This window comes from Equus przewalskii, chromosome 16 (assembly GCF_037783145.1).
Source record: "Equus przewalskii isolate Varuska chromosome 16, EquPr2, whole genome shotgun sequence".
In the NCBI taxonomy this organism is placed as follows: Eukaryota; Metazoa; Chordata; class Mammalia; order Perissodactyla; family Equidae; genus Equus; species Equus przewalskii.
The window spans coordinates 74,583,017-74,727,195 of NC_091846.1; the positions used below are offsets into that span (position 1 = coordinate 74,583,017).

The 144,179-nt window shown below is 41.5% G+C and overlaps 2 protein-coding genes across 3 annotated transcripts; both read right to left on the reverse strand.

The window, feature by feature from the left end:
* Window positions 1–19,096: 19,096 nt before the first annotated feature.
* Window positions 19,097–64,220, reverse strand: EFNB2 (ephrin B2). The gene is made up of 5 exons (XM_070579262.1): window positions 63,433–64,220; window positions 41,322–41,605; window positions 25,099–25,191; window positions 24,261–24,374; window positions 19,097–22,795 (listed from the first exon to the last, which is right to left on the reverse strand). The coding sequence occupies exons 1-5, from the start codon at window positions 63,552–63,554 to the stop codon at window positions 22,407–22,409; spliced, it is 1,002 nt and encodes a 333-aa protein (XP_070435363.1). The 5' UTR covers window positions 63,555–64,220; the 3' UTR covers window positions 19,097–22,406.
* A 6,769-nt stretch (window positions 64,221–70,989) lies between these two features.
* Window positions 70,990–97,262, reverse strand: ARGLU1 (arginine and glutamate rich 1). Of its 2 annotated transcripts, none has more exons than XR_011528247.1 (4): window positions 96,645–97,262; window positions 86,310–88,381; window positions 85,800–85,883; window positions 70,990–71,817 (listed from the first exon to the last, which is right to left on the reverse strand). XR_011528247.1 is itself a non-coding variant. In XM_008512756.2 (4 exons), exons 1-4 carry the CDS (start codon window positions 96,989–96,991, stop codon window positions 71,653–71,655), a joined length of 822 nt encoding a protein of 273 aa, XP_008510978.2. In that variant the 5' UTR covers window positions 96,992–97,262; the 3' UTR covers window positions 70,990–71,652. The 2 variants fall into 2 exon arrangements, 1 of the variants encoding a protein (XP_008510978.2); XM_008512756.2 differs by having other exon boundaries at window positions 88,156–88,381.
* Window positions 97,263–144,179: the final 46,917 nt, after the last annotated feature.

Here is a 144,179-nt window from a genome sequence, read left to right on the forward strand (position 1 = left end):
ACACCCTCACCAGACCCAAGGTCATTTAGGTTTTCTCCTGTGTCATCTTCCAGGAGTTTTGTAGTTTTGCATTTTACATTTACCTCTGTCATCCATTTTGAGTTAATTTTGTGGAAGGTGTAATGTCTGTGTCTAGATTAAGTGTTTTGCACATGCATGTCCATGTTCCAACTCCATTTGTTGAAACGTCTCCCTTTGCTCCATCGTATTGCCTTTGCTCCTTGGTCAAAGAACAGTTGACTCTCGTCACATGGGTCTATTCCTTGGCTCTCTAATCTGTTCCATTGACCGTTTCATCTGTTCTGTCACTGATATTACGAGTCTTGATTACTGTGGCTTTATAGTCACTCTTGAAATTGGGTCGTGCCGGTCCTCCAACTTTCTTCCTCTCCTTCAGTGCTAGGTTGCCACTTCTGGGTCTATCGCCTCTCCATTCAAGTTCAGTTTTGAAAAGAGCTTTTTAGACCAAACTGCCAGAGTTACTAGATGGTTTATTTCGTTCTAAATAAGATCTTATTGATTACAACAACAATGAAAACAAACAAACAGAACCTATGTTAATGCCATTTATATTTTTAGGTGGCTGAGCCTTAGTAATATCAGAAAGCAAACTGCAATGCAGGGAGTGACTTTTCAGTTTATTCCCAACTATTTATGCCCAACTTTTTCTAATTTTACGAACTGTTTTGAGGAAAGTCAAATAAAAACACTTTTTGCTTTGAATATGTTCAAGTGAATAAAAAAGGAAATGGTTAATGCATTATCTTTACAAGCATCCCTTTTCCTATTTCCAGAGAAAATATTTTTATTGAAAAATAAAATTTCTCTTATTTCCAATTATGCCAGTGACCATTGCAGTTTCTCCTCTGTTTTTGCTTTCTTGTGCTCTGCCTTCAAATACTTCGCCATCTCCTGGGATGGGGTGCAGGCCCCTTGGGCCCTGATGTTTACTGAGGCTCCTTTCCCACCCGCCCACCTGTTGCCTCCCTTGACCTCTCTCTCCCTGTATCTCCCAAAGACCACTCCCTCTTGCTGACATTTCGTTACAAACAGTCTCACACAGGGTTTGGTTAAGTCCCTTCATGGATAATACCCACATAGGAGTTTATAAGCAAATCATAATCCCCTTAAATTCTTGCTCATTTGAGCCTGTGTATTTTGTACTGAATAACAGAAAATAAAACAAGATGTATTGGGTCTGTAGCATGTGCTCAGCTCTGTGCCAGGCACCTGGGAGCATGGTCTCACGTGCTCCTCACAACAATTCTCTAAGGGGTGATGTTATGACAGAAAGGGAAACTGAGGCTTGTGGAGATAAAGGAACTTACCTCTGGTCACAGAAGGAGTGGACAACTGAGCTAGGATTGCAGCCTTTCGTCTGACTGCAAGCCCCCATTCTTAACCAAAACAATGTTGTCAAGTCATTTTTAACATTGCCGTACAGTAACTTTCCTCCTCCCCACAGCTGTGAATCTGAGAAATGGAATGGTTGACCCTCGGAAGTGCATAAGCAGTGTCAGGGAAAGCAGCTTTTTAGGGAAGTCCTCCTTGGAAACAGCAGACTATGTTATGAAACTCAGACACAGTGTTCTTTCTCTAAAAGTGTGTGCAACATGAAGTGTCGCTTTATCACCAATAGGAAATGGAGATATTTTCACAACACCTTGCAGTTTGGGCAAATACCTTGAAATATCATTGCCATTCATCACTACTTCTGAATTACGTGCAGATCTTGCTACTTAATGAGTTAATAAAGAGGCACTTGTATTACTGTATCCCAATTATGCTAATATTTTGATAACCATTTCAAGATATTTGCTTTCCTTTGATAACTCTATTTCAATATAGTTGGTTTCTTTGGTGTCCTATGTATTTTATGTTATGGGCTTTAAAATACTGTTCTCACTAGGGGTCCTTGGGCTTCACTAGATAACTAAAGGCTTGGCTCAAAATTGGCTCAAAAATTGGTTAACTCCTCTTTTCATGCATTTCTTGTGTACAGAAATCATCCCTTCTCAGCTGTGAGGCAATCTTCTTGAAAATAGGCAGCTAGCCCCTCCTTCACTAAGGCGAGCGCCTGTCACACAGATGAGGCAGGCCTCTGTGGCCGAGGGGCGGGGCCAGGCCGAGTCTGGAATCAGTCGGCTTTCACCTGGGCGGGCAGCCTGGCCGGGGCTGAGTCGGCTGTGCCCAAGGCCATGGGAATTGACGAGGAGCACCACCTCCCCTTTACAAACCCCAGCTCCGCCTGCATTTTTTCTTATCTAAGTCTGACTTCTGGTTTCCCAGTCTGTCCCCCTCCCGCTCCTTTACCCTCATTTCTTCTGTCTGGAGTTCCCATCTCTGCTTTGACTCATCTCCCGGGGCCTGACTCCCGGTTGCCAGAGCTCCTGTTACCTGCCTGCCCCCTGACTAAGCCGATCTCTCTAGCAATGACCTGTCCGCCCAAGCCGACCTGTCTCTCTCTCTTCTTTTTATTTAGACTTGTTTCAGGTGTACAACATAACAATTCGGTATTTGTATATATCGTGAAGTGTTTATCACAATAAGTGTAGTTAACATCCATCACCATGCATTGTTAGAAAATGTTTTTTCTTGTAATGAAAACTTTTAAGGTTTTTCTCTTAGCAACTTTCAAATATACAATACAGTCTTATTAACTATAGTCGCCATGCTGTACGTTACCTCTCCAGGACTTAGTTATATTCTAGCTGGAAGTTTGTATTTTTTAACCCCCTTCACCCATTTCTCTCACACCCTGACTGTCTCCTGGCTTCCCAGTGCCCTGCCATGATGGAGAGGGCTTGGAAATAAAGTAGATCCTGCAGAGGAAAATGTGCAGCTGATGACGAAAATGCTTCTACCCAAAATGGAGGGAAATGCTAAGTTTCGATTAGAGGTCAGTGAAAATAAAGATGCAGGTTTTGTTTGGTTTTGTTTTCTGTTTGGGTTCACAGATCCGGGGGCTTGAACCCGAGCCGGCTGTGGATGATCAGAAAGGTGACTCAAGTTTCCGAGATGGTGTTAATCTCGGCGTGATGAGCTCCCAACCACTCATGACGCAGTATTTCTCTGGCATGCCTCCTTCCCTCCCCAGCTTCTCTCAGTTCCCCCGAGTGAGTGTAGGAGTCCCCGGAGGGGCTGATGTGCATTTACAAATCCTTCTGGACTACCAAGAGATCTTTACCCTTTTCCTCTTTCAGTTCCAGCTGACTGTGAAACAGCTTCCCGACGTCACTGAGTTACCCAGGGTCCACCGAAGTCCCCCTCCCATGACATTCTTGCCCAGGGCAGTGCCGCTGTGGCTGCTGCACGAGATGGGCCCAATGGTGCTGTCGGCCCCCAGCATGGAGGGCTCTGATGCTGTGCCAGGTGTCCATCCCGGCAGTGCCAAGCTGTGCCTTCAGAGGCAAGCCTGCCACGGTGCCCGGCTGGTGGTCTGTGAGCCCAGATGTTTTCTGAATTGAAGCCAGGCCTTGTGCTCTCACCAAGCAACAGAGATTTTGGTAAAATTTTTCTTCTAATTTGTCCATTGCTTTGATTTCAGTCTGTTGCCCAGGACTCTGGTGGGAACAGGTGAGGGCTAGGCCTGGGGGCTAGGGACGGGGCAGAATGTCGTGTTCTGAATCAGGCCTCCCTGGAGCCTCGGCACATGGCTTTGAATCAAATTGACGAGCCCCATCTCTTTTTGGTTTTCCAGTGACGCTTTCCGAGGACACTTCTCGGCTCCTCAGAGACAGAAGCCTCTGGCAGGCCTATGCCCCTGATCCTCCCACAGCCCCAGACGGGCACGCGTCCTGCCAGGATGGAGTTCAGGCCCAGGAGGCCTGGAGCCCACCCCTGGAGTTGAGCCTCTAGTTGTCCTGACGTCACCTTAGAGAGAAAAGTCGACTGAGCCTTTGGAGGAGGTCTTTGTAACAGAGATGGAACTGGTGGAGTCTATAAAACGAAGGTTTGCTGGTACGCTTCTCATTGGCATATTGCGCTACTAATAGATGATTCGGAAACGGTGTCAGCTGTAACTTCGTAAAGATTATTAAGACAAACTCTGTGGGGGCTCCCGATTTGATCTTCTGCATTGTAATTGCAGTTTTTAATGGCTGCTCTAAAATGAAAAGTGCAGGGAAGAAAAGCTTTCATCTTCAGTTACGATTTTTAAAAAATTAAATAATCATTTACAAAACCGTTTGTATCTTTACCCATTCACCAAATCTGTTGTATGTAAATAAAATAACAAAAATAATAATAGCAATAAAAGCTAACAACCTTACTACAGACAGTATAGTTTTAGCACTTTCCTTTTATTAACCCATCTAACCATCGTGACAAACCTATGAGACTGGGAGTGACAGTGTCCCCACTTTACAGATGAGGAAACTGAGGCACAGACTTGGCTAGAAAACTGCACTCACTATGCGGCAAGATTTTATTTGGATAAATAAATCCATTTGGATGCGAGAATATTTCCTCACTTGTTGACAGCTTCAGTGGCCTTAACTTAATGCCCATATGACATGGAACTCCTTTAGAGAATGGTAAAACTCCTCTACCAGTGTTTTTCACATTGTGGGTTTGAACCATAGGAAGTTGGAAAAAGTTGTGAAATAAATGTAATGAATTAGATTGGATTTTTTTTCAAACTGAAAAAGAGAAAATAAGTACACAAAATGTTAGATTACATACATAGGATAATAGTAAATGTTGCATAAAACTTTTGTTTCAGTTGTATGGTGCGTGTGTGCATGTGTGTGCACGCACGCACTAGGTAACCATGTAACATGTAACTGGGTTACAGTCAAAAGATGTTTATAAGCACTGTCTCCAGGCTGTGCATGGTGGCCCAGGGGCAGGACTGTGAGGGCTGAGCACTTGCTGAGTTAACTGGACCCTCCTGAATACACTTAGCTGGTTCCCTATCCTGATCGGAGCTAAGGTATCATGTCCCTTTGCCTTTGGAGCACAATGACAGCTATCTGTCTGTTTTTTTCATGGTGAGAGCAAAAGTAGCATATTATCTTCATGGCATGAGCTAAACATAGAACCCCAAGAAATGAAGCTGCACACACAGCGTGATTCACTTATGATGATAATCACTTGGGAGCTATGGCAACAGGCCTTCCTTGCCCTTCTCCCTCTGGTCCCCGCTCCTGAGCAGATCCACCTAGGCATTTCTCCTGGTAACTTTCACTAACCTGGCAACTAGATAGGGGCGGTAGGAGCCTCTGTAAGAGTGATTTACTGTGGATGTTGTCCCTGGAGCAGCAGCCCTAATGGAGGCCCTGCCCCACCCTCCCTTGGGTTATAACTAAGAGCATCCTTGCCTACCCAGAGGATTGAAAGCCTCGTGGTGATCAGCTAAGCCATCTTCATCCTGTATCCCCCATGCCCCTGGCTTGGAAGTCGGCATAATTGCAGATCATTGCACATTTGTTGAATTTGAGGAGCTTTCCTTCTGGTGTGTGCAGACATTTGAAATGTAAGTTGAACAGAACCATTTAAAAATAAAATTAACAACTTCTTCAAAGAAATGCATAAAAGTAACTGATACATAACATGTTTTGAGACTTGATGCATTCGTAATCAGCATAGATCTAAACTAAGAAATAGAAAGCAACCCTGAAGAAGACAAATCTCCTGGTCTCTGAAGTCAAATTATTTCAGCCTGATGTTGCAGTCTGACCCTCGTACTTTTTCTGGACTCAGAAGCTGCTCTGGCCGTGCCGGATCCAGCAGCCGCACAGCCTGTCCCCATCCACAACCCTTTGGGGGAATAGCTTTGTGACTGTGTGTTTTTGTTACCTATTTATCATAAAATTTGTAAGTATGAATCATTGGCAGAAAATTGCCAAGGAAATTCCTGGCTATTGTCGGGTTGGGAGATATGAAAGAGTTACCCTCTTGGCTGCAGCACCACTTTCTGCTCGCACACCGCTCTAACAACGTAATGCTGTCACCCAGACAAAGTTAACGGTAGGGCAACATTTTTCCCTTGCTCTGTTGCACACCCCGTCAAACTCTCTACATGCCTTCATTCTTGCCGTCATAATAATGACTGGCTGCATTTACTTAGCCGACACGCCATGTATTATGCTCTCAGAATGTGCTACACACCCTGACAAATCTTTCATGTTCATTGTCTCGTTTGATTCCTATAATACTTCATACTACTGTTCCCATTCTACGGTGAGAAAAGTTAGGCCTCCAGAGCTTGAGGGAGATGCCCAAGGTCACAAACAATTAAGTAGTCCTCTGGAGTGCAGGCCAAGATCTGCTGAATTCCAGGCCTCTGCTCCAAGCTCTGCACCTCCCTGTTTGGCTGCCCAGGATCCAGGCTGGCACCCATCAACCCAGGACAAATGAACAACCTGCTATATTAAAACTTTATTATTCACTGCCGCACACGCTTGGGCTTCTCAGAGTTTCCATAGGACATCATAGCCAATGTTTTAATCTGCCCAGATAACACAATCACTTTAGCCAGTGTTTAAAAGCATAATTTTCTAAAAATAGGTCAAACTATGACTCTCAAACAAAAATAAAAATGGACACATGTTAAAGATTTTACTTAACTCATTAATGAGGGAACTGGTAAGATGCAACAATCAGTTTAAAAGAGAATGTAAAGGACAGGCACAATTTTTGGATGAGGAATATGGAAATGAAAGTGCAGAAGAGGGCAAAAGCAGCTCCTTCCACATCAGAGGAGGAAGGTCCATTGAACTCCTACCTCACCTCCACAGAATTTATTCCCATGTCTTGGGACAGCAGTGCTTTGCTATCAGTTATCTACAACTTACAGAGTTATAAACTAGTTCAAAGGCACAGAAAGGCACGGGTGGGATAACCCAGATGATGCTCTGCTCCAGGAGCCTGCAGATCCAGCCCACCGCTTGTTTCCATAACGTTTTATTGGAACACGGCCTCTGCCACTTGTTTACCTACAGTCTATAGCTGCCTTCACACTACGACAGCAAGATCGAGTAGTCACAACAGACACCTTGGAGTCCGCAAAGACTAAAATGTTTCCTGTCTGGCCCTTTACAGAAAATGTTTGCCAACTCATGCTCTAGAGAATGCCCGGTTTTTGACCGGAGCATCTTTTTTTCTAATACCAGCTCCATAAGTTATGGAAAGCAGGTGACAAGGAGTCTAGGGATTTCTTTCAGATCAATCACTAGTTGAGGGAGATATTTGGTATAATAGTTGGCTAGAGCTGATGTAACAAAGTACCAGAGATCAGCTGGCTTAAACAATACATATTTTCTCACAATTCTGGAGGCCGGAAGTCTGAGATCAAGGTGTCAACAGGGTTGGTTGCTTCTGAGGGCTGTGAAGGAAGGATCTGTCCCAGGCCTCTCTCCTCGACTTACAGATGGTCATCTTCTCCCTGTGTCATCACATCATCTTCCCTCTGTGTGTGTCTGTGTCCAGATTTTCTTTTCTTATAAGGACACAAGTGACATGGGATGAGGGCCCACTTGAAATCGATTGCCACTGTGAAGACCTTGTCTTCAAATATGGTAACATTTTGAGTTATTGGGGTTAGGACTTCAACATATAAATTTGAGAGAGGACACAATTCAGCCCCTAACATTTGGTTAGAAGGGAATTTGTGCACTCATTAAATATGCTGTGAAGTTGGTCAGATTCTCTACCAACTTAGGAGAATGACACTACTGTGGCCATGTCCAGAGGCAGACCCATCACCATCCCACTAGCTCTGGAAATCAACGGCTTCTTAGGAACACCTCCACTCCTGCCCTGACCTGTTTGGGAAAGTTCTGTTCTCTGGCTGCAGCCAGCAAATGTAGAATGCAGACACGAGCAGGAAACTTTGCAGTGACACATTCGATGGACACTTTTATATTATTACAGCTACCATGTATTTTGCTCAATTGTATAAACCAGGAAAAACAAGATCTCACTTTAGGTCTGAACCGGTAGCACCTTCATATAAAGTACATGTTGGCATGGGCTTAAACAATAAAGGCAGAACTGTCACGTGAAAACAAAGTTTATTCTTTCCTTACTCTGGAAAAAAATTGCTAACGGTTTTCCCTTCATTTAGAGACATCTAAAGATGCTGTATATATAATGTGATATTGTTAATATTCATGCATTGCATGTCCATTAAAAGAAATATAGCTTTAGAAAAATCAGCAACACAGATTACTTGGGGTCAAGAGTAAAATCTTTACAAAGCCAAGTCTAGAGATCAGCTCTTTGAAATAAGCACCATTTAAAGATCATTATTGAGAGCCTGTTATCTTCTAGGCCCAATTATGTATGTTATCTCCACTAATCTTCACAACAGCTCTTCAAGGTGGGGGTTAATAGGCCTCTTCATTGATGAAGAAACTGAGGTTCCCGGAGGTTAAGTAGCTTTCTCAAGAACTTATAGTGAAAAAGCAGCAGGAGCAGACTCCCACTGCCACCCATTGCCACCAGACACGAACTTTCAGCCATCTTTCATGACAGCTGTGACCATGATAGCACTGCATTTTTTTTTTTTTAAAGATTGGCACCTGAGCTAACATCTGTTGCCAATCTTTTTTTTTTTCTTCTCTCCAAAGACCCCCAGCACATAGTTGTATATTCTAGTTGCAGGTCCTTCTGGCTCTGCTCTGTGGGACGCCGCCTCAACATGATTTGATGAGCAGTGCTGGGTCCGTGCCCAAGATCCGAACCAGTGAAACCCTGGGCTGCTGAAGCAGACCACGTGAACTTAACCACTTGACCACAGGGCTGGCCCCAGCACTGCATTTTTGAAAGAGCCCCTTTACATGTCAAATACCATGTAACAGGAAGGCCACCACTTGCAGATTTGGCACAGTGCAGGAAGTAGGAAAGTTGTGGTGATGAGCAACATTGCACCGAGTTGCATACCAATGAATTCCAAACTCAGGGGGAGATAGCACTGGCTGGTCAAGTCAATATGATATGGTCAATGTGATCTTTTTCTACTGTGTTTTTGTAATGCTTTGTTTAAACCTCCTGTGGCTCAGATCCACAGAGCACAAGCCCTGGGAGCTATTTCCCGGCATGTGGAAATTGGCAAAAAAAAAAAGGGAAAGAATCTAAAAGAAAACAAATGCACTCCATATTCTCTTTTCTTGGATATCACTATTAGCTATTGTGTGTGTTTCTAAAATAATTAAACGCCTCACCCAGTTTCTCAATGCCTGAAAGAAAAAATTGAGAGTTTTCATGGTGTGAAAAAGAGGAAAGAGGAAAAGAAAAACAAATTATGCTTGTCTTTACTGTTCTGGGGAACTGGAGCCAAAGCCAATCCTACGTCTGGATGGGGAAGGCATAGTTTGAATGTTACAGAGAAGCTTTTGTTGCCAAAAAATTATTTCTATATTGACTTGCTAAGAGTTGACGTTTTATTTGGAAAAATAAGAAAAACAGAGGCATTGTCTTCAGAAGGCCCAAGTTAAATAAACCATATGTTTCCTGAGCAAGGCCTTCTAACCTTTAGAAACTGTTCATCAGATTAGACAGTTGAAATTTGGGGGTGGAGGAACTCAGATACTGAGCAGGGAGACGTCAGTGGGTGTGGTTCATGCCAAAGCAAACTTTGCAGCCTGGTGATGGGATGAAGGGGGCCAGCCGGGAGGAATGCTTGCCTGTTACTCAGGAGGCCCCAGGACATGAGACGTGGGAGGAAGGACGAAGCAGAGGTGCGTTAAACTCACTCAAAAACAGCTTCACCATTTTTCTAAGGGCTGATCCTTTTGCCAGCCCCTCTGTAAATTCTCTGATCTGTTGGTTTCATCTCTATTTCTGAACCATCTATAACCCATGGAGACAAGCAAGGTCCAGACGGGCATTGAGGAGGCCTAGAGAGTAGGTGTCTGTCCACGACAGAGACTTGAGAGGATTAGGACGAGCCTTATCCAGGAGGAAATGGACAACCGCACATTTAGCATGACTTAGGGGGTTCCAGATCTAAGTTCTATTCTAGCTCTAAGGAGTTCTAAGTTATTATCTAAGAAAAAATACACACACGCATATCTCCTCATCTCCGTTCCTTCTTCTTATCTGATCACTAGAATTATGTTAGAGAGTTTATGTCCTTTAACTGAAGAGATTGAGCCCTGTTTCAAAAGGTAATACCCCCAAGAGAGAGAAAACGTCAAGCTGTGATCAGCCTCTTATCTGTCAACAATCTTCTGCGCTTGTTGGGAAAAAAGGATCTGTGGGTCACACTCTAGTCCTTATTGTTCTAGGAAGCTCTATTTTAAGACGGGGCACCAAAGTTTACAGAACTACTTTAGTAGAGAGTTATAATTTTTAGAACAATTGTTCATTTTCCTAAAATTTTATTTTTCTTAATAAACAAAGTCTATTTTCCTAACAAGAACATGTTCCTCTTGAAAACTAAGATTAAAATACTGGGCTGTGACTGCTATTTTAACAGCAGCTTTATCTTAGGTGCTTTCTATTTCGCCTTCAAAGCTTCTAGCACAATTTTAGGCAAATGAGGAGTCGTTTAGAGGAGACACCCAGTAAATATGGGGTGAACTAAATAAAGCCCATGGCTTACGATTTTTCCGTAGAACTATTAACATATCCCCTTGTTGGTTCTGGATCCCAGTCCACGTGCATTTAGTAAAAACAGAGACAGAAGAAACAAAGTATATCAAATTCATGAGACAATTACAGTCACGTGTTGCTTAATGACAGGGATACAGTCTGAGAAATGCGTCGTAGGTATTTTACTGTGTGAACATCACAGAGTGCACGTACACAAACCTGGATGGTATAGCCTACCACACACCTAGGCTCTATGGTACCAATCTTATGGGATCACCTTCATATATACAGTCCATCACTGACTGAAACATCATTATAAGGGTCATAACTAGACTGCCGAAATCAATTAGCAGACATTTGTCCGGTGTGAAACGTCCATAAGACATTTGGTCCATAAGACATTTTGTCCACACCAAAAATGCCTTGACATTTGGTCCTATTGAAAATGGCTATGAGCGTATTTGGTCAATGCCAAATGGTTTTGGACAGGACCAAAATCAAGGACCTTTTGGCATGGACTAGCTGTCTTTGTGGACATTTTGGACAGGACCAAAGATGACCAGATATCAAGGACCTTTTGGCATGGACCAAATGTCTTATGGAGGTTTTGGATAGAACCAAATGTCCTACAAGGCCTAAATCTCACTGGGTGTAATTTCTATTAGATCTTGGATACTTAGTACAACTTGCATGAGTGGGATAACTGACTGTGGGTAAGTGGCTCATAGGCACTTCTCTACTAGAAGCAAAATCTAAGTCTCTCTGCATCACGATCTCAGCGCAAGCCCACAGGTTCTGGGTATACAGGCAGATATTGGTCCTGTATTAGTCTTGAATACACTAATGAACATTTATGTTTATACAGTTATATATAATTGTGTGTGTGACATTTCTAACTCTCAGAGCTTAGCACCAAAGTAATACATAGTGTCCCAGCAATTGCTGCTTCAGAGAAGGTACTTTACATACAGCAACACACACAAACAAAAAGCTCCTGTTAATCTTAATCTCATCCGTCCTATTTGCCTCTTGTAGGTTTTAAAGGACATCACAGAGGAAAAACACAAACAAACTGGAGAAGGGAGGCAATGGAGTGGAGCAGAAGCTATATATTTAAACCAGAAAAAAAGAAAAAAAAAGAGGAAGGCTATTAGAAGGCATTCTGACAGCATCTCTCAAAATCTCAAACGTGTATTCTCTTTCATACAGCAATTCCACCACTAGGAGCACAGGATATACTTGGAAAAATAACTCAAGGTGTTAAGCACATACAAATTAGGATAGGTAGGCTCTTGCTGTGGTAACAAACAATCCTTCAAATCTTCAGGCTTAACATGTAAATTTGAGTTCTCACGCAAGGAGCATAGTAAGTAATACAGGTCAGGAGGAGGCTCTGCTCCACACAGCCACTCGGGACCCAGGCTGGTCCAGCCTCCACCGTTTTTGAGCTGTATCCTCTGGAACTTGTGACATCCTCATCACCACAGCAGAGGAAGAGAGGAGCATGGGGACCCCAAACCTGCTTTTTTATCCTTCATACATCATTCTCCTTGTGGCCCATTGCCCTCAACCTAATGGGAAGTGAGGCTGGAAAAATAGGGCAGTAATAAATTACCTGATGAGTCTCCCCGTCTCTGTCACTAATCAGGAGATCCTCATGAGGCCTTGTGGAGTAGGAGCTTAAAAACCAAATTTTGCTAGTGGGTGATGTTTGAAATGAACTGTGGTATATTATATGGTCGTTAAAAAAGGTTAATCTGAATGTACCAAGGAGGAAGGGTCTCCAAGATGTATTATTTACCAAAAAGCACGACATACAACAATGTGTATAGTGTGATCCCTATAGAGACAATTTTTTAAAAAACATGTATTTATGTGCATGTATATGCCTACAATATTTTTCTGAACAGATAGACAGGATTCTGTTTATGATGGTTACTTTGAGGGATGGAGGAGGGGATGAGAAAGAAATCTAATTTTTACAGATGCAAGTACAGCACTATTTTTATCCAAAATAAAAATGTAAAAAGATAAATTTAACAGACTAGTTGATTATATTATGAAATTCTTGTTAATTTTCTCAAGATGGATAATGGTATTGTGGTTAGATGAGGGGGATTCCTTCTTCTCAGATGCTGAGAGGTGGAGAGGAAGTAGCATGAGATCTGCAATTACTTTCAAATGCTTCAACCAGAGTTTGTGTGTGTGTGCGTGTGTGTGTATAGACACACTGGGCACACACATATGTGCAAACCATTAATTGTTGAATATACATGGTAGTAAACAGAGTTCATTGTTCTAGTCTTTCAACTTTTCTGTATATCTAAAAATTTTCCAAGTAAAAAGCTAAGAAAAATAAAATGAAACAAAATGATAAAAAACATACCACCTAAGAACACAGAGCTTCATAGATCGTCCATCTTTCCACCTTAGGGTTGAGATAGATGGGGTTTGTAGTTAGACATATTAAAATGTCATAAATCAGACATCAAAATCTGAAATTGGGGCCAGCCGCATGGCATGGTGGTTAAGTTCCACATGCTCCACTATGGCAGCGCAGGTTTGCGGGTTCAGATCCTGGGTGTGGACCTACACCATTCGTCAGCCATGTTGTGGTGGTGACCCACTTATGAAGTGGAGCAAGACTGGCACAGATGTTAGCTCAGGGTTAATCTTCCTCAGCACACACACACAAAAATCTGAAATCAAGACACAGCACAGAAAACAGTGGTGACAATGGCATGCAGCAGAACGAGTTCTCTGAAAAGATTTCTGTTCAGGTCTATAAAGAGCTGGGCAGCCTTATTAAGCATAACCAGACTCTTTAAACTCCTTAATCACTGTCGTAATCACCAGACCTGCTTGGCTGGCGATGCTGTTTAAAAAATTCTGTTGCCATATTTCAAACACTTTTCTGGAATCTGTTCTTAAAGTTAGCACAAATGAGACTCTTAAAAACAATGCACAGGGGGATGCACAGCCATATGACTTTAATCCATTCTCTCTCATGTCCTCCAGGTGGTGGTGACTCAGGGAAAAAGTATGTCCCTACAGGTCATTCTTTAGGAGGCGAGGTAGGCTGCCATTCCAGTTGACAGCTGCCTCTCCCTGGGTGGTTAATGATCACTGCGCACAAAGGTTGATGAATTCTGCTCATCGTGTTATACATAAACTCTGATGTTTCCCACATTCGGCAGTTCTCTGCAGCCAAAATCTTGTCCCCATGGTGTGGTGAGGGAGCTTGAGAGAAGAGACCATCAAGGTGTACTTTCCATTGTTTGGCAAAGTAAACCATAGCTTGCTCTTTGGAAATGGTGAACAGTGCTTCTATCACATCCAAGGGATATACTTATAAACCTGTATGTGTCCGCTCGGTACAAATGAACTTCTGACACGTGCTCCTGGAAAATGGTGTGCTCTCGTCTTTTCCTGACACTCAGCCAACAGCATGGAGGAATAAATTTGTGTAAGTTAGAGTGAGATTAACAGTCATTATTTTTATCTAAAATATTTAAGGGAGCTGGTAGGAGCCCCTTATCTTTCCTCTCCCCTTTCCAAGGAGGGAAGTTGAAAGGCAGAGACCTGGGTTTCTGCAGGAGGAGCCCCGTGTCTGCTCGCCAGAAAGGCTTCTGCTGCACGTAACTTGTGGGGCACTCTGGCAAACATCCCAGATGCTCAGACTTCATTTTTTTTCCCTACTGTTTTTGAGCTCAGTGCTAACTACTGTTAGCAGACAGAAAGCTCTCTGCAATTCTTTCCTCAGAACTAGCTACAAGAAAACTACCAATTATAGCCAAGAAACAGTCTTTCAAATACACATACACATTGTAATGTGGGCTGGAAACCAATTGGAAACATTTTGATTTGCCCTTTAAGGCCAGAGGCAGGCACTTAAGGCAAACTCCTAAGATGTTTTGAAGAACAGTTATTCTAAATTTAGCACCCTCACTGCCGGTTGGCATATATGTAATGAAAGGTTTAAAAGGAAAGAAATTCAACCCACTGTAACAGAAGATAGAGGGGTCGAAAAGGAGGTTACTAATAGACAAATACTTTTTTGAAAAGATGCTCCAGGAATAAAACATAGAGCGGTTATAATCGTTTTACCTGCTTTCATACACACATCTGAGATGCTTAGTTGTTATCTGTGAAAGTTTTGAATTGCTGACTAAGCTGTGAACTCCCCAGTAGGAGGAATCTTGTCTTTCACGGCATCATCACCAATGCTTAGCACACCACCTGGCATACATTACGTGTATTGGATAAGAGAACAAATTAATTGTATGTGTGTGTGTATGTTCACTAGACAGAAGATTTTGGCATGTAGATAAGCATGTGTCAGCTTCAGTGGGCTCCTTGTCAGTGTCCTGGACCAGTCAACTCAAAAGGCCCAACTGAGCATGTGCTGCGTTGGCCTCAACGCCGTTCCTTCTAATTCGTAAGTGTTCCCTGCTGACAAGCTACAGAGAGAATCATTTTTGATTTGTTGTTTTATAAGCCGCACTTCAAAATTAGACGCACCTAGTTGAGTTAAACCTTAGGAGGTCCCCGTGAGTGTCGCGAAGCACCAGCGTTCTGACGGCTAGCCTGAGGGGGAGCAGCTCTGCGCTTCGCTCTGGTCTCACGAGGAGCCAGAAGTTCTGTGGGTTGGACGCTTTCTCTGAGTCAAATGGCACCTCATGAAAAGGATGTAAAAGAATCCAAACTACACTAAATTATACATATAAAACAAAGAAATTTGGAGTTATGTTTATGGAAACCTCTCACACCTTTCTCTGCATCTTGAGTAAGATGTGGATTACCCAGACGATAAAGAACTAAGAGACTGAATACCTTAGATCCTAATGATGGATGTAGCAAGCCCGGAGCTCCTCCTGTAGCATCACTTTTTTTCTTTCCCCACTCAATGGTTCCTAGAGCTAGGCATGAATTTCTACCACGTTTTTTGCCTTCCTCTAATGTTGTTTTAATGAAGCCACTGTACAAATTGATACACCTGAAGAAGAATCTTGTTGCGTTTGGCTTAAGAGGAATCTTTGTCACGACTCATGCAGTTGATCTTAAGTAGTTTTCTTTGATGACATTTATCGCCCCTGCTGTTCTCGGACTTTTTAAGATAAAGAGTCACCATGGCTTTGAAAACAAAACACACACAAGAACTCTAATCTCTTTATTAAGCATGAATGGCACTTAGGAAATAATAGCTCTATTATCAACTAAAGGATGTTTTTTCCATTATACAGTTTTTTGCTACAGAATCAGAAGTATAAATAATAAAGGAGATATAAATAATTAGGATATGTTCCAGATACAAGCTTGAAAAGAATTAAATTCTAAGTACTCGCGAGTCTACCAGGAAGACAGTGAAGTTAGGCTGAGTTAACTGGTGGAAGAACCACCAGCAACACTAGCTATGTTGCCTGACCCGGGGGCCTTCATGAAAAATTTAAATACAAGCTGGGGGCCTGCTCGCAGTGACCTGAAAATGGTTTTTAAATAAAGGAAAAAGGACTACTGAGCAATTATAGATAAAAGGCTGAAAACACAAGAGCACAGCCCCCAGTTTAATCAGTATGTATAAATTGTTAGTTATTGGATCTTTTGAATTTGGTGCTAGGAAGGATGGAGAACAGCAGAACTCTGAGCCCCGGATGTGGGCTCTTGACGGAGGCGGCAGTGGGCAGTCAAGCGCAGCCAAAAGTGGGGTGGGGGGTTGACTGTGACCCACTCTAGAGGGCTCCAGAGCTTTGCTTGTGGGATGCCAGGACAAACAGAAGCTCGTGCGGAGATGCTTCTGTATAGCTTAAAATGCTGATGGCTTTGTTTCAACTCCTGTAAAAATTTAAAAGTCACCTTCAGCGCATTAGAGTCCCACGCTTTCACTTTACGGGCGACATTGCTGAGGCACAGGATGTGAAGGGGTTTGCTGGAAGGTCACGGAGTGAGCAGCAGCAGAACTACAGCTGGAGGCCAGGTCTCACCTTTCATTGCGCTGACACATTTACCCACTACCTATGATTGGCCATAAACTGATTTTATTATTAGGACTATTTTCCTCGTGCTGCGTATTAATATATAGGATTTTCTACAAGTGGGTTGGTCGTTTTTTAAAAACTAACTTCATATGAAGAATTGTTTTTAAGAGATTTCGTTAGTCTATTTATCACAGTATAAAAATCTTGAGATGAATGTGCCTTCCGCTTTGGGGGCATACTTTAGTGACTAAAAAAATGACTTGTCTACCTGCTGCACTGTTTTATTACAAATAAATATAGCATTTTAATACACCCCCCAACTATCGATAAATGCTTCTCTACTTATGAGAATGAGTAGGATGGACAATACTCTTTTTCCATTACGACACTGAAAATTTGCCTTCCAGTACATCTATAGCATAAATATAATAAACAAGCCCAAATCCACTGGAAACAAAAACAAAAGAAGCAGAACACCGGGCTTAGTGCCCTTTGTCCTACGGTAGCAATTACGGCTCATTTGAGCCACTTGAAGACCTGTTGGCTGCTCAGCCAAAAAGCAGGTAATCATCCTTGTTTTACCCACAGTAGAAAAGTGAGTTTTACTCCCCTGGCTTTTGTTTATTTATTTTTCTGTCACTAATTCTTCTCTGGGTTAGGTCCAGAGACTAACAGCAAGCTGCACAGCAGTAACCCAGCAACTGATACTTTATTGATTTTTTTTCCTCATTTCCATTGTGAACTTTTATCACAATGTTCGAATGGGCAACTGTTTTACCAAAAAGGGAATTACCGGTGGTGAGGGCTGTTCTGAAGTCACGTGGGCCAGCGGCGGGCCGGAGAACACTGAGCAAGGCAGCACAGTGATGTTGCAACGGCAGGCTTACCCTTCAGACAGCACCAGGAGCATCTGGTTAAACCACCTCCGTGAGAAGTTTCTGTATCTGAGATTCCTTTTCGCCAGTTGAAGAGTAACAACTGAGCACATTCTACTTCTCTCCTAGTTGAGATTGGTTTACTCTATTTGGAAAATGTGGTTTCAAAAACAAGGTGGAAACTATGACATGGTGTATTTGGTAATTCAAATTGTAATAGAGGCCACCGAGTGAAAGCAGAAAAGGCAATACTTCATTGCTCTTTTCTTTCAGCCAGATCTTGGCAGGTAAGGCCCAGCATTCGGCTTAGTCACTTGGCTGTAAATTGTGCCCCTAAACTTGGGTGTGCAATGGACGGGCAGTTAGGTGCAGTGGAATAAAATGATGGAGTAAATGCAACTACTATTCTAGCGTCAACTGAAACTGTGCACTTCTGGAGAATTTTTCTTTTTTTGAAGGACAGCATTGATTTGACAAACATTTCTTTAGTACGAGTGCGCTAGGTGGGTGCCACAGCGATGCCTGCTTCCCAAACCAGCCTTTACAGAGAATCTCCTGGGAAGCTTTTGAGACATAGGTGAATTCTCCCTTTACTGGGGCTGTGATCTCGGGTGAGTCAGTCTGGCCTGAAAAATCTTCTGGCTCCTCACCTCGGGGGCCCTTCTCATCCTCCCTGCCTAAAATACTTCACTCCTTAAGGGGAGGATTAACTCGAGATGATGTGGCTAGGATCGGAGCACTATTTTGGTAACTAATAGCTGCTCCTGCTTTGTCTACACCTCTACCCTCAGATCCCGCAGGTGATTATCTCCCCTGAGGGTGGGAAGTCTAAGACCTCAAAGGCCACAAGAGGAAGGGACAACACTCCCACCCTCAAGGCACCCGGGCACCCTCCCCAGGAAGGCCAGCATTGAAACTATGGTTAAATACACCACTGGCTTCTGCTTTGCCTCAGTCTGGTGTCACAAACGTGCTTTCATCAATGTTAAATTTCTTTCTTCTTCTCCTTTTTTTTTTGTTGAGGAAGATTGTCACTGAGCTAACATCTGTGCCAATCTTCCTCAGCTTTGTATGTGGGATGCCACCACAGCATGGCTTGATGAGCAGTGTGTAGCTCCACACCCAGGATCCGAAACTGTGAACCCCAGGCCATTGAAGCTGAGCACACAAGATTAACCGCTATGCCACCAGGCTGGCCCCCATCAGTGTCAAATTTTTACAAAGAACATTTGATTTTTTCCTTCCTCCTGGGATTATTCTGTGAAGAAAAATGAAGCTGTCGATAGCAAACTGAACTGCTTGAATGGAAACCAGATCAATCTGGAATGAAGTGTTGAGAGAAAATGCATTTCCCTCCTTTTCCTCTCACAGCTCACTTCAGACTGTGATCCAGGTGAAACTAGAGACTCTGTCTGTTCAGGGTGATTAGGATTTTATACAACTTGATGATAAAATGTTATTAGTGAAATGTGCGTTCAATAGTTTTATGGGGAAACCAATGGGCTCGCGGCTCTTTGCAAGGTTAACACTCACATTACGTGCATGTCCTGATTTGAAAAATGGACACGCAAAATGCCCATGGGCAGAAGGCTCCAGATAACTGTAATTATAGAGAAACAGAGAAGGAGAAGGCAAATTAAAATAACAAACAGAAAAGAAAGAAAAATGAAAAGAAAAAAGAAGGAAAGGAAAATACTTTGAAGGCGCTTTTTCCATAGGAAAAAAATATTTTATTTTTTTAAGAACAAATTCAGTTTGAAACAGACGTGGAATGTGACTTCACGGAGTTCATTTTCTGGGGGCTAACTGCAATGCGGAACTAAAGCAGATTGAAAACCTATGACAGGCTATGAAAATAAAACAAAAAAAGAAAAAATATTTATAACTCAAGCATAATACTGTGTTACTTACAAATTGGACAACGAAATTTTAAATAAATATTCATGGTACATAATTACGGCACAAATATGCAGCAATTTGGCAACCTTTTATACCATTTTTTTTCCTCATTACAGTGCAAAGGGGAATGACACTGCCGTTTAACAAGCTGTAGCTAAATACATTGCAAAATTCAGATTTTATACAAAACATCTTGCTTAGACTTTATAAAAAACCAACATTGCTTTATGTACACAATCTGGGTAAGAAAAGCCATTTCTGTCTTGTTTTCATGTGTATTTTTATTAAAAAGGTGAATAAGGCTACTGTAACACCCCAAATCCATATACAGTAAAATCTGAACCTATTTACAGCATCTTCACTTAAACATTATGGTGCAAATTCCGAAGTCGGGTGACTAGGGATGATAACACAAGCAAGGCATTTACAGTAACTTTCCAAAGCTGAACCAACTTCAAATAAAGGGACAGTTGGTAGATTGTCATACTCTGCACCAGACACAAAACAGACGCACAGAACACTTGTCAATTTGTTGCAGGTAACTCTTCATCAATTCATCTGATTTTTCACAGTTTAGCATATAACCAAAACGTAGCCAACCGATGACACACACATTTGATTTCATTAAAATCAGACTATTTCCCATTTTTCCCCTTCTTGCCCCTCTCCCCCATCCTAAAGGTAATTTTTGATGGCTTACAAGAAAATCTTGTACAAATGCACGTAAAGGAGAGGTTGGGGTGATGGAAAGAATTACATATGTACTGTGGCTGGTCACCATGGCAACCGTCCACAGAAATATGATATAGATATATATAATATATATTGCAGATATATATTATACATATATGTACACATGTATACCACACACCCACTCATACATACACACACGCACTTTGGACCAACATCATTTTCAGGTTCAGGAAATAGAGAAGAATAATTTCTGTGACAACTCATTTTTGCAGGTATTCACTGGAGGTTTGAGAACCTTAAAATGCTGTTGCTACATTTTTTTCTCCCAATTCAGAAAGCAAAGCGTTACCATAGTAACAGGACTATGTTAAAGATGTCTATTTTGCATAGCACATAAAAAGTAGGTTTCCTGTTTACTCTTTTTGTTTCCCAGGAGGGAGGGGGCGGGGGGGGGGGGAGGCGGGATGAGGGAGCTACAGCTAAACTTTCAGCTGAAACCCCCTCGATATGACCCGGTGGATTCTAGCGAACACTTCAGCCATAAGGCAAGGGAAAACACAGCACAGAAAATAAATGCCGGAACATCTTGTCATTGTTAAATATATGGTGCAGTCACATAGATTTCCTGGTATTGGGGCTTGCATTTCCTAGTCTACGGTTACGTGAGATGCCTTCAGAGGGCTTGGTTATTTTTGTATTTGCTTTCATTATTGTTATTTTTGGAGTGATTTGTTTTTCCCAGAAGTAGCTGTCCAATTTTCCTTTTTTTAAAGCACTGAGCATTGGGACCACTTAATTGCCACAAATGAATTTCACATCTTCTGGTGTGTATTGTGTGCAATCTTAAAATATATATTAGTAAAAATCTTTCACTTTATATCCCTTGTGTTCTATATACCTATTATAAATACGCCCTATCTTCCTTCTGCCCCTCGACATCATAATTTATTTCCCTCGTAAGGACTCTAAGAGGTTTGCCATATGTGCTTCACCTTGATCCAGAGCACCCGCGCTGCGGCCTCACTCAGTACCTACCCCGCGGCCTCGCAGCTGGGACAGCACCGCCATAAACCAAAGTGTCGTAAGGCTCAATCAGGGATGAGGGGTGGGGAGGGGCACTGTGGGGACGGGGGATCTGACCTACCTTTTATATATGAGCATTCTTTAATAACGTCAATGATGATGGAATTACAGCCTGTGTGACCTTTGGCTTTTAAACTTCTAGGTCAGATTTGGCTCTCTGCTATTCTTCTAAATGCTTTCCCTGTGTTTAATAAAAATGTGATAAGTATAGCAGCTGAGTCTGCTTTAAACGTCATCCAAAGCAGACCGACTTTCCTACAGCTTCGGAGCTGTACATCTTATTGCCAGTACCACAACAGTCCTGCCCGAATCCATCACCAGCGGCCTACTTTCTCCCTTCCCTCCAAGCCTGCTCCTCTACCAACAATGCCCCTTTGTGCCACCCAGCGAAGAGGGACTATGTGTTTTCCTGCACATTGCTATTTGATAACAGTGAATTCCCTCAAATGCACCCTAATCCACCACGTGTTGTTGGGTCTCCTTCTTGCCTCTTAAAATCCTAGCAAAACCAAAGTGCTGTGCTACCTAATTGGGTTTTCCCCTCCAACTGTGTTTCAGAGGCAGCAGCGTGGAACTACATTTGCAGACAGCCCTTTTCCCCGGCCTACCCCTTCCCACGAATTCCTAGTCTTCCTTGGCTGACAGCCTAGGGTCTGGCTGGAGGGCTCCTTATTAGCAAACACAATTCCTAAAAATGCATTACCCATTCAGCTGGAGCTGTTGTTGCAAATGGATGGACTAGGAGACTCCAAACATTAATGTCCCATTAGTGACGCAGAACATGGAGCGAGAGGAAATCTCAGTGAAGTAGTGCAGAGCCCTGGATAACAGAGGGAGTGTGTGCAACAGTGAGGACTAGAAGCTAGAGCTCTCTCTTTAAAGCCTCACTCAGCCAGAGGTCTGTGCGACAAGTCCAGGATGTACCTCGGAGGGACACACCCGAGGCAGAAGACGGCATTTCCAGGCGTGGCATCCTGGGTCATCTTCCCAGGATGCTCACAGCTCGCTCCCGTCCGCCCACCGCTCTGCCTTCCCTTGGCTTCTGTGTAGGCCTGAGTGACTGCAGCCCATGGCTTCGAGGATGAGAGGTGTGAGGCGAGCGCCGCAGTCCGAATGGGCATCTTCTACACAAGTCTTCCAGCTGTCGGTGAGCATCTGTATTCACCACGGCCGAAACGCTACAGACTAGGTAAGCTGTCCAACTCAACAGGGCTCTTCCGAGAAGGAGTGTTCCCCCTCCCCCGCTGTGCTTCAGTCCATTCGAGACACAGGGGTCATCAAACCCTCTGGGCGGCAGCGGGACAGTAAGTTTCCTCCGGGAAAGCGAAGGCACCGCCAAGTCTCAGACCTTGTAGTAAATGTTCGCTGGGCTCTGGGGAGGCATCTCCTGGACTATGTACACCGGGTGCCCATAATCCCCACTGACCTTCTCGTAGTGGGGGCAGAAAACACTGTCCGCAGTCCTCAGCGGGATGATAATGTCACTGGGCTCCGAGCCGTTGTTGTTGCCACTGCGCTTGGGCGTGGCCAACGTGCTGAGCGACAGCGTGGCCGTGTGCTGCGGTGAGTGCTTCCTGTGTCTTCTCCGGTACTTCAGCAGGAGGACCACGAGCGTGATGATGATGACGATGAAGATGATGCATCCTGAAGCAATCCCTGCGAATAAGGCCACTTCGGAACCGAGGATATTGTTCCCAGAATGTCCGGCGCTGTTGCCGTCTGTGCTAGAACCTGCAGAGGTGGAGGAAGAGAAGAACCAGAATGGTTATCTCTGTCCTGAGTGCTAAAAGGCCGCTTTCAGGGCCCTTCAAAATGTGAAAACTAAGCAGGGCCAAAGGTTTAACTGGCAGCTAGACTTTGACAAACCAATTACCTGGTTTAATAACTAAATGCAAATGGCAGAAGTCAGCGATCGACAGGAAAGGAGATGTGGCTAGGTCGAACTTTCACACTGCTCCCAAACCACATCGTTTCCCTTTCAGATATCATCATCCGGCAGCCGTGTGGATGGGCTGTGACAGCCAGCCCTTGATCTTGCCGCATGTCTGAACCCACGTCAGCCAGCCCCAGGCCACGGCAGGGAGGAAAAAGGAAGCAGCCAGTTCTCTGGGTTGGCACTCACTGCCCAAGCTGTCCAGCTCCTCCACTTTCCTCTAGGTACGGCAGCTTCATGGGACTCCCAACAGCCTGCCTTCCAGAGACAGGCCCTGCCTACTGGCAGAATGGCAGAAGCCTGTGAGAGGAATGATGGGGCCTGGGAGAACGTTCCTCTTGTAACTCGTTTGTATTATTTGATTTACACTTAGAATATATTTGGAAGGCAGCAGAATCTCTCACACTGAACAGACTGCCAACCCAAATGTTAAGCACTAAAAAATTGCCTGGCATCATTATATTATCCATTTATCAGTTTGTCACAAGAATTTGACACATCTTGTCATTGAAAGCTAGAAATAACAACCTCCCTCCTTGACGCTTGAAAAGAGATGGAATATTGCTACAGATGCTAAATTCACAGGACTACCAACCAGGCCTACGGGTCCCTGATACAAAACTGCTGACGTCTGCTCAAGCACCACATAAAAAATTCATTAGCATGGGAACAGATACACAGCTATTTGTTCAAAGACCGTTAAGAAAATGAAATTAAATGACAGAAAATTTCATCTGGTATTCTAAACTTTTGCCAAGGAGCTGCTTAGTATTTTATTTACACTGGAAAGGTGAAAAAAATTTTCGACATAACTACCTGAAAAAAATGGCATTATGCAACATTTTAAGATGTTACCATCTAAAATGTAGAAGAGGATCAATCAGGCTCTTTGTGGATTAGATATAATTAGATGACGGATTAGAACATTAATTATATATACACTAACACTGGCTTTAAGCCAGTGTTGCAACCAGCATGATAAAGCGTCAGCCAAGGAAAACAACTTTGGTCTGGGATAGTAGTGTTAATAATTGACACTTAAATCTGATGAATCCTACTCTTTTGGATGCAAGACTTTCATGGGAATGAATCATTTTGTTCTTATTGAGTAATTAATAACAACCAACTGTGAGCAAAGATGACTGACTTTGGTAACTACAAGTTAACCCTACTGGTGTCAAAGTACTTTGGTTCTGTTCCACCTCTTGAGAAAGGAAGTGTACGGTGCCCAGAGACCTACACACACAGGTCATGCTGCCATACCTGGGTTTGGTTTGACAAAGGGACTTGTTGTTGAACTTCTTCCGTTTGTACCAGCTTCTAGTTCTGGACGTCTTGTTGGATCATTATGCCTGGGTGACCCAGCAGAACTTGCATCTATATGAAAAACAAATGATTACTTACAGCGCAGACATCTGATAAGTTCTGGCTTTAGGAGCTGGATATATATCTCAAAAGGCATGAATAGCAATGAACATAAGATTCTTTATGCAAACTACTGTGAGATACAAGAATATAATTTTCCTTTTAAAACAAAATGGTTACACTAGTTATTTCAGAGGTTTAGATTGTGAGGCCATCTGTGGAAACTATAGGGATCCTTGCATTTGGCAGGAAGAGCATTGCAGATGACATTTCAATTTAAGTGAGCGAGTTGATTGACTACTATACCAATTTCTAATTAGAAGAATAATTCTTTCTGCACAATAGGTTATCTATATGTGAAAAAGCTCAGTGAACAAAAGTCTTCTGTAGTCAAGATGCAGAAATGGGCAAAACTGCAGAAACTTAGTTTTCATAGTGGATATTTTAATTATGAACCAAAGAGGTGTTTCGCTTTTAAGAAGAAAAAATATATATGTGTGTATATGGCAATAGACAGTCTACCCGGCTGACCTTAACTTTTAGAAGTATCTCTAATAAAAGAAGTTTGTTACATTGACTTGAGAAAATCTGTTCAGTGGCTCAAGGTGCAGAGAAAGGTTTGCTTTCAAAACTACAGAGAAGAGTGAATGAAGGCGGTGTCAGCAACATTTGCGCCACACTAGCTGGGGGCTCAACCAGATTACAGTGGCTTCACGAAGCGGCAGATGGTCTTTACCTTGTCCAACTTTCATGAGGATCTTCATGGCTCTTGTCTGGCACACCCCTCCCTCCTGGTTATCCAGGCCCTCCAAAGACCCATTTGATGTAGCTGATTAAAAATAAAATGGACAAAACAAAAAAATAAAGAAAAATCAGGAACTCAATAAGCCAAGTTTACATGAACATGAAATGTCTGAAAACAATCTGAAAAATAAGAATTCACTCTCAGTCACAAGTTCTCTGAACGTATGGGATGCTGAAAGCCAAAAGTAAAAAAAAAGAAATAAAGAAAAATGGATACTGTCAACACTGCTCCATGTATGTTATCTGGTTTCAAATTTACTTAAGCACTTTCTCCTTCCTTTGTAATCAACTGATGCAGAATAAGTCTATAGATAAAAGGGATAGCATCTTCCAAAAAGCTTACTGACTATTTTGGGGTCAAACTCCTCAGAGCAAAATAGTTAATACAGTAATTTCAAAATGTGGTAATCATCACACAACACCTGCTTCCTCTACTACAGATTTCCTGCCTTGAGAACAATCAGCTTGATGCGCCCTGTTTGTCAAGCATCCAAGTTCTGTAAACACTAAGAGAGGAGACTCCCACGCCCCTTTTCTTCTTTTCCCAGCCGTATTCAAGCTTAAGAAGCATATTAGAATTTAGGTCTTCAAATTCTGAAGTTTGTCTCCATCATTTTGTGAACCAGAAAGAACGAGTGAGTTATTACCACGATCGAGCTCAGTCAAACTCTTCAACCAAGCTACCTCTCGCAGGACAACTCTGATGGACAGAAGAGAACCACACACACCTGTCAGGTCCGGTGGCAACTTGGCACATAAGGTGAGGATTCCCGCAGCCACCTGCCGCACATTCACCAGCTCCATTCCCTTTCCACTTCAAGAGGGAGAGACAGAAGGAGGACAGAATACTCGACCATTTTCAGGATTTTTTTTACATATCCTATGCTCTACTCTGTTTAAACAGGTTACTGTTCTGTCTCTTTAGGATGTTGAGTTCTCTGAATAGCGTGGTAACTAGAGCTGTAAAGAGAGGCTGCCAGGTACTTTCCTGAGGAACAGGATTTAAATGACAGGTCAAGTTCCAGAAGAGAAAAGAAAGTGGAGAGTGCTAGACATTTTCATTCCTCTAAAGTTCAAGGGGCAAGGAACAGAAGTGTTTCATATACCTTTCTGCAATGTAAATCATTTTCTACTTTGATAACCAAAGTCTTGTCTACTAATATGATACTTTTAAAGGGACTGAAAAAGGGACAGACTTTCTGGCAAAAGCAAATCAAAAGGACATTCTTTTAAAGGGTTGTTTGTTTTCCAAATGGTGGGTCAGAAACAAGCTCTAGCTGCACGTATAGAAATATGGACATCATAGATAATTATATGAGCTGGAAAACAGGGCACTTATTGACTAGCCTTTGTGTTCTTGAGTTATCAACTTTTACTTTCACCCTTTTCCTTAAAAACAATGGCTGCCTCTAACGTGTATAAATATCTGTTTGCTTATCTGAGTGTTTCCTTAGTGTTCACAGTCTCACAATCATATCTCACTCTGCTATTGCTGACACTGAGTTTCTCCTGGGAAACTGGGCAAAAATTGCCATAATAATTTTTGGGGGGTACAAAGTAGATAGCATCCTTTTGTAGATTGTTGAGAAAAATGTTTGGCAGACAAGTTAAAACAAACACCTAAAAACTTTGCATGGTTCTGTGAATCTAAAAACAAAAAATCAACTTACCACCCCCTCCATTTCTTCATCCTTCTCTTTTCCTTTTCCCTCCTCCAGACATGTGCCTAAATTTCAAATTATCCTTTCCTCCTAAAGGCTGAGAACAGTATGGATATCTATGAGGGGCACTGTTTCTGGACAATTTCAGAGCAGCTCTATAATCTTCACTTAACTATGTAGAGTTTTCTTTTCTTTCTTTTTTTTTTTTTTGAGGAAGATTAACCCAGAGCTAACTACTGCCCATCCTCCTCTTTTTGCTGAGGAAGCCTGGCCCTGAGCTAACATCCACGCCCATCTTCCTCTACTTTTTCATATGTGGGACACCTACCACAGCATGGCATGCCAAGCGGTGCCACGTCCGCACCCGGGATCTGAACCAGTGAACCCCGGGCCGCCGAGAAGCGGAATGTGCGAACTTAACCGCTGTGCCACCGGGCCAGCCCCCATGTAGAGTTTTCTCATTTGATTTTTCCCAAAAATTAGGATGTGTTTTCATACAGAAACAAGTAGAAAACCGCTGTCTTTTTTTCACTGCCTCAAAAGTTTAGTTTCAAAGTTGGCTGTTTCAAAGGTTTAGTTTACGTAATTTAAGTGGAATCTCAATGCTTTCTAGCTCTTATACACATAAATGCACGCACATGCAAAAGTGTACCACACTCAAAGTTAAGTGACTAACTTTTTCTTGCTAAAAGCTTGACACTAACCTGACAAATGATAAAAATAAGATATGAAGGCTGGTGCACAGAAAAAAAAAGGGAAGAATATACATTTTGTTTATTGTAATCTGGAGGAAAAAAGGTCAAAGATTTAGGTCTGAAAGGAAAAAAAGATAAATGAACACCCAGAAGGCTAAGAGAAGCCCTGACGGAGATGAGTCACTGGCAATGTAATTGAAAACGGCATCTGCAGAGGCAGAAACTACTGGCTACTTCTGCTTGGTCACTTTGGAAGCACAGGAGGTGCACATAATTTGCGTGACATTTTCCTTTGATTTTAATTTGTAGGTCAATGCCTTTTCTGAATATCAATGCCTTTGTGCAGAGCTCCCTAGGTTTACGCAAAGTGATGTCCGAATAACCTCCAAGTGCAAAGAACTCAAAGTATTCAAGTAAAACGGCAATCTATAATTGAATGTCCGCAGATGCTAAGAAAGTAGAGGACAATCATACGAAACTGCTTTGCATCTTTCACAGTTGAGACTTTTTTATTCTTCAGAGAGAAAAAAGCCTTCAAGCCTTGGACACGCATCGAGGGAAATCCACAGATGCTGCCTTGGCAGAGTTCTGGGATGCCGGAGGCCATTGCTTTCGGGGAGAGTCAGGGTGAAGGTCACGGGCGGGTCAAGGGGCACAACGCTGTGAGCGAAGACGGTTTGTCCACTACATTCCAGACTCCCCTTTAAGTCAACTTGGAAGTTGCAAAGGTTACCGGAAGATATTGAAAAATTCATTACTAACGTTAAAATAGCATCCCAAATACTTGGCTGTTTAAAAAGAGGCTAAACTTGAAAATACAGTTAGATGTTCTGCCATGAAAGGTTTTTGCCCTAAGTTAGGAATGATTTACGCTGTCACAGAAAACCCTGTAAGAAAGTCAGTACCAACTGAATCTTCTGAAGGTAAACTTTATAGCAATTATAAAATAATTCAGAGTGACTTTAAGTTATTTTATATTTGATCCCATAATGAGAATTAACCTCTCCCTCCCCTACAACCTCCTTATCAGGGAGTGTGGGGAGCGTGGGTCTAATTCCAGAGGGCTTCCTGCCCCGCCCTGAGCAACAGCAGGGCCAACAACGTCCTGTCTGGAACGCGCCTCTTTACCAGCAGTGAACTGTGAAAGAAAGCCACAAGATTAATATTCTGATGTCTGCCACAAAGGCCAGTCACCAAGAAGCTTTAAAAGGCTTAGCAGCTGACTTTGAAAAACAACAAGAAATTGCTAATGTTTGGGAATAAACTCTATTTTCAGTTCAGGAGACAATTTTGTGATTTATTTAATACTCGAATGTATTGGGAATTTTTAACTTAGAGAAAGAGTAAAAATAAATTGTTACTGCATTATACTTAGTTTTCCTGATGTCTCCCTGCTAGCATTATCTATTGCCCCCACAATCATAGTATTACTAAATGGATGAAATTGCATTTAATCATTTAGAGAGAAAAAATAACATTGTTATACCAAAGCTTTTAGTGCCCAGACAGTTTTTTTCCCTTGGCCCATGGAAAAATTAGACTTTATAAAATTAAAAATTACTAGAGAAGTTTCTCCATCTAGTTAGAAAATAGGTTTAATAGAGATACATGGGCATTTTATAGCCTGCTTTAAAAGCTCTTGCTTCAGAGATCTAATTGCACATAGTCAGAGCCCTGAAGTCATTACACTGTCCCCGAGGGCCTGACCTTCAGTGGGTGGAGATCTTTGCTCAGCAAAAAAGTACCCTGAGTTCACACTGCCTGAAATTTCTCTTAATATCTGAAAACTACACAGCCAGCGTCAGTGGCTTCCCGTTCATTTGCACACGAACTTATCTGCACTTCATACTCACTGGGAACAGTACGCTGGTTATCTGAGTAGAAAAAAGGAGAATCAGTGAGTAAAGCACACTAAAGGGCAAGAATAGTCGTGGCTGTGTTTTTTAGGTGGTGCCCACGGAGGAAGTATTATTGCATTTTAACATGTCTTTATTTGATTGTTACTGCTCCGCACCCCAGGAGCCTTAGTTGCTGCACTGGATCTTGGCTGTTTTTAAGTGTATCACATCCGTAGGTTGTGCTAATCAGATGGAGAATTCAGCTGCTGGATTTGTGCCCATATATGGGTCCTATTCACAAAGAGGTTAAGAATGCGGGCAGCACGAAAACATCCTACAGAATAATAACATCACACTGAAGGAAAATCCTTAGGTTATGACGGAAAGAATGAAACATCAACATACACTGACACTATGGAGGATATTTCAAACTATTTTAAAAGGTACCTTAGTGGGATGGGGCTGGAATGGGGTAGGGGATTAATGGACACTCAAAACAAATATTTCTATCAACTTCAGAGAAGTCCACCAGAGAGAGAGAGAGAGAAAAGCATACAGAGTCAGGAAAGCCACAGAGCTCAGTTTTCCAGTAAGAATAAAAACCTTGTCTTTATACAAAGGTGCACATGACATAATTCTCTCTTATTTGATTATGAAACAAACAGCATTTTATGAAAATCTTCTACCAATCCCATCCTCTTTGTACTGTAGTCATACGCTGCATAACAATGTTTTGGTCAACAACCAACTGCATAGAGGATGGTGGTCCCATAAGATTAGTACTCTAGAGCCCAGGTGTGTAGTAGGTTATCCCCTCTAGGTTTGTGTAAGTGCACTCTATGATGTTTGCACAATGACAAAATAGCCTAAGGACACATTTCTCAGAATGTGTCCCCATCGTTAAGCAACTCGTGACTGTATTCTTTTCCACCATGTCATCATACGTCGGCCCTGAAAATTGTGATTTCTTAGGGCAGCCTTCTGACATCTCAGTCTCCGTAAGCTTAACACAGACTTCTGAAGAACCAGAAGCCTATTACCCGGCCAAGTGAGGAACGAAAGGAAGCAGAATCAAGTGAGAAGCACAGAAAGTAAAGCCGTGACATTCAAAAAAACATCATACACAAACTGGGTTACTATTTTCTTCTACCAGGGCTAGCAACTTTGTGAGTGTTGAAAAGAAAAAAAATGGAATGAGATATGTAAGCTGAAAAACAAGGAGGCTGATAAAACGTAATTACTTAAGGTGAACATACACCCAGGAAGCTAAGATCCACTTAACACTTTGACAGCAATTCAAATTCAAAATGTGTGGTGCAAATTCAAAATACATGCTACAGAAGCAGGGATTCAATTTCTAGAACTCAGTGTAGTTTCATGCCTTGAGTATCATGGTTATCCTTTAAGATATTAACTTGGGAGAAAAATTCTAAACATGGAAATGATAACGTTCACTGAACGTCAAAAATAAATGTTTTTTCCTTTAATAAAAACTTCTGAAACAGAAACATCTGTATAAAGTGCCAAAAGGAAGAAGAAAAATTCACTTCTTCTAGCTTCTTCCTTGCTACCTGCTTTTCTCTGTGGATTTACAGGGAAAGAAATGAGGAATATTCCATCATGACTTTCCAAGGGCCTCGTTATTTTTGCTTGTTGTACTAGCAAAAAAAGTTCAGCATTATTTCAAATCATACGGCATTTGATCTCATAATGCCTGACCTTAGAGTAAAAGTTTTATAGATACTTCTTAAAGTGGCCTCAATTTGAAGAAAGAAAAATACAAAGGAAGATATTTTCAAAAAGAAATATAGAAAATCCACAGAAAGTTGTTTTTTTAAAGTCTCTGCTTGACGAGCTGGCTCTCACTGACATCTGGTGAACTGATTCCAGTGTGTGGGGAATTGTTCACAGTTGAAACATTGTCTAAACTACTAGAGCTGTAGGATCTGTGTGTTTCTCACCCAAGGAAACATTGTTCCAGTAGGATAAGAAGAAATACTTGAATGAAAATCATATCACTATGGTTGTGTTTTGAAATTTTAAAGCAGTAAATCATGCATTAAGCAGTAATAACTGGCTTAGCCCCAGTGACTTCTGTACGATGAAATTAATTAGTTTCTCCCACAGACAGAACGATTTGGAAAATGAATTTTAAAATAAGTCACAACTTAGACCTTACCTCCTGTATTCTAGTATTAAAATATGAGTAAAGATACCAGGTGCTGAGTATAAAATGGATGATCTTGAATAAAATCATATAATGTTATTTTCTCAATTTCAAATGTTCATCATGAACAATGATAGGATATTCTATTAGCTCAGAAATGAGGTGTTTTCAAAAATGTAACAAACTTGAAACAGTTTAGTAAACTGCTTTGGTATTCACTAAAAGACTTAATGACATATATTACTTTGCCACTTTATATTACTTTTTTGGGAAGAGGGGAAATTTGAGGATACTATGTGGAACTGAATCTGAAGGTGTCAACATAATATATATTATCATATCTCATATATCCTACAAGATGTGGTCATTGAGGGAGGCCAACCTATCGAGTTATCATAGTTATCTTTGATAACACCGTCCTGAAAGTCACTGATTACACACAACCAGAGTGAAAAAGATGGGGGACAAAGGAGCAGTGAATGCGTATGCGTGTGCGCGTGTGTGTGTGTGCATGCACTACAATAAAAGAAATACCCTCCAGGCTCAGTTGGGTACACTGACAGTTTTCTGAGAGAGATCAAACAGGCCTGGCAATAAACCACCCGTCTCTCTTCTTTCTAGGGCATGCTCAAACACAGGAGATTATTTATGGAGTGGTTTACTTCATTTCCCCTCAAAATATTGCTTGCAATACCTTAGCATCTTAATTTTTAATGGATTCTGTTGAGGGAAAACTACCCCTTTCAAAGTCTAAGCTTTTACTGCCAGAAGTTATGATTTATGTTGGCAGAATCTCTCATTAGGTGAAAAAACTCAACATGATTTCATAAAAAAGCTTTTCGTTTAGTATGCTTTACTAGAGTTTATCTTATTGTCACAGTGACTTAGCCAAAGTTAACATTGTGAGAATGTGATAGTCAACGGTATAAGAATAATCACCTTTATACATAAGAGTCAACCTTAACATGGGCCAAAACTTACTAAGAAAGAGAATTGTGTTTTAAAAATAGGTGGCCAGATGACCACTTCAATATAATGACTAAACTCACATCAAAAAAACAAAACAAGAATGATTTAAGAGTTCTAAAGATAAAACATAATTCCCTATTGTCTTTATTAGCTTTACTTTAGCATTCAGATTTTTAAAAATGAGACTTTCTGGTCAAGAGATAGTGATAATATCTAAGGAAAATACTCTGAACCATGAAGAGGCATGTGTTTGAGTGAATTATTTCTAGCACACAATCCATTGCCCAGTCCTGAGATTTTAACTGTCTTAATCATTAAAAGATCTTTGTGGAAATATGGAAACGACTGCAGAGCAAAGGGTCAGAGTAAAAAGTTCATGGTGGGGAGGGTGCACGTCCCACAAACCTCTTGCTCATTCTACTGTCACTAATCGCATGCAATGATATTAATGACCCAGTAATTGCAAGCCCGCAGCACTGAAGTGGAAAACATCCATCTGAGGCAGAGTTCATCTCTGGGCGGTAGGATTTCACCAGTGACTGAATTAATGTTTGCTGACAGTTTAGAATATAACACTGCAGATGAGAAAATGCGCCACTCTCATGGCATAATAGTTTAGATGGACATGATGTTATTTGCTTTGACCACCTAGAGACCAGCAGTAACCCCACTGAAGTGCCCTGTCTGAATCTGCCCTACACATGAACCTTATTCCATTCAGGGGACATGTTCTGTACTCTAAGAATCCAGAGCAATTTTCCACATGTTTGCTTCAATAAAAGAATACCTTCATCTCCCGGCTTAGCGTCAGGAGCAATGAATCTGGACTACCTCCCTAAAAGAGTCATTTGTGAAGCACATCTGTCTTCTAGCAACACACAGCCCGGCTCCTCTGTGAAGTGATCAATTCTGCCCCTGCCAGAAGTTTTGTCTGCCTGTCCATCTGTCCATCCCATCCGTCCATCCATCCATCCATCCATCCAAACTGCAGCACTGTACTTGGCTAAGGAAATCTGAAGTCTCTTACTGCCTCTATTTGCATATTTAAGAGATTTTTATTTTTTATAATTTTACTATTTAGCAACTTTCTATCAAGGGGCTCAAAGTACTTAACACTTTAAGAACAGAAAATAGCGTAGTCTTATTGAAGAAATGAAACTGATTAATAGACTAGATCTAAAAAGAAAATTCAGAAGACCTGACAAATTGCTATTACAACCACCTTTTCCCAATGGCCCTTTCTCCTTTCCTACTGCCCTGTAGGATTTTCTGAGCTCAACTTTGGGAATATGATTGAAGTTAGTTACGTGTTACATAACACAGGACAGGGATCAGGCCCCCCAGGTCTGATACACGCAGAGAGGTCATTAGGTATCTGTAGCTTCTCTGCCATTGCTATGTATGTGTTCTGTATGTCTGTATACTCTCTCTACTGTCACCAGGCATGTGACATGGATGTGCGGACACTCTCTATTCTACTCTTCATGTCACATAATAGGTCCATACACTATCTTCCCTCTCGCTGTGTATGTACTTATGTGGTTGGTGACCAAGAAGGCACCGCCATAAACTAATGACGTTGCTCTAAGGGTCCGATGGCCCTGGTTTGAGCTCCGACTCTGACATTTCATGCTTGTGTGAACTGTACCAAACTACTCACACTTTCTAAGCTTCGGTTTTCTCACAGTGATAAACTTTCTCTATCACCTGTGTTTCGGGACTACAAAGTGACACAAAATATGTGAGGCCACAACACTCGCCCCTAAGTGATCAAACACCCAGCCTGAGATTTCAGAGTGTTAGGAACAATGTGTGACTCTTGAGAACTATACAAATAAGTTTTCTCAAACTAATCTTTTTATGTCTATCTGTGCCTCCTAGCTATTTTCTAAAGTGCTTTATTTTGCTTTAAGTTTTGAGCCTCATGATGAATATTTAAAGGCTATTATGAAAGAAACTTGTTCTCTCTCATGTGTATATTAGGTCTCCAGTATTGTTCAATTATTTATAAATCTATGTGGACTTTTAAAAAGCCCGAAATACAGGTGTTAAAGATATTAAGATGTATTTTATGAAACAGTGAAGGTAGTTTTATTCTGAGCAATTCTAAAATAATAATTCTCTTTTCCCAAGTCATTGCCCGCATGTCTCATCTGCTCTTGCTCTGCTCTTCTTCTGCACATGAGGTTTTCCATTTCCCCTCATCCACTTCAAGAATCAGTCCCCTTATTCTTTTGCTGGTTACTTTGGGAATAAGGAAGAGTGTTCGCGGGACTCGCTCTGCCCTGTCTGCTTTAAATGAGATGATCTGTCACTAGTGAGCGTGAAGAGCCTTGATCTACACCAGCCCTGTCCTAAACGCTGAGGGATCTGGGATCAACATCCCAGTGGCCAGGACCCATCAGAGCTGCAGGCCACAAGTTTCTCAGCACAATCTCCAGATAAGCAGAAGTAAGACTTTATTCCTTAGGTCGAAAGAACGTAAGCTTTCTTCCTATTAAATTCCACAAGGAGCCTTACCGGAACACTCTGGGAGAGCCTTCAATCCAGTCAGAAAAGGACTGCACATTATGGGAAAAAATAAGAGGCACATTCTTCTAATTATTAGACTAAGGAAATGATGTACCTTTCCAGCTAGTCTCAGGGACAAGGCAACTCTGACACATTTTTTCTCTAGAAGAATATTTATACTACATTAGGACGCTGCTCAAATTATCAGTAAAACTCTAGCGCTTCTTCTGCATACTAGGGGCGTGAGGAAAAGCCCTGGCCGAGCTGGTGGAAAGGCAAGTGGGGAAAGTGATTCCACGCAGGCGAGACTCCTCCCAGTCTGTCTCTTTTGGGTCTTAAGAGGATCTTCTAACAAGTGTGGGCAATCCCACCCACTAAAAGACACATAAATGCATGTTTCTTGGTAAGGGAGTCCAAAGACAAAAGAACTTTTATAACACTCCAAGAAGACAAAGAGAGAAGATCTTATAATTAAGTTATGCAGCATTATTGAAACTTGTAAACTCCCCGGAGTTTCACCTTATGGATGGTTTTCGAAACAAACAATCCTTTCTGAGCCCATCTTCCCCGCCCGCTGCTGGCCAGACAGCAAGGGTTTGCTTTCAGTCCTCTGCCTCCCACGTCCTCCCCCTCAGAGACAGCTGTATTTCCTAGGGGCCAGCCATGGAAGTCAGCGCTTCACCCTCATAACCCCATTTAAACTCACATCAACCCCAGACAGGGACTGTCATCATCCCCAGTTTACAGAGAGGGAGACTGAGGCAGAGACTGGTAAGTCACTTTTTGACGGGCATTCAAGAACTCCAGACTCTCAACTACTATGTTGACCTGTCACTCTAAGTGGTGTGTGGATATAACCTCCAAATACCCAAGATTCTGATGAACATTCTATTACAAAGATGACGGTTTTAGGTTAAAAATAAAAATGTGTTTAAATGCTTGAATTCAGCAATTACATGCAAGGTATCAAACATAAATCCTCACAACAAAGTCAGAGGACGTGATAGGCTGATGTTGCCAGATCATTAACCTTGATGGAAATGTAGCTTTTGCTACACATATCATATAAATTTATTCATAAAATATAGCACATAATCACTTTACAGAGGCTGCATTTTCTTATATATCCCAAGAAATCTATACAGAAAAGGACATTTGAAAGCTCCTATAACTATTTTGCTGGGGAAAGAGATTCTAGTACTTCAGTATATTTTAGTGCCAATTGCCAGATCTACCTCCCAGAAATAAGCAAACCAAAAACAGAAAAGGAAAATAAACAAATGTATATATATGTTCAACAAAATACAAGAATGGAATCTACTGTTCTGTTTTGCTTAAGAATAGTGTTTCATTATATTTGTGTGCAAGCATTTTGATTTATTTTGCAATTTTGTTCAGAAGTGGAGTTTACGCCTAAAAAATAGCAAAGCTGACTGTGGAGCCTTCCAATTTTATATGCTCTGATTAAAAAAAAAAATGCCTTAGAGTGCTAACCAAGTGAAGGGCCTAAGAAATGGTGACTCATTCAGATTCGTTTAGTGCTTCTCAAGGAAGACTCTCCCAAGGCATGGAGAGCGAGGGACAGCTTGTGGAAGGACCACTGTGAACACGGCAGAGTATACAGTACGCAAGAACTTTTAATCAATCATTAGGAAAGACGACTCTTAGACATTCCACAAGTCCATGTCTTGGCTACAGCTTTAAAGAAAAATAACGTGAAAGCCATGGAAAGCTAAATTGGGAGGTGCCCCGTGCATGTGGTCCCCTTGTCTAATGACTCTGCCATGGCCACTGTTCACCTGAAAGGTATTAACACAATGGCACCCATTTTTCCTCCATCTCTGACTCACATAATTTTGGTAGTGTGGTAAAAACCTCTCTGTGGGTATTTTGCAAGGTCCTTTGCTGGGGCTGGACAACCAACCCACAGAACCTTCACAAGGCTGGATGTTGTAAAGGCCAACACATCAAACCTGCCACCTCATTCAGCTCTGGGTTATCACTTCTAAAAAGAAGCTGCGGGGTCCGACCTGGTGGCGCAGCGGTTAAGTGTGCATGTTCCACTTCGGTGGCCCAGGGTTCTCCGGTTCGGATCCCAGGTGTGGACATGGCACTGGTTGGCAAGCCATGCTGTGGTAGGCGTCCCACATATAAAGGAGAGGAAGATGGGCATGGTTGTTAGCTCAGGGCTAGACTTTTCCTTTTCCTTAAAGATTGGCACCTGAGCTAACAACTGTTGCTAATCTTCTTTTTTTTCCCTGCCTTTTCTCCCCAAATCCCCCCAGTACATAGTTGTATATTTTAGTTGTGGGTCCTTCTAGTTGTGGCATGGGCCAGTCTTCCTCAGCAAAAAGAGGAGATATTAGCAGATATTAGCTCAGGGCTAATCTTCCCCAAAAAAAAAAAAACCAAAAAGTAAAATGGTGCTGCGGCTATGGAAAACAGTATAGGAGTCCCTCAAAAAAAAAAAAAAAAAGCTGCTGCAAATCAAGCATAGGAAGTATCTACAAGAAACCTCTGCGACACAAGTATGGATGAAGGCCGAGAAGGCAGTTAGGAATGCTTTCCTAATATTAATGGGACTTTTACCAAGACAGAGCTTCCCCTGAAAATGGGCAACTTCAGAACAGTTACTTCATAAACTTGTCTAAATTTTAAAGACATAATAAAAATATCCATAGCCTATGTAAAGTGCTTACTATGTTTTCAAGACAATTAAGAATCTGAATGTAATGAAGAACAGGGGGTTTTTAGAGACCAAATAGTCATAACGTCCCCACCTTTGGATCACGTAACATTAGGAGATTTTATTATGCAAATAAGGCCCAAAGCTAATTACTGAAATAGGTCACTTGAAAAAGTCAATTCTAAACATTAAGAAAACCCATATATGTCATTTTGCCACATGTCAAAGCAAATAATCATCCATGAGAAGAATTAATGAGGATGTGTTTCATCTTGCCATGTCATTTCCTAAGGGAATTTAGTGGGTACTTGGTAGGTTTAAAAATACATTTCCAATTAAAAATTAATATTTTACTTCTAAAACTCAAACGTGTGATGCCTATATTCTAATCTAGTAATACCGTAAATCAAATTAAATGTCTTTAAAGAATTTACCGCAGATCCTGTCCACTTCGATTGGAGACGAGCCACACTAACAAGAGGTCCTATATTGGATGTGTACGTCCAACCATAAAAAGGTTGGAAACTGCAGACCGCCATCAATGGCCAGAACAACAACAACAACAATAAAAGCACTTTCTAGAAAAGAAATTAAAATTCAAAGAAACAAAAAGTGACTTTCTCATTAAGCTCAAGTGACAGGACTAGAACCCAGTGCTCTGGGCTGCTGGCCCGGTGCTCCTGGGGCCAGTTCACCTAGGGAATTATCCAACAACAACTCAGTCCACTGGCAGTTTGGACCATTCCCCTCTAGGGTAATGAAGCACTACTCCAAACAATAACTTCTCTTTTTCCTTCCCGAGGAAAGACACTAGCACACAATAATGATGATGTCCACACTAATTCTCAAAGTTATGAAGGTGCTCACTAACTAGACACTATGATTTGGAGTTGAACACATGTCATACATATTACAGCAACTCAAATACCAATATTATTAACTGTCTCAAAGTGAATCGATGGTTTGAAGTGTTAAAAATACACTTGTAAATCTGAGTACTTTCCATCATGCTACCTAGCATAGCACTATTTTAAGTAGAGTGTGACTCTGTGTGTGTGTGTGTTTGCGTGTAGGAGTGAGTGCGTGTGAGTGGCTGATGTGGAAATTAGTGACTTTTAAAAATCTTGGGATTCTTGAAGAAGCAACAGAAAGTCAACATTAGCTTTTTAAACCATTTTAAAATTTGTTCTTCTCATCATTCATTTTCTTTCCAGGGAAAGCCGTGCATCAGTGAGCTTTGCTGTAGGGTGGGCAATCGGCTTCTGCATTTTCCCAAGTATCTGAGAGTCTTCCTATGTCTGTGATGTGGTGGAAGTCTTCCAACTCTGCTGAGCATCTCCCTGGACTTCCCGGTGAACTTCTGGGCCCTGGGCCCTCGACCCAGCCCTGTGCCAGTCACCCAGCCAGCAGCATCCAAACAGCTTCGCATGGTTTCAAACTTGAAACCTTCAAGTCTATTTTAAGAAAGATTCTTTTATCAGGCTACCGCAGGCTTTTGCACTGTAAATCATAACTCTAAGGAGAGTTCTGGAGGGCAGCACAGCTCAGCTACTTGCTACTGAACCTAACATTACGTTTTTAGAAAAAGAAAAATAAGAGATGCCATCATTGTGTAGATTAATATTATAATTATAAATTAAGTTGTGCTTCTAAACACAAATCTGTCACATGTTGATAACAAGTAGTTATTAAATGCTCACTACATTAAACAAAAAGATGTTGATAAACCATGTATTTATTTGCATTTCTTGCATACTATTTCAGACTAAAGGCTCAACCCACAGTGTTTGCCGAAATCAGACTTGCACTCAGTGGGAACCTAGAATTCACAAAGCCATCTTTAAAAGTCCAAACTAAAGTTGGAGGAGAGAGTCTGGGTCTTTTGGCTTATCTCCATGGAAGAGTCAGCTCGTGGACTGGGGCTGCATGCACAGTTCTGGGACACACGTTTAACACTGTAGCAACATCTGATACTCTTGGGCCTCCACTCTTCAGCATCCTCCATGTTCTTTCTCCCACCCAATCCGGGGCACTAACCTTCTTCATGAATTCATCAGAGGTCAGTTTCAGTTCCCTACAAATGGTATGCTAAACATTAGCGTTCTTGGTAAACAGTCTTACTTAAAAAGTCTTTTTTTCAAATAATACACTGTTCGACTTACAAAAAGCTTAAGGTTTCCATTTATTTTACCAAATAACTATTTTATATTTTCAAAGATTTCTGTATTGAAATCTTTGAATATTTTGAAAATATATACAGACTGAAAATCTCTATATATTTTGCACACTTTACCACCCCATCTGCTTGTTTCATCCCTCAGAACACTTTTATTTTCATTTTATGATAATTATTCCTTTAAATCTATAATTTACCACTTTCCTTTTTTCTTTGTCAATTATTCTAGCTAAGCCATTGTCTGTGTATCAAGTTGGCTTAAAAATAGCTTTTCAATTTATGTGGCATTTCAGGTTCACAGCAAAGGACAACAAGATAATTAGACAGCTACGACTATCTTTGTTTTAATTAATAATGTAGGAAGACGTAGTATATTACTGAACACTAAATAGGTACTCAGTGAACTGTTGACTCTGTGCTCTAAAGAGCAGCTAGTGGGATGAGAAGCCAGAGCTTCAATCTGATCAGCACGAGTTGGAAGGGTGCAGCCAGTGGACAGCAGCTCAGCATTCCCTGATGAACTGAAGCCTTGAGTAACAAATGAGTGGAGACCCCAACCCAGTCATGAGCACAATTTTAAACCAAAGAAATTAAGAAAAAATATTTCATTGCTTGTGTGACGTGAACAGCTGTCCCAGTCACCCAGACTGCACTCTGGCGAAACCCTGGCCCCAGAGTGATCCTGCTTTGCGCCTGCAGGTGATCTGCACCTAGTAGGCATGTGCTCCAGGGGGTGCATCATCTGACTTCACAGCCTTGTGAGTGAACAGTAGCTCAGAGATGACCCAAAGGATACACAGTATCTGTTTCTGAAACAATGTGTCAAATTACTATATAGATTGACAAAAAAGAGCAATTCATCAAGCAAACCCAAGTGTTGTTTTATTCTTCTAAATCTGGTTTTAACATGCCCATGTATAATTGTGGTTTGCCTGTAAACCCCATCTTTTGAACCTATGAGCTCCATCTTCTCTGGATTGATACCTTTATGTGAAATGAGTACCATTATACCATCTTGTTCACTGTTGAATCCTTAGCACTTAAGCAGTTTCTGGCATAGAGGAAATACTAAAAGAATGAGTCAATGGATGGATGGATGGATGGATGGATGAAGAGAAAAGTCATCGCACAAGATTCACCTATCAAAATCTCACCAATGGTCCTTAAAAATGGTTTCGCCAGTAGAGATGCCGAGTATATTCACATATATCTACTTATTTCAAAACTATAAAAACTCTAGGAGGTTTTTTTCTCTTTAGGTATTTGTATTTAATGAGTACTGTTAGTACAGGGTCCCACATTCAATTAAGGTTTCAAAAAACATGGACAACCTTCAGCAAAGATTCTCACCAAATACTTGCCACAATAATAATTTTAAGGAAATAAAAATCAATACAAACCTATTTACCTTATCCTAATTTGTATAAAATAAATGAATAGAATTATACTTACATATAATGTAATAATCTCTGTTCTTCTGAAATTCTAGACCCCACAGGTTAGGGCTGAATTCTTGAAACTTGATAGTGAATTTTACATCTTGGTCTGGTCTGGCACAGTTGAGGAGAGGGGTATTTTCCTTCTTAATAGTGCATCTGTCTGCTTGGTCTTTATCAACCATATAAACTTTATAATATTCATACTGGCCAACAGTTTTAGAGTCCACTTTGGGGCAAATAATATCCAATTTGTCTCCTATCTGTGGGTATAGTACCAGTCCTTGTCCAGGTAGAAATCTAAAAGCATAAAAAGAAAGCCATTGAGTTGATAAAAATTAACAGTATTAATGATAATTACAACATAGCTAGACAATGTCAATAATTCCAAACTACAATGTTATGGATCCAAACTTTAATTTACCAAAAGTATCTTAGTTCAGATTAGCATGAGATGAACGTATTTAGGAATTACACTTTAAATAAAAGGAAAGAAAGAAACCGCTCTCCTTACACTACACAGTAGATCACTCAACCTCCTGACATTTCTTTCCCACCCCCTCCCTCATAGTATTTCAGGACTCCTTTGTGTAGCTTTACAATAACTTTTCCTCCATGGTGAGTCAGACCTTCCCACCTGTTTGTTATTTTTTAACCATTGGCAGCTTTGGTTTATTGGGCACACCACAGAAAGATGGCATCAATTCCAGGGAACAGTGGATGCACTAACACTTTGTTGTCCTGTTAGTTTCCATTTGCTGTTGATGTTAATTAACAGACAAGTTTCATCAAGAATGTTTCAAATTACTTATCATAATTAGTCAGTCACTGATCAAACAATGGGTTTTTTATTACATCGAACAAAAGAAATGTCTTACAAACCCATAAAAGATAACCAGAAATAATTAGTCGTAGTATTGATTCAGCTGCAAGATGAAGAGTCCCCGACTTGCAAGGACAGCAACTACTGTCCTTGCTCCGCAAACTTTTTTTTTCCCCTCCCTTGAGATGTATTTGCTCCAATTAATTCTTAGAAGCAAATCTTAAGAACTAAGACGACTGATCCAATATCCCCTAACGCTTAAAGCTAAAAGCCTCGCCCCTCTTCTCGCTTCTTGCTAGCCATGCTGCTGAAAGATCTCTTCTAATGGGGAGTTTCTCGGAGAAACTGAAACAAGAGCTTCCTAATGAACGTCCTTCTACAAGTGCTAACACAAGCAACACACTTAGAAATCCCATCTCATTCCTCCATAAGCAGCCAAGCCTGCAGCCTCATTAAAATATTAAAGCCCCAGAACAAAGCATCACGTCTGAATCCTTCCATCCAAGCCTTTCTTTCACCAGGGACGCCCACCAGGATTAATGGGTCATAATTCATTGAGAGAGAAAGCCAGGATGCCGGGGCACCCCCCATTTCAAACTCATATTGAGGGAACACGTTATGATTTATGCTGATGAATGGTATTAATTCTCTGAAAAGAGCATGAGGATGGTTATGAAGTGTCACAGAACACAACAGAAATTACGTTACAGATTTATATTAAAAACTAATGCTCTTTATGGCAGGAAAAATGCACACTGCACACAGTGGCTTGTCATTTTCTTTGGGAATGTGTTATTTTACAATCCCAATGGATTGTAGATACCCCAAAACTGATGGTCCTTTTTTTTTTCCCTACTGAGCTCCTTTAGCAAGAACATATGACATTCATTCACTCAAAACAAAGTGAATAAGATTCATCTAACAAAATCACTCTGTGAAGCAGAACTCAAAATGAATACTTTTTATAACAATGCAAAATTTCCTACAACCACGTGTGTACCCCTGAAGAATTCTCTACAACTTCTGACAAATGTAGATCACCACTTAGTAAGAACCCCTCTGTGATCTTCTGGGCCATTTTCACAGTCTTCTGGGGACAGGCTTTGAAAGGTCAACCCCAGGGGACTGAAGGACTCCCAAGGCATGCATTCCCTCCACCTCCGGAGAGCCGGTGTATTCTCTCTAGGCAACTCCATCTTCCCTGTGTATAGAGCACAACTCTGGGTTCTGGTGGGCAGACTGAAGGACTGAATGAGGATGTTTGTGGACGAGGCTTTTTAGTCTTTACCTCCGCCCCTCACAGTGATTCTGATATGTTGCTGTGTTTAGGAAGCAGGGCCAAGATGCCTGGCAGCAGGTACAAATGAAATACCGTGAGCATTACATTGCTTACCTTCCTGACCTCCTTTTTCTCATGTCGTATTCCTTGACCTTCTTAGGAAATCTTTACTGCATCCAAGAACCAGAGGCCAACTCCTGCCTGCGGTTCCCACCTGACCCGAAACATTTTCTATCCCAAACCTGCTCCTTTAGTAGCTGGCAAAGAGTAAACACCACATGTTCGTTGTTGTTAGAAGCATTCGTAAATCACAGGTGAGGTCTGCAGCCTGGATGCCTGTCCCTGCCCTCCTTCCAGAGCTCTGATCTTCACACCCATCAACTTTCACATGTACCACTTCCCAGGCTTGCCCAGGCTTCAGAGACCAGGGTCCTCAGCAGCCAGATGGACCCATTTTCCTGTCCATACAGTCAGTTTTTTTAAGAAAATGATTGGAACTCCCCCGACCCCCAAGCGTCTATCATCTCTGCATATCTTAGAGCTCTCCCACAGCACAGCTAGGTCTAAAGTTTGGCTCACTAAGCTCTTTCTTCATTCAAAATGCTCCCAAGATCCTGTTTCCCTCATGAAGATTTTTTTCCTGCTTAACGAAAGACTCAGTGGAGATTTCCTCCCTGCCCATGTCAGTAACTCCTCATGACTCTCTCCTCACTCACCAAATCTGAGTTCCAGCTTTTGCTGGCGCAGATGGGGTGAGGTCAAGAATGACATATGGACCGGTTTGGCTACACACAAAGATCTCCTCACTTCAGAAGGCACAAACCACATAAAGAGATGTACTGGTCAGCGATGGGGGAGTGATGTGTGGGGAGGGGTCGCCCATGGGATGGCTTATCAAAATGGAAGGCAAGGGGAGGAATCTCAAGTTTCAATAAGCATATTTGATATGCTCAGCAAAGTTAATCCCAACATTTGCAGAATACACCGTGACAAAACGGAACGCTAGAATTTGATCCTTTGCCCTGAAAAAGTAATGGTTCTAAGAGTTCCTCAAAAAAAATTATTGCTTCTTTATTTAAATCCATCTGAAAGGACCCAATCTTGGAATGCTTTAAAGTTTCCTTTTTAAGCATATATAGATGCCCGTTAGCACACCATCACTTTAGCTGATGAGATTATGGTTTCTTAGCAGACAAAAGGTGCAGTTGAGCTGAGAGCCCAAATCACAGATTTCTTGCACACGTTACCTCTGGGTGCAGCTGAGTCCCAGAGCCCCTGTGCCTCCCAGGAGCCCTCACAGTTTCTAAGGCAACATGGGAGCAAACAAGAGCAATGTGATTGTAACAACAAAAGCAACGTATTTCGTGCCAGATGCTCTGAGAGTCAGAAAAGTAGAAGATCTTGATCACCAGGAATGTACAATCCAGCTCCCTGAGGGTAGGCAGGTCCCATATGTGTCTGAGTCAATGCTGGATGCCCAAGGGCCAACATACGGTAGATGCTCAATAAAAAAAAGTACTAGTTGAAAACAATATGAAAGAACAAATGGAAGGTAAGATACACACAAATAAATTTAAGTCATATTAATTAAGTGCCACAAACTATTTGCAGATCACAGGCATGGAAGGAATTCCGAAGAGAGGATCACCTAGAGTTGGGACAGGGGTGTGCTGAGAAAACAGAGACGGGCTTTCCAGAAAACACCATCCCAGGCACTGTGTGTTTCTGGAGAGCAAGGAGCAGTGCAGATGGAGTTTCGGACTGTTCTCTCTGGAGGATGTACGAGTATCAGCAGTCTTCTATGATTCCTTCCTATTTAGAATGCAAGGCAATCAACCACTTCCAGAACTACTGATAGCAAAAACATTGTTGCTTGTGAACGCTCACTCTTTGCTAAGCGCTGATCAACGCACCTTACATCACATTCTCTTCATTTAATGACTGCACACATACATAACACGCAAAACAGATGAAGACACGCCCGAGCCAAACACAAGACACGACAGGAAAAGCCCCTTTCTCTGCACTTTTCAGTTCTCACTGCATCACATTAAAGCATGAATCTGGTTTTATAAAATGCATTTTTTCTAAATTGAGCTTTTCATAGATAAGCCATGAAGTTAAGGAAAATCAAGAGAAGTCACACCCAGGCTTGTGAGCATCAGATGGAGCCCAGCTCTGTGCCAAGCCCGTTAGTTGTGCCCAAAGCCTACTGCTTCTGAGGTAGTCACCTGAGACTCTGGCATCCCTGCCCTGTTCCAGGAGGCCAAGAGCCAACAGGTGAGGAAGAAACTGACCAACTACATGGAATTTGTGTTTTAAATGTAATATTACAGATGGACTCCAGACAGTTTGAGAATTGCAGAATGTACCTGAAAAGAAAATGGGGTGAATTTTTTTTTTTTGGCTGACGAAGATTGGCCCTGAGCTAACATTCTACCAATCTTCTTCTACTTTTCAGTATGTGGGCTACCAGCACAGCATGGCTGCTAACAGAGCAGTGTAGGTCCACACCCAGGAACCAAACCCGGGCCACCAAAGCATTATTTTTTAATATTATTATTTTTTAATAATACCATTTTCTAATGGAAAACAATGCAGCCCATATGTTAAAATCAATTCAGTAAATATTGCGTTCTATTTTTGAAGCTAGGACATTTATATTTGTCTTTTGTTACCTCAAGATTGCTTAGAGACCTTAATAAGCCAGACTGCACAGCACACTTATGTGCTGAATATTTTGTAGTATTCAATAATATACTTTTTTGGGGGTAATATTCAATAATATACTTACCCTATGTTGACTTTGGAAGTATTAAAAAACAGAATAATGATGGTGGTGACCACCAGCTAATTTTAAATTACTAAACTGACGCTCCGTAGTGGATGTCAAAAACAGATATTTTTCTGTGTCATGAGATAATGTTCATCTCATAACCAAAAGCAGCACAGAAGAAAAGCCCCACAGTTACAACCCATACCACACAAACGAGGTTGTGTTTGTTAAACTACACTCAAACAAAAAGTGATTAGAAGTGTCCCTTAACAAAGTCCACTGGTTTCTAATCCAAAACAAAAGATTTCTAAGACCGGCAGCCCTTCCTGTCCTATACAGGAGAGAGGACCCCGCCAGGCCAGTGCCCACCCTGCGCCAGGCTCCTGGAAGTCAGAGCAGTCCCCCTGCTGCCCTTCTGAAGGGGGAAGCCACATCGCCCAGACAGGAGAACCTGAGGCTTGGGACGCTTCCGGGGCACTGGTGCTGTGGCGCCATGCTTCTCAGGGGGCCTCCTGGGGATGGTACAAGAGTGAGGTGTGCTGAGCAGAAATAGGCAATTCCTATGGTTTTCCCCAATGAATCATTCCCAAGCAAGACAATAGAGGTGATGACTCGGAATCAAATATAGAGATAACACATATTGTGGAATAAAATGGAAACTCTAAGTAGGGTTTCCAAGTTAACCTGCCTGAAATGATTTGATATCCAAATCTGTTTTTATCTTCTGATTACTTGTCAAATTTCATCCAAGTTTTTATCATTCATCAAACTAGACTCTCATATTTTCAAGGGGAATACTTTGAACTAATCTAATAACCTAAATTAGACATTAGTATTTGGTAACCTAAATATTCTATCTAAACATTCGACCTCTCATAATCTAAATTAGACATTTCAACTTCATATTCATCATTGTAGAAACTTTTTCAATACTACAGCCATTATGTGACACAATATCCTTTAATGTTTTAATCCACACTGGGAATCCATGCTTGTTTAAAAAACTAGTTTAATGCATTCAAAGCATAAATCAGCCACTTAAGAATTCAGGGGTCACGACACACCATTTTCTTTGACCGACCAGAGCATCACGCATTGTGATCTCAAGTCTGGAGTCTCCTGATGACCAGGATGGCATTACCAGGTCTTGCAGGGTCAATCAGATGGAAGCAGCGGTTGCCTGATCGCCTTCTGAACCTGGCCCGATGGAACAGGAGGACCCATCGGATGCCAGTAGCTGAGATGCTTAGGGATAGCTGTGCAGTGGAACCCCAATGCCACCAAGGATGCCCCATTTTCCCTGCTTCTCTTTTCTCTCCTACCCGCTCCTGCATTTGCCCCTGACTATAACACATGCACCTCAGGACAAACATCCAACGATTTCCTACACTGTTCTTCAAGGCTCGCCAAGAATACGTAGGTTAACCTAGAAGAATGACCGAGGAATGACCAAATTACTGAGTGGCCTCTTGATGCCAAGATAGTCTGAAAATATACATGAAATATAGAAGACCTGGTTCTCTTGAGGGAAGCAATACGTGGAAGTAAATGATCAAAGAATATGACAAAGTATCATATAAACAAGGACAAATCAGTATGTTGTAGCTGAATGCAAAAATATCAAGCTGACACAAAATAAAAAGACGCAGACAGGAACGACCAGTTTCTGTATCCAAATAACCGGGTCAGGCAAAGCCCCTCCAGACAGACATGACGGCAGTGCTTCGAATTTAAAAAGTGTCAGCTCAGATCCAGAGCCATTTCTACGTACTATTATGCACATCAAAAATCTATTTAAATATCTCTTATTCCTGCATATTTATGGCAGGTATCATCCACCTGAGAAACAAGAGCACATTACTCATGTAACAGGACCAATGCAAATCCCACCAATATGCAAAGTGGGGCACAGGAGACCCACAGGTGATGGCCTTCCATCTCCAGAGCAAATTGCCAAGCAGAGTCAGTCATAAGTGAACGCACATAACTTTTTTTCATGGAGAATTGCTTTTAATTTTCCTTTCATTTCAAAATTACATCATTAGAATATATGATTATTCTAAGTAAATGGCTAATTTCAGTTGAAAATATACACACATCACAATTATATGGTATGTTATTCTGCCTGTTTTGCTGATGGCACAGACGGTCAAACACAGGGACTTCACCCGAGTCTGCTTTGGGCACTGGATGATGGATTCGGGGTGGTCTCTGGCTTTCTGGGTTTTTTCAGAATTTTTTGCAATAAACATTAAATGCTTTTGTGATCAGACTGGAACATTATGCTCTAATGTACAGTTTCAAAAAACAAACTGTATCGTGTTCTTGAGCAATTTCTCAAAACTCTGGCTTAAAAAAGAAACATTTAAAATATTAAAGGCCGGTAGATTTTTCACTTTTTTGATGCAATTCCTTAGAAAGCAACTAAACAAAATTATTATAATCTGACTTCTGACCTATTTAACAAATCAATTCTTCAGTCTACAAAAGCTGCAGTAACGTACAACATTTGAGTTTACTCAAATAAATGAAAAATATGGGATGCAGTTTATGCTTAATCATTGAACTGCACAAATCTGGGAGTTGGCTAACGTTTCAGGGAATCTGAGCAGCAGCTTTAGGAACAGGTTTACCCCAGCAGTTGGCACACCAAAAATCATATCATATAATAGGTTTATTTGCAAGCTAGAGTTCTGTATTAAGCACAGTCTGAGTTTACCACATTTTGAAAAACATGCACTTTTTCCATAAAAATGCTTTTATTTTTATTTCAATTAAATGTCAAAGGCTGAGGGAAGAAGAGCAGTCAGTTTGTAAATTGGTTAGTCTGGAATTCTGAACGAGGGAAAGCACATGGGCTGCTCTGCTGGAACTGGCTGGTCTTTCTAGTTACCTCCTAACAAAAGATGCACGCTGTTCCGGGTAAGCCCCAACCCTTGACCCTCGGCTTCACCGTGCACTTGGGGCCTGCCTCGTCTACATGGAGCTGGAACAGCATGAGCACAGAAAAGCCCTATGTTCCTTTCAGAAACGCTCTGTGCACTTAGCAGTAGAAAGCCCCTGAAGAACGACTTAAATTCGTGAGTACAAGAATTTGATGGCACATTTTATACACAGGCAGGATATTCAGTCTTGCATTACTTCCACTGAAGGCTAGAGTGCTGCTACAGCTTAATAAGACAGTCTCTAAATGCCCCAAACAGAAGAGTTTGTTACAAAATGAATACATAAAAGCAGGGCCCAAGAAAGACTTAGGCACTATCTACCATAAGAAATACTTGGGGAAAAAAAATTTCCTTTTTTGTGAATAGCACTTTACTGCCCCCTTTTGCACTTTAACATCAGAACAGGTTTCTGTACAAACTTATTCTGAAACCAGAGAGATAGTGGGGTGTAGCTATAGGGTGTCAGGTTTATACAGAATTAGGTTACCAGATACCACCGCTTGGAGTAACAAGTAATTACCTTCAAACTTCAAGCGGGAGCACCACTGTCTTCTCAGTGGCTTTAAATCTCCAAGAAATAAGGTAGTAATTGGAGGCTCTAATTGACATTTTCTGCTTTAATTCGAGTGTGTATGTGTGCTGGAACAACTGCCTGTTTTCACAGGTGCCCCTTCTTTCACACTTTTCTAAAACAAATAGCATTTGCAACTTGAACCTGATTTATTCAAGGAAAAGAAAAGAGGCATAAAAGAAGGCTATACAATGTGGGACCATTAAAGTGTTATAAAGCCGAGACTGAGAGTGGGGGGGGGTGGGTGTGCATTTCAAACTTCACACCAACGACAAGAAAAATCTTTTCAAGAAAAGGAAAGATGAGAAGTGCAGAATTCAAATAGACGGTGAGCCTATGGGCACACAAACCAGTTCAGCAACTCTTCAAGGCGAGCGCCGGGGATGTGTGCCTCTTCATCTACGCAGAGGCTGGAAGGGAGTATTAAACTACAGTCTAAAGGAAAGTTTTATTTATAAAATTCTGATCTGCAATGACAGAGCGAGAGGGCCCTGTTCTCGGCCCAATGACCTCAACTTACATTTGATGGTTTGTGTATGCTGCTATATATACTTTTATTTAAGCTTAATCCATTTCCTTTTGTCATTCTACAGTTACCCTACAAGTCAAAATAATATTAAATTTCACAGCCTACAGTGCTCCATAAGTGAATGAAAACTGACTCCTTTTGATCTTAATCTTGTTTTTTATTTGTGATATAATGCTCAAAACAGTGGTGGTTAAAGTAAGTTTTATTTTAAAATGCTCAAAGATAATATTCTCATAGTTTAATATTCTCATAGTTATTTTCTTTCAGGAAAATAACACAAGTATTTAATTTTTCTCCATACCATGATTTTCACTGTAATAAAAATCTCCGGTTCACAGAAAAGCAGCCTAGAGTGACCTAAAGTTGAAAAAATGTCTTCATCTGTAAGTCACACGAAGTGTGTGATGCCCAGATATCAGTTTTCTGTTCACAGAGACTTGCCAATCTTTGCCATGGAATTAAAAACAAAAATCAACCACCTGCCTCAAAAACAAAAGATAGAGGTCTTTATTTCTGGAACTGATCTAAACCCTCAAAACTTGCCAACAACAACAAAAAGTCATCGCTTGTATTTTGTATCCAGGTAAGGCAAACTGGTGGGCTTGAAAAGTAAGATGGGGATGCTATGATGTGTGGTGGGAAAGTGAACAGCTCAGTGAACTACTCAGGCCACCTTTGTCACACTGGCTCCACCACACCGGCTCCATTATCGAAACAAGTATTTCATAACGCTCAGAGGCAAGAGACGGTGCGAGCTTCTGTCCCGACTGTAATTTGTTTGCACCTGTACGGTCTTGTTCCAAACCATGCTTTTAGTAAGAGTCTATAAAAGAAGGTGGAACTCTTGTTATTTATAGGTGAGGCACCAGAAAGAAGAATGGCTTTCATATAGAAAGAAATTCAAAGGGCAATGCCAGCTGGTTCTCTGCTGTTTTAGATACCAGTGTGGAGATCCATTTGCTCATCTCCCCGAGTGGGAGAATCACCGAGATGAAAGGCACACATAAATCATACACGGAATGGGCTGGCATTTTAAAAACTCGAACAAATGGAATTAAGATCCTAGTGCACAGAAATATCACAATCTAGTGTCTGCGTGTATGTTTTCTATCAAGACATTCCATCTCTTTCCTTCCCATCATCACATATTTTTAATTTAAGAGAATGGTGCCTATTTAGAAAAACAATTCACTCATGTTTTATGGGTGAACGAAACTTCTCCCCTTTGGTGTGAAAAATAGCACCGAAAGAAAGAGTGTACACCAAGGGCATCTGACTCCTGCTCCTCAAGCTGGAGCGTTACCCTAGGACAGCCTGTCGTGTTCACCACTGGATCACCAAGCCCCCACCCCAGTGCCTTGCATGGGATGGCTGCTCAATAGGTGTTTCTGTAATTATAGAATGAACACTTTAACAAACAAGCTTTAAGAAAAGACAAAACTCTTTTAGTTCTCTCTTGATATACGAGGAGATTCTCCTTGGCACTCAAGCATAAGAAGTCTAAGGCTGTGTGCCGTGGCTTCAAACCACCGAAATGGCTGCCTCCTGGACACTTCCTTCCTTCTTCCCGAGCTCCAGAGCAGGTCAGGGATAGGTTTGCTGTGGGCGTCTGATGGGAGACATCTTCCTGCACCTCTCGTGGCTTTTGCAACAGTTCAGAGAGTATGGGAAGAACAAAGGAGGCTATACAACGGCCAGGTCCGCACTGCTAACCTCAGAAAGGAATAAAACCAGATTGGGTTCCTGACTTCCACACAGATCATCCCAAAACTGTGTATCTTAGAAAAGTGTGAATGGCATGCCATTATAACTCTATGGATGATGTATTTATTTCCTGCTTGGTCACTAGAAGCAGCCTGGAATTACCTCGACCAAAAAACAAAAAGCACATCAAAAGTTAAATTCTATAATTTATTCAAACAGGCTGCTAGTGAACTAAACTGCAGGGAACTGGACAAGGAGAGAGATGAGGATGCCCTGGGGTTCTGAGCGCTAAAAGGAACAAAGATCTGGTTGGCTGAGAGCTCTGGCTGGGCTGCAGGTAAGCAGACCATAAGCCCCAGGGAAAATGCAAACGGAGGCTCACTGTGGAGTCAAGAGAACCCCAAGCCCACCAATCCTCGCTGCCTGGCTTCCTGAACAAACTGCTCCAAACTTGCACAACATCGAAAGCCAGATGGGCTATACTGAATGAATCCACAGGCAAGAAGCCAGAATCCCAGTTTGCTGTAGAAATAGGCCTGGACTTGATTTGAGTCTTCTCAGCTCTGACAAGCTGGAAGCTGGCACAGATCCCAAAATCCAAAATAAAATGGCATTTAATTGTGACTAGACTCTAAAAAAGATGTCATACTATCTCCTTAGCTTGACACACGCTCAGCATCTAACCAAATGTAACTCGCCTAGAAAATATGACCTCTTTTTCTTCCAACAAAGAATCCAATATTTAAATTTTTAAGAGGAAAATGTTACTAGCCAAAGAAATAATACTCACTAAATGCATTAATATCATACACTTTCATAATTGCCTAGTTTCCATTGGGTAGAACCTGTTATATCAAAGATTCAAAGGATCCATTTAGAATTGCTTGCCCATCATAGGAAAGACTATAAATCAAGATGGACAAGAGAAGAATTACATCCCAAATTTTCTTTTTATCTACCTTGTATGCACTGCTTTGAGCTAACGCATGCTTAATTAGAAATCTACAATTGCTAATTATTCCATGCAACAGCCTAAGAAAGAGGCAGAGAGTTAGGAGGGATCCTGGAACCAGAGTAATCCGGTTCAAATACAGGCTGTACCACTTATTAGCTATATGACTTTGGGCAAGTTAATTAACCAATCTGTGCCTCAGTTTCCCCACTGGTATTCTGGGGATCACAAAAGTACCCCCTCAGATGGTTTCTATGAAGGTTTAATGTCGAGCAGTTAGAACAGCTGCTGGCACATGGTCAGTGCTACATACAACTGTCATTAAATAAAACAGACCATGTGCACCAGGTAAGTGGGTTTCTAAATAAGAAATATCATGTAACAATGCAAAAATTGCTATAATGCCTATCCCTACAGGTTGAATTCCTGTATTCGTTCAACATCCCAGTCTCTTACTGTACCCTGAACTAGAATACAAGGTCCATTCAGCCCAGGCCTCCTCTGTCCCTGGTGGAGAAGTTGACCGAGTATGTCTTGGGTGATAAATGTTACAACAAAGTATCAGGGGTAGGAAGCAGAGGAGAGAGCATGGAACTTGTAGCAGAAGGGAAATAAACAGCACTGCATACAGCAGAGAAGTCTTAACTAAAGAATGAACAGAAATCTGGCAGATAAGCGAGATACAAATATAACATCGGAGACTTTAAAGGTGAAAGCACCATGTTATAATCTTTATTAACATTTTAGTTTTATTTATTCTGCATTTGCATGTGGAAGGCGAACTGAGTCATAGCCAAGCACACAGTAGATAGTCAATTAATTTTTATTAACAAGGGCTGACATTTATTGCTTCGTTGTGCCAAGCACAGAGCTTTGCTCTTTAAATCCTGACCACATTTAATCCCGAGCACAATTTTATTACTCTTTTATCTAGTACTATCAGATTATTGTCCCCATTTTAGAGACAGGACAACTGAGAGACATAGAAGATACTGCTCCCAAAGTTACACAGCTAAAAAGTGGAGGAACTGGGATCAGGCTCCCACAGCCAGATTGCAAAGCATATGCTCTTAACTAAACTCAGACAGCACTTGCCCGGCTGTCTTTGCTAAATCGAATTGTCTGACCTTTCCATTATCATCACACGCATTTTGAAAGCCAATAGGTACTGCTAATTCTCATATTAAAAAGGTAGCTGAAATCATTGGGTTAGCTAGCCCACAGAGTCTATTTGTTTCATTTGCGGGATCTGTCTTTGAGCTATGGTCAGATGTATGAAATAATTGAGATGCTTACAGATGTACACTTTGTAGACACACACTGCCCTTAGCTGAAATGTTATTACTTTGACTTGCTTACCATTTTCTTTCTTTCAGAGATCTACTGTGACCTTGCTTAGAAATGCTCATTCTCTCTCCAGACTCAGTTTCCCCTCTCTTGAGGCTGCTTTCTTGACGGCCCTCCAGCATGAATGCCGTCTCCTTCCTCTGTTCCTGCTGCACAGTTCCCACGCACTACAGCACAGAATGCACTTGCTTCCCCCAGGAATTCCCTCTACTCCCCTTAGGATTTAAGTCTCTTGAGGGTAGAGGCCGTTTCTCTTCGTATTCTCAGTGTCTAGTAACAGCCCTCACTGTTAATAAATGCTGTTGAATAAATCAGTGAATTATCCACCAGCAGTGATCTAGATGATCCTTTATGATCTCCAAGAATGGGGGAAGAGAGCAGTGAGACAAGAACCACAGATTTTCTTCAGAGATTCCTACACAACCTTTAAGAGGGTGATGGTCTAATGTTGAGTTATTTTCCAAAAAAAGTTGATCTAGGGCAAGAGTTCTCAAGGTGTGGTCTCAGACCAGCATCAGCATCAGCTGAGAGTCCCACCCAGACCTCAGGAATCCCAACTCCAGGGCGGGCCAGCAATCCTGTTTTAACAAGTCCTCCCGGTGATTCTGATGCCCTAAAGTTTTAGAGCTGCTGGTCTGGAGGGTAGAGCTCCAGTAACAGGTGAAATGTTAACACAACATAGGCAGCCATAAACATAGATCTGGGTTGTGTCTGTTCATTCGACTAATACTTACTGGATGTCAATGTTAGCTAGTAGGTAGAGATTGATGAAATAAAACATTTTTGTCCCTGACTTCTAGAGCTAAGGAGGGCAATGAAGGCGACTAAGACTTACTTATGAATCATGACAGTGCAGTGCACAGTATAATGTTCTTCCTATGCCCTAGATATTTAACTAAAGTACTGTAGGATTACAGAGAAAAGATTTAAACAAATTATGTTTGCTCTACGTCATAAAGAGAGAGCACTCATCTAGGGGAAATTGTGAACTTTATTAGACAGCCTGTTATAATGAAGAGCCATTTTCCCATAGACAAAGGGGCATTCAGAACTTATGAGAGCTTGTTTTAATCTACAATGTACCCAAAATATAGTTCCATGGAAACTAACATTCTCTAACTTCTTCTGCAGTTAGATACATTCTGAGCTGGCCTTGAACATAATTGGCTCAGCCCCACTCACCCGTTGGGCAGTTCCGACTCAGGGTAAATGTTTTCAGGTCAGCTGAACTGGTAGAAAGAGCAAGGACCGAGATTTGAAAGCATTTCACCAGGTGGTGGAACCGTGCTGTGCCTCAGGTTCCTCAGCTGGAACATGAGAGGCTGAAGAGATGCTGGAAACAGGCATTTCAGATACTGTGGACCGGCAGCTCAGAGATTCTGATATGCACAAAGGTTAGTTATCTTGCCGGGAGTGTGGACGGGGAGCAACAGCAGAGTGGGCGGATAGTAGGGAGTTGCACCTGACACACACACACACACACACAGCCCTTCCAAACAAGCCAAAGCCTTAGGATGGTCTGTAATCACCTGTTTCCCTCCAACGCAAACACACTGACCCTACTAGTTTCAAAAATGTGGGTAGCACTCATAAGAATTCTGGAGTGATATGGGAGTAATCAGGACATGAAAAGCACAGATTAATGCCTCAGGGGCAGTAGGGACTTGACTAGCAACTACTGGAAGAACGTACAAGGACTGTAATTAAAACTGGATGCAACCCAATTTAAACCGAGAAAATGAACTGAATTCTTTAATAGTTTTATATAAAAAACATAAAGAATTTACAGTACTGAAGAAAACGAAGTTTTCAAAGCAAGGCAGAACCCCGTGGTTCATTCATAGCGTTCTGAATGTCTGCCCAACATGGAGACGTTAGAACGTTTACCTCTCTGTGCTTTAGAGAGCGGAAACAGCAAATTATTAATACTTTACGACTATGAATTTTTTGTTCATGTTTTGTTTGGAGAATTACTAAGGGCAGAAACAACCTGTTTTCCTTTCATGGAGCTGTCTCCTACTTTGTTTTTTTATTTGAAATCAGCAAGTATGCACTCACCGGCCACAAAATGCTTTGGACTAGAATTACATATTTGAATTTATACATGAAAAGGAAAATAAAAAGCCACTGCTGGGTCTCTGCAGGAGCAACAGAAATAGGTTCACTTGGCATTCAGTGTGCATGGAAAACATTTCATAATTGATCACCTCTCTTTCCACTGGTTCGCCAGATCCAACCATCCTTATCTCTAACGCTTCTGAAACATGTTACCACAGGTAGAACGCAAAGCTAACTGTTGGATGACGTTAGTAAACAAGTGGCAGCGATTTCCTGCATCATTTCTTTAATCACTTTAACCCTGTTCTTAATAGAAAGCTGGAGGCCAGGGCCATTCAGCTTCTTCTTTTGTCATTTGCCTGCCATAAATATGCACCAGTCTGCATTTGAAAAGCTGAAGGAGGCCGCAAGCTTGCTGGACATTTATCATGCTCTGTTCCCTGTTAACAAGCAAATACTTTAGCTGAATGGGCCATTAGCAATCATTGTCAAATGCAGAACACAAGGTGCTCAGATGTGACCAGCTTATAAATTAGGGGGTGTCCCTTCTCTGATGAATCTAGACAAGTGCAATGGATCTTTTGATATAGACTTGTGAATTATGCTAGAAAGGAAGGTAAAGTAGCAGGCACTGGGTATGACAGGTCTATGTGCAATAATTTTTAAATGTTTTTAATCTGTGAAAGCTACATAGTAATGACCAGAAAAACAGGCAACTAATGTAATAAATCTATAGCCCAAAACAGATGGTGGAGTCAGCTGAGAATTAGGAACAAAATCAACGAAATGGGTCTGAAATAGAATATTTAGGATTTAATGAAGATCTTCAGACACTCACAGAACGTGTTAGTCTAGAAAGGCCCCGAGTTGCTGTTAGGAGAACACCGAATGCCCTTACCCACTCCATCAAGAAAGGCACTTGGGGTGTTTGTAGTTTCCGTATTGTCAATGTCTTAAGAGTTCAGACTCTGCTGAAGAAGTGCTGAGACTTTTCTGCAACACCAAATAGGAGGCAATAAAGCAAATATTTCCTTTCTGGCTTGACCCAACTACGGATGTCTCTCTGCATGGAACCCAATCACGGCTTCAACGGCTCATATTGTTTAATGACTAAAATGGAAAGTGTGGAAGGCAAAAACAAAAGTCCAGCTCATTTACAAGGCTGTTCAGGACAGAAGGCAATAAGATTCCACAGCAGGGCAATTCTTTTTTGTTTTTAACTTTAAAGCTGGGCAGCGCTAACATTTTTATAATCCTATCGTTCACACGAATGGCACCTATCCGATTCAATGCAGGGGCTAAGACTCACATTTATGAGCAAAATTTCATCTAGATAGAGCCCACTGGTTTAGGGTATATTGGATTAGCACTGATTTGAGTGAAAACTCAATTCCCCTTTTTATTTATTTTATTAGATTTTTTTTTTTCAGGGTGGGAAAGACAAAACTGAGAAGATCTATCTGGCTGAGGGCGAGGGACAATGCATAATGTTTACCTCTGCTTCTCCCATGCGGCGTGCGATGGCACTGGGTCTGAAAGATGGCTGAAATCAAAAGGTCTCTCTTTTCTTTCCAGATAACTCCAGCCCTACCTATCCCCTCTGGTCTCTGTTCCTTCCCAGCATGTCCCTGCCTGAAGCCCAAATAGATTAAGGCAAGGACCGCCAAGTGCAGTTAATCCTACAGAATGGCTGCCGCTGTTAGGCCAGGAGTTAAAAGGGAGATCTCGCAGGCCTTCACAACTGCACTGATCTGAAGTTTTAATCAGCCCAATCTCAACCTCTGAAACAGGCAGGCAATGAAATCTACCTTTGCCGTATTATCCGCCACCAATGAGCAAGAACTGAGCAGCTTTTCTTTCCTGCTCTAACCATCCCCAGGCCACAAGCAGGGCTTTCATACTTTCTAATCCCAGTTTCCAAGTCTGTGTGGGTCTCACATAATAGCCAACAGCCTGGAGCAAGGGCCTACGCTTCTACTCCCTTTTCAGAGACGTGTCATTTCCAACATCAAGCTAATCTATATGTTGCCATGGCTTCACCCTTTATCTGCCTTTACATCTTATGAACTGCATGGATTTACCACATTATTTTTATCTGAAAGACAGAAAATGGTGGTTTTATTGCCATACAATCAGATTACTGCTGCTGGTTTCTCTATGCCTTTTTACCATACTTCAATCAAAAGGGATCAGTTTCTTTATACTCTGCCCTTGATTTACATTACATCTGTAAAGACCTAGTCTGGGTTGTAATCCCCTTATTAACTATGACCAGGGTTGATTTGCCTAAAAATAAAAGCAAATTGTGTCAGACCCTTTCACTTTGTTTTTGATTCGGAACTACAAAATGGATTACTAAAGAAATCTTCAGAGTTCACACGGCTAGTATAGTACTGAATTTAAAATGAGAATTAAACAAGTTAAACAGGGGAGCCATGTCAACGGTTTACATTTTCCATCATGGGAGAAGGGCTGAATTGCTTATGTCTTTGTACTCTGGCTTTAGAGAGACAATGAAGCCACAGGAGTTTTTCCAAGCTGTTCGGAACACTGTCCCATTCGCCATCCTTCCTTCTTTGCTTTTCTTATATTCCTCTCCCAGCTCCATTCTAATTCCTCCCCTAAAACAGGGGGGCAGGAGGGCTCGTCCCTGAAAGAGCTAATTCCTGACTAGAAGCTTATAGTTCTATGGGTTCTGCATATTTTAATCAAAATATTTTAAACAGTTGAACACTCCTATTTAAGGCTCTCCTCTGCCACACAAAGGGTGAGCTCATAAGCAAATCTATGTAGATGTATGATAAGTGACCTGAAAAACAGGCTCTTTATGTCAGCAGCAAACGAAGGCAGAGATTAGGCAGACAGGAGTACCATGGTAATCGTTAATTTTCTTAGAAGAGCGCTTCATTTTGTCTAATTTGCAATGGAAGAGTTTAGGAATAAAGTTTTCACAAAATGTTAAAGAAATATCCTTCTTTAAAAAATGTTCTTTTTTGAAGAGGGTCTGTCTTTCCTTCCCCTGCCACTCCCATTCCTATGACGCATCGCTGCAGTCATGCTAGGATCTCAAGTCGTTCCCCATTAGGTGAGCGCCCTGGGAAACGTCGCTCTAAAGCAGGTGTCACACTCGACCTCCGGGAGCTACCTGAGGCATTTCAGGGGAAGGCAAGGTAGCAAGGATTCAGTAGCTCCAATTGCAATGTCGGTCTGAGGGTAATTATCGTGCTGACCCCCAACCAACGGATTTATCTCAGTAAAGGTACAGATAAGAGGTTTCATGCTAATTAATCTGAGTATACCGATTATTCTTCAGCTGACTCCATATGGAGAAACCACTGCAATGTCCTTTTCAGCTGGCCTTGCCATGATGGCTAATTCACCTGTCCTCTTACTTCAGCCTAGGAGTCAGAAACATTCAGGAATGTTGGAGTAATTTGCATTTCTTTGCATGGATAGGACAAGTGTCAAGAGCTACGCTTTGTGAAAGATTTAGAACCAAGTGCTTAACAAATCATCTTAACCTCCAGCTCCCGTTTCTGAGGCTTGAGGCTGTAATTGCTGGGGTTAAAAAGTGTGGTCACTAGACACACGATTCCCAAATAAATTCTCTTCTCTCTGAAAAGCAGGCTACCAAGCATGTTGTGAGATAGCGCGTGAGCTCGTCTTTGTGATTTCCCTGGCTCAGTCGTCCTGCAGAACAACGACAGTCCATTACCTACGGTTTATCATCCTGACAAAATGTAAGGAATGTGGATGTGAAAGCACTAACAATTCCACCCCTGGTGCTGTGTGCTTTTTTCTCTCTATATTAAAACTGACAAGATTAACCCAAACGCAAACTGTGGAGCATAGTTCAAGGGGCTATTCAATCTGTGCTGAATGTGCATTTGTTTACCTACAAAAATAAGAATTTCAGACACAATGGAGGGCAGGCTGGCTTATATATGGTATTGAATGGACTGTTTAAACAGCACTATCCATTGTAGTTTATTTTATCAGTCTCTGACAGGTCCATATTTATTCAGAGCCCGACTGTGGTGGAGCCCACGTATTATAGGTTATCTGGATATTATCGAGCCATTCTTTTGTATCAAGTCAATCAATATCAGGAATTCAGTATTATGTAGGGAAAAATGATATGGGAAAAGCAAACTGCTTTGTTAACCAACTAGTGTGTGGGGCATAGGCAACAGCACCGCAAGACATAAGAAATTAATGTTCTACTGAAATTTTCAACGAAGTCAGTGTAATTCATTCTCGAATACCATACCAATACAGGCTTGCTCACCCTAAAGTGAAATTAATATTTTTCTAAAAAGAGCCAACTACTTCATTTTAGCAATAACACCCTGCTTGGAAAAAAATTGTTCCACTGAAATGTTAAATTAGAAATGAAAGCCAGGCTTTGCTATTCTCACTCGAGTTAAAAAATAAATAGCTAAACAATCCAAATGGCTGCAACAGGCGCAACTCTAACAGAGCCTATGGAGGCAATGTGAAGAACCTAACAGGGCAGTCGCTAATGTTTCAGTGTATAGAACTTCTTTCCATAACTGCAGAAACTCTCAGGGATGGGAGCAGATAGTGTGGGTAAAGTAGTTATGGAGACAGGGAAATTACAAAGGATTTTCTGGACCTTGGATCCAAACAGCTGCTTCAGGCTCCCTATGTCGACCACCTGCTAAAAAAGCTGACCTGTGAACGAAACAAATCTAATTACTGATGGTTGCTTCATTACAAATGAATTGTTCCACAGTTCACGTGAACTGATGTGAAACTTCAATGCATTTGATGACCTTCCTGCCACATTGCATTTACTGACTGAAACTTTTCTCTGGAAATAAACATATGCAACTTCCCGCAAATAAAGCAACCCCTTGGCACGAGGGGTTTTTACTCATTCTGAAACTTAGAAAAGGCTCTTTCATATCATTATTCCAGGAAGAAATCCTCCTGATGTCTCAAGCAGGCAGCTGTATACTTTAAGTAAACCTTTTCCAGGGACAAATTATCCAGTCCTCCAGGCAAGCCATTATCATAAGAACTTTAAAAGAAATTCTACTCTTGAAGGCCGGAGCAATCACACCAAGAGCAACATCCTCACTGAAGGGAGGCAGATTCTCCCTCCAGTGTGCAAGCCTCTACATCGGGGACTACAGCTCAGAAAAGCAGACCAATCCTAACCGACAGGATGGTGAGTTAACATCAGTCACACTCCCCGCCCCCCCCCCCCCAACACATTACGAAAAGAAGATACTTATGTTCCAACTTTAGGAGGTAATACTTATTGTGCCACCTTTTTCCTAAGTAGGAATTTCTAATCCTCCTCTCTGATAACACACAAACTAGCAGTTAAGGCAAAGATACGTATACTGAGCTGAATGCCAGAGGGGTTCATGGGAATTTCTTTAAGCAAGATTTAAAAATAAATTTAAATCCTGATGGGGGAAAAAATTCAGCCCCCAAAGACAGTCCATCAGTGAAAGTGCAAAGCGGAGCGGAGCAGGCCGCCTGCGGAGGAGGTGGGACTGGCGCACAGCATTGTGCATGGAAGAGTGACCTCTGTAGGCACAACATGCGCACTGGCTGGCCTCGCCGCCGCTCTCCAAGCCCGGCCCCGGCCTGCCTCGCCAGGACGCCGGCTGTGCGCGCAGGTCCGAGCCCAACAGCCCCTGGTGCCTCACGATTTGGTATCGGTGTAAAGATGCCGCTGTCACTACTTCCTCAACAAATATAACGAAAATCAGAAGTCCATACAAGATCAGGCTACCTGGAAGGAGGAATGCATTAAGTAACTTTCAAACATGCGCAGTGTTGGAAAGTGCCATCTAGCATCACACAGGAATTTGTTTAATCCGATTTACAGCTGCAAGAGAATTTTTGATTAACCTGCTGATAAATTTGAAATTTACCGCTTTTTAAAGAGTGGCTACGATTTTTTAATTAAGACGTGATTTCTAAATTAATCCCCCATCTCTTTACTCCTAAATTCATACCAAACTTGCTCGACTTCAATTAGGCGATGGATTTTGCTTCTGATCGCAAATGCTTACTCCTAGAACCAGCCAATATTTCCATACTTTTCCCAACTTTCCCAAGGCTAAAATTCCACGGTTCTGTAAAATATTCTTGGCTGTGATTCGAAATGTATCCCGAGAATGAGGTAATATCCAATTCTGAAAGAACAGATGACTAACTACGAGTCATGACCATATATATTTAGGGATGGATTGCCTATTCTAAATTCTGAAAGGAGTCTGGTAGCTCACGCTGAAAGTTAATCTCCAGAAGGCCTGGCTTTCTTTCGGCTGCACTGTTTGATAAAAGCAAGTCGTATCCAGGGATCCATTCCTGCCCAGGCTGCCCAAGCGCTAAGGCTTCGGGAGCAGTGCCGGCTGGGCAGGGCCCTAAGCTTTACAGGAAGCGTCCTTAAGATCGAGTCAGCTATCGGGACCGCACAAAGTTCGGGGCCATTGGTTTAGAAGCTAAGCGAGAGGCCGACCTGCGGAGGGCTCTCCGGAAGAAGCCTAAGGCCCGTCTCCCGGGCGGGGAGGAGAAGGCTCGCCGCCCGAGTTCTCCCGCAGAGCAGGCGGCGCGGTGCGAAGCGCGCGGGCTCCGGGGCGCTGCGGGCGGCCCAGGGACCACAGGCTCCCCGCTCCGGGGACGCTCCACTGCCCCGGGCCCGCCGCCCCGCCCGCCCGCCCGCGGGGCTCGGGCCGCGCTCCGGCGCTCCTCCGGAGCGCAGCATCCCCGCCTCTCTCCGGAGCCCGCCAGCCCCGGGCGCCAGCTAGCCCTGTTTGTGGCCAGGATCTCCGTTCTCGAATACAAGAGGGTCAGGTATCGCCATCGGACACCTTCCCGTACGTGACACCCGAGCCGCCAGGGGCTTTTTAGCGTCGGGAGCGCCTAGGAGAACGAAGGCGGAGAGGACGCCCCTTAGGGCTGGCGCTCCGGCTGGAAAGCCGAACGAGGAGTCTCCACCTAGTGAAATGTGGCGGGGATAGAGCACAGGGAACTAGGGCAGCGGGGAAACCCAGGTTCCAGAAACAGGCTCCGAGGCTCCGCGGTCCGACCCTTCTTCCCTTCGGGACGGCGCGGCGGACCCCGGGGCGGGGACCGAGGGAGATCGCGGACGCCACTTACTTGGAGTTCGAGGAATTCCAATAGATGGGCTCTAAAACTATCGATCTGGAAATGGCAGTTCTGCATAAAACCATCAAAACTCCCCAGCAGTACTTCCACAAGGAGTCCCTCCTCGCGGCCATGGCCGAGCCGCTCCCAGCTCCGCGCACTCCGGGCGGCGGAGGGACGGGGCGCGCGGCTGAGAACCCCAATCCTCCGGGCAGACAAGGAGCAGACCGCAGGCAGCTCCGGGGCGCGCCGAGCAGCTCCAGCAGTCGCCGAGGCCGGGGGCGCTCCCCTCGGGGCCTTCAGGGCGCGGGGCGGGAGCGCACGCGCGGGGCGCGGCGGCGCGGCGGGCTCGGGGCTCCGGGTCGCCGCGCCGGACGCAGCTCGGACGGCCGGCTCCCGTGCGGCTCCAGGGTGCCGGGCTCAGGGCGGCAGGGAAGGCGCGCGGCCGGGACACAAAGGCAGAGAGACGACTCGGGCGGGCGGCGGCGGTGCGCCCCGAGAGGGGCTGCCTCGCACTATAGATCCAGGGGGGCGGGCAGCGGCCCGAGCGCGCGGGCGCCGTGTCGGCGCCGTTCCATGTCCCGAAGCGCGGAGCGCTGAGCGGCGAGGGGCGCCCCTGGGTGCGCGGGAGCCTCCTCAGTCCTCGCGGCTCCCGGCCCGCGGAGCAGGCAGGAGGGGCTCGGTCCCCGCCGCGGGCGCCGGACGCGCGGGCCTTTGTGTGCGGGGAGGGCGCCGGGACCGGCTCTGCGCGCAGCTCCTCTCTCCGGCCGGCGCCGCCGTCCCCGCCGAGGAGAGTCAGCGCGGCAGGCGCGCTGTCAGAGCACTATAAACGCGGGGCCCCGCCCCGCACCGCGCAGCCCATTGGCCCGTCGCACGGCAGCCGCGCGCCGGTTGGGCGACCAGCCCGTCCTTCAGCCGCCCCCGCCCGACATTGGGCGCCGCGAGGCGGGGCGCCGGCTGACAGGTGAGCCCCGCCCCCGGCCCCGGGCGGCGGCGCGAGCTGAGCGCCCGGGAGACGCCGAAGGAGGGGGGTCTGCGCGCGCACCGGGCTCCCCCCAAGGGGGCGGGATGGGGACCCTGATAGGAACGGCCGAGCAGGGAGCGGGGACAGCACGGGGCCACCTGTCTCTGCGCCCAGCACGTGCCTTCCGTTGCCCGGCAAGTGTCCTAACTTCAACAGAGGGACGACGTCGAGAGCGAAACTTTCCCTGCGGAGTCGAAGGCAGTAGGTTTCCCGGCGGGTCCTCCTCCTTAAAATGAAGTGTTTCCTCTGCAGGGACTGGCTCACGCCCCGCACGCGCATCCCTTCGCTGCCCCCACCAGGCCTCCCAGCGATGCGTTCACACCTGATTTCGGTTCCAGACGTCAGCTGAGGCCTGACCTGAGTCAACGGGGCCGGAAGACGCACGACTCCCGGGAGCGCGGCGCCGGCGGGGCAGCAGACACCGGGCGCAGACGTCCCGGGCCCGCACCTCCGCGCCTCGCTGCCGCGAAGGCAGCGCTCTCTCGGCAAGTGCCGCCGGCACACCCGCGCCCGCCGCGGCACTTTCTCCTTAATTAGCCTCCGGGACACACTCACGTCCTCCCCAAGGTGACCTGGAGTTTAGGGCTGACGGTGACAAATAGCGCCCAAATGGAGAGGTGGCAGGAATTCTTCACTTGGATTCTCGGCGAGGCGCTCGCCCACAGAAGGGCTTGGACGAGCGCCACCACGCCGACGGCTTCCACGGAGCCACAGCGCCCACTAGCGAGCGGCTGGCCTTCTCCGCGTGCGAGGGCACGATGGGCTCAGCGCCCGGAACCAGAACCCCGCGAATCTCGTCACCCAGCAAGTCCAAGGAAGAATCTTCTTAGACGACCAAAGCGGGGAGCACACGGCAGAGATAAGGCACAGTACAAATGTACAATTCAGTTAGAAAAAAATGCCGTATACCCACAACATGCTTTTTAAAAAAAATTCTGTCTATGCCAGGATTAATGTTTCAAACGCAACGAACTGCCCAGTATTCCTACAGTAAATTCTATTTCTTTAGCCAAATTACCCACAAAGCTAAATTTAAAAGAAAAAATATACAGTGAAAACATCTCGTTTAGACATTTACTAGTTCTTCTTTCGCTCTTTATAACAACTTTAGAAGATTTTTAGTGCACTAAATACTCGTTTTTTGAAACATTAAACATAAGTTAATCTACCTTTCAACTGGGAGTGTTAAAAATTTGTACAATCTAGTTTGTTAAGGTTGAAAATACTTAAGGCACGAGAGGTACCGAATACAGTCATATTATTCCAAGATCTTTGAGAAGAAAATTTCACTTTCCGCAATTGCTAGTTTTAAATAAAGCCTTCAATTTGAGGAAATTATTTTCTAAAAAGGCTAAGTCTGTAAAGCGATTCGAAGTCATCGGCAGATTCTCAGAACTGAAAAACCAGGAAGGGGCAGGCAGTATTCGTTAACTTCACAAGGGTAAAAAAGGAGTCGTTTTTAACTAGCTTAAAACATTGAAGGAATTCATTTGAAATTTAATATAAAGCTAGCTTAATGATCTGTTAAAAGAACTGAGTATCTCAGTACCATGTTTCTTATTTAGCAAATTTATACTGTGAAATTTAAGTTGTGACCTCTTAGCTCCTACATCCTCTCTCCAAGTAAACTAGAGGAAATAACGGAAATTTGCATTGTCTGAAAAGAACCCTAGCTTCCGTTTTTAGTAAATCAGGTTATTTTCACATCCAAAGCATTTTACCTTGGGAGAAATGTAAATTACATGTAAAAATTGCTTTCCTTTTTTAAAAACAAAGTGTGTATTTGACCAAGAAAATAAAATACTACACAAACATTTCTATTGTATAGGTATTTAGAGTGTGAATATGCACCAACTTATTTTAAATATGGAATAATTAGCTGTAGAGACTACATGAAAAGCATCAGAAGTTGCAACTTCAACATGCTAACATTCCACTGCTGTTTACATAGTAATTTCAGTAATTAAAAGCCTTACCTCAAGCCACCTGTATCTACTTTTGTACATACGCCAGACAAAAAGATGTCCTATTGGCATGTACAAGACAAAGCTGACATTTTAAAGCATGTCGAACCAAGAAGAAACCAATCACATCAGTTTAATATCTTTGTATTTGGATTTCACTTTACAATTAAATTGTTGAAGAAATGTGGTTATTTTTGAAATTCTGTAATTTTACCAGCACATATTTAACCCATCAAAAAATGAGATTTCATTTCAGGAGAAATTACTTCAAATGTTTCTAGAGTTAAGGAAGAAGTTTCTAAAAGTCAAATAATAAAAATTTGGGGAATTTTGGAGATAGTCATCTATAAAAGTTGATAGACATAAATTTGGATAAATGTAGAATGAGGTAATATAAAAGTTGGATAATTCCAGTTTAAAAACTAAGAGGGTAATCAATTTTGCCCAAGAAAATGCACCTTATTAAATATAAACTCATGATCCTGCCCTTTTGAATCTTTAGCCACGCTGGTCTTTAGAACTGATGGTTGTTTCTTATGTATCCCTTGTACAATAATCCATCAACTCTAAGACATATTTCAAAACACATCTTTACCATAACTTCTGTAGAAACAAAGAACAAAAGCCTTATGTAAATTTACCATTACAGAAAAACTACTGAAATTTGATACACGTATATTGATTAGATGATGTCCAAGCTATGAACTTTCTTTGGTGCTGTAAACCTCTGCTAAAACTATTATCTTTGTTTCCTGACATTACGTGCAGTTTGTTTCATACAAGTCACTGAAATTTTTAGAATTCTTCTGCAAATGGCACTTTGCTCAATTTACTTGCGTGGAAGACCTTAGAAACAAGGGTAAAATAAAACCAATTCTTAGATCAACTTTGCCATACACTCCTGCCTCGTCCGCTTCTAAAATTCAGATTATTACACACTGAAGTATCTTAAATTAGCATCTACTTACAGGAGTTTGATAGGAAAAGTATTGGTTATCACATTGGGCTCCTGGTCAAAAGAAAATCATTTTTTCCTTTGGGAAGTTTAGTGACAACTCATATGTAGACCATAACATTTTCTGTATGGAACAAAAATATCATTTTCCACAATAGTGGTCATTTAAATGTGTAGCTCATTTATCACTGCTTTTATAATATTAATGCAAAAGCAGCGTATGTAGAAAGAATGCAGTTAGGGCTCCAACTAGCTTGGGCACGTGGCACAAAACCTCATTTCCTTAGTTGCAAACCAACAGGTTTAGACGACCAGCCAAGCTCCAGTCACCATTCCAAATGAAATTAGGTAGTTTGGTGGAGAAAAATTAGGAGGTAACAGCTGGCTGTGCAGTTTTGATTTCATCATCCATTAATTCTAATACTTTAACCTCTCTAAAAAGGATTCCCACTTTATGGACCGATAGGATATAGACATACTGTATAATAAAAAGTTAAATTCTGCTCTAAACATATAAGGGATATTACTGACAGCAGTCATAAGGAGATAACGAATTTCCTTTTGTAGGACCATAAAACCACTTTTGCTCCCTCTTTATGCCACTTTACAATAAGAGATTCAATAGCGCATAGAACCAGCTGCAATTATGTATTCCTTTGTTAATTCCTTATGTTACTTGTCATTAACTTAATCCATAGTGAAAGCCTGGAAAATGAGGAAGGAAACAATCATTACCCAAAAGTATGCAAAGAACCACCCCATTTTCTTCTAATAAGCCAGGTTTATTAATCAACAGTTGTACCAATCTTAAATAACATACCAACACTGTTAAAGATACACAGACCTTTGCTTGAGTGATAATGAAACTGCTGGATCACGGAAGATTTTAACTTACTGGCTTCAGCCATAGAAAGACTAAAGAAGTATGTATAAAAAACACAACTGTTCCAACCTCTAATCAACCACTGGAGGCTCAGGAAAACAACTTCTTTTTAATTGACTTCCAATTAAGTTCAATTACAACATCCCACCCCCCCAACCACCATTTTAATTTATATTGGGTCCCCTCTGTATCCCCCTTCCATTGTTTCCTAGCTGCGTATCAGTTACTCTAGTAACTACAGATACACAACAGAGATCAGGGAATGTGATCCAATCATCTGAAAACCAACAATGGCATATCTGCTACAAAATGTATAGTGCAGTGTATCAGCAAATGCAAATGTAGGGTGCTGCACCACTAGCAACTCCGTGATTATGGACAACTGAATGTTCAAGAAAAGAAACACAAGGGCAAACAAAAAACACTATGAATAACAAAGGTGATGGTGAAGGAATCAAGACCACCACTAACCATTAAGTAGCAAGTCAACAAATGAAAAAGTGGGACCTCCTTGCTTGGGCTTCAACACCCATTCTAGATTTTGGCTCTTCTTTTACCTTCAGTGGTCCTTTTAGGTCTTTTCACTAGTTAGTAACACTCTGGTATTTGAGAGTTCGTAAGCTCCTGGAGGGAGTGGCAAGTCTCAAAAACTATGATATCCTTTCTTCAGAATTTCTCATGGCCAGTAATACAAAACAGATGGATGGTTCTGGGGGTAAATGAGCAGAAAATGGAGACAACTGAAAACAAGAGCTAGTTAATAGTAACAGCTTTGGAGAAATTTTAAGTGACAAATGGAGGATCCTTAATATAAAATGAGGCATTAGAAATGATGTATATAGAGTTCAATTAGCCAAGATTCTATGCTTATTTTACTTCAGGTAATGGAACAGAAGTACAAAACCACTGAAAATTCTTAAGATTCTGGTGGCCATAAAAAAAAAGCTACGGACATGTACTAGCACAACTAGATGACTCAGTAGTTAACTGAGGATAGAGAATAATGTTGCCTCTTCATAAGGGAAACTGGAGCAATAAATCTTTAACTACAAACCCCATCCCCTCTTTGCAAGCATTAAAGAGTCCTCACACCAAGCTAATTTAAAGGTTTAGTTTATACAATTGATAATTCTGCAAACTCCACAATATAAATGGCAGTAACTACATATTTTAAATACTGTAATAAAAATAAACAGTCATTAGTTAATTCTATAATGCATTACGAATAACCTAAAAAAACGAATTGTGAATAAAGGCATTTAATAAATTAGGGAACATCTGAACTGTTAGACTGGAAGAGAATTTGATCTTTTATAGTATGCACACAAAGGCAGTGGAAACAAATGAAGAAAACAAATTACTACACATTGTTGCAGCACAGAAAAGATTGGGTGTATTTTATTAACAATTACATCCTCTTTCCTGTAGCCTGGCACAGGAACAATTCCAATATCTGATGTGAGGCTCCAACAGCAAGCAGATACTGCATTATGTCACTAAGCAACTCACTGTGATTTCACACCATATGTGGCAGTAAGAAATTTTTAAAAAATTAAAAGGCACGCATAAGCTGATTTCAAATATTTTAAGTCCAGGCTACTCTCTTAGATACAATATTTAAAACACTTGTATAGCAAAACAACTTTTAAATAGACATTTCCCAAAACTTGAGTACACAACTTAGGAACAATGGTTCTGAACCAAAAAAAAGTTACATTAAAAAAAAGTGTAAGAATCACAAAATAATTAAAGCTAATCTATATTTAGAGATTAAAAAGATTCGTAAGCAATCTATGTTCTTTAGGTAAATAAAGTGAATGTTTTAGAGTAATAGGCATCATGTTTACTAAAAGTCAGTTCTCACTATAATTCATGCCTATTTAAAATTCTATCTTTAAAGATATTTAAACTGATTTTATTGTTCCTTACCACAATTAGACTCATTGAAGAGCTCAAACTAAAGCAATAGCTTTTTTCTTAGCATGCACACACAAAATAATCTACCGTTTAGTCATCTCATTATGTTTTCACTTTTAAAGATTGATCAAACTGTCTCAAAAATATTGGAGAACATTTTCTCTACTTTGATGACATGTTTATGCATCTTAGGTAGCATTCTGATATCCATACCCTTTTCTTGAATAAATCTTTTATTACCAGTAGCCTTAAAACAAACATATATAAAGATAAATAAGGCAGATTCTAATGTATAAAAGAGTCATCCATAAGATACCACATGCAAAAACAAAAACTTGTAAGAAGTTTAAATGTGTTTGTCCCGAAAATACACGTGCAGGTACCCTACACTGAAGATGATTTGATGACCTTAGCCTTTTGTGAAAGCTAAGTTCTTTCTGATGGCCCACTTTGAAAATAATCTAAGATCCTACAAATTTTTAGAAGCATTTTTCTAGTCTTTATTAAGTATAATTTGTGGTGATAAGACTTATATCCTAAAACAGAGGCACAGGATTGAGAATTTAAATCTTTTTCTGGGTGCTTAGTCTTTCTTAAAGGTAATACTGATGTCGTAATTATTGTATCAGCATAAATTAGATATTTGTAAAAACAGCCATTAAATACTAATTCACAAGTATATTTAATGTACATATAAATCCTATGTTAAAAGTATAAATGAGAGGAAATGTAGCATAGCTCTAGGATTTTTAAATTGTTGACCATCAAAAAGTAAACCACCCTCTTTAAGACTTAACAGAACTTTAAAAAAAATTGCTTCAACATAGGAATTTAAGACTTGACTTTATTCAGCAAAATCATTTATTTACACAATGGGGAATGCTGGTTTGATTTTGTCAATGAAATAAAAACAAACTGAACAGAGACAATACTGACTGTATATATATTTTGTATCACAGCTGACCAACTGTTTCCTTACCTGTATCAGGAACATCAAGAGCAACAGTATCTTGAGGACACTGGTTTAACAATACACCACATGGGTCCAGTAACACTCTGGGAGCTTCCAATGCAATTACCAACTTTTTCTTTTTTTATAAATATATAAAAAAACAAAAAGTCAGCAGAACCAGCATTATGATGTAATAAACAGAGTATAACTCTGAAGTCAGTGGGTCAGTAAAAACCTTATCAGACCATCCGTAGTTTACAAAGTGATCTGCTCTTCCTCAGACCACTAATACGGAATCCAAACAGGTGAAAAATATATCACTTTTAGAAGACAACAATGATCTGATAAGGATTTGACTTAATGAAAGTTAAGGGGGAAAAAAAGGAATTGCAGAGCATAGCCCCTATTAGAACAAGCTAACTTTCCAGATTTTCCAAATTAAAAAAACAAAAACAAAACAAAAAAAAACCACTTCAACATGAAGCTACCATACAAAGTTTTTCCATTTTTCTTTGTAAAAAGTTCAGAGTTTGCAATTTAATCCTGGGTTTTTAATGAGAAGGACAGTTTTGGCCTGGACTTCCCCTTGCCCAGGATAATTTTTTGTTCTTCTTTTTGTTGACGTTGTCGCTCTTGTTCTAGTTTCATCCTTTCCTCATGAATCTTTCTTTGTTCTTCAACAATTCTCAACTGTTCTTCAGCCTGAAAGTTAAAAGGAAAAATCAGAACTTTCTATGAATTTCATGTCTTCTATTAGTAGTATTTGGGAAATAAGGTGACAATTGGTAGTCAAATGTATGTTTAATAAAACTTGCCTAAGGTCACACAAAAAGTGACAGAAGAAAATATTAAGGAATTAGAAAGCACTCCTTATTAGTTATTCCTATATTTTCTAATTTTGTTTATGAAAAAATACATGAACACATTATAGGAAAGCACTTACATATTTTGAAAATGGAAAGAAATTTGTACAAATGTCTTGAGATCAAGTGTAGATTTTGTCCTATTACCTATTTTTGTCTGCACCTTCAGCGCATCAGATTAAAACTGTCATTATGAACCAAGGCATGGATTTATCCAAACAGTCTATTATCTAGCAATTACTGTAACTAAATTTGTAACTAGAAAGGCATACATAAAATTATAGGAAAAATTCCTACTGGGGCTACATTATATTGTCAATACACAATCAAGAAACACTGAAGATCCCTTTCTCCAGAGAGGGAAAAACTCGGGAAACGTTTTTGACGTGGGTGACTATAAAATGCTATCTGATAAATTTCAAGTGGACACTGGTATAATTAACTCCTGCAGGGCCTTCAACTCCTTCAGTCTCAAGCAACCAACTTCCTTCCTGTGTTCTCTATGTATTTCCCCTCTTTACTCATGGTCTCCTTCCTCATCAAGTCTCACTTTCCTCACTCCCAAAGATACCATGCCCACTTCCTTAATTCTCAGACGCAATTTTACTCCTCTCTCCCAGGGGACATTAAGCAATATGTGATGGTGATTTTGGTTGTCACAACTGAGGGGTGGCTCCTAGCATCTAGTGGGTAGAGGACAGGCAGGCTGCTAGACATCCTACAATGCACAGACAGCCCCCCACAACAAAGAATTATCTAACCCCAAATGTTAACAGTGCCAAGGCTGAGAAAACCTGCTGTTTTGAATTTTTAATCTCAGTTATCACTCAGTTGTCCTTCTTATGCTATCTGACCTTGATCTTAAAATATTCTCTGCATCTTTTGAATGCCTTCCTAGTTCCAAAGTTAAATTTTAAAGAGTCACTGCTTCCATCTTCATTATTCTACTGAAATTATTTTCTAGATGGTCAAAAACTAAAAATAAGTTTAGTGACCTTTCTCCTTATTCATTCTCCTGTTCACTTTAAAAAAATTTCTGTCCTCCCACAATTTTTTAATACAAAACACTAGGTTCAAATTACCAAGGTCTTCCACCTGATCAGTCCTGTTTGTCTCCACTGATAGGTTTTGGGAATAGTAAAATTCAATGTGACTAAATTATAGGGTTTACGGCAGAAGATAGGGAAGGTAATAGACTCTGATACGCAACATAAAATGCTTCAATTTTATCTTGTGGGTAGGAAAAACCCAACTTTTAAATAGGTAAGTAATACAAAAAGGTTTGTTTTACTTTAAGATACGGCGGCGGGGGGGCGGGGTGTAGACTAAAACATGGAAGATGGACAGCCGGGAAAATCCACTGAAATCAAGTAAAGTCAAAGATGAGGAAGAGCAGCATTAAAAATGGTGGGAATTTAGTAGGTAGGGAAGATGAAGAAAAAGAGTGGATTTTCATACATTTTTAAATTTCTGTAATCTCATAAGGTGGAAGATCCAACAGGGAGCTAAAATATACCTTCTCTCTCTCAGATCTTTTTCCTAAGGTATATTTCCACTGGACACCCACCTGGGAGACCTCTGGGTACTTTCAGCCCTTTCTACCTTCCCTTCTGCCATCTGTATTCTACAGCTTTATTTTATCTCCTCCCTCTTCCCCTGACACACCCAAATAGTCATCAAGTTTGTTAATTCTTTTATAGTCTCTCAGCTAGAGTTTCTTTTCCACTTCCACTGCAACCATACCAGTTCAGGGCCCCACATCTCTCTCAAATAGTTTCGTTTCCAGTCTCTGCCCTTCAATTCATCCTACACAATGCTGTTAATCTCACCTCTCTTGAGCACTGCTCTCTTCTACCCTCAAACTTACAGTGATTTCCACTGTGTACAGAACAGGGCTTAACTTACTAAATTAGCATACTATTTAAGACTTTCTATAATCTGGTTCAATTTTGTTTCTACTTTTCTCTCTTAAATTTTCCTTCGTTTCTATCTTGCCTCCTCCTCCTCTCCTTTGCTCACATGCCATTCTTTCCTCCTACTCAAATCCTACCTACACATCAAAATCCATTTCAAATCACCACTCTTGCTTAGACATTCACTGATAATTACAACAGAATTATCTGCTTGTAATCATCTTTAGTGAATTCATATGCCAATTACTTTATCCACAGTTTTAACACATTATCACACAGCTTGGCATGTGCAAGTGAACCAAGGTAAAGACTCTAAGTGTCTGTGCATGTGCTTGGGAAACCCTTACCAACATAAACACCCAGACTCACTTTTCCCTAAGGTTCTAACTCAGCCCCTAAGAAATCAGATTAGAACCTTGGGGAGTGAAAGGTTTGAACAACACAACCTCAACCCACAAATCTAATTAAAATTACAGAAATAACATTTTTTTTAGCTTATCACATTAACAGAAATTCAAAAGTATAATACCAAATGCTATCTTACGAAGAGCACTTTGGCACTATCTTCCAAAACTACATCTTCATAATACTTTACCCAGCAATTTAACTTTCTGGAATTTATCCTATAAATATACTTGCCACATGAAAAATTGAATAAGGTTATTTATTGCAACACGGCTTGTAAAAGACTAGAAAAACCCAAATATTTGCCAATTTGGGACCATTAAATAAATTATGAAAGAGCTATAAAACAGAATACTATGTAGCTGTTAAGAAAACAAAACAGAAAGACAGGAATCCCTATATACTGAAATGGAAAAATCTCTAAGTCAGAAAAGCAAAGTATCAAATAGTATGTACTGTATCCGACTTTTATGCAAAAAAGAGAATAAAAATATACGTATTTGTATCTGCCTAAATATGCATTTTAAACTCTGGAAAACAAACCAAAAACATAAATAAATAGACCTTTTGGAGATGAGGATGGGAAGAAGGTGGATGGGAGAGAAAGGCAGAAGGACTTCACTGTTTATCTTTCTGAAAGAAAATTTAAATCATGTGATCACATCACCTATTCAAAAAATTAAAAGCAAACAAGATTTTCTTTTTGAGGAAGATTAGCCCTGAGCTAACTACTGACAATCCTCCTCTTTTTGCTGAGGAAGACTGGCCCTGAGCTAACCTCCATGCCCATCTTCCTCTACTTTATACGTGGGACACATACCACAGCATGGCTTGCCAAGTGGTGCCATGTCTACACCCAGGATCCGAACCAGTGAACCCCAGGCTGCCAAGAAGCGGAACATGTGAACTTAACTGCTGCGTCATCAGGCCAGCCCCAAGATTTTTAAAGTAAAATCCTTCATAGACACAAAATACTAATTCTACTACACTGAAATTACCTTTAGATTGGGTAAAGAAAAAGAAAAGTTTCAGTTTCACCCAAGTCTACAAATAAAGGATGTTAAGTGTGTATGTGTGTAGAGGGGGAGCTGTAATTTCTCAGGCACTATAGCTAACAGTGTTATCCCTAGTGCTAAGCATATTACAAGTACTTGATAATGCAAATAATTTTGAAAATGAATTGAGCAGGTGAATTTCCTGTCTTTACATACAAGTACTTGTATTTTGTTCTATTATAGCTTTAAACTAAGCATGAATGTTATTCAATTACACCGTAGTAAAACAAAAAAAAAAAAGTCAAGCAAAAACCAAAGCCATCTTTCATTTTAATATAGTGGCTCTCAAGTGACGTAAATTGGTTTTCTGCCCATCTATCTATAAGTGGTATGACCCTACACCTTACTTCCTAAGTATTCTAAACCCTCACCACCTGTTGCATCACCACCTGTTGCAGTAACTGCCTAACGTGCTGCTTCCTTCCTGATGATCCCCCTTGCCAGAGGACATCCATTGTTCCTGTCCCCTCTTCTCTTTCAAATTTATACAAAAGAAAGCATTATTCCCAATAGGGGGAGTGTATGTGCATGTGTATTTGTACAGATGAACAATACCAAACTCTCCTACAAGGATTACATGGTGGACGTCATGCAGGCCAAAGAGAAAGCCAACACTCACAATACTGGAGGCATTACAGGAGGGTGGGCCTCTCTAGACATTATATCCAGGACTCTGTGCTGTCTCATATAGGTGGCTTTCATTCCTGCACCCACTTGAGTGATTAATGAGATGAAATACACAAGAGCAAAATATACCACTACAGAAGGGTCTTTTTACCCCTCCCAGTTCTGTCCCAACACCCTTCACCCAGAAGTCCCACTGCCTTTTCCAAAATTGCTCTTTTCAGAGTGTTCTTCTTACATTGCCTATAATTTTACATCAAGGTGACCCTTAGCAGCAGTCTCTTTAGCAAACAGGGATACTGAAATCTACCTCTCTGTACTTGAGATACATATGAAATTTTACAGAATAAAAAGAATCCAAAGATAGAAATATCTTTTATTAGGAATGATTGTAGCAATGATAGGAAAGAATGAACGTTACAATTAGGAATCATGCCACTACTCAGAAATGTGGATTTCTGCATTTAACCTTCTGAGACACAGACACCTGTGCCACTCTGCCACTTGTAACTTTAATTCTTTGATTCATCTTCCCTTCCATAAGAAGCATAACGTATATCCCACTTTAGGCAAACAACAAATAAGAAACCGTTAAAAAAACAAATGTGATGTAATTAGTTCTGACCGTTAGCAAACTATACATTAAATTTTCTAAAGTTATTCTTACAGCAGGTTAAAAAACAACCCAGAAAGATTAAAAAAAAGCAATCCCCCCTACCCTCCAGGGGTCCATGGCAATTTAGTTATTCTGAGAGTTACCTCCTTAGAGTATATCATTACTGGATATCATTAGCTATCATCTAAAGAGAATTCATACCACCACCCACTTCCTCTAGCCCCTTTTTTTCTCATTTTAATTCCCCTTTTGTTATCTTTATAACCTTAAATATGTTTTTGAAACGTCAACATTAGATAACATCTCCTGAGATCCCACATAACCTTAAGTGGAAACAATTGTTTCAAGAAGGAACTGACTGGCGGTTGAGCTTGGTATGGAATGTTAGGTGCAAAACTCACTGCTCTCCAGGGCTCTGGAGAGACTGCTCTGCAATACTGTTAAAAGAGAGAGCTGGTGCCTTCAGGAGCTTATGATTCACGTCCTAAAATTAAAAAAAATATATACTCATCTAGACATGGTTCTTTTCATCTTTAATCTTTAACTCTGAATTCTCTTTTCTTTCAGGTGAGTTCTTTTGTCTTGGTCATTCACTCCTTTTTGTGGAAGTTGTCCTTAAACACCTGGTGATTCTTGCCTGTTAGCATGATTACATCAGGTCTTCACTGGTTCCTAAAACAGACTTTCTTTCCCTTCCTTTTTCCTCCTCTTCCCCTCTCACTTCACCCTTATCACTCACAAAGTTTATCTATTCTCTCGTTACAGTATTACTGCCACCATACCAATTCAAGCCCTCACTTTTTGACTGGCCTTCAGTGGCCTTCTTGTTTTCAGTCTCTATCCTTCAAGCAACCCTACACAATGTCAATACGTTAATGTCCGGAAAGTTTTTTTTTTTTTTAAAGATTTTATTTTTTCCTTTTTCTCCCCAAAGCCCCCCAGTACATAGTTGTATATTCTTCGTTGTGGGTCCTTCTAGTTGTAGCATGTGGGACGCTGCCTCAGCATGGTTTGATGAGCAGTGCCATGTCTGCGCCCAGGATTCGAACCAACGAAAACACTGGGCCGCCTGCAGCAGAGCGCGTGAACTTAACCACTCGGCCACGGGGCCAGCCCCCGTCCAGAAAGTTTTTTTAAATTGTTGCCCAGAATACATTAACATAATCTTAAGTCAGTTTTTTACCTTATCAACTAGGATCGAGTCTCTCACAGATTGAAAATCCTAACTTCCCCACCATTTCAAATTAAAATATTTAACTCACATGCACATTTGGTGCCATATCATATTTTTCTGTCTCTTAAAATGTGTAACCACATCACTATTAACTATCCTAAGTGCTGTGCTGTTTCAACTTATATAAGCTCACTCTACTATAAATGTCCCACTCTCTTTCAGGCTATGTTAATTTCCTAGACCGCTTTAACAAATTACCACAACCTGGACAGCTTAAAACAACAACAAAAGATTCTATTCTGGTGGTAAGAAGTCGAAATCGGTATCATTGAAACGAAATCAAGGTGTTGACAGGGCCACATTCCTTCTGGAGGCTCTAGGAAGGAATCTGTTCCTTGCCTCTTGCAGCTTCTGATAACTGCCAGGGTTTCTTGGTTTGCAAAACCATCACTCCAATCTTCAAGGCCAGTATCTTCAACTCTCTCCATTCTGTTTTCATATATCACTTTTTCCTTTATGAGTGGAGTCTGTTGACAGTCTGACAGCCTTTCATCATTATGTTCTCTCTGTCCCTTTCAGTACAAATCGGCAGTGTTTCTGCTAATATAACATCCTCAAAAACATTGTGGGTTTCCCATGTATGTCAGGATATTGGACAAGAGGGTCCTCCATAGATCTTTCCTGGATAATCTCATCTAATCCTGGCTTTTGCTAAAATGGCTGAGGAAACCTATGAGTACAGGTATAATCTCCTCAGCACTAGCAAAAGGTTGTCCAGTCATACCCTTGGCCTTCTTTCCAGAGAAAGTTTCTCTAACAGTGAATCTCCTAATTTTAGCATCTTCTGCAATCTAGATAGACTGGAATTTTCCCCAAACATCAAGTGCTTGTTTCTTTTTACTTATCAGTTCTTTCCTCAAATTTTCTCTTCTAGCATTTTACTATAAATAGCAAGAAGAAACCAGACAGCACCTTCAATACTTAGAACTACCTTCAGCTAATTATGCAAATCCACCACTAAGTTCTGCCTTCCACCTAACTGTATGACACAATTCATCTGGGTTTTCTACCACTCTATAACAAAGACCTCCCTTCCTCCAGTTTCCAATAACATGTTCTTCATTTGCTTCTGAGCTTTAACCAGAAGCACCTTTCAAGTCCATATTTCCACCAACAGTCTTTTAAAAGTAGTCTAGGCATTTTCTATCATGTGCCTCAACATTCTTCCAGCCTCTACCCACTGTCCAATTCCAAAACCATTTCCATATTTTTAGGTAACAAATTACCACAAATTTGGTAGCTCAAAACAACACAAAAGGGGCCGGCCCCGTGGCCAAGTGGTTAAGTTTGCGTGCTCCACTTTGGTAGCCCGGGCTTTTGCTGGTTTGGATCCTGGGTGTGGACAAAGCACCGCTCATCAGGTCATGCTGAGGCGTTGTCTCAAATACAGCACAACCAGAGGCACTCATAACCAGAATATACAACTATACTGGGGAACTTTGGGGAGAAGAAAAGAAAGGAAAAAAAACACTGGCAACAGATGTTAGCTCAGGTGCCCATCTCTAAAAAAACAAACAAACAACAACAACAACAACAACACAACACAAAATTAGAGGCTGGCCTGCAGGCGCAGTGGTTAGGTTCACACATTCTGCTTCAGTGGCCCAGGGTTCGTAGGTTCGGATCCCGGGTGTGGACCTATGCACTGCTTGTCAAGCCCTGCTGTGGCAGGTGTGCCACACATAAAGTAGAGGAAGATGGGTATGGATGTTAGCTATTAGCTCAGGGCCAGTCTTCCTCAGCAAAAAGAGGAAGATTGGCAACAGATGTTAGCTCAGGGCTAATCTTCCTCCAAAAAAAAAAAAACCCCACAAAATTATTCTGGAGGCCAGAAGTCTGAAATTGGTACCACTGGACCAATATCAAGGTATGGCAGGGCTGTGCTCCCACTGGAGGCTCCAGAGAAGAGTCTATTCCTTGCTTCTTCAAGCTCCTGGCGGCTGGCAGGATTTGCCCTCTAAGCATATCACCCCAATCTTCAAGGCCAGTATCTTCGAATCTCTCTCTGCTCTGTCTTCAGCTTCTCCTGCGTGTGTTGTGTGGTATAATCTCTGCCTTCTTCTTATAAGGATGCATGTAATGGCATTTCGGGCACAGGGGATAATCCAGGATAAACTCCCCATCAAGATCCTTAACATAATCACATCTGCAAAGATCTTTTTTTTTTTTTTTTGCCATATAAGGTAATATACACAGGTTCCAGGGATTAGAACGTGGATATCTTTTTTGGGGGGTGGGGGTATTTTTAAGCCTCCCACACAAACTCATTAAAAAATCCTTCCTTACATTTTCCTGAGAACTCTTTTCAGAGCTCTCTAATTGCAAAGTGAGATCTGATTTACTTTAAACTTAAGTAGAGGCGTCCCTCGGTATCAGTTGGGTAGTGGTTCAAGGACCCCACTCAGATACCAAAATCTGCAGATGCTCAAGCCTCTCAGTGAGCCCTCTGCATCCAAAGATGCAGAACCTATGGATACAGAGAGCCAACTAACTGTATGCGGAATACTTCATATATATTCAACTTTCAAACATGGTACTATTTTTTCATGTCTCAAACTGGTGAGGTTCAGTGTTACACCATGATTAACATGGTATATCTCCGTATTTGGCAAGGGGTAAGTGGAAAACTATTTCAATACTAAAGAGAGGAAATAGACTATAGATCTAGAACTTACAATTTGCATATATTTTAAAATTTCAAAGAACATCCCCCCAGTTAAAATTAACTTGTCCCTCTTATCAGCATGTTTATAATTTTATTACAAATTGTCAGTCTGATTCTTATTATAGTCTAGGTGTTTATACACAGATTAATTAACCAGATTCCATTTTACTACAATTTTCACCAGGGGATAGTTTGAGGGTCATTTTATCCTACTGACACAACCTCCTGGAAAAAAACCATTTTATTCCACAGCAGCAACTATCTCCATTCTTAGTCTGTTTCCCTTTCTAAATAAGTAAGAGTCATATACATTTCAGAATAATATCTGGGCTTCTCCCAAATACATCATAAAAAAACTATGTGAAGAAGAATTAAAAAAATTTTAAATACTATCTTTAACATTTTAAGGAAAATTAAAATTCTCCACTGTATTGACAAAAGCCTTTCAAATATTTGATAATAGTTGTGCATTGCCAATACTAACCCAAGAACTAGCAACCAATCTGCCAAAAAGACAAGTCAAGTCAAGCCAAGCCACATTAGGATTAATTCTTGTTTAATTTAATAAATCAACTATGTTTGTCAGTTAATATTTTCTGCCTCCTTATGGACAGACAAAATCAAATATCTTGATAAACAATTTGGAATTGGAATGAGCAAAAAATACCCTTGGTCTAGAGCACTTAACGTTATTTTCAGATATGAGAGCCCACATGGCTAAGCTAATGCATTCCTTATTATAGTCATTACTGGAACCAATCTTTGAATTCCTGCCATAAGGACCTACTTAAAAGTTAGTCAAAGTTTGGCTTAAATTTACTTTTTTTTACTAATTATTTTTATGAGATTGTAAGAGTGATATACATTACTTGTAGAAAATGTACAAACTAGATGAAAGTATAAAGGTACATATAAGTCTACTAATTAAAGAAAACTATTCTTAGCACTTCGGCATATTTTCCCATCTACTAAAATGTACAAATATACTTTTCAAATTAGCAGGATCATAATGTATATGTAAGTTTTGTATTTAGCTGTTTCTCCTGTATTATCAAATACTTTTGACTATAGAAAAATACACTGTATGCATGTGTTATAATTTATCTAAAAATCTGGGCAATTTTCACTATTCTAAATAACATGGAGAACATTTTTCCATGTAAATTTATTTGTACAGATTCAGTTTCCATGAGAGAAATTCTTAGAAGCAGAACTAATTTAAGGTTCCTGATATTTACTGATTTACTGTTATTTTCTAAAGTGGCCCTATCCATTTAAACTCCCAGGATCACCATACAAAAAAGTAGTCTCTTCCTACCACATCCTTGCCAACACTTGGTACTAATGAAATAAAAAAGAAGTTCTGTCTAATTTGGTATTTCTTATTGGAGAAAAAGAAAAGAGTGGGGCATTTCCTTGCTCTCCTACTGCAGTTGGAATACATCTTCAGGAATTTACCACAGTTACTTTTCATTCTGTGTGTGCAAATTACCTCTTTTACATTTCTCACTCAGTTTTTTTCTGTTAGGGAGTTGGTCTTCTTTATTGATTTGTAAGAGACACTGTATTAGTCTTTCACGGTTATGTTTAAGAAATCTCCCCCAGGGTACTTTCTCTTCCAACCTCTCTTTAACCAGCTTTCAAAACTTCATCTCCCATTAAATATCACACAAACTTCTTAGTACACATACAGCTGGACTACTACTACAACTTCTACCACTACTACAACTTTACCCACCATCCTGAGAGATCCCATACACTCTTGCCTTTATTCTAACTCTGCTTCCCAAAAGGCCTTTGCCCTGCTTCATTTCTTCACACTCTTATCCCTATCCTAAATTCAATTTCTAATTATCCATCAAGGCCCAGCTCAGCGACATCTCTTCCAGGAAGGTTCCTGGGCCACCCCAAGACAATTATGTCAATTATCTCACATTGTCCACATCACTTTCCAAATATTAACTTTTCTTGGAGTTGTCCTTGTCTCTAGCATTAACACATTCAATTCTTTAAAAGAACTTAATGTCTTGTCTTTTTCATTCATTCGGGGAGGAAGATTGCCCGAGCTAACATCTGTGCCAATCTTCCTCTATTTTGCATATGGGATGCCTCCACAGCACGGTTTGATGATCAGCGCGTAGGTGTGCACCCGGGATCTGAACCCACGAACCCCAGGTAGCTGAAGCAGAGCACGCAAACTTAACCACTAGGCCACTGGGCTGGCTCCTGTCTTGTCTATTTTTATCTCCAAATTGCTTTTTACACATAATAGTTTCTCAGTAAACATTACGTGAATAGTTGGCCCCTAAACTCGGCCCTTCTCTCTTCCTCCCTCACTTTCTATAAGCAAGGATACATCCTATTCTTCTTGCTTCATATAGAACAATGAACCTGTCCACATCTCTAGCATATTTGTTATGTCATGAAGCAAACAGAACTTTTAGTTCAAGATAAACTACCACTGCTGACATACCCAGGAAAGTCCCATGTTGTCTACAACAATCTATTATATTCCCCTTCCTTTCTCAAATATATATTATTTTAATGGGACTTTCAATACATTCCATGCAGTATTTCCTAATAAACGTGTATAAAGATTAAAGAACTGTGCTCAAAAGTGACAGGAAGAGGAAAGGAAAACACAAATGAAAGAAACCTCAAAATGTGCCTTGCATCTTTATACAGTAACATTTTTTTGTCTTCTCCTACATACTCCACTTCTCTGCAAGCCTGACTCCCAATAGACCCAAATAAAAATTAATTTTCTCCAACATCAACAATAATTTCTTATGCTTCCAACTTTATCAAACACAAGAAGCAAATGAGTTATGTCCAAATTCTTCCCAAATTTTTTCAAATTCAAGCTCCTTTTCCACTATCTTTTCAATGAAATTTTATTGGTTACATGCAGTCAGAATGGTGTCACCACAGCCCGTTAGATCAAACTCAAATGTTTTAGAACAGCGCTAGTCTAAGCATGGCCCATGAACCAGTGACAGTTCGCCAATTCTAACTGATCCCCCAAAAGACACAGAAAAACCGAGAATAAGTGTTCTAGAAGCTTTTACAGCAATTTGACCTCATTTTTCTAATAATTCACTTTAAAAGTATTTTGCAAAAGTAGAGGTCTGAGACAAACTGGGATTAAAAGACAAAAACAGCAACTGGCCAATTACCACCACTTGAGGAGCACTGTTCTAGAACATGCTTGCTAATCTTTTCCCAGTAATGCCACACAGAGTTTTATTTTTATGGCTCACGTGGGTAAACAAAGGCGGCTGCTAGAGAAATCTAAGGAGGCCAAGCTATCCCTAAGCACCCAGCCACCCCTCGGGTCAGAAGGGATCAAGATCTTGGCAGGGCACACCAAGTTGAGGAGTTTTGCTGTAGAAGTCATAATCTGGCATTCCAGGCCACCCACAAACTGAACTCACTATCCAATCTCTTATCACGTCCTAAGAGGATTCCATCCCACCTGCTTGGTAATTTTGCTTCAATGTTTTAAATACCAATTACACTGTTCCTCCCTTCTGGAAATATCCATGCCTTGCAAACCAGACTGTATTTACCCTTCAAAGTTCACACTCCAAAACTCAAATTAAGATTCACACTTTCTTACTTCCTCCTACCTGCACTGAGATTTTCTCCTTACATGGAATCAACTAAAAAACCATTATTACATACTTATTAATGAGCATGTAGTGATCTATCTTAAAATGACTCCTCATCCCGTTCTCTCTCATATCACTTTTTCTATCTAAGCAGATTTTAAGGTCTTTTCATTGGGAAAGCAGGATTAAGTCTTCCCTTTTTATTACGGACTTCACAATAACCAGAACAGGGATAACTAAGAATCCATTGTGTCAAGTTCATTAAGTTCCTTAGGATATTTGCAGTATCGACTCTTGTGTGGGGCACACTATCTTTTAAAAGACCATGCTCTAGAACCAGGTGCCCCACAGTTTTAACTGTTTACATTCTTATCAACTATAGGACACAATATTTATGGTCCTCCTTCACCCCTACTCTCAATGGGATCCACTGTTAATTACTTAGACCCTTCCAGATCTTTTTCTGTACCTTTATAAATACAGTCACAGAATTTTTTTTTCTAAACCATTTAACTGGAATGTACAATTTGCTTTTCTTCCTCAGTCAACAGTACGATTTAGTGGCAAATGTTTTCCTATGACTGTTTTATTCTCAACACGTTTCTAACCAGAGAAAGCTTTTCTAGATATCTAAAATCTAAAGAGGAGGCCAAGCTATCCCTAAAATCAAGAGTTCCTCTTCAGGCATGTCTTCATTCCTGGGCACTAAATACCACTAATCCCCCACTCATCCTAAGTAAATTTCCTTCCACCTCTGATTTATATTCTTACTTTTAAGAAGAATTCCTATATGCCACATACATGGGAAAAAGAAAGTTTTTCCTTGTACTGCCTAACTATCTCCTTTGTTTTTCAGATTCTTTATAACCATGGTCCTTTAATTCTACTTTTCTTCTTCACATACTGAGACTGCTTCAAAATATATTCACACTCATTAAATGAAAAAACCCTAAAACAACGAAAGTTTTATTCCACTTTAAATGCTAGTTATTTGCTTAATAAAAACAAAACAGAATACAGAACAGTACTAAAAAATAGACTTGAAAGAAAAAATACAAGTGATACTGATTAACTTTTTTCTATTTTAAAAAGATTACCTCAATATTTGTACACTGGCTTGTTAAAATTTAAAAATTGCTGTGTTGCCTTTTACATCTCTGTATCATATTGTAATTATTTAAGTCTCTGTATTCCTTGCTAGATTATAAATTTAGAATAAGAAAAAGTATTTATTAATCTGGTACACTTATTATCAAATAAATGCTACCTACTTATTTCGTGTAATAATTGGTAAGAAGGCAACTAGTGCCAAGTGAAATGCTACATTTTAGTTGGTTTAAATACCTTCAAGCTTTTGTTTTTATTTGTTTTTTAGGCATAGGAGAAGTGTGAATGTGGTTAGCAAAGAAAACACTGGGGTGGAGGATGGTATAATTTCCCCCAGTAAAACTGCTTTAAACTACTGCAAATTCTGGAATTTTCTCCAGATTAATTAGAATTCCTGGATTGTCCCCAACTAGATTCCTCCGGAAGACAGCAGCTAAAACCTAGTCAATTATTCCTACCCTTGCCTCAAATCCCTTAAAATAACCCTGAAAACTCTAAAAGATAAGTGAACTATAGAGCACAAAATCATTCCATAAAATTAGAAAAAAATAAAGCAATACAAAATATTTTTCACATATGCCTTCCACATACCAGTTTGGCTTGTGCTTCTGCAATTTTTCGGTTATTCTCTTCCAGTATTCGCTCTAGCTCCTCACGTTTTGCACGTTCTTCCTCCTAAAGGGGAGGACATGTTAAGATGTTAGAAAAATAAAATGTTTACTTTTACTGATAAATCTTTACTAATCTTCCTCTGAACTCTTTTGATCTGACTTACAGGGTAGCTTTACAGCTACCTTCTGTCTGACAAACGATAAACTGTGCAGCCACTAAAATTTGTTTCTAGCACTAAATTTAAATCATCCCTCCCAGTCCAAACAGCAACCGACTAATCCCTCCCTAATGATAGTTTCCTGGTAATTATTACTAATACTTTAATATCACACAAATCAACAAGGACAACTACAAACTGGATAGTATTTACCAAATTAAAAAAATAATATATAAAATATAAATAAAGTGAATATTTGTCTCACCAATTATGTATACCTACGTATTCTTTACCTATACTCCTTTAATCAGCATTAAAAGTTGAATATTTACTGTCTTGTCCAGTGTCCTGCAGAGTGTGCTCCTCGGCTGCCATACGCGCCAGCTTCCTCTTTAAAATGATTTGTACTGTTAGCTTGGCAATACCTGCATCAGCAGCTCAACCATTTATAAAGAAACAACATACAAGGAAGGCTGAGCTGAGGAATGCAGATGTTTATGGTAAGAAGGAACAAAAAATGTAATTCATCATTCCTAAGGCAAACAATTAATAAGAAAAATACATTTACTGTTAGTGAAAAATACAAATGGTAATCCATACTTCATGGAACTAAGGGCTTCTTCCATGGGGAAAATGGACTTAACATTCAGATGTTGACAATTTCTAAAGGCAGCTTATCTTGTCATCTACAGTCTGAACTGAAATTCAGGAATCCAGGGGGTGCATGGTCAGGAAATAAAACTCTGTCATTTATTTTTCTTGGAGAATTTAATGAGATTTTATAATGCAAACTATATGAAGATTGCTTGATGGTTTGGGCAGTGTTCAGATCACAGCATACATATTCAAATGATTTTAATATTTGGAAAAGACTGTCAGAGGGTTGTGTCCGTGTAAAAAAAAATTGTTAACATGAAACAAAAAGCAAATGAAGAGAAAAAAATCTTCCTATGATTAATAACTCGCTACAAGACAGCACCATTACTCCAAAAATATCTTCATTAAAAGCACTGATATAAAAATTTCATACATTCAATTGTACAGTCTATGATATCCACCAAATATAGACATGTATATCTAGTTAAAGACAGCACAAGGGAAAATGCATTTGAAAAGCTAAGCTAAACAGACAGATTTAATGATGTCAACTTGTCCACCATAATGCCAAGATTAAAAATGACGACATATATTTTTGAATCAAATACTTAACTTTAAGAAAATATAATTACAGCATTTCCTATGGCACACACCAATGGAATTCATATTCATTATGCAAACTATGTTGAGGGACACTCAATGCTATAAAGTAATTTGCCTTGAGTGTTTCAGTGACTTTCAACAAGTTTTAGGATCCTGGAGTAATTAGTGCAAATAAGCCATGAAGCTTCAGTAGCAAATTACTGTCTCACAGAAAGACATTTTCAACTTCTGCTCCAGCTGCTGATAAAACAAATCATGTGTTTAGCTTGACTCCAGACAAGGACAACCTGTTCCTTCATAACTCTCTAGAGAAAAAAAGGAGTTGTTAGTAGATACTAAAAAAGTGGATGAATAATCTGGACATTTTTCCTAAAAAGATTTCTTAAAACACATTAGGAAAATGGAGGGCCTTATGATCAGAATGCTAGAATTAGTCCATTGTGTTGAGCACGATTTGGGGTAGGGGGTGAGGGATAAAAGGAAAAAAAAGAAGAGCAAGAAAACCTATTTATCAAAAGCAGGTGCTGTCACTCAATGTTAGGCCCTGCTCTTTTTAATCTGACTGAAGGCAAAAAGCCTCTCACAGTCTAGGTAATAAGAGTGATAAACAGAAAAGAAGAATACACAACCACAGGTGGATTTTTAACCTTTTCCCTTTACCACTCCCTGTCTCCCCCCACCCTCCCACAAAAGAATGTAAGTCCTGCAGCCATGGCAAAAGTTTCAAACACTTCTCAAATATGTAAGCCAGTTCCGTTAAATCAAAAAGTATCCTTGAATACGTTTTATGAAAATAACTTTTAAATGTCAGTCAGCACTTCTGAATAGGCTAAAAGATTAACTTTCGCAGCAATGTTAAGTTTAGATGAGAAAGGAATTAGTCTGTATTCCATCTCTTTCTGAACTGAGCAGGAGGCACACCCAACACTGAAAGTTTTGCCATGGACTGTCTCTACTTTCCAAACGACCGAGCGTTACCTCTCTGGCTTTTTGTGCTGCAAGCTCAGCTTGTCTCTGTCGCTCGAGTTCTTCGAGCAACTGCTTTTCCATGATGCGCTTGGCTTCCTCCACCCTTCGGAGAACTTCTCGTTCAATTTCATCCTTCCTTTTCTCTAATTCTTCTTCTACTCTTTTTGCCACCAATTCTTCTACTCTTCGTGCTGTTTCTTCTTCGATGAGTTTTTCTTCTATTTCCTGCTGCCGACTAGCAAACAAAGTGGAAAAAATGACTTAGATAATACAAGAAATAAACCTAAGAATCGAAATAAAACTAGTTAAAAGCCTGTAAACACTAAGCCTGATTATATATTTCTAAGAGTTTACTATTCATTTTAACGTAACATTCAAGTAAATGACAGATACCAAGATGTTAAGTGATACAGAAATTCAAATAAATATAAAACAGACATTCAAATAAATATAAAACCATGTGTTTTTTTTCCTATCACTTTCTAAATACAAAAAGACTAGTACATACAAAGAGCCTAATTCATTAGTTTTACTTTAGGAACTATAAATATGAAACAGGAAATCCACTTTTGCTATCAACTTTATAATGAAAGAACAAGCTGGTAAATAGAGAGATGTACTCATCTGCCATTCCACTTCGCCTAAGAGCTGAGTTACAGAGAAGTCAGGAGAAACTATTACATAGCAAGCAGTTTAGACCAGCTAAATCCCTTCTCCCCCACACCCCGCCAAGCAAAGTCAGAATAAATACAGATTCAGACTGCTAAGGCAATAGTAGTGTAGCTTTTAGTGAAAATACAGACCAACTTATTGAGGTTCTGAATTTTATACCCTTTACGGTACCTTCTTTCTTTTGTTAACTGATTTTCAATTAAAAGCTCTTCTAGAGATGGCAAAGTGGAAGGAAATATTTTTATTATCAGTTCTATTAAAAAGTTCAATGAAGCATGATACTGTTTTAATTATTTTAATTCCATTTAGATATTATAAACCAGATTATTTACTCAAAGTGAAATTCTGTGAAAATACTGATATTTATCAAGGCACTAGAGTGGAAACCCCAGTCATTTTACACCACTGATATTCAATATGATAGCTGCTAGTCACATGTGTCTAGTCTGAACTGAAGATTAGTATGAAGAAAATACATTAAAAATTTTAAATATTTTTATTTGATTATATGTTAAAATGATAACATTTTGAGATAGATTGGGACTATATTAAATTAATTTCACTAGGTTCTTTTTAATGTTGCTACTAGAAAATTTTTAATTACATCGCTGGCTCACATATTTTTATTGAACAACACTATTTGAGATAATAATTTGTGTTGAATGAATGAATTCAGAGGCTTGAGAAGTGTATCTAAATCCTAAGAGGCGAATTTATTAATGCTTCAACTTTCTCACAATCCACAAAATTAAATACAACCTGTATCCTTTATATCTTTTGATGACTCATATATACGTGTCAGACAGTCATTTAATTTTTCTGTTTAGTAAAGACTTTATAGCTTTTAAGTGATCTTTAAACACCCCAATCCACTTCAATTCAACTCTATTTTAGGGAGTGACTCAATTCTCACTCAAGTGCTTTCATTCTCAACTCCTGTGACTTATTCACAGTGCTACCATAACTAACACCAATGTATCTTTAACATTCTGATGCATTTCAGTTTCTGCATTTATAATCTCTACATTTTTCTGTTAAGGAGGTAGTAGCTACTTGAGAAAGCATAATTTCTTTTAGGTTCTAGATATTTGCAATACCCATTCTGAAGACTCTGTTGCTTCATACCTATCTCCTCCCCAACACAAAATTATTGATGTCTTTTATTTAAAAAAAAAAAAAAGATATGAAAGTCTAACACACATATTCTAAATACACTGCTTTTCTTTTTTAACTTCCAATAACATTTAGTATTATGGTAGTTTCAATAAGCTTCTATCTATAAGCAGCTCAGTAAAAGAGAAGAGATACCTACCTCAACACTAAAAATGAATTGCCACGGATATCTAAAGAAAATCAGGTAGCAATTTCAATGGAAATTATACCTCCAATACAAAAATTTTGTTTCTCTAGTTCATCCAAAGAGAAAGAAATGAGAGAAAACAAGTAAGGTTGACAATTGCTGAACGTGGATGATGGGAATATTAGGATTATAACAATCTCTCTGTTTTTGCATACATTGGAAAGTTTTCATAATACAAAGTTTCAAAAGTATATACACCCACACACACACTTTTGCTAGTTGGTTCTTATGAAATTAGAAACCTAAAAAGAAACTTTATTTTAAAATTTCAAAAATGGTACCATTCAACTATTAAAAGGACTATGTGAACAGTTCCAATTAAAACTTTCCACACAAAGTAAAAAAGAGGGAAAAGAATAGGATAAAGCTTTAGGTTAGCTTAACAATAGAAACAGTTCCAAACTAACAGGGATTTGGGAAAGGTGGAAGAGACTTGATACATGTTCAGGTTTTTGTCAAGCAGTCCCTAATAGTTATAGCACAATGACTAATAGGGCCACATTTCCATAGATTTGGTCAGTAAGCAGAAAACGAGCGTAAATAAACTCAGTTTATTACTTACAACAAATGCCAGATCCACATGGTATGAGCTCCCACTCTGCTCTCTGCTCCCACTGATGGACACCAAACCAGCTGGGCCAGGGACGGGCAGTGCAGGCACAGGTGGTGGGCTGCTCTGCGGCTAAGGAACCAATTCTAACTACAGCTCAGTAGTTTTGTAGCCCGAAGGAGAGAGCAAGTGGAAAGTCCCAAGCTCAACTGAAACCGGAAGGATGAAAAATGGCCTAGCAGAGTTTTTCACAAGGCTGCTTATCTCCCTTTGTTCCTGGAGGAACCACAGGGCATCCCACCACAACTGTAATTAAGCCTTGCTGCTGTGTCCTACGTGGAGACAGGCATGGTGAGGGCGCCACAGCAGCTGTGTCCTACGTGGAAACAGGCATGGTGAGGGCGCCACAGGAGAACCGTTCCCCTACAAGTATTATCAAGAATATAATTTCTGTTGTTGCTATTATTCTTGGTCAGGTTAAAACTGCTACCTTGGTAATCAGAAAGAATTTTAAAATCAGTTTTTAGATCCAGTGTTGAAAACGTCAAAGCCCAATATTGCTTTAATTCCCCTCCCCACACACACTGAATTCAGAAAACCAATGGGCACCTGTACAACCGAATTAAGCATGAGTTCATCTTTATTGATGATAAATTCATTATCAGAATCAATGATAAAGCAGCTGTTAGGCTAACTTTCATAAAAGGCACTGAAACTTTACTGAAAACAAAAATAAAACCACAAACACTTTTGGTCATTAATATCTTACAAAAGATGTATCATCTAATATCACTGCCTATCCATTCCTTAAAACTTTTGCCATAGGAGGTACCACTCTCTTGATGTTCTTTGATCTCTAATCTTTTCCTCAGGCTCTTCTGCTGAATCCATTCGCTTGCCAAGAAACTGTGCCACTGATGAAAGGGTAGAATCAAAATCTTCAAGTTTTTCAATGGAAATGGTATAACATTAGGTCCCCATTTTCTCCATGCTCTCAGCTATTTGCTTGTGACACTAGTCACAATCAACTCTAAAATGGCAACTATTAAAACAAAACAGCAAGAGCCCAGCAATACAGCACTATTAAATGAGTATCACTTTGTACAGAGCAACTGGCACTATTATTTTTAAATGTCTTCAAAATGTATGAAGTCAACCCCAGGAGCTTACTTCCAGGAATCACTTCATATTATTAGCAAACGGCATTTACTCAGTACAGTACTGAAGAGGTACCAAATATTGCGCCAAGAGCTTCATACACCACGTCATCATTTGCATTTCTGTGGCTAAGCAGTTTATAGCTGGGCTCTGGCTCACTCCATGTTGCTGAGAGGTGAATTAACCTAGGTAGACTCCAAAGCTAATGACCTTAAGTTGTCTACTACCCTACACTGATTCTCCAGGACCAGTGTGAGAGGCAAAGCCATGCACAAAGATTTAAGCACCAAAATGACTATTTTAAAAACTCATAAAATTCTTATCCTCAGCTAGATTTTATGCCCTAATGTTGTCTCAAAACCCTAACCTCCTCTCCCTGAAATACACAGTTCCATATACTGAATTTGTTCATAAAAGCTGCTCTTTGCTCTCACAATGAGCTTTTCATTCTTCTAAGAATCACTCATATAGATTGTAGCTGGTTTAGATACTCTAATTCAGAAGGCTCTTGATCTGTCATGCAGTTGAACGCTTAAGTATGTTTCAACCTTGATACCACAGGCTATAGCAAGTTACTACGCCGTTGACCTTTCCCTGATTTACTCCAAGTCATTTTCAGTTGCTCATTTTTTCAACAGCTAATAAACAAACATAAAGCATCTCAAAAGAATACATATGAAAATGATATAAGGGTGCAGGGGAGGGAAGAGAGAGAAAAAAACTGAATGGCTGGGACACAGGGAGGAGACAGAAAACAACTGATCTGAATTTTGAACCGTGAATTAGCTAGTCAAAAATGAGAAAAAAAATATTTTTTTTGAGGAAGATTAGCCCTGAGCTAACATCTGCTGCCAATCCTCCTCTTTTTGCGGAGGAAGGCTGGCCCTGAGCTAACATTTGTGTCCATCTTCCTCTACTTTATATGTGGGACGCCTACCACAGCATGGCTTGCCATGTGGCGCCATGTCCGCACCCGGGACCCGAACCTGCAAACCCCGGGCCAGCAAAGCAGAACGTGCACACTTAACCGCTGAGCCACTGGCTGGCCCCACAATTTTTTTTAAGATTTGCACCTGAGCTAACAACTATTGCCAATCTTTTCTTTTTTTCTGCTTTTTCTCCCCAAATCCCCCCAGTACATAGTTGTATATTTTAGTTGTGGGTCCTTCTAGTTGTGGCATGTGGGACACCGCCTCAGCGTGGCCTGATGATGGTGCCATGTCCGCGCCAAGGATCCGAACCAGGGAAACCCTGGGCCACCAAAGTGGAGCACGTGAACTCGACCAGTCAGACACAGGGCTGGCCGGAAGAAAAAAATTTTTTAAGGTCTGCCTTTTACTACATTGTAAGATCACTTCTTAAATTCACCAAGTTCAATCTGGATGTATATAAACTATGTTAAAAACATTATTTATTGAGGTCCATTATATGCCAAGCACAGTCCAGATACTTTAATGCACTGCTTCTAATCTTCACAATAAGCAAGACAGTTACCTCCATTTCACAGATAAGAAATCAAACTCACGGGTAGGCAATTTATTCAAGGCCTCAGAACTGTAAATGGCAAGGCAACCTCGTTTCCAATCTTACCAGACTTTCTAACTGGTTAAGCCCAACAGTAGATTCTAATTTTCCTGTCTCTCTCCATTTCACATTGGACCTCTAGACACTGTGCATTCTTCTGGTACCCCTTACTTTGCTTCCACCACGTACTTGTCGTCCTCTGTCCAACTGTAAATACAAAGACCCCCTTAGGTTCTTTCAGACCATGAACTAATTGCTCTTCTCCCTCCATACTCTTCTTGGGTCATTCTATCTACTCTTAAGGTTTCCCCCAGGCTTCACTCCCCTGTATCAACCTTGGATAAACTCACGATATCCAAAAATTAGTGCCCACAGCCCAAGTGCCAAGAGGAAACTCCCCTTGATTTTTCCCTCTTCTCTATCCATCAGACTTCTGACATTTTAACCAGTGTCTGACACACAGTAGTTAAACATTTGGTGGCTGAGATGCAATAGCCACAATATAAACTTGAAAGCCAACATCAATGCTTTCTTTCTCTTAGTTTCACATCCAACTATTTGCCCTAAATGTTTCTTAAATCTTTCTCATTTTCCATTCCAACAACTACTCCCTCACTACTCCTCTGTAGACTTATTGTAATTAGTTCCTATCCTATACAACAGTCAGTGATCTGTTTGGGAAGAAAAAAAAAAAAAGCCCCATGCCATTTGCCTGCTTAAAACCTTTCCTGTATCTAAGATGAAACCCAAGCTCTTTAATACAGCATACAAGATTCGTCCCATGATTTCCAGCCTTCTATTTACCTCTCCAGTCACTCCATGACTTTAGTACTTACAGAACATTCTGTTCCAGTCAACATTCACCTTTGTACTCCACTTGAAGACCATTCTGTCCCTCTCCCTTTATTTTGGCAGGGGTGGAGGAGACTCTCTCTTTTGGTCACATGCATCCTCCCATGCCTAGCCTGACAGTCTTGGATTTTTATCCGCCACTCATTCCTTCCTAGATCTCATGTGTTTACCCATCTAGAATGCTTCCTTTCTACAGGTACATCACCATCACAGGATTCACCACACTGCATTATTAACTACCTATCTGTCTTCAAGCTAGATCAAGATCTTAGAGAGGGGTCAATCATCTTACATAAATCCTCAATAAATATTAATTGAATGAATGAACTAACCATCACAGAGTTGGAGACAGACAACTACTTCTGCCCATTCCCAAGGCTCCAAAACCTAGGTCTTTCCATTGTTTCCTTCGCATTATTTCCAAGGCATTAGACCATATTAAGTAGTGTCTACTGCATGGTATCCAGGTGGCTGCTAGCTCTGCCCCCTCCTCCCTTCATAAATGTTAATGGTAGTTTGGTTCTTCTATCAACTTGGAACTATACAGCTGCTCTATTTTCTCATTTCATCCCTAGATTTCTTGTCTGCTATTCATGTGTAGCTTGCTAAATGCTTCTCTCTGCATACCAAGTTTCCTTCCACTTTTCCTACGAGTCTCAGCTTTTCAGTGAAATAACAACTCTTTGCTCTTTAGAGGTCTTCTTTATTTTCACATGCGAAAATTATCTCAGAGACGTCCTAGGTAATTTTTTAAACGTACATCTGTTGATAGTTATTTGAGAGCCATATCTTTACAGTTAAGGATCTCGTTCCAGACCAAAAAACTGGGTTCTATATAATCAACGTTTGTTGTGAAACAATTACTTGTAATTGGTTTTTAAATACATACATGTATATCACTGACAGTTCTAAGAAGTAAAGAAAAAATGAAAGCATGGTGCATGTTTTAAAGGAATGCAGCCAAATAGCTCTCCAGGTACTGCTTCCTCTGTAATATTATAGTTAGTGCTCCGGTCCCCTACCTCTTAATAACTTTGCTTTTAGAAACAAGCTCTGATGGAAAACCTATATAACACAAATGCAAATGTAGAAAAATTTAAAACTCCTAGACAATTCAGTACACAGAAATTTCTCTCAGAAAAATTCTAAATTCACTAACTTTCCTGCCTCACGAGCACTTTCTAAACATGCACTGAAGAAGTGAGGAAGGTGGCTGGCTAAACAGGGAGGGTTAGCACATCTGTCTAACCTTAGCTTTCAACACGGCTTTGGAAAATGAATATCCAGAGCATCAGAGTACCATGGCCTTAAACCAAAACAACACCCTACATTTTAAACCCAAAAGTTCACTAACTTGGGATTATTTGTACCTACTCTTAGATCCAAAGATACTTGAGAAGTGACACTTTTTCAGAAGTAAATTTTACCCAAACGGTACTTCAAATTAGGAACCTTACTGTGACTCTGATTTTCCCTACATAAAAGTTCTGTATGTGAGCAATGCAAAAATAAAAGCAAATAGTCAAGTGCCTTCTAAACAGTAAGCACACTACAAGGGGAAACAAATAACAGAATTGCACCGGTTTTCTACGGAGAAATGTAAACCAAAATTAATAAAAAGCACAAAGAGAATAGGCTCTGATTAGCATGGCAGTTATGCAGTTGAATTCAAACGTCAAAATTCATCGTACTGTTCACTTAATGTTTACGCATTTCGTTTTTACACCTCAAAACCCAACAGAAACAAAAACCGAGTAGTCCCGAGAAACGTGATGGCGACATCTTTAACAAGGCAAATACGCCAAAGTAAAACGCATTTTTCTGGGGTGTACTGTTGGACACCTAACGCGTCTTACTCCCGAGAAGCCCTGTCCCTAATTTAAGCCGCAATACTCCAGCGCTCTAGCCAGCTGCGATTTGCACCCCACGGCTTAACTGCTTTCTGCTCTTCTCCAGCGGGCCAGCAAACGCTCACCATCCACATCTTCAGCATAGCCGATAGCTCGGACCGACGCAGCCCAACCCCGCTCGGAACTCCACCCCCTGCTTCCGGCACTCTCCTCCTCTCTCGCGCCAAAATCGCTTTCTCGGCTCTAGGCCTTTCCTGCAGGAGCCCCGCTATTTTACCTTCCCAGCCAGCTCATGGGACTGTCCTGCCCCAGACTTTCCACGTGCCAGGGCTGCAGCCTCTCGGGCCGGCTCCTGCGACCCCTCCAACTCCCCTTCTCGCGGCCCCCAAAGCCCGAGCCCCCTCTCTCCCCGCCTCGAGCTCCGCCTTCTCCCACTGCCCCCCGTCTCCCACTCCCCAGCCCCCCGTCTCCCACTCGCCACCCGAGCCCCGCCACCTCCCATCGCCCTGCCCCTCCCCCCGCGGGCGCTCACATTTTTCGCTGCCGCTCGAACTCGGCTTTCTTCTCCTCCTCCTCTCGCTTCTGCTTCTCGTCCAGGCTGCTGCGCTTGCTCACCGTGCGCCCGAAGATGTCGATGCGGTCGGGCGGAGACGAGGCGCGCTCCCGGTCCCGCTCGCGCCGGGACACGGCCGTGTTGGTGGAGCGCGAGCGGGACCGCGACTCCCGCCGCCGGTTCCGCTTACTTTCCCGGGATTTGGAGCGCTTGCGCACACGCTCCTTGTCCCGGGACCGCGACCGGGACCGGCTCCGCTTCTTGTTGTGTTTGCTGCTCTTGGTGTGCTTGGAGCGGGACGAGCTCCGGCTCCGAGACCGGCCCATCCTTCCGGGCGACGCTGTGACTAACCGCTGGCCTCGGGCCCCTCACGCGCCCAGCTGCCCTCGCCTCCGCCTCCGGACGCGGGCTGGCCGTCCTGTCGAGGCCGGGGACAGGACGGCTGTCAGCCAGCTGACTTTCTACTGCTCCCTGAGGTCGACGGCCGCCACGAAGGCCGCCTCCAACGACAAGGCCGCAACAGCAGGAGTTGCTAAGATGGCAGCCGCGGCTGCACCGGCCGCCCTTCCCACAATGCCCCGCGCTGAACGCGCCGTCGCGCGAGCCCCGCCCCTTGCCGATTGTTACCGAAGGCGAGGCGAACGTTTCCGAGCGCGCTCGGCTTCTTCCGCCAGCTCCCGCGACGCCGCCGCCTGGCGCGCGAGAGCCAGAGTCCTTCTCGTGTGCTTTAGGCGCTTTTGCTTTCTGTAAATTGCCAACATCGTAAGGATGAACCTGTCCACGTTTGGGTGCGAATGAAGTCATGCCTCGGCACGAACTGACTGCATTATTTTCGAGGCGCTGGTTTTGTCAGGTAGCCCCGAATTGTGTCAGAGTGACCCTGGGCAGATCACTTGCCTCCCTGAGCGGAGCTTCCTCATTTGTGCAATGGAGATAACTGCGCGAGGTGGTTGGGAGACTTACAGGAGATAAAGTGTGCAGCAGGCTTTGATCAGTGGAAGCCAGTGTTTAATGCAGGGCTTCATGGGCCAGGCATTGTTCTACATGCTTTGCATTTGTTAACGCGTTCGGTTCTCGTTTTTAGGATGGGGACGCTGAGGTCCGGGGGGTGAAGAAGTTGCCCGGGTCACACAGCTAGCACGTGGTAGAGCAGGGCTGTGTACCTATGGTGCAAAGCCCTTGCACATAAACAGTAAACCCCACTAAGCCCTAGCCAGGAAAGCTATGTTCCTATGTGATACCACAGTGTGACTATCGCGCCGCAGAAAGGGGCGACATTACTATTCACAGATGATAGGAAACCTTGAAAAGCTCGGTGCCTCAATTTTTAAAACTGAGTTCAGCAAAAGACTTAAGAGAGGGAAGTAGAAGAAAATTAGAAATTTTCCCTTTGAACAAGCAATAACCTATTAAAAGTGAAGTATTAAAAAGATTTTGTCCACAATGACAACAAAAACTATAAAATACTTAGGAATAAACTTTAACAAGTTACAAAGTCCTGATAAGGGAATCCCTCAACCTTTGCTGAGAGGCAGAAAAAAGGCCTGAGCAAATGAAAAACATTCTGTATCTTTGGATGAGAAGTCAGTACCAAAAATAGGCCAGTTCTTCCCAAGTCAAATTAGAAAATTAGCACAATTAGCATCAGGGTCACCAAATTCTCTTGGGAATGTGTTAGAACTAACTAAATAATTTAAAATTTCATATGGAAGATAACATCTTATCAGGATATTAATTTTCAAGGAAACCCTTGAAAAACAAGAGTAGTAAGGGATTGTTCTATAAAAGATTAAAATAAACTAATCACCAAGGTGTTAGCACAGACATAGGAAATCATCAGTGGAATAGAAGGATAGATCTATTATTTTTCTTCAGATAAATTCAAGTAAAAAAATTTAATACTGTAGAATGTATAGAATTACCCCATTATACTAGAAATATGTCTGTTAATCTAATATATGTACACACACACACATACACACACACACATACACACACACATACCTGAAAGGATGCCCATCTAATGTTAAAGATAGTTATTTCTGATTAGTTGGCATGTTGGTTTCCTAGAGCACTGCAAACTGGTGGCATGAAACAACAGAAACTTACTTGCTTACAGTTCTGGGGTTCAGAAGTCCAAAATCAAGACATCAGCAAGGTTGGTTCTTTTGGAGGTTCTGAGCAAGAATCTGTTCCGTGCCACTCTCAACTTCTGGTGGTTGCTGGCAATCCTCAGCATTCTTCAGCTCCCGTCTGTGTCTCTGTCTTCACATCTCATTCACTGTGCGTGTGTCCTCTTCTTAGAGGGACACCAATGATTGAATTAGGACTCCCCCCAATCCAGTATGACCTCAACTTAATTACATTTACAAACACTATTTCCAAATAAGGTCACTCAAATTACTTTCAGCTTGGATTTTTGTTTTCCTCTGATGTATATCCTGGTTGTAGGTCCTTCTAGTTCTTCTATGTGGGACGCTGCCTCAGCGTGGTTTGACAAGTGGTGGGAGGTCCATGCCCAAGATCCGAACGGGCAAAACCCGGGGCTGCCAAAGTGGAGCACACGAACTTAACCACTTGGCCGTGGGGCCGGCCCCAAAGGTTGCATTTTAAAAAAACTTTTCCCTAGTATTTTTCTGCATGTCCTGAATTCTTTATAATAAGTATATGATATTTTAGAAAAACAATAAAGGGATGTTTCTTTTAAAACGTACAGGAATGTGAGAAACTCTGCAAAATGATGTATGATAAGGATGATGGTTTAATTTAGTGGAAAAAGAATGGTTTATTAATGAAGGCTGCTGTCATAAAGAAAATAAAGACATTAAAAGTAAAGTACAGTTAATTTAGATCTTTGCATCATAACAGGAACAAAAATAAATTTAAGATGGATTGAAATCTAAATATGTTCAAGAGCAAATACTTTTTTTTTTATAATCATGTAAGACATAAAAGTAAGAGACTGTGGAGCAATGGTTGTACCACCTGGAGATTTACTTTAAATACAAAATCCTGTGTCTTATTCCGGGAAATTTTATACAGTACTTGGGCCCCAGAATCTCCATTTTTAACAAGCACCCCACATGATTTTCTTGTAAGCATTCCATCAACCACAGTATGAGAAACACTGGTATAAATGAATGGGTTAATATATTTGTGTAAATAAAAGACAAGACTTTGGAAGAAAATCTTTGCACTATTTAGTACAGCGAGTACATAGATTTTACACTGTTTAAATTTCCAGTTGCCTCCCATCCTCCATTCCCTTCTCCCAATAAAAGTGTTTCCGCAGTTCCTCTTTGAATAAATACAATAACCAAATATAAATAACAGATCATTCAAAACCAGATTATTCTGAAGAACAATCTTCTAATGTGAAAAATACTACCAAGGTGTCTGAATATATCTTTCCTCCTCATTCTTAAAATTACTCATTCTTAATTTTTAATTCATTCTTAAATTACTAATCCTCAACCTTTTCTGCCAACTTTTCAGAATTTGAGATGTATCCTGTAATGTGTTAATGAAGCATCATTTATTCAGGGCACAATTATTGAGCGCCTGGTTTGTGCGAAATACTGTGCTAGTGGCTCATGGATTTATACCTACACTTAAAGTACAGGTGGAACCCTTGGGCACTGGGTACCAATCTCTCACTTATCCACTGATCAGTTTTCTTTGTTGTTTCTTAGAAGATTGTCTCCCTAAATTTTCCCTGGATTCTTTGAGACCCTATTCATACCCAGCCCTCCCTACCCTACTCAGTTCCTTACCGTTTGGCAGATTAGTTCTCCTTGGCAGGACTTTTCATATTTGCAATTTTTTAAAAAAAATGTTAATTAGTTATTTAGTATCCATCTCTCTTGTGAAAAAGTGAACTCCTTGAGGGGGACCATGTCTGATTTGTTCACTCCTCTTGGGCCTAGAATCTTGCAAATGGGAAGCATTCAACAAAACAATCTGAATGCCTAAATAAACATGGATGTGCTGTCTAGTTTCCCCTAGCAACTTTAAAACATAGGTTATTTTAAAACTGCTTTAGACAATTCAAAATTACAGAATATTATGTAATTGGAACATAGAGTAAACCAATTTCATCACAGCTCTGGCAATAAAATCAGCAAAACTCTAGCTTCCAAAAACTGTCCTTTGAATCACTTCAAAATGTTCAGTTCTATACAAAATATACAGCCTTTTTTTCCCTAAGACAAATGCTACTCTAATTCTCCATCTAAAACTATTGTCAGGAGGCCCTATGCTAGGCAAGGTTAATTGTAAAATTGTAGTGTGCCTCTATGCAAAAAAAAAAAAAAAATCCAATGTTTACCTAAGAAACAGAAAGGGAATCCTTTATTCAGAAAGCAGAAAAAAATGTTTTCAGACAGAGAAGCACATACAGACAGATCCAGCAGCCACAAATACAGAGATCCATCTTTTCTGAAGAGCAAGGCAGTAAAAGCCCTTGGCGCTGAGAGCACAGAAAGGCAGAGGAAGCCCTTGTGGAAACTTGCTCAGACTGGACGGTGACTAGAGCTGATCTCTGTGAGATGGGAGTGTGAACTTGGCAGGCTGTCACGTGGAGCCCGTCCAAAGCGGAAAGCCAAATTTAGTGTCAAATAAGAAGCAAATCTTGACTTAGTAAGGAGAGACTGTATTCAAAAGGATTATTGCAAGGAGTTGGGGGTGGGGTGCAGAGCAGGAAGCCTATTGCAATGGGGGAGGGGGACTATGGAAAAAGGGACAATGTCATGACCATAAGATCTGCAAGTGTCTCCAGAAATAGGCAAAAAGGGGTTTCCTTTTCTGGAGAGGATTAAACAAGGCTAGAAGGACCCAGGTGTGGGGAGTGGGGTGAGAGGGGGCATGATCTGATGTAGAGCAGAGAACGTTTCACTCCAGGCCAGCCTGTTCTCAGGAGGGGCCGCCTGCTGGCTCAGGCTGAGGGTGGCCAGAAGTTCAGGCACCTGGGGCAGGAGGGAAGCTTAACCAAAGTTTGATTAACATGCATTTTGTTCCCGTTTATCAGTGGGGACCAAATGGTTCATTTATGAGGCAAAGAATGGGAATTTGGAGGCTCTGCATCTGGCCTTGTGCTAGATAGTTGAGGGGGGCTCCTGTTGAGTCTTATCTAGTCATTTGGTGAAGAGGAGTTCTTTGCAGTAAGATGTTTCCCAGAATACAGAGGGTGGGAGATTTCTTAATCTTCACTGTTTCTCAGGAGCATGGGGTTCAGGTAACATTGAACACTGTCAACTGTAAGGGCTTCCAAGGACAATCTGAGTTTTCATCTGTTCCTTCTCTGACTTTCTTTCTTTATGTAGATCTGAGTTTCTGACCTTTATCCTTTTCCTTCTGTCTGAAGAACTTCTTTTCACATTTCTTGCAAGGCAGGTCTACTGGTGACAAATTCTCTCAGTTTTTGTTTATCTGAGGGAGTCTTTATTTCTGTTTTACTTTTAAAAGATAATTTTGCAGGGAACAAAATTCTAGGTTGGTGTATTTTTTTTTCTGTCAAAACTCTGAATATTTCAACTCACTGTCTTCTTGCTTGTGCAGGTTCTGGTGAGAAGTCTGATGAAATGCTTGCTCTTGTTCTTCTATAGGTAAGATGTCTTTCTCTCCTGGCTGCTTTCAAGATTTTCTCTTTTCCTTGCTTTTCTGCAGTTTGAGTATGACATGCCTGGGAGTAGGATTTTTTAGTATTTATCATGCTTGGTATTTTTTGAGCTTCTTGAATCTATGGTTTAATATCTGTCAATAATTTTGGAAAATTCTCAGCCATTATTATTTCAAGTATGTCTTCTGCTCCTTTCTCTCTCTTTCTTCTCCTTCTGAAATTCCAATTAGCTTGTGTTACACCTTTGTAATTGTCCCACAGTTCTTGGATAGTCTGTTCAATTTTTTTCATTCTTTTTTCTTTTTGCATTTCAGTTTGGGAAGTTTCTATTATCTTCAAGCTCACTGATTCTTTCTTCAGCCCTGTCCAGTCTACTGATGTGCCCATTAAAAGCATTCTTCGTTTCTGTTACCATGTTTTTGACTTCTAAGATTTCCTTTGAGTTCTTCTTAGGGTCTCTGTCTCTCTGCTTACCTTACCCATCTGTTCTTGCATATAGTCTACTCTTTCCATTAGAGTGCTTAGCATCTTAATCATAGTTATTTTAAATTCCCAATATGATAATTCCAAAATCTCTACCATATCTGAGTCTGGTTCTGATGCTTGCATTGTCTCTTTAGATTGTATTTTTTCCTGCTTTTTGGTGTGCCTTGTAACTTTTTGTTAAAAGCCAGGCATGATATACTGGGTAATAGGAACTGAAGTAGGTAGGCCTTTAGTATGGAGTTTTATGTTTATCTGGCTAGGAGTTATGCTGTGTTCACTGTTCACTGTAGCTTTAGGTGTCAGAGGCTTCAATTTCCTGTAGTGTCCTTGTTTTTGTCTCCCCATTGTCTTTGGGTTTCCTTAGGGACTCCTTCTTAAATAGAGTCAGGGCCTTGCAGTTCTTTTGGCTGTAATCCCCTGTTATAATACAGGAGGCCTATTAATTTGATGGTAAGGTGTTGAGGAAGGGAACCATTATGTAATCTTAAATAGTCATGGGCCCCATAATGATGCTTTGGTCAATGATGGACAGTGTATACAACGGTGGTCCCATAAGATTAGTATCATATAGCCTAGGTGTGCAGTAGGCTATACCATCTAGGTTTGTGTAAGTACACTCTTTGGTATTCACACAATGATGAAATCACCTAACGATGCGTTTCTCAGAACATATTCCTGTTGTTAAGTGACGCATGACTGTAATTATGTTTCAGTGAGTCTGTACCCCTGGTCTGTGACCTTCATAAGAGTTCCTCAGCTCTTTTTCCTTCCCCTCAAGTGAGATGGGAAGGCTAGAGTGGGCTGGAGTTGGCTAAGGTCCCTTACCGCAGGTTAGATAAAGCTCTCCTGAAGTCTTTTCTCTTGCTGGCATTTGTTGTAGTGTATTTCAAAACGGCTACTCCCCAACCCCAGTCAAACATGAGAGGATTTTTATCCTCTCTTCACTTTGAGAGCTTGGTGGGGATACTGGAGGGAAACCCATGAAAATGCAGGGGAATCCTTGCTTAGAATGGAGCCCCCAGGAGTTTTTAACTCTTGAGTTAGTCCTTCCTCAGCTTCTGGCAATTTGTTGCAGGTCCCACTTAAGTGCTCCTACCTGTTCCTGGTTCCAGTGGCTTCTGCTTCAAGGAAGCTGTTGTATACAAGATGTATATTGTCTGTATTCATCTGTCTCTCCAGTTTTTAGGGTGGACCTCATGTCTCTGATAGATCTAAGAAAAGTCATTGATTTTCAGTTTGTTCAGCTTTTTCCTTGTTCTGAGGGAGGGAAACGTAACTTCCAAGTTTTTCTTTTGTTTTTTTTTACATTTAAATAATTTCTAAAAAAAATTCCAACAAGAATTACAGACTAATAATCTCTGAATTCACCTGTTTCTTTCAGATAACAAAATCTTTAAAACGTGTGTCTGAGCTGTGTCCCCTCTCTGGATTTTGTTTTCCCATTTAGTGTGAGCAGTCTTTCCTTAAATTAAAAAAAAAAAGAAGTTGAGATATTTAAGAGAGTCCTAAAAGTTAATGTCTCACTACTAGCCTATTGCTAGTTAACCAGTTTCTTTTTGGAGGAAGTGATTTAAGAATGGCCTACTCTCTTCCCTTGTGTCCTTCATTGTAGTCCACAGTTATTAAATTAAATGTAAACTCAGCTGTTTTATTTACGTGCTTTTGTGGTATTTATGGGTTGGGGGGATTAGCATTTATTGCCAAATTATTATGCTCCAGGAACTATGCTAAGTGCTCCTCAAATTTTAATGTGCACTTGAATCGTCCAGAGATCTGGCTAAAATGCAAAGATCTCTTAAATGCAAATTCTGGCTCAGTTGGTACAGGCTGCCAACTGTACCCCCCTGCAACAGCTATAGGTCCCTGAGTTTTAGCATTTCTCATGAGGTGATGCCCAGGTGTGTGGCCACACTTGTCTCAATTAATGTCCACTTACAGATACTCTGAGACTGGAGAAGTGAACTGGCTTTTACACAGCTTCATAGCTAGTCAGTGTTTAAATCCAGGTTCTTCAGACTACAAAAGAAGTAACAAAGGGATACCCTGCAGTTGATTATCCTGTCTCCCCACAACTACAGCACTTTATTTAGATCTTTATTTAGGACACTATTGTGAATTGAATTGTGTCCCCCAAAAACATATATTCAAGTCCTAACCCTGGTACCTGTGAATGTGACCTTATTTGGAAATAGGGTCTTTACAGATACAATCATGTTAAGATGAAGTCATACTGGAGTAGAGGACTCTAAATCCAATATGACTGGTGTCCTTATAAGAAGAGGAGTGTGACACAGACACACAGAGAAGGCCACATGAAGACTCAGCAGAGAGTAGAATGATACAGCTACAAACCAAGGAATGCCAAGGATTGCTGGCTACCACCAGAAGCTGGGAAAGTCAGGGAAGGATTCTCCCTTAGAGCCTCTGGAGAGAATGCAACCCTGTCAACACCTTGACTTAGGACTGCTAGCCTCCATAACTGTGAAACAAAATTCCATTGTTTTCAGACAAGTTTGAGATAATTTGTTATGGCGGCCCTAAGAAACTAATGGAAACACTTAATACAACCCCTTGGTTTTCCATGTTTCTGAATGTGTCTGTCTGCCCTGCTGGATTGTCATCAAGCACGTTCAGTGGCTGCTGAGAGCTCTTCACACCAATATAAACCCTCATCCCACTTTACTCATTATTTGACTTAAGAAAATTAGAAAAAAAATGTTTACATTACGAAAGTAAATTGACCATATTCTACTTTAGAGCAGAGAAACCTCTTGTTTGCTTTTGCTTTTAAATACTTTTAAAAGTAAGGCTGTATTTTTTTTTTTTTTTTAAGATTTTATTTTTTCCTTTTTCTCCCCAAAGCCCCCCCGGTACACAGTTGTATATTCTTCGTTGTGGGTCCTTCTAGTTGTGGTATGTGGGACGCCACCTCAGCGTGGTTTGATGAGCAGTGTCATGTCCGCGCCCAGGATTCGAACCAACGAAACACTGGGCCGCCTGCAGCGGAGCGCGCGAACTTAACCACTCGGCCACGGGGCCAGCCCCGTAAGGCTGTATTTTTCAGCAAAAAATTTTCTCCACAGGAAAAAATCTTGTATACGTGTGAATTGCCTAGATATTTGCTTGGGAACTGTACTGCTGAGCAAGTGTTTATCATATGAAAATCTCGTGACATTTAAAAAAGAAAAACCTCTTGGGATTGCCTTATATTTATTCCTCAAAGAAGCTGTGCTGCAGAAAGTTAAGATATAGAAACAGGTTTTATTTCATTTATCTTCTCAAATTGAATACAGTATTTTGGCTTTAGTTGGCCTTGAGTGAAGATAAAATAGACTAGGAATGAGTTTTTCCTCTTTGCTTCCCATCTAAAAGTCCTTAGTAATAGGGAAAAAATAATGTTCGTATTTCTGCTGCTGCATAACAAATCACCCCAAAACTTAGTGACATAAAACAATCATTTTATTATGCTCAAAGTTCTGTGGGTCAGGAATTCAGATACAGTATGATGAGAATGGCTTGTCTCTGCTCCACAATGTCTAAGGTCTCAGCTAGGAAGACTCAATGGCAGAAGGTGGAAGGAGGGCCGTGACTCGATGGCCAGGGGCTGCATGTACTCACATGTCTGGCATTTGATGCTGGCCATTGCCTGGAACCTCAGCTGAGGCTATCAGCTGTATCACCTGCATGTGGCCTCTTCATGTGGCTTGGACTTCCTCACAACATGATGGCCTCATGGCAGGTTGGTGCTCCAAATGTGAGTGACCCAAGAGAACTAGTGAGGCAGAATCTATCTTGCCTTTTCTCACATACCATTGGGAGTTGTATGGCTTACTTCTGCTATGCTCCGTTGGTTACAAGTAAGTAACTAATTTAAGGCCAGATTTAGGGGGAGTAGAGTTAGATACCACCTGTTGCTGAGAGCTGGAACTCTCCATGAGAGTTCAAAGAACTTGGAGATGTGCAATACTTTTTTCCTATACAAAATTAAAAAAAAATATTTCTCAAGGAATGTTCAAGAAATGGTGACACCGTTGGCCTCTAGGTAGGGGAAATACCTGTTTGGGAGATACTAGCAAAAGGGGAGATTTTTTTCATTGTATGCCTTTTGTAACTTTTGAATTTTGAACCATATGAATGTATTATCACTTGAAGTGAAATGAACTTAATACTAAAATCTTAGGTCAACTGGAAATATATATGTGCCAAAATACTCATGATAAATTTTTAAAATAAGGATTAAAAATAATGTCAGCAAGATATCCCTTACTTTATCAGACATTAAAATGTTTCACAGATTTCTAGAATTAAGTGCATTTAGGCCAAGGTTAGAGAGACGGATGACTGGGTTGGAATGGAAATTAAAGGACTGTCTTTGCTCAGAACGATGCTCAAGCCCTGATTTGGGTCCAGGTTCTGTCCCCTCTGGTGCCTGCCTTTGTCCCCTCTCTCTCATCTGCACAGATCATTTTTTCTTGCACCTGGGTTAGTTCATCAGTGTGCAAACATGCTGAACTAGCTCCTATGAAGGAAAGAAAGAAAAATAAAAAGTTCCCTGATTCTGCACACTCTCCGAGCAGTTCTCCAAACACTTATTTCTCTTTTCACTATTTCTGTGTCTTCAGCCCTATTCTCTTTTCCACTTCATTTCCTCCGCTAGAGCCCTGCTCCTCTAAGCAACGGCTCTGGCCCTGTTGCCAGGGACCTCCAGCTCAGCAAACCCGCTGGGCCATTGGCAGTCCTGATCTTACTCACCCCTCAGCAGCTTTGATCCTTCCTGGCTTCCTCAAACACCTTCCTCTCTTGGTCTCAGGGCACCCTGTCCTCCTGCACTGGTCATTTCTCTGTGTTCTCCTCCTCTTCCCTGGGGCCCTCTGATCATCTCCATTTACACTGTCTCCCCAGGAGATCCTCCAGGCCCTGCAGGAGTGTGAATGACCCGCCCAAACCAGTATTTCCAGCCTGAACTTTTCCCCTGCAGTCCAACCACCCACTTGATATCACCACTTGCATAGGTACTGATAAGTTCAACTTTAACATGTTCAAAACAAAACTCTTGATGTTCCTTACTGGAACTTCCTGCATCGCCAGTTTTTATCACCTCGGTTATTCAGGTCATCTCCAAATTCCTTCCTTTTCCTTATGTCTGAAACTGACAAAGAGTTAGCCATTGATGATTGAATAGCCAGGAGCTAGTTTTTTTCCTTTTTGCAATTACTGATTGTAGCTTTTAGCTGTTTAACCGCCACCCCCCCCCCCCCCCCCCCCGGCCATTGTTAACTGTGCTGTTTAGGCAATATGCTATCTGACTCTCACTAGGTTCCTACAGATGACATCTCCCTGGAGCCTGGGTCACCATGGTAATGGGTAAGTGAGCTGTTCTTCAGGAATTAGAACCCTTTTGTCAACTCCAGACCAGTTGAGACCACCAACCCATCCACTGGGCCCCTCCAGATATCTGATGGGGAACCTTTTGACGGTCAAGAGGCTAAAAACTCCGCCCTCAGATCATGCTCACACTGCCATTTTTTGAGCATGCGTCCTATGAAGAGGCATAGAGTCTGACTGCGCTTGCACACATCATCACTTATCTCACTTCTCCTCACCTCCAATCACCTATCTCCATATTTCAGACCACCTTGCCCCCACCCTATAAATATCCCTGTTTTCGAGGAAGCAGGTTTGAGACTCATGCTCTCGCTTCCTCACATGGCTGCCTTGTGATTAAACCCTCTCTCTGCTGCAGTCTTGTCATCTCAGTGTTTGGCTTTCCTGCTGGCGGGCAAAAACAAATCTGGCACAGTGACATGTCCAGTAAATCACCAAGTCCTGTAAGCTCTAACTTAGCTCCATCACTTAAATCCCATGATCCCTTCTCACCGTCTTCATAACTCCCACCTTAGTCTCTCTTAGACTCCAAGTGCTTCCTAACTGGCCTCCCTTCTCCTGTTCCCATCTCACCGTGTCAGTTCTCCACAGAGCTGCAGAAGTGCTCATTTAAGCAATGTGAATCAGATCACACTCCCTAGCTAAGGAGTCTTCCTTCATGGCCTGCAAAGAGCCCTATCCAAATCTCTGAACTTCTGCTCATTTATTTCAGTTCAACTGCTTTGGCTTTTTTTCTTTTCTCCCCCAAATACCAAACCTGTTCCTGCCCCAGGGTCTTTGCACTTGCTGTTTCTCTACCCCTAGACTTTCCCAAGTTTATTTCCTCACTACCTATGGGGCTCTCTTGCATTATTCATGTTCCTTTTTCTTCTTTGAGGTGTCTACTCAAATATTCCTCATCGAGGTGTACTCTGACCATTTTGCTAAAATAGCTCGCCTGTCTTCCTCTCTGTGTCACTCTCCTGCTTTACTTTGCATCATTTCTCTGCTTCCTCCTTATCACGGTTCATTCATTGCCTGTGCCTATCACTTGAACAAAAGCTACAAAAGGCAGGGCTCTTGTCCATCTCATTTAGTGCTGTGTCTCTTGTGCCTGAAACAGTGTCTAGCACATAGTATGTGTTCAATAAAGTTTGGTTGAATGAAGAAATGAATGAATGAATGAAAATTCAGAAACAAACCCAAGTTTACATAAAAATTTAGTATATAATGAAGATGGTATTACATAACAGTGGATAAATAATTGATACTTATTGGTGTTGGGATAATTAGCTAACTGACCATTTGGGGAAAAATAAATTTCATTTCCTACCCATATGCACATAAATAAATACATACATACATATGTACATAAATTCCAGATGAATTAAAGTTTTAAACTTATGTTTTAGATTCATTTTTGTTTTGTATATTCTGGTACACGTTTTCTTTTTTATTCATATTTTAAACATTTAAAAGTAAAAAACAAAACCGTATTATTGCTTTAAGAATTTATATTTTCTTACATCTATATTTTGGGTGATTGTTTAAACATGACCCTGAGGAAAAAGCAATAAGAGAAAATATTACCAAATTGTAATAAATAAGAACTTAAAGCTTCTTATGACAAAAAATTTTAGAAGCAGTGTTTAAAGTTAAATGACCTGTGTAAAAAAGATTTCAATGTATGTTACAAAGACCAAATAGCCTTAATAGGTAAAGAGAGCTTATAAATCAATAAGAAAAATGAATATCCCAGTAGGTGAATGGCATCAACAGGTACTTCACTAAAGAAATAAAGACAAATATTAACATTTTTCACTTATAATTAAAGAATAGTACATTAAAACAATATGACTCTCTTCTCTTATCGTATAATACAGATTGTTTTAAATGCTAAAGTCAATTCTTGTGTTGGTAGAGGAAAATGAATTGCCACACATACAAGCTTAAACTGGTAAAACTTTTCTGGATAGTAACTGGCACTACTAAAACTTTTTTTAAAATGCAACAAATCAAATTTATATTTCTTAGAATTATTATTTGTAACAGTGAAAAATTGGAATACAACATAAATATCCAAAAATAAGGGAGTTGTAGGATTATAATACATCTATACAGAGTAATAAAATGAAATCATTATGATTACTGATACAGATGTATAATGCTGTACATGGAAAGATCTAATGTTTAGTAAAAAAATATGCAGATTGAAAAATAGTATGGTCCAATTTTTGTTAATAAGTGTGTTATTATGTAGTATTTGTTTATGTGTGTTTATTTTATGAAATTATAACTTAAAATACTAGATGTTAGGGGCTGGCCCCGTGGCCGAGTGGTTAAGTTCGCGCGCTCCGCTGCAGGCGGCCCAGTGTTTCGTTAGTTCGAATCCTGGGCGCGGACATGGCACTGCTCATCAGACCACGCTGAGGCAGCGTCCCACATGCCACAACTAGAAGAACCCACAACGAAGAATACACAACTATGTACCGGGGGGCTTTGGGGAGAAAAAGGAAAAAGTAAAATCTTTAAAAAAAAAAAATACTGGATGTTATTTGTTACAGTAAAAATAATATTATCAATAGGAAAAATAGGAATTGCTAAATATTAATTTAAAATTTTAAATTAAAAAAATGAAAATTAACAGGACATTTAAAAAAGCGACAAAAAATATGACAATTTATCACTAGTGCACAAAACACAAAAACATCAGTTGGCAATTGGAAACGTTTGCTTTATTTTTTATCTACCCAAGCAATACACGAATATGCTTTTGATGAAAGTATTCATATAATATGGATAAAAGAAAGTCTCCCCGCCATCCTCTTTCCCAGCGATAGCATCTATTCTACTTGTTGCATATGCCTCTAGACTTTTTTCCTATACTTATCAAATGTATTATTTTATTTAACTTTTTTAAGAGATAACCATATGTCTTAGAGTTTTTGCCCGCCAGTACATACAGAGTTAACTCATTTTTTTAATGCTGCATAATATTCCAGAATACAGGTACAGATTGTTATTGAACTATTTTTCCTTCAATAATTCTATTTATTCACCCCACAAAACTATATGTGCCTACACTGTGCTGGATCCTGGAGACAAAGCAATGACAAGGAGCACAAAGGCCCCTAGCCTCAAAAGCCATTCTACTTGGGGAGTTCCATTTTGGAGCTTGTGTTAGAGGATCCCAGAGTCCTTGTTCAAGTTCATTGTCTTTTAGAAAAAAATTAAAGTGTTTTTTTTTTAATTCAACCTCCCGGACACTATCTCTGTAACACCCTTCTCATACCAATCCTGGCTTTTAAAAAAACTTTTAAATTTCCTATCAGCAGCAGCACTGAAACCAGTGCCACGAGCTCATCAACACTTGCTTTCTTGTATTGCTGAATATGGAGTGCGTATTTGCAGAGGGAACGGAGGCTGGACTGGTGGTGAGGCAGAAAGGCACGATGTAGCAGAATAAGAATGTTAGTATCAGCAGCCTGTGAAAGCTGAGGATCTCCGCCTCATCCTTTGAAAGCCTGGCGCATGGCATGAGATACTGCTTTATTTACCTGCCCAGTATCTGAAGGCTGGAGCCAAACCCTATGCTATGCAGAAATTTAAGTCTATGATTTTCTTATTTGTTTGGATGAGTAGGGACTCCAGCTCATTTTTAAATAACTGACTTTTCTTTCCATTGCTTAAGTTTGTCTCATAAAAGTTGGTTCTGCCCGATAGTGACAGGATTGAAATGCAAAGTCATGCATGCTTAGAGTCAATTTATATCTGTGGGGAAAGTTATTATTATTTTTGCCTAAACAGGCCATATATCATGCTGAGCACTCCTACGGCCAGAAGTCTGTGCTGGTTTTATTTTAAATGTGGTGCTCCTTGTTTGGTCTCAGAAGCCCTGCAGTACTTGGGTGTGGGGTGGGAGTGGATGTGCCCGTGTGTGCTTCTGTGTGCATTTATTTCAAAAAACTTAGAGGCTGAATTAAAAGCAGAACTTTCTCTCAGATGAGAGGGAATAAGTTTTAATCATCACTGTTATTCAGACAACTTTCTCATTTCCACAATTAGAGCTTTTATAGGGACTTTCATTTAAATAGAGTAACACATGTAATTAACTATCTCCATACCCTCCCCAAATCCCAAAAGAATGACAGGAAAGTCATTTTAATACAAAAGTATAAACAATAAACACAAAAACAAAATGAATAGGAGAAGACACAATGTCAGATGAGTGATGAATTCAGAACATTTTTACAAGTTGGAAAGTGGAAGCAAAATGGTAGCTAGTTGAGTTAGGAGAGGGGCAGAGTCTGGAATCTAAACATTTCTAGAAGGGGATCTCAAGAAGAAGTGAGCCAAAGGAAGTGGCGGGTGTGGTAGCAGATGGATAGGCCTGGGTCAAAAGGAGGAGGAAAAGTTGAAAGTCCGGTTACAGAACAGTTACACTGCTGGTCGCCCCTGTCACTGTCCACCACCGGGCACCAGCCCCCCAGATGTCTGCAGGGGTGCAAAGCCAGGGGAGGGCGGAAACATAACAGATGGAGACAAATATTTTTCGACAGAAATATGAATAAATTAAGTTATATAACAAATAAATGTAATTTTGTCCGTAATATGACTAGTTTTGGATCAAGGAATTAAGTATTTACTCTTATTTTATGTACATAGTGTGTGGTGTGTGTATTGTGGATTATGTGTGTTGTTGTGTGTTTTATGTATATGTTGTGTATGTGTATGGTGTGTGTATTGTGCATGTGTATTGTGAGTGGGGTATGTTTGATCTGTGTTGTGTGTGTGGTGTGTATGCTGTATACATTGTGTGTATGGGGGGGGTGTAGAGTCTGTGTGTGTGAACGTGTGTATGTTGTGTGTACGTGTGTGTACATTGTGTATGTTGTGTACTTTGTGTATGTTGTGTGTGTATAGGGTGTATGTGAATGTGTGTGTGTGTGTGAGACATCTAAACTTTGCCACCCTTATCTCTCACAGCTCTTCTATAAGAGCATTCTTTTCATTTCAATTGGTCTCCTAATTTTTCCTAAACACACTATCCATAATTTCATTTTCGTAATTTGTATCTTAATTGAAATGTATTTTCCCTCTTTCTTCCTCTTACTGACCTGCCATGTAAGCCAGGCTCCTGCCCGCCCTCTCTGTGGCATCCTCTGACCTCACCAACCCTGTCTTCTGCACCCACAGCCTGTACTTCTCTGGCATTAGCATTTGTTGCCTCGATCGTCATTTTAAGTAAATATATTTTCTGTCCAACTGTCCTACTTTTCGATTTTTGTTTTGTTTGATCTCATTTGCACATACAAAGGTGAAGCGTATTTGTTTTACCTGACTTTACAATGAAGTGGCTCTAGGAGAGGGTGGGAGGCAGTGGCGTCTGTTTTTCAGTAGGCAGGGGCTGACCTAGATCACGGGTACTGCAGTTTTACATTCATCCTCGCTTTTATGGTCTCAAAGTCCACCCTGCACATTTATGTCCCCATCTAAAGTTTAACTTTATGGAGTTCACATACTCTTAGCAAACTGAACCCTCCAACCCTGGTTAACTCAGGCACCCAATTCTCCAGCCCTTCTGCACTGTCACCTGCTAGGTGGTACAAGTTATCTGGGAAAATTATACACCAAGTGGGAGATTTGCAATGAAAATTCATGACCACAAGCCCCATGTGAGCTCTCAACACTCCCTCGTGGTTCTACTACGTTCTTTGCAATATTTCCTACTTTTCAACTCTTCTCGAAACTCTTCCATCTCTTCCTCTGCTCTTCCCTGTCTCTTACCAGACAACCTTGACTTCCAAGCAACCAGATGGGAAATCCCTCACCTTTCTTTCACCAAAGCTACACACCTATCTGCCCCTTCGTCCTGTTGTAAGAGTGAGACATCAGGGGCCGGTTTGGTGGCGCAGTGGTTAAGTGCACACATTCACACGTTCTGCTTTGGCGGCCCGGGGTTCGCTAGTTCCTATCCCCGGTGTGGACATGGCACCGCTTGGCAAGCCATGCTGTGGCAGGCATCCCACATATAAAGTAGAAGACGATGGGCATGGATGTTAGCTCAGGGCCAGTCTTCTTCAGCAAAAAGAGGAGGATTGGCAGCAAATGTTAGCAGAGGGCTAATCTTCCTGGAAAAAAAAAAAGAGTGAGACATCACTGCTGTTTTGCAAAGGCAAGCTCCTTCCCTTCTGATCAGCACCATCTTCCCTCTCCCACCTGCTCCAGGCTTTTATTTCTTTCTTTCTTTTTTGCAGGGAAAGATTTGCCCTGAGCTAACAGCTGTTGCCAGTCTTCCCTTTTTTTTTTTGCCTCCCCAAAGCCCCAGTGCATGGTTGTATCTTCTAGTTGTAAGTCCTTCTAGTTCTTCTATGTGAGCTGCCGCCACAGCATGGCAATTGACAGATGAGTAGTGTGGATCCGCGACTGGGAAACAAGCCCGGGCCACCTAAGCAGGGAGAGCAGCGAACTTTAACCACTAGGCCATCAGGGCTGGCTCGAGGCTTTTATTTCTGAGTTACCCTGTCTCTCTGTTTGCATTGTCTGCTGCTTACTAGGTCGTTCCCAAAGGGAATCAGACAGGCTGTTTTGTTTCCTGGCTTTAAAGGACCTTTTATTGACCTGTCACACTCCTCTAGCTACCAGACCATTTCTATGTTTTGTTTCACAGAAAAACTTCTTGGAAAAGTTGTCTATATGTATTGCTGTAGCTTTCTCAATTGCTATTTACTTTTCATTTTTCAGGATGTGAGATATATTGTGAACTATATTGTGCATTCAAGAGTATATAAAACATAAAGGTATTTGTTTATATATGTAAATCTATGTTATTGGTATAATTAGAAGATATATTTCGAAATCTACATCTGAAATAGAACCTCACTAGCACCTTGCAAGTCTCCTGTGTGATGTTCCTAAATCATATACCCTTGCCAACCCCCACAGAAGTAACCACTTCCTGAATTTTGTGATAACTATCCCTTTCTTTACAGTTTTTCCATCTTTGTATGTCTCCCTAAACTACACATTTTTTGGTTTGCTATATAAAACATCTTATCGTATGCATCCTAAGACTAGGTTATTTTTTGCTCATCATTATTGAATTTCTATTGTGTCGATGTGGGTAGCTGAATTATGTTCAGTGTATAGTACAACATTATATGAATGTATTCAGATTATTTATCTTTTCTATGGTTGAAGCATATTTATGTTTTTTCTAGTTTTTTTGTTTTTTGTTTGCTAATACAAATAATGCTTATAGGAATATTATTGTATGTATCATAGTGCAAAAGATTCTCTAGGAATTGAATTGCTGGGTAATAAGATTGTACATTCTCAATCTAACTGGATATTGCCAATATTTCTTAAAAGTACTCATACAAATTTATACTGCTCAAAGATTTCTATGAGAGTTTCCATTGCTTCATACTGTTGACAACCTTAGTATCATCAGACTTAATTTTTCCAGCAGTTGGATGTGACATGCTAGTTCATTGTGTTTCTGATTTGTGTTTCCCATATTGCTGATAAGGTTAATCATTATTTCAAGTGTTTATTGACTATGAGTTTCTTCTTTTGTAATGTTTCTGTTTACATCTTTTTGGTTGCTTGTCTTTTCTTATTGAGTAATGGGAGTTCTTTATATCCTATGGTACTAATGGTATTATATATATTGTAAATTCCTTCAGCCATTTTATGACTTGTATTTTACTTTCTTTATGGCATCTTGTGATGAACACATGCCCTTAATTTTAATATAGCCTAGTTTATCAATCTTGTCTTTTATGATAAATGGTCTTTGTGTCTTGTTTCAAAAGATTCTTGCTTACCTCAAGGTCGTAAACATTTTCCATATTTCTCTGAAAGTTTCAAAATTTTGCCTTTCACATCTAAGCTTTAATTTATCAATCAAATGCAAATAAGGCAAATGCCCCAGTTAAAATACGAAGATTAGAATTTTAGAAGTTCAATTATGCTTACATTTTCAAAGTCTAGAAATTAATCAATAGCTTTATCCTACAGCTGGAAACTCGAAGGACTTGGAAGACTCAACCCTTCTTTAAACTCTTGCCGCTGCCACGCTATTCTTGCCTTACATCACCAGTTTGCCTGTTCATTTATTTACTCCATTTTGCTCCTCATTTCTTTCATCTCAGATGTTGCATCTGGATCACTTTCTTCTGCCTTGAGGCTTTCGTGGAGTGAGGGACTGCCCGTGGCAAATTCTCAGTCTTTAAAAATATTTTTACTTTGCCCTTGTTCTTAAAATATATTTTCAGTGGTCCATAATTTTAGGTTGATGATGATTATTTGACACTATCATTCTTTTGTCTACTGGCCTCCATTGGTGCTCATGAGAAATCGTCTGGAAGTCTAACTGTCACTCCATTAAAGGTAATCTGTCCTTTTGCTTTGGGTTCCTCTTTTTTTAATTTTTTTTTTCCTTTGTTGTTGATATTCTTCAGTTTCGGCAGGGTTTTTGTGTGTGTGTGTCTGAGGAAGATTGGCCCTGAGCTAACATCCATTGCCAGTCTTCCTCTTTTTGTTTGAGGAAGATTGTCACTGAGCTAACATCTTTGCTGATCTTCCTCTATTTTGTATACGGGATGCTGCCTCAGCATGGTTTGATGAGCAGTGGGTAGGTCTGTGCCAGGGATCTGAACCTGCGAGCCCTGGGCTGCCAAAGCAGAGCACGTGAACTTGACCCACTACACCACCGGGCCAGCCCCTTCTTCAGTTTTTCTATGATGTATCCAGGTATGGATTTCTTTTTATTTTTTGTGCTTAGTATTTACTGAGTACCTGAATACATGTACTGATATCTTTGTGGAAAGTTCTCAGTAAATACATCTTAGAACATTGCTTGTTCTTCACTCTTTCTCTCTCCACTACTTATGAAACTCTAATTAACCACATTTTAATCTTCTCAACATACCTTGCATTGCTCTTCACTTCTATTTCATATTTTGCAAGAAATGAAAGACGAATGGGCATTAAGTGAGCGAACTTGGGAAGGTGTAAGAGTATTTGAGGGGGAACGGCAGGTGATTACTTGAAAGCTGAGAAGGCTTGTGTAGCTGATGCTCACAGAGTGAGGAGAGAGGCGTGAGATGAAGCAGAGATACAGGCAGGAGCAGGTTGTTTAGAGTCTTTAGCCAAAAAGCAGTGGGAACCGTTGCGCTGTTTAAGGTGATGGTGACAGGGTCAGATCTGTGTGTTGAAAAACTCACTCAGCCTTTGGAATAGAGAATAGATTGGAAGAGGGCCAGACAAGAGGTCAGGAGACTAATTAAGAGGTTATTGTCGTATCCAGGTGAGAAATGTTAGCTTGTCCTAAGGTAGTGGTCCTTGAGATGAAGAGAAAGGAGTAGAATGAGAGGGATTTAGGAGATGAAAATCAACAGAACTCAGTGTTTTGGAAGTTCTGGCTACTAGAATAAGAATGAAATAGAACTAAAGGACACACTGTGATATAGAAAGAATATGAGAAGTATTTATTTTCAGGCTGTATGTTTAGGGAATCTCAAATCATCAACTAAAAGATTGCTTGAATTAGTAAAGTTATTAGTAATCCTAAATTTCCCATCCCCTTTGCTCTCACTCTCCAGGTGACTATTTCACCCTTTCTCCTCTCCCCTCAAACTTCCGACATCTCTGCTTCCTCAGTCTTTGTCACCCTCACTTTCCACTCGTGACAGTGCTTTCCATTCAGAGAAAAACTAAAATCAATCAGAAGAGAGTTCCCACACCCTCCCCTCACCATACCTGCCCTCCTATTGGTATATGTTCTCTTATCCTCTTGTCTTTTCCCGTGATACTAGAGATCAATTACCCTCACCACGGCCACGCCCCCTACTTGTGCACTGGCTTCTTCTCCTTTACTCCCTCAAGTCTCAGCTTACTCTTGGCATCATCAGTTTTTCTACTGTATTAGATTATCTCTATCAGCACAAAAATATGATAATTTTTTCCATTTAAAAAAGACCCTCTTTAACCCATGTACCTGTCCAGCTGCGACTCCACTTCTCTGCTCCCACATGCAGTAGTACTTCTCAGAAGAGTTGTCTGTACCCGCTGTCTGCAGCTTCTCCCTTCCCATTCCCTCCAGAATACACTCAGTGGGTTTGTGCTACCAACTCACCACTGAACCTACTTTCCTGAAGGTCATGAGTGATGTTCTTGTTGCTAAATCCACATGGACTGTGGCCAAGACTAAATGACACAGGGGTATAAATGGCCACTCCCTTGTCACAAGGTAGGACAAACTCTGTGTGCAGCCTCCACTCCAAGCCTCCCTGTGGTATCAGACCGAAGCTTGTCTCTGGGGAAACCACGTTCTTGCTTGGCTTTTCCTCCTGCTCTAACCTGCATCTTGTGCCCCCTTCTCCCAAGTCACTCCCTAAGTAAAGGTCTTGAGCAAGTATCCTCTCTCAGGCTCTGCTTCTAGCAGCCCGGCATAATACTGTTCCTCTGTGCCTCATCACTGCATGTTCAGAGGAAAACTTTCCACATCTGTGTCAAATATTAAGCATTTCTAACCATCGTAATTAATCTTTACCAAGCTGCCAGTCTATCACGTGTGAAATTTTCAGAGGTAGTTAAGAAGTTCTGCCTAGTTCCTTTTGTCTCCCTGACCTAGTTTCACTCAGATGAAGATATCTTGCTGTTAAAATTGTAACTAGCCTCTAGCACAGTTCCCAATAATTAACACAAGTCTGGCACACAGAAGGTATTCAGTACCTATTTTTGAATGAAGGAATTATTTAATTTAACTCTCTGGTGAACTTCATCCATTTGCCTCATATTGTCCTTGTTCTGGTTCTTATATTCAGCCCTCTGGAATCTGTAACCTTGAGTAGATGCTGACTTCTGCTTTCACATGAGCAGAATATAAACAAAAAAGACAATGCTTCTCTTCTTCTAAAAGACTGTCTCCTTGAGGATGCAAAAAGGGTCTAGCATAGATGTCTTCACAAAACAGTCTCTCAGCAAATGTCAGTTCAGAATGTCTGAGGACCTTGTGGTTGGGAGGAATTTTAGTGGCCATTTATTCCAGCCACTTGGTGTTCTAAACTTTCCGTCATGAGATGAAGTAACATATGTGTAGGCCCAATAAAGGCACTCAGTAAGGTTTGCTAAACCCATTTCCTGGCAACCTTGTTTATTTCTGGATGGCTTGATTTGGTAAAAATTTCTTCTTTCCTATTCATGCATCATCATGCCTTCTAATTCCCATTCATTGGTCTAAATTCTATCAATCGGGGCAGTATTGGATATATCTAACTCCTCTTCCACAGGATGGCCTTTTAGATATTTGAAAATGATTATCCCATTTCCTCTGAGTTTCTTTGATACATATTTTTCTGTCCTTATTGAAATCCAACCCCTCTAGAGTGCTCTGATTCCCATCTCCTCTGGCTTCTCAAGGATTTCTATTACCTCTCTCTGCTCCATTGTCAATCTTTCCTCTCTGATACTTTATTCCTGTTGGAGCTGTACGTAATCTGGGACAGTATTTCCCAACTCTGTCAGACTCAATATCCCCCTTTTTTATAAAAAATATTTTGCAATGCTCTCTTTTCTTTCCTAAAATGAAATTCATTGATAATATAACTTATACCTCATGAAAATGGTAATAAAATGCCTTAACCATAATAAAATAGAGAAATAAAAAGAATGCAATTTATAATAGGACAATATATATATATATTTTTAAAGATTTTATTTTTTTCTTTTTCTCCCCAAAGCCCCCCGGTACACAGTTGTGTATTCTTCGTTGTGGCTTCTTCTAGTTGTGGCATGTGGGACGCTACCTCAGCGTGGTCTGATGAGCAGTGCCATGTCCGCGCCCAGGATTCGAACTAACGAAACACTGGGCCACCTGCAGTGGAGCGCTCGAACTTAACCACTTGGCCACGGGGCCAGCCCCTATAATAGGACAATATATTTTAATTTGCAAATGCTTGGGCTGTGTGGTAGGTGGCTTCTTAAATGGCTCCCAATTAAATTATCCCTTCCCCTTGTTTGTAGGGTGGACCTAATGACTTGCTTCTAGTAAATAGAATACAGCAAAATGATGGGACACCACTTCCAAGATTACATTATAAAAACTGTGACTTGCATCCTCTGTCTCTCTGTCTCTCTCTCTCTCTCTGGTTCTTGCTTATTCTGATGAAGCAAGCAGCCACATAGAAAGGACTATGTTGAAACAAACTGTGCGTAACCTTTGGCCCACTGCCAGTAAGCAACTGAGGCTCTCAACCCAAAAGTCTGCATGGAACTGAATCCTGCAACAACCACATGAATGAGCTGAGAAGTGGATTCATCCCCAGTTGAGCCTTCAGATGAGACTGCAGCCCCAGTGAATATCTTGATTGCAGCCTTATCAGAGAGCCTGAGCCAGAGGAACCACCTGAGCTGCACCTGGATTCCTGGCCCAGAGAAACTGTGAGATAATAAATGTTGTTGTTCCAAGCTGCTAAATTTTGGGGTAAAGGGTTACTCAGCAGTAGATACTAACAATCCATGATGAATTAGTGAAATTATTTCATCCACTTCTAGGGAATCATTTGGATTTAAGAGAAGTAGGATCAAAAGTCATTCTGAAAAGAAATTTCAAGAATGGGAAAGAGCAGAGATCTGAGTGGACACTGATTAAAAACCAGTGTTAGATTAGAAACTAGTCTTAGGAAAACCAGAATTACTCCAGTGTTGACCAAAAAATCAGCCCCTTTACAGCCTAGTGATCTTCACACCATGTATTCTAAGTTAAAAAACTTGCGGCCGGCCCTGTGGCCAAGTGGTTAAGTTCGCACACTCCACTTCGGTGGCCCAGGGTTCAGATCCTGGGCGTGGACATGCCACTGCTCATTAGGCCATGCTGAGGCGGCGTCCCACATGCCACAACTAGAAGGACCCACAACTAAAATATACAACTGTGTACTTGGGGGGATTTGGGGAGAAAAAAAGCAGGAAAAAAAATAAAAGAAGATTGGCAGCAGTTGTTAGCTCCGGCGCCAATCTTTTAAAAAAAAACTTCAGTAACAATGAAATCCTTGATGTTTTGCTTCCTTGCACAAGCACTGTGATTTGTTTATAGAACCTAAATGTTTTCCTGGACAAATATAACCTGTTAAAAGTGCATATCATCAATACTCTTTTAAATAGCTTTTTCCCCCCTTAAACGTGTGCTAACTTTTGAGTACAACTGCACCTTTTCCTTCTGTGCTGAGCGTTAGGCTGTACCATCTTCTCTATTTGATTGTATGAGGCTCTTCCTTCCCTGACGACCATGGGGAAAATCTTGGAGGAGTTTCATAATCTGTGGTCTTTTCCCCACAAGTGCATAAAATAAGAGGATGAGGGAAATATCCTTAATTGAAGTGGGTAAATTGATAACATGTGAAGACAAGTTACAGACTAAGACTGTTAAAGTGAAAAAATGAGGAAGTATGGTAATCTTATAAATGAGCTCAGCTTTATTTATTATTTGTAAGTGTAGGGACAAAATAATTTTCTTTGTTATGATATGGGTCAAGGGTGGTGATAGTATTACAGAAAACAAATCTCCTCTTTGCAACCCGCATTGTTGTAGAGCCCACATGGAGGCTTAATTTTGGATGAGATATGTGGAAATTGTGCAGGTCTCGGGTCTATCTTCTCTTTGCAAACAGCCTTGTACAAGGCAGGATATTTGGCATCCCTGGCTTCTGCCTACTAAATGCCACTAGTTCCCTTTAGTAATTGTGACAGTCAGAAATGCTCCTACAAATTTTTGAAACTCCCTTCTGAGTGCTGGCACCACCATTGGAAATCACTGCTCTGCTATTCCTTTTAAATTCCTCATCAAGTCCTGTTAACTCTACTGTCAAAAGGAATCATGCTGTTCATAGTACATGATTTGTCCTTGAGCAAGACCCCACCCTCAGCTCAAGGAGCATAGGACTTAGCCTAAGTTGATCAGTGCTTATGTACATCTGGTGACAGTGGTGGTTTAGGGTACATGGTCCAATCTGTGCTGATCACACATAATGGATTTTTTGATTAATATCTTGGGAAAGAGACTCTGGTCTTCCCGGCCAGCTTGAACGACAGAGGTTGTAGGGTATGGAGCTGCTGTAGTCATTTTGCATCTTGTGGAGCCTGTAGTAAAAATCAACCCAGTCGAATGCAAAATTGGCTCTGGGTTCCCTATAGGTGCTTCTTTCCATGCTCTAAGTCCTGATAGACTTGAGGCAGAGGAAACTATATTTCTCCTTCATGGATTAGGGGGTACATAACAGCATGGTCCAGGAAGAACTTGTATATGCAATCTGTGATCCTAGTACTTCCATGGAATATTTTCATTGCATTGTCTTGATCTCTGAACCAGTTATGTGTTGCCAAGACTACATCCTTTACCCTTAGGGGAGGGAAGAAAAAGGAGAGCCAACAGACAGGTGCACAAAAACACCTTCTAGTCTTAATTATTTTGTTTATTGTCTCTCCCCCTACTAGAATGTAATCTTCACAGGGGCAAGAATCTTTACCCATTTGCTTCACCACTGTAACTCCAGTGCCTGGGACAGTGCTGCTGAGTGATGAGGAAAAGGTAAATCTTGGTTTCCTGGTTCTCCATATTTGCCACCTAAACAGTATTCATTGATAGCCACACCCTTTCTGTTTTTTAACTTTTTGTTATAGAAAATTTCAGATATATACAAAGTAGGGAAAATATAAATGAACTTCCTTGTACCCATTACCCAACTTCACAATTGCCGTGGCCAATCCAGTTTCATGTATACATAGCTCCACTTTCCGTCTTTGGCCCTCTAACTAGATTATATTAAAGCGAATCCCAGAAGACTTCCACACACTCCTTTTAGCAGCTCTTCTCTAGTTTCTGGGATACTACTTCCTTGTTTATTGTCTATTTCTTTTTAGCCGTTTCTCTTTGGTCTCTGATCTTATGAGGAGCTCTGGAGATAGGATGGTGCTTTGGATTTGTCCCAACTTTTATTACTCTGCCCACCCCACCCCCGACTCATGGACCAGTCGTTGAGTCAAGGCTGCTTCCCAGGGAGGGGGCATGAATTTGGGTGAGTCTCTCTTCAGCTGATATAGAGCAGGTCTGAGTAGCTCACCACAGCATCCATGACAGTCCACTCTTTATGCTATCATGTCCATTACCTTCATAGAATAGTTCTGGGCACAGCTTCCTCAAGACTTTGTTTGGTCTCTTTTCCTTGGATGTTACAAGAGGAAGGTTGATGGGATGTGTCTTAGGTCCATTCGGGCTGCTTTAGCAGAATACCATAGACTGGCTGACTTATAAACAACAGAAACTTATTGCTCACAGTTCTGGAGGCTGGAAGTCCAAGATCAAGGCACCAGCAGATCTGGTGTCTCATAAAGGCCTGCTCCCTGGCTTACAGACAGCTGTCTTTTGCTGAGTCCTTATGTGGTGGAGGGGGTGAGGGACCTCAGTGGGATCTCTTTTATGAGGGCACTAATCCAATTCTTGAGGGCTCTGCCCTCAGGACCTAATCACCTTCCAAAGGCTCGACTTCCTAATATCATCACATTAAGGGTTAGGTTTCAACATATGAATTTTGGGGGACACAGACCTTCAGTCCACAGCGGAGTGAAATACAGACTCTGCAACTGATGTTGAGATTGCAACTGACAGTCAGTGTCTCCTCCTCTACCACCAATTCCAGAGTGCTTGCTCCCTCAGTTGGCACCTCTGCTGGTACAGGTCACTTATCTTGTGAAGTGACCTTCATTTCTGATAGGGTAAGCCCCTGGTCACCATGGCCTTCCTAGGCTGTGGCTGCTGTGTTTGTCCACTTACCTTCAGTATTGGTCATGAGAACACCAAGAGACAGCTCAGTGGATTACCTGGGTACCAAATATGTTCTTGTTTCCATTGTGTCAAAGCAGGGCCACCTCCTTTTGATGGTCAGGGTCAATCTCTCTGCCGGGATGACTGCTCCTTTTCTTGCCTGATGGACTTATTGCAGGAGGAGATTACAGTGCACTGGCTCTTCCATTCTTGAATATTCCACTTTTCCAGTGCATGGTTTCCTAAATAAATGACTATAGATCCCTTTGGCAAAGGACTAGGGGAATCATTACTGTATTCACTTGCTACAGGGAATCCTGAGGACCTGACCTCTCTTTAATTAGTGAGTTCTGGGTCAGAACACTGGCTCAGGGATTGAGGTTGGTTTTATCACTTCTTCTACCATCTGTGACAACAGTTCTGGCATTTCAGCTTTACTGAATGTGGACTATAATTTTCTCCATAGTTCCAAGAGTCATCCTGGCAGCGTGATGCAACCGTCTCCCAGAGTCCTTCCCAGAGAGGCAAATCACACATTGCAGGAGACAGCTCCTGTATAAATAAACTCGCCCTTATCTAACTGCATCTTTCTTTCACTCCCTTTGATTCATCACCCTCAGGATCCAGTCCCATAAACAATCTCCAGCTTGGCCAGTACATGCAGGCTGGATCCTGCAGCCCCCTGGGGTGTATTCCCTTCGTCCCTCAGCAGGCCCAACATTTCCCTGCCAGGTGCTCTTTGCATTAGACTCTAGTTACTGGTCTTGTGGGAGAGGGGGTAGATCCTTCAGGGGCCTGTGTTGTCTTGCAATGCAGCGACTTCTGCCTTATGTTCAAACAAGGGACAAGCACAGCTTCAGAAAGAAGACAGCCACCTCTGCAGGCCCACATAGCTCTGAATGGGGTGTCAAGGTTTTGAGAGCATTAACTGTAATGTCCCCATCCAAGTCGTAGGGTCCCACTTCTCCCAATGAGGCCCCTCATGTTGTCATAGCAGACACTAGTCCCAATGAGGCCCCTGACATTGTCATAGCAGATTTGCCAGGCTGAGGACTCGAACTTCTTTGGAATGCTGCTATTTGCATAATTAAGTCCTAGGCATTATCTATCCTCAGCTTTTTCTGTCCTCCAGCTGTAGGAGATAAGACACTCTTTGGATGCCACCAATGAGGCTTTCCAACTTTCACACTTTGCTTTCCATTGATGATTCATAGCCCTGAGCCTCACATTGTCTTTCTCTAATGCCTCAATGACTCAACAAGAGCCACCAGATTCCATTGTTCTCATAAGTGGAAACTTTTCTGAATCTCTCAAAAGCCTGGGAATTTTCTCCCACTCCTTTTATCCCATCCCAGTTCATCACAAATGAAGGTTTTAACAATTGCACTTCACCAGGAAGCCAGGGATTGTTGGTCCTCCCGTACTACCAGGGATGTGTTGTTGTTTCTAACTCTCAGGAGGATGATCCAGCTCTGTCTCTTTTAGAGTCTCTTTCCTCAGATCACTCCTGGCACCAACTGTTTTAGGTAGGTTCTCTGGGAAACAGGCCTGGAGATGAAGATTTGTGTGAGACAAGTTTACTGAGGAAGGAGTAACCTTGGTGTCTATACCCTAAAGAAATAATGGAAGTAGCCCTAGACGTTGAATTGTGGTGGTAGTAACAAGGGCCTCAGTCAATCCCACTGGGAGTCTGAGCTGGGATGGCCTTTCAGAGTGGTCCGACCATGAGGGAGGGACCAGGCCTCTATATCCCTCCTTCATCAAGCAGTCATTGGATGTGGGCTGCCCCTGGGGAGATGCCATGAACTAGGGCAGGGCAGCTCTCTTCACTGAAGGCAGCTCCCCTGAGAGGGGCTCAGCAGAGAGCCCAGAGCCAGCAATACCCCCAGCAGCTAGGGGATGATGAGGGGACCTGGGAAGCCACCACTGTCCCTCTTTAAACTCCCCTTGACTCATCTGTCTCTTATTAAGCATTGGTTCTCCCCTGGCTCCATTCTCAGGCTTTTTCTTTGATGCATATTCCTTTGAGGATGGGGACACATCACATCTCCTCCCAATGCTTTAACCACACCCTGTGCCTGGATCTCCACAGTTTCCTACCCGCCGGATTCTACTTGTGTTTGCACTTGGCCTCTTTGGACTGCCCCCTTTTGCATCGCCTGGCCAACTTTCTGATTCACCCGCTAAACACTGCTTCTATGCTTGTGCCTTAACTGCCTTCCCTGCCCTACACGCTGTAGACTCAGGCTCGCCTCCTCCGGTCTCCCAGCACTGATATCACAACCCATCTGGGAGCGGAAATGGGATACTTTACAAGCACATTTCCTACTTTGTGTCTCAGTATCCAATTTTGCTCTTTCCTTTCACCCCCAAAGCCACAGCCCATCATCTACACTGCTGCTGGAGGATGCTTTCTACAATACATATCTTTATTCATGCAGGAATAGCTATTGGACACTTGCCACATCCTGCCTAGATTATTTTCTGGGCATGCTGTCGTGAGTGATACAGATCAAGTCCCTGCTCTCATCGAGTTTACATTTTAGTGGGGAGAGCAGGCAATTACAATGAAGAAATGAATGAGTGAATGGATAGATAAATATTAGATAGTGATAAATGCCATGCCAAGAATTAGAATAATATGATAAAGTGATGGCCTGGCTATCAAAGGCTTCCCATTGTCTTCTGGGTACAGTGCAGATTTTAACTTGGCACAAAAGGCTCCCATGGAGACAGGTTCTGGGCCCTGCCAAGGGTGGGATGTGGGTTCTTCTGGCCCCTTGGATTTGGGCATTTGGTGGTAGGCTCTTCCCAGAGGGCCAGGCCCTCTGCCCCGGGGGCCTCCCTCCTGTCTCCTCTTCCTTCCTCTATCCTCCAGGGATCCCCACACTCTGGAACAGTGTTGCTTACGAGCCACAGTGAGAAAAACCCAGCTGGCCTCAGCAAGTTTATTCTTATCAGTGATGGAACCAGACAATTAACAATCCATTTCAATGGTGACTTTTGCCATTATTTTTGGGAAATGCTGAGTAGGTCATGACTTTTGGGAGGAGAGATTTTTTTAAACTCGGAGGTATAATGCTCATTTCTACTGAGCCTGTCACTGGGGCTTGGTTTGCAGCCCCCACACTCAGCATTGTCCCCTCCTAGCCCAACACCCCCTCCCCAACTCTGTCTCACTGAGGTTATGGAAGGAGCTTGTGTTAAGCAGGAAAACTAAACAAAAACAAAATGAAACCAAGCATGTTATTAGAGGGTTCCATGTCATGGCTGATAATTCCTCCCAAATCCCTGTTCTCATCAGGAACCTGTGACTTCATTTCCCTGCCTTCATCATTCCCTGTGAGCACAGACGAAAGAGGGAGCAGAAATTCCCCTTCTCTCAGAAATGGAAGCTCCTGGCAATCTTGCTTTGTCAGGCCCCACCTTTGCTCGTTTATCAGGACTCCTAATCACTAACCTGAAGAAATTGATGCCCGATTCCCTACGTCTCCCTGATGTCCAGCCGGAGCGCCTCTCTCTCCTCGAGCCTCCTCTTTCCTGCTTTATTTGGGCATCCTCCTCATCTCTTTTTCTCCGCTTCTCCTTCTCCCTTCTTTGCAGACCTGGTGTGGTCACTGTCTTAGCTGCAGCTCCTCCTAGTGGCAAGTACGGTCAATCACCGGTTGGCGTGTGGCTGACAATAGCCCTGGCTTACCTGCTCTCTTGCAGACTGAAAAGACATTAAAACAGGAGAAGACAAACATTTATCACTCAGAGGAGGTTCAACTTTTCTTTTAACCACAACAGACAGTCCAGTCAGAAAGCATGAGACATTTATCCTTTATTATTTGATTACAATATACACATGAAAAATTACAACTATATAAATCAAACTTTGCGGTAGAACATACAATCAAGCCTTTTAGGTATTTTTCTATTACTACACATAAAATATAATTGATGAAAAATAAAAACATTTTTATTTCAATGTTTGTATCTGAATTGCAATATAAAAGAAGTTGATTCTGTAAGATTTACGTTGCTCACATTGATTGCCCTTTTGAGTGGAGTCAGCATGCTTTACTGAATAAGCTCTGTAATGCTAGGGGGATGCCTGTATTTCTGTGTCTGACAATAGTCTTAAGAAGGGTGGAGTGAGCTGTGTGATAAGAAAAAGGTTAGGAAGACTCTTCTGCGCCTAAAAATTTTACCATGTCACGTGGCCTGAAATAGTACACTTACCTTGGACTAAAGTCATATGTTCATATGGATACGCATATGTCATTAGAGTCAATTAATTATCAGCTCTTTCTCCTTTCTATGGATAACCGTCTGAAATCCTAACTCTGAACCACCGGAAAGAGGTGGAAAAATGGTCCTGTAAGGAGCTGGGTGAATTCATGCCCCAGGGAAGCTAAAGAACAGAGTGAGAAGTGGGGACAGAGGATGGAGGAGCATTCTAGAAGGTGGGAAAAGACTGTGAACAGGGATTTCATAGCTTTACCTCCAGCTCTCCTCGGGCACAGCTTGTTAAAATTGATATTTCATGAGTTCTTTTGAAAATTTACTCTCCCCAAAATGTCAGTAGTACAGGTGAGGGGCTTGAAAGAATCACTTTCATTCTTTGTTTAACCTGTTAAGTGTCAACACATTAAATCCTCCTAACAACGTTATGAGGTAGGCACTATTGGAATATTCACTGCGCAGATGAACTGAGGCACAGAGAAGTTAAGTGACTTGCCTAGAGTCACTTAGCAAGTAAACGCGGGGCAGATTCCAGCCGGCAATCTGGCCAGCACACGCGTGCGTTAGCACACGCCGCTGGAACTGCTCTTCTGGCTGGAGGAGGGCATGGCTGGGCCCAGAAGCAGGAGCTTTTCTGATGTAGGACTCTAGGCCAGACGACTCAAGCTCATCGCAGTGGATCGACCAAGATCTTTTAGGCAACACTGACTGATTGTCAGTGCTGTCAGGTCTGAAAGGGGACTGTCTTGTGCTGAAGCTTAATTTAGCAGGCAGGGTTCTATCTCAGCCTTCCGGATTCTAGGCGGAATACTACACTGATGAGCTGGGATCTGGGTGGCCTCCATTCTACACATTTGCATGGCACAGATGAGAATACTCTTTAGCCCACAGTGGACACTCATTTCATTAATTACTTTTTGTAAAACAAAGACAATGAGATTTCTTAAGAAAGTCTTTCATGGTGATTTAAGTGTTTTAAAAATGATAAATTGAAAAGTTTCACAGCAGCAAAAGCTGGGAGAACTCAGATGCTGTGGCCTTGACTGTATTTGTCAGTATGCAGTGTATTGCTCTGGTGGGCCCAAGAAAGGTGGAGGGAAAAAACAACTCCGTGACTGAAACCCCCGCTTGCTTTGCACATACAGGCGCCATTGGATTAAAAGAACAATTAAAGAAAGATCAAACTCACCCTTGTTATAGTGACTTTTTATGCTTTTTAAATTTTTTCCAACTGTAATTTTATCTAATATGTTAGCTTAAATCTATGTGGTTAGAACTGTTACCAAGGGTAGGAGGTCTAATTACAGATCAACCAGTGAAATCTGGGTAGTTTTAACCACCAACATCTGCAACAGTTAAATACAACCCGTGTCGCTTCTGTTATGCAGTGTTTCCTACTGTATTTCTGAAAATGTGCTCAATTGTCACATAGTAAAAAGTAAATATTGGGCTGATTCCCAGGGATGGTGGTACTCTTAAAAAAGTGATTCCAGTTTCTATGTTCTTAAAAACAACTTAAAGTAAACATATGAAATAAGATTCCAATCCTTTCACCTCTGATTACTGGTCCATCTAAGATTCCATCCATTTGGAATGGATGGGGCTATGGACAGTATCCTTGGAAAGCTTATGAGTTTAGACTAGAGGGCAGGTCAGTTTTATATTTTCGCATAGAAAAAACTTTTTGCTCACAGAGCCAGATGGTAGACAGAATTGCTCTACTTAATTCTGGAAGCTGTTCATGAAGGAGCGTGCATGGGATACATTGACAGAGATAAATGTTTTGGAAAGGACTTCCACCAAAAACAGAAACTTGATTTGCAATTGAAGAGGGTTTGTCTGTTCCCTAAGTGACTGATCTTCAAGAATGGCTTTAAGAAAGGTGTGAACTGAAAATTAAATCTGAAACTCCAGCTTAGTAACGTCTTCCTGTATGCTTACACATCTGGGCCTATGATTAATTTCTGGTCATTTGGCAGGACTGTTATAACAAATCACAATCTGAAATAAACTTCTCATACTCAATTTGTGTGTTACAGTGCATTTGCTTAGCACCCAAAGATTACATTTTTTGCCAGAGTTTGTAACAAGGAATAACTCAGATTTGTGTTGCAAACAGAAAATTGAGAGCTAGTATTTAATCTTTGTGAACAGTCCAGAATAATACTATGCTTGCAAACTAACCAGTGCAGGATTAGCATGTTGCATTGTGCGTTCACATACAGAAGTTCACGTGTATAGCATTTCTCTTTCCAGAAATAATTAGGGGATTCAGGTAAAACCAATTATTTGTGAATACTTTGTCATATAAAAGAGGTCCCTGTGCTGAACCACACACTGGGAGATGGTGAATCACGGGTTCCTTCCAGGGGATGTTATGTTTGATTACTCTTATAGTCCATAATATTTTACCCTTTTCATTTTGTGTTCATATTTTCAATGGTTTATGAAGTAACAGACTCTAGATTTCATTCCAAATGGAAAGTTGGCATGAAAACTCTCAATCCAATTATTCCTGTACACATTTTGAAACAAATCATTTTGGCCTTTTTGAAAATTTTGCAGGAGGTGATAAAAATAGGAAATTTCAGGTTTCAGATGTTTTATTGCATTCTCGTAGCATAATAACAGCTTCATTAAAAATAATTTTGCAATACAATGTGAACCTTGTGAGATGTCTAAAACACCTTTGCTGGCTTTCTTTTTAAAGCTTTGTTTGCAAAGAAGTTGTGTTATTTTATATTTTGTTTCATTTTATTTTGCTAAGATTTTGTGAGATATTGCATTATTGCACCCAAATGCATGGTTGTCAGGATTAAGTGCCTGGATGTGGTTCTTCTCTGGAGGGTGCGGACTCAGGGGACTTTCAAGCTGAGATCACACACGCTAAGATGCTGGGGTTGGTGTCAGGGCTTCTTTTGATCTCCTGAACTGAGAGCCCTTCCATTTACGGGATGGGCTGGACGTGGACGAGGGCAGGTCTTCTCTAGAGCACTCAAATACTACAGAGCTTTTTGCTCTGTCATTAGAGGAGAACACGGAGGGGAGAGCAAAGGAGTCCCTCAGTCTCTGACTCTGGGAAATGACTGTTTCACACACAGTGAATTTTAGGTGAGTGGAGAGGAACCTTAGAAGTCATCTAATGCAAATGTACTTTTGAATTGTACTCATTCCCCTCTCCAAAATCCCCCTTCCAAGTAAGTCTCAAATGTCTCTCGCGATGGGAAATTTAGTCTCCAAGGGCAGCGCCTTCTGTCTGCGAACAACCCCAGCGTTACAGAGTTCTTCCTGCTATCGAACTGAAATCTGTCTTCCTGTAATTTCCACCCATTGTTCATAGTTACATGTCTCAGACCCAGAAAGAAACAGGCCTATTTTCCATTCTCTGGCAGCCATTCTGCTCTCAGAAGGGAGGGAGTGGGTAGAGTGAGACAGATTTGTGGGCAGACAGGGTCCTGTTCTCTCTGACCCTCAGTCTCTTCTTCTGTGAAATGGTGATTATAAAACCTGACTTACAGGGTGGTTGTGAGGATTTGAAAAATGTGTGTAAGACACCTAGCACAGTTTCTGGCATATAGTAGCTACTCAATAACAGATTGTCATTATTATTTCCATTGAAGGTGCCTAGTAATTTCCCCTAGAGTCTTCTTTTCTTTAGGCTAATTAGCCTCCATTTTGTATCTGTTTTTCATATTTTGTAGTTTGGGCCTCTGCATCTTCTCAGTCATTCTAGTCTTGCCCAGGATGTTTCCATCCTTTTTTAGACCTGGTACATGCTGGAGAGCAGAGCCAAAACACTCCCCATGTCACTCTTTGAAACTGTATTGGTGTCTACATAGTATGCTCTATTCTAGTCCTTTCACTGAGACCAAACGTTCAGGAAATGCCTGTTGAGAGAATGGTAAGCATTTCATGGAATAAGAAAAATAGGGAATTTTGAAACTAAAATTCATTCTCTAACATTATTCTATTAAATTACAGCATGCTCCTTGTGTGTGGGTCTTTGTGCCACGCACCTGCGTATTCCTTATCTTGCTCTTCATATCAGCCTAGAGATGTCGATATTTTCTCTCTTTTACCACTGAGGATATAGAAGTTTGGAGAATTTAAGTAACCCATTTACGTAAAGGCAGTATTCCAGATTTGAACTTAGTTCCTCTTACTCCAGATTTGAACTTAGTTCCTCTTACTTGGAAGCAGGCCCTTTCTCCCTACTGTACACAGAAGGAGTCCACAGTCTTATCTGGCACGATGAACAACATTTTGGATCTCTTTTCATCCCCTGAACTCAGCATTTCACTTTCTCTCTTGCTCCTTCCTTCTCCCTTCTCTCACATGGCAGCAGTGAGGCTGAAGGCCTCGTTGCCCCCTCAGCTCAATGCAGGGCCCAGTGGACCTGGTAGGGTTGAGCTAACCGGATCAGTGAGTGAGGTGATACCAGCTTCTTGAAAACAACTGAGGCAAAAATCGTGTTCGTGACTTCTGAGGCAATTCTCATGTGAACCCAATTCACTCAGCACAAACCACAGTGGGTGGATGGTTTTCCGGCGGAGGGAAATCAATGCGATGGGTGGTCCTAACATGCACTTGCATGAACCTTCTCTGGAGAACAGAAGACTCCTAGAGGGGAACAGAAAGGCTTTCTTCTCTTCTCTGCTGCGTCCATCACCAGCATGCTGTTCCCAGTGAGAGACGAATGGGGAAATGCAAAATTACAGCCCATATTCAACAGAGGTCACGTTACCCCAGACTGCCTGAACCCATTTCTGCATCCATGAGCCAGACACACAGGCAGCTGAGAGCCCTCCCTGCCACTTCCTGCCTCCAAACTTCTGCTTTGCATCCATCTCACTGTTTACATTTGATTTTCTTTTGTTTCCCCAATGTAGCATGCAGCTCCCCAGTCCCCAAAGGGTATGTCATGAGACAAGCAGAATTGCCAGTCCCTAGTGAAGAGCACCATAATTACAGTATCTCTGGGCCCTTTTAACATTACTCTAAATGGACATTTTCAAATCATTTGAGAAATATTAAAATTTAAAAATGCAATAGAACCTCAGTCCAGGGTTAAATGTTTAATAATATATAAAAAGCAAGTGGTTATAAAGGAAAAAATATGCCTGTAGCCAACATATTCTATAAAATAGACTCTAAAGCAGTAAGTCATAAACGTTAGCCTAGAAAGACCAGGCTGGAGGTTGCCAGCTCGTAATAACATTCCTCTTCTTGTCCTGTTGTTTCTTTTTCAGATCACATGAAAACAAGTATAAGAATATATTTTGCCTATAGGTGCCAAGACTTGTATTGTTCACTTTCAGACACTTTCCTTTATTGTATTTGGGAACAAAAGCCTGGCTATAGCATGAGGAAGAGTGTTGGGTGGAGACAGAAGAAGAGAAAAGAAGTAGACTCAGGAACACTACTGTACAGGAACTTAAAACATTCAGCAGTTTCAGAAACTCCCAGAAGACCCTTCCTTTGCTCAAATCTGCCCAGCTCTTTCAGTCGTGCAGGTCTATCTTGGAAAAGCTCTTATGTCAGTCAGTGTCCCACCAGGACACAGTGACATCTCAATTAGGATGATTTGGGGGTGGGGGTTGGAGGAGTGGGGGCGTTGAATAAAGGGACTACTTACACATGTATGGGGGGGCTGTTGGGGAGTCCCAAAGACTAGTGCAGTAAGCAGTGCTAATACGACAGAACTGTTCCCACCTCTGGCCCCAGAAAGACAAGGAGAGGGGCAGTTACAGGGGCCTGGGAGAATCATGTAGACAGGATGGCCTTTGGAGGATGGAGGGACATAGCCAGCTCCAGGGGACCCTACAGAGACTGAGCTGGAGGAATAAATATTCTAATTCTCTTCCCAATCTCCCATCAGCACTGCTCACTGGCCAAGCCTAACTGGAATTTGGAGGGCACTGTACTCCCAACAGATCAGAGGGCAAGCAGACAGCAAGGTGAGTGGTGGTCAAATGGGTTTGGAAGGGCAGATGGGCGATATCTGGCACAGCCTTGATTGCTGTGGCATAACATAAAGGTAGGTGCGTCACGCTGGGCTGGTCAGTGTTCTGCTGAGTCATGTAAATTATAGAATTTACTAAGATTGTGTTCTCGCAGAATCATGGACAATGTTCTTTTTTCCCCTTGAATCACAATTTAAAGTACTCTACACCTGAAAAATTATTGCTTGTTCTTAGAGGGTATGTGTGTGTGTCTGTTAGTTCTTCCCCAAGCCTTAGATGCGAATTGGAAAACTGGACAATGGCATGAGGGACAAGCAGGCTTGACGTTCTCTTGCCTTTTGTGGGACAGAAGACAATGAAACTGAACTGGCCGCAGGATTTCTGGAATTGGGCTGCTAGATTCCCACACATAGTGTTCTTTAAAACGGAATGAGCCAGACTTGGATATTGCTCTGTGAATTATTGCCATCATTTGGTTTAGGTCTTTGGGGTTAGACCCTAGAGGCTGGGACATGGGATACACCTGAAGGAAATAGCCGTGGCTACTCTCACTGAGGTGAGCCTGGGACTGGAGAGGTAATGCTCTCTGGGACTCTGAGGAAGTCAAGTCTGCATTCAGAGGTTTGAAGCCACCAAGCTTCCCACTGATGGAGATAGACATGGCTTCCCCCAGGTGGGTGACCTGGGCTGGGGAGACTGGGCGGGGATGCTGAAGTCTGGTTGGGACCTATGAATCTGAGAGTGCCTGATTCTAGGAGCGACTGTGACACACGGTGCTGTCTTTCTGCTAACAGTAAACCTTCCATGCATTCTTGTTAGAGGTCACAGTTGCTGTCATTTGCACTGGGGAGATTAGGAGGGCAGAATTCCTTCTTCAAGATAGTTTAGGGTATCAGGATGTTTATCTTTGGAAGATGCTGTGTCCCGAAGAGCAGAGGCAACAAGCAAAGGCAACTTCTTGTGGCTGCAAGAAGTCAGGAGGCCATACCCAGGTGGACATGTAGACCCAGGGGCTTTGCCATAATTACATAGGTATTAAAAAGAAGTGTGATCTCATTTCGTAGTCACAAGCTGGTGAAGCCAGCTATATCTGCAAAATATACATTAGCAAAGTACAACTTCTCCTTCAGTCTCAAGTCTTATTGCTCCTACCAATTACTTGCTCTACTTAATAGATATTCTTCACAGATTAGGAACTCAGCTTAGTGTAGAAAATACATTAGCAGACAAATTCTCTTAGAACTGAGGTGATAGTTGGACATACCAGGCTAGTATATCCCAAGCCTAGAAATCTGCAAACATGTATAGGGTTGAGTGGCAATATGGCATAGCAATATAGACTTGAGGCTGGAGTTTGTCATTGAAAGTGTGGGCATGCAGGGACATGAGTGTGAATTGGGAGAGTGTTGGCTTCATGGTCTGACTAGTGTAGGGTTAAGGCTACCCTGAAAAGTGACTGTCAAGCTCAATGGCCTTGCACTAGTTGTTTAATCTCTATGGTTTCTTCATCCGCAAACAGGCATAGCAATAGCCATCACCTTACAAAGTGGTTGTTAGGATGAAATGATTTGCCACATGTAAAGTGCTTAGAAAAATGTCTGGAACTTACTAAGTTTTCAATTCACTCACTCATTCATCATTCAAGAAATATTTATTGAGTTATGTGCCAGGAACTGTTTTAGCTATGGATAACACAGGTAAAAATATTTGCCTGCATGGAACTTATTATTAGGGGCATAGAGCCATGAAGATCTTTAGTTTTATCCTTTTCTTCACATCACACACTTCTCATGTGTTGAAGAGATGTGCAGGTCACAGGCTGGAAGCTGTGTATGGTCCTCACCAGCTTTGCTGCTGTTAGGCATTTGATTCCTGACTGAGACTGAAGGAAGAAATGCATTCCTGTTGAAACTGCTCATTCGTTCTGAACTGCTGATGCTCCCTTGAGGATTTATGGGTTCAACCCTGCTGAACTGAGGATTAGAAGTTTAACTCAAGGGCTGATCTATTTAGCCACCATCCTGGAAAGAAAAGCCCAGCCTACCACGGAGGTGAGTTTGGGGAGTTAAGCAAAAGGAACTTCCAACTTTTGAACTTTGCTGTAGGAGGGGGTGAAAGTTGAGAGCTGCTTCAAACATGGACGTTTTCTAGAGGTTTAAAAAACATTTCTGTTTTTTGCGGGGGGCCTCCCAGCAAGGGCCTACAACCCCCAATTCAATTAAAACCCGCAAAGAAACTCTCCCCAGCTCCATGCCACATGGCTACAATTCTCTCCAACATATGCTCTTTGGCATAGTGTCCTGGGTTAAATGTTTACAAATCCTGCTCTTGATTTAGGGCTGCGTCTGAGTTCAGCTCTCATATGCTGTAGTTGTATTAACTGATTCTTGGAAGAGAAACTGGGAAAAGACTTGCAAAAAGCAAAGAAAGAAAACTAGCATTTTCTCATCTTTTAATCATGAAACTTGGGGTGGGAGAATCTGGCTTTTTCATGTTTATCTTACAAGGTTTATTCATTCATTTATCCAACAAACGCTTTGTGAGAGTCTACTTGGAGCAGGTATTGCACCTCCTGTTGGCGATAACACGGGAGCAAGCGGCAGCAACAGGACTGTTATGGTTCTGGCCCTCATGGAGCTGATGACTTAGTAGGAGAGACAGATACTCATCAGATCTTTTGTAATGATAAATGTAAAAGTAACAACGGGGATATTTCTAAGAAGAGGTACACAGTTTAATAAGAATAAATAATAGGAGAAACTGCTTCATCAGGGAAGTAAGGTAAGCTTTCTCGAGGCAGGATAATTTAGCTGAGCTCTAAAGTAAGAACGGTGCTCTTACTGCCGCTGGAGGAGGAGTGACAGGAAGCAGAGCGGTCCAGGAGAGGAGGGCGCGTGCGCAAAGCCTGCGCGGTACATATTACATTGTGGAGTGAGGGCGGTGGGGTTGGAGCGCAGAGAGACAGGGATGGGGAGAGAGGGAGAACGGAGGGCCAGTTCCGTGGCCGATGAGGCTGGAGAGGAGGGAATGCCAGACCCTCCGTGCTTTATGGCACACGTTAAGGATTTGATCATCATCCTAACCGAAAGCCACTGAAGTGTTTTAAGGACTGGTGTGAGAAGTACGGTTAGGTTATTGGGAGGTACAACTTGTGCAGGTTTCCTTGGCAGGGAAACCTCCAGATTGCAATGCAGATCTGTTACCTGTGAAAGGAAAGAGGGGAGCAGGCAGGATTAGGCAGGAAGAGCCTTAGACCATGATGGACGTGTGACAATTGTCAGACCACCCAGTGGGGAGCTGTCTTAGTCTGTTTGGGCTGCCATAATGGAATATCATAGACTGGGAGGCTTAAACAACAGAAATTTATTTGTCAGAGTTCTGGAAACTGGAGGGCTGAGATCAGGGTGCTGGTATTGTTGTGGGGAAGGAGTGGGAAGAGAGAGAGAGAGAGACTTTGTGTTTCTTCCTCTCTTTATAAGAACACTGATCCCATAATGGGGGCTCCACTCTCTTGACTCATCTGCACCTAATTACCTCCCAGTGTCCTCACCTCTACATACCATTACACTGGGGGTTCGGGCTTCAGCAGATGGATTTTGGAAGGACACAAACCTTCAGTCCATAACAGAAATCATAATCAGTTTACTGAAATCCCTTTTAAATTAGTATATGGAGAATAAAAGTATTAATAAAATAATAAAATACAAATTATACATTTCCCACTGTGGTGCTTAAAGTAAATGACCTAGTTTATCCCCTAAGATAAAGCCTGGATGCATAAAACAGACCACATTGTGGGTATTTCACATTTATTTGGTAATAAGTAATATTTTAAGTTTTTTTTTTTCCTGAGGAAGATTAGCTCTGAGCAAACATCTGTACCAGTCTTTCTCTATTTTATATGTGGGTCATTGCTACAGCATGATGGATGAGTAGTGTAGGTCTGCGTCTGGGATCCGAACCCATGAACTGGGGCTGCCACAGCGGAGCGCACCGAACTTAATTACTAGGCCACGGGTCTGGCCCCTTAAGTAATATTTTAAGTCATTAGAAATTAATGCAAAATTTAGAGTATCTTATTTCGCACTTTTCTAGAGTATTTACAAACAGTTGGTGTTTAAAACCCATGCTAAGAGGTATTGGTAATTTATCAAATTATTCTAAAGCAGTAACAGACTGAAATTTTCTAATCAGTTGCCTGGCTGATCATATAAATGCTACAGAAATGAGTCACTACGTTGGCTATTAAACCAAGCTACTCTCCAGTGCAGACCCTTTCCTTGAGCTCCAAATTAGAGAGCTTCACCCATTTCTACGGAAGACATCTCCAACACGGGATGTTTGAAGCCTGTCATGGTTTCTCCTGTTTTGCCCCTCCGACCTTCCTCCCCACCACCCACCATCCACTGCTAGGTGCTTGCCCCAATCTACGTAATCACAAAAGCCAGAAACCTGGGGGCCCCTCAGCTCCTTCCCCCTCATCATATTTAGCTGGACACTAGACTCTACTTTTTGAAGTCTCTGAGACCCAGCCTCGCCTCTGCACCCCGCCCACACTGCCTGACCTCAGGCCCTCTCTCTCAGCCTCCTCGGACGGGGCGGGCCTCTCTCCTGGCCTCCCTACATCAGAATTACCACCTTCTTATGCAGTGGCTTTCAAAGCAAGATGGCTGGACCAGCGGCAGCAGCTGGAAACTAGTTGAAATGCAAATTCTCGGTTTCTATTGCAGACATACTGAATCAGACACTCAGAGTGGGCCTGGCGATCTGTGTTTGAATAAACCCGGTCATTCTGCTAATAGTAAAGGTTGAGAACCGCTGGCCTAGTTCATCCTCCACAGTGGGTTTTTCAAATCCCAAGCCGATTTTGTCTTTTCTCTGTTCAAAACACTTAAACGCCTCCTGTTCCTCACGAGACAGTGTTCACATTGGGCATAAAATACTTCCAAGCCCCTCATCATCTAGCCGCTGCCTCCTTGTGCAGCTTCGGTTCTGCTGGCACGCTTCCCTTCCCACAGTTGCCCTCCAGTTAGTAGAAATGAATCATTTATCAAGATTCTATGGCTCTTTCCTGTGCCACAGAGCCTGCCCACACCATTGTTTCCATTTCCCTCTTCCACATTCTGCCTCACATTTCCACCACCATGCCAGTGGTTCCCCTGAGCCCCTGACTGGGTTGGCCACTCCCTCTCCAGGACTTCCATGGAACTGTGTGCAAACTTCCCTTCTGCGATGTGCACACATCTGCCCTGGTACCATGAGGGCTCAGAGAGCAGGGAAAGCCACGTCTCTGCTTCTACTTCTGTGCCCTTGTTGCTTGGCACTGGGTCTAATGATTACTTGATTCTCAGTAAATGTTTGTTGAACCAACTGAACTGAGCTGAGTGGTGCCCTCTGGCTCCATTCCCCTGGCATTTGTACTGTCATTGACATTGCCGTTGCATTTGTCCTGGCTCTGGACAAGTCACTCACACTCTCTCTAGGTTGAAAGTGACAATATCTGGTTTGTCAATCACACAGGATTTTAAAGGATCAAATGAGGAGCCCAGAAAATTCAGAGCAATTATATCCCTTTGGATACAGACACTGGCTTGAGTCAAGTCTGAGTTTTCTCTGCCTTTCTGGATCCTGTAATTGGGACAACTTGCAACCTGATGCAAGTCCTTGGTTTGCTCAGCCCTAGCCGTGCCTAGACCTGCTGTCACCTTGCTTCCCCAAGACCAATTCCTGGGAAAGTCCTAATTCCCACTGATGGTAAAAAGGGAAGGATAAGATAACGAGGAAATGCTGTGGGAAATCAACGCTTTGGTTACTGGGGAGGGCCCCTGTCCAATGGCGAGCTCCAGAACTGCTCAGGAAGAGGTCAGCAAAGAATGCGAGCAGAGTGTGCCATGGCAGAAAGAGGGAGGCAGCAGTGGCTAAGGACGGGGCCAGATGTTAAGGAGCCTTTATGGGCACTCTGCTTCACTTGGGCTCTCTCATTTCATCCTCCCACTGCCCTATGAGGTAGGGACTATATTTTCTCATCAGAAGAGGAAAAAGAGGTTCTCAGAAGATGAAAAATTTCCCCAAAGTCCCACAGTGTGAGAGCCAGGATTTGATTCACAACAGATCCATGGAATGCTACTGCCTGATCTGATGGTTTTGCAATAGCTTAGGCTGTAATGAAATAAGAGCAGAACTAGTGATGGGGGTATGTTTCAGAGCTGGTGACTTCATTTTTCATTTGTGAGAGCCAGTACGGGACAGTGGTTGTTATGAATTGTATTGTTTTCCCCCAAAACTGATGTTGAAGTCCTAACTCCTAATACCTCAGACTGTGATCTTATTTGGAGATAGCATCTTTACAGATGTAATCAAGGTAAAATGAGGTCCTTAATATGGGCTCTAATTCAATATGACTGGTGTCCTTATTAAAAGAGGAGATTTGGACATAAAGACACGTATAGAGGGAAGATAACCTGAAGATACACGGAGATGATGGCCCTCAGAAGGAACCAACTCTGCTGACACTTTTCTTTGGGACTTCTGGCCTCCAGAACTGTGGGACAATACATTTCTGTTGTGTAGGCTACCTAGTTTGTTACAGCAGCCACAGGAAACTAATATAGTGATTAAAAGTATGAATTCAAGAATCAGAATGCCTGGTCACGAATTCCCCAGCTTTGGCATTTACTGGCTCTGTGACTGTGAGCAAGTTAGTCAGTCTCTCTGTGCATTAATTATCTCCTCTGTAAGATGAGGCTGGATGTGCCTCATAAACTTGTTACAACCATTAAACGTGTTGATGCACGGAGGGGCACGTAGATAGTGCTTGGCCCAGAGAAGAGCTCTCTCCATGTTGGCTGTTCTACAGATGATCTCAGTGTGCATCACAGCCTGCCTCTCCTACTCCACAGGACCGCACATCACTGTGGGAATGCACACGAAGGCAAGATGGACTTCTGCTCGCTGTGGTGATGCTACAGTACCACAGGTGACGCTGTTAATTACTCCTCTTTTACAGGCAGGGAGCATGGTAGGCTATCTACTAGGGGACTGTGTCCTAGTTCCATGGGTCAGGGCCTCACTCAAGCTGGGGAAGGAAAAGAAGGGGAGAAGAAAATGCACCTGTTTTGAGGATTTCCCAGTGTATTCATTTCCTAGGGCTGCCATAACAAACCAACCCAAACCTGGTGTCTTAAAACAACAGAAGCTTTTTCTCTCATAGTTCTGGAAGCTAGAAGTCTGAAGTCAAGGTGTCAGCAGGGCTGTGATCCCTATGAAGGCTCCAGGGGACAATCCACTCTCACCTTGTCCAGCTCTGTGGCCCCAGGTGCTCCTTGGCTTTTGGCTGCATCACTCCAGTTTCTTCACATGGCCTTCTCCTCCTTTGTGTCCATGTCTTCTCCCCCTCTCCCTCTTATAAGGACACTTATCATTGGATTTAGGACTTGCCTGGGTATCCAAGATGATCTCATTTCAAGATCTTTAACTTAATTACTTCCGTAAAGACTTTTCTTTCAAATAAGGTCACACACAGGTTCTGGAGGTCAGAAGTGAACATATTTGGGGGGGCACTATTCAATCCAGGACAGCAAATATTTTACACAAATTATCTAATTAAGTTTTTATAACAGCTCTACATATCTGCATCTCATGGATAAGGATACTCAGAAAAAGAGCTTGGCTGCCTTCCCCCAGTATAGGGGCAGAGCGAGGCTTCAAGGATTGGTATTTATGACCTGCTGGCCCATGTCCCACCCTTTCCCCATGCTTTGAGTTAAGCAAACTGTTTAAAACCTTCCAGAGAGAACCATCTTGCTTTAGGCCTTGGGCACCCCAACACAAGGGTCACATATGAGAATGAAGAAAAGAATGGGCCTCGTGCTTCTTTCATAAGATACCAGCTGCACAAGAAATACAATCTTCTTTGAAACTGACAGTTTTATGTTCTTGCATTTATGTTTGTATTCGCAATGAGGACATTCACTTCCAATATTTAACTTACAGCTGGTAGGAAAAATCTTTGAACTGTTCTCAAGGTTTGTGCCAAATATTTTAAGATTCAAAGGCAGACAAAAAATTGTCATTTTCCTCAGCAGATTTTTCCCTCTTTCCTTATTGCCTGGTTTATTCACACTTGGCTTAGAACAAAGATATTTGAACAAGACTAAGTTTTCCATTTTTTACTGGGAAACTCTCATGTCCCGTCATCCCTATTAAAACACCCTCACCAAAACCAATGTATACAGTCTTTAGTTTAATTCCTTTGATTTTTCATCTTGTGTACAGATATGTTTTAATCAGGATGCCAAAATTCCACTCTTTTTGCCTTAGCTGGGGAGTTCTGAAAAGACAAAGAACAAAACCAAAACACTAGATTTTCAGTCAGGAGTTTGAAATGTAGCTCTTCCACTCATTAGCTCTGTGACCTGGAATGATAAGTCCAACTCTTTGTGTCTGTGTTTCCTCATCTGTAAAATGAAGTTTAGTAATATTTATGTCCTGGCTTCTTCTGCGAGTGAAGTAAGACCCCACATTTAGATCAGCGTGGATGTTGCATCCTGGCATAGCACATACTTAATCCAGAGGGGCTGCCTCCCTCCCATTCTTCCTTCTTTTCTTCATTTGCTTAGAGTTTTCCTCTGTTCCCTCTCCTTACTGAGTTTTCCATTGTTGGCAAACAAACTTTTCCCCAAGCTGTTTTGAATTCTAGAACAATCCTCGTTATTTGGTCTTGGTTTCTATATTTTTTAGAAAAGTCAGCCCTTTTCTTTTGACTTTTTGCCTTCTAAATTTTTGTCCTGGCATCCTCATTTTACTAACTCCTCCATGTGTTTCTGGGATCGAGTTTGTGTGTAAACACCAGGCAGTTTAAATTGCTGAGTCTGTTTCACTGGAGGAAAGAGAGGGGGCAAAGGAGGGTGAACGTTTTTTAGTTTATTTTAAAATTTTTGAGTCAAACGTGTCTCTTTCTGGTTTAAAATGCTCTTACAAATTTTACAAGCCTGGGATCGGCCCAGCTTTGCCCTTTTGGAGAGCGTTCAGCTTACCTTTGTCCCACTGTGGGCAGCACAACTGAAGAGGGAAAGCAAATGTCTTCCCCTCTGAGCGAAACGACTTTGTGCTCTTCCACTGGGGGCCGTGGCCGCTGGAGCGGGTGAAGGGACAGGGGTCAGCACTGGCCCTTTTGAAGGTGCGGTGACTTCCAGATGTGCATTGCCTGAGGTCGGGAAGCCTGTCCACTTGTCCAGATTCTCTATAACTTCTACCCTTGAACTAAATGGACACTCAGCTCTATGTCTGCTCCAGGAGTGCTTTGGATGTGCTCTGCATTCCCTAGGGCTGTAACAAACTGCCACAAACTGGATGGCTGAAAGCAGCGGAAGTGTATTTTCCCACAGGTCTGGAGGTGAGACACCTGAATCAGAGTGGCAGCAGAGCCATGTCCTGGCTTCTGGTGGTGGCCAGCAGTCCTGGGTGTTCCTTGGCTGGCAGCTGCATCACCCCGATCTCTGCCTCCGCCGTCATGTGGCGCTCTCTCTGTGTTAGTCTCTCCCTCTCTCCTCTCCTTGCAAGGACACCAATCATGTAGAATTAACGGCCCCTGCTACTCCAGTAGGACCTCATCTTAATTACATTTGCCAGGACCCTATTTCCAAAGGTCACCTTCACAGGTAGCAGTGGCTGGGACTTCAACACGTCGGTTCACCCCACAGCAGACATACAGAACTGAGTCTTCTGGCCTCAAGAGGAAGCAGCACAGGAGGTCTCACTCATGGCTAGTCTGTGTGAAGATGGGAGCGTGTTGGAGGGACGAGACCTGGATGTGAGGAACATACCTGCTTCTGAGTAGCTGTGTGGTTTAGCCTCTCAGGTTCTCGGTCTATAAAAAGGAGTGACGGGGTCTCTCCCCTCTAGATAGGATATTTGTTATGTGGGTCAAATCACGTTACTTTGTATCATATTTAAATCTTCATAATTTGGCTTCAGACCGCCTTTGTCTGTCATGTCACCTTTGATTTTATCCCTCTGTTTATGATGCGGATACC

Excerpts from the sequence above, each read along its gene's own strand:
- ARGLU1 (XM_008512756.2), bottom strand. The coding sequence starts at position 96,991 with ATGGGCCGGTCTCGGAGCCGGAGCTCGTCCCGCTCCAAGCACACCAAG. Across the intron at positions 85,884-88,155 it reads CAGCACAAAAAGCCAGAGAG|GAGGAAGAACGTGCAAAACG; the intron begins GTAACGCTCGGT and ends CCTCCCCTTTAG. Across the intron at positions 71,818-85,799 it reads CAGAAGCACAAGCCAAACTG|GCTGAAGAACAGTTGAGAAT; the intron begins GTATGTGGAAGG and ends TTTAACTTTCAG.
- EFNB2 (XM_070579262.1), bottom strand. The coding sequence starts at position 63,554 with ATGGCCGCGAGGAGGGACTCCTTGTGGAAGTACTGCTGGGGAGTTTTG. Across the intron at positions 41,606-63,432 it reads TGGAATTCCTCGAACTCCAA|ATTTCTACCTGGACAAGGAC; the intron begins GTAAGTGGCGTC and ends TTATGCTTTTAG. Across the intron at positions 24,375-25,098 it reads CCTCATGAAAGTTGGACAAG|ATGCAAGTTCTGCTGGGTCA; the intron begins GTAAAGACCATC and ends TTTTTCATATAG.